General features: G+C 43.0%; 5 protein-coding genes across 13 annotated transcripts; 4 read left to right on the forward strand and 1 right to left on the reverse strand.

Moving 5' to 3' along the window:
• The first annotated feature begins 4,456 nt into the window (after positions 1–4,456).
• HDAC6 (histone deacetylase 6) lies at positions 4,457–44,621 on the forward strand. Of its 2 annotated transcripts, none has more exons than XM_039324440.1 (29): positions 4,457–4,604; positions 7,118–7,214; positions 7,383–7,487; positions 9,248–9,336; positions 16,193–16,277; positions 16,796–16,836; positions 16,931–17,027; positions 17,894–17,991; positions 19,935–20,039; positions 20,601–20,669; positions 20,868–20,994; positions 21,939–22,004; positions 23,554–23,613; positions 26,026–26,115; positions 26,203–26,309; positions 26,449–26,516; positions 26,673–26,850; positions 28,232–28,360; positions 28,670–28,838; positions 29,069–29,202; positions 29,403–29,471; positions 31,344–31,536; positions 32,252–32,401; positions 33,906–34,080; positions 35,896–36,248; positions 38,279–38,389; positions 38,993–39,139; positions 39,965–40,093; positions 43,047–44,621. In XM_039324440.1, exons 1-29 carry the CDS (start codon positions 4,474–4,476, stop codon positions 43,113–43,115), a joined length of 3,441 nt encoding a protein of 1,146 aa, XP_039180374.1. In that variant the 5' UTR covers positions 4,457–4,473; the 3' UTR covers positions 43,116–44,621. The 2 variants fall into 2 exon arrangements, with proteins under 2 accessions (XP_039180374.1, XP_039180375.1); XM_039324441.1 differs by lacking the exon at positions 4,457–4,604 and adding an exon at positions 4,678–4,857.
• A 2,357-nt stretch (positions 44,622–46,978) lies between these two features.
• Positions 46,979–53,629, forward strand: LOC120299556 (LHFPL tetraspan subfamily member 3 protein-like). Its single transcript, XM_039324472.1, has 3 exons — positions 46,979–47,802; positions 51,552–51,794; positions 53,427–53,629. The coding sequence occupies exons 1-3, from the start codon at positions 47,370–47,372 to the stop codon at positions 53,453–53,455; spliced, it is 705 nt and encodes a 234-aa protein (XP_039180406.1). The 5' UTR covers positions 46,979–47,369; the 3' UTR covers positions 53,456–53,629.
• Positions 53,630–54,889: 1,260 nt separating this feature from the next.
• On the reverse strand, positions 54,890–61,362 carry PCSK1N (proprotein convertase subtilisin/kexin type 1 inhibitor). Its single transcript, XM_039324471.1, has 3 exons — positions 61,151–61,362; positions 57,331–57,926; positions 54,890–55,781 (listed from the first exon to the last, which is right to left on the reverse strand). The coding sequence occupies exons 1-3, from the start codon at positions 61,199–61,201 to the stop codon at positions 55,526–55,528; spliced, it is 903 nt and encodes a 300-aa protein (XP_039180405.1). The 5' UTR covers positions 61,202–61,362; the 3' UTR covers positions 54,890–55,525.
• A 10,757-nt stretch (positions 61,363–72,119) lies between these two features.
• On the forward strand, positions 72,120–97,093 carry LOC120299551 (myoD family inhibitor-like). Its single transcript, XM_039324468.1, has 4 exons — positions 72,120–72,213; positions 79,566–79,665; positions 88,568–88,807; positions 96,196–97,093. Exons 2-4 carry the CDS (start codon positions 79,566–79,568, stop codon positions 96,462–96,464), a joined length of 609 nt encoding a protein of 202 aa, XP_039180402.1. The 5' UTR covers positions 72,120–72,213; the 3' UTR covers positions 96,465–97,093.
• Positions 97,094–106,559: 9,466 nt separating this feature from the next.
• MAGIX (MAGI family member, X-linked) lies at positions 106,560–141,784 on the forward strand. Of its 8 annotated transcripts, XM_039324459.1 has the most exons (12): positions 106,560–106,853; positions 107,488–107,654; positions 110,612–110,692; positions 114,005–114,180; positions 114,300–114,376; positions 119,009–119,554; positions 124,254–124,574; positions 130,455–130,604; positions 130,828–130,910; positions 133,458–133,601; positions 136,348–136,486; positions 138,948–141,784. In XM_039324459.1, the coding sequence occupies exons 3-12, from the start codon at positions 110,657–110,659 to the stop codon at positions 139,424–139,426; spliced, it is 2,151 nt and encodes a 716-aa protein (XP_039180393.1). In that variant the 5' UTR covers positions 106,560–106,853; positions 107,488–107,654; positions 110,612–110,656; the 3' UTR covers positions 139,427–141,784. The 8 variants fall into 8 exon arrangements, with proteins under 8 accessions (XP_039180393.1, XP_039180395.1, XP_039180396.1 ...); XM_039324461.1 differs by lacking the exon at positions 107,488–107,654; XM_039324462.1 differs by lacking the exon at positions 110,612–110,692 and having other exon boundaries at positions 106,562–106,853.
• The last annotated feature ends 1,407 nt before the right edge of the window (positions 141,785–143,191 follow it).

Consider the following 143,191-nt stretch of genomic DNA (forward strand, 5'->3'; position numbering starts at 1 on the left):
GCCGAGCAAGACACCTGCCTGCCCACCCGGCGGTGCTCTTCCTCCTGTCCGAGGTTTTCATTGTTGTGAGCATTTCTGTTGAGGATTGGCAGCGGGGGTGGGGTAGTGGGTGTTTGGTTTTTATTCCTCCCCCCCCCGTCTGCTGGGTGGTTGCAGCAGGTTTTGGTCACTTCACATGACCCTGGGACATTGTGACTGTCATAAATATGAATCAGTTGCCAAGCATCTGAATGTAAATCACAAGACTCCGGAGATGCTGCAATATTTCAGGTGATCGGCGCTTCTTCTGGGCTCAACAGAAACGCCAGGATCAGTGCTGCTTTCCAGCTGATTGGTGCTTCTTCAGGGCTCAGCAGAAGCACCAGGATCAGCACCGAGCTAAGCTGGAGCCTGGCGCTGATCCTGGTGCTTCCACTGAGCCGACAGTCCCGAAGAAGCGTGATCAGCTGGAAAGCGGCACTGATCCTGGCACTTCCGCTGAGCCGTGACAGCTCTGCAGCTCCAGCGGTATCTCACTGAGGCTTGTGCGGTGCTGCCACCAGTTCAGCTCATTCCCCTCCCCTGCTACCACTTTTCTAGGATGGTCGCGTACCACCTGCAAGGTGCCAATGTACCATAGGTGGTACCCATACCACTGGTTGAAAAGCCCTGGTCTAGATGATTTGGGGCTGGGATTTTGGGGGCATATTTTAAGCCTTCAGAACGGAAGATATTTATTATTAATTTTTTTCATGCTTTTATCTTATACAACTGACGGCAGCATTCTAATGGTCCTTCTAAATCCAGCAGCATCAGTGGAAAATTGATGGTATGGTTAAAAAAAAAAAAAAAAAGGTGAGATAGCAGCTGCAAAATCAAAGCCTTGCTTTCTTTAAAGCAGTGGTTCTCAACCTTTCTAATGCCGCGACCCCATAATTCAGTTCCCCATGTTGTGGTGACCCCCAACCAGTTATACATCACTGGGTGCCAGAGGCGTGGCCAAAGAAAAGGGGAAAAAAATGGCGGACAGCCTTGTTTGGCGACCCCCGTGAAATGGTTGTTCGACCCCAAATGGGGTCCCGACCCACAGGTTGAGAACCACTGCTTTAAAGAAATGTTCATGCATGACTTATGTGGAAAAGGACACAACCCATGTACGTTAAACTGGGGCAGGGCTTTGACTGCAGCTGCCATCTTGACTTTTTCCATTAAAATATTGCTATAAAATTTACATCCCACACTGTTTTATTTCAATAACATAGTGTTTATCCAATGCTCATCTTCTTGGAGGAATCACTCCGAAGGCAACTCTATCTTCCAATTTTATGATTCTATGACAGACATGTCAAACACAAGGCCCGGGGGCCGGATGCGGCCCGCAAAATGGTTTCATGCAGCCCGCGAAGCCATCCTGGAAACAGTGAGGGAACGGCCCCCGCTGCCTTGGCCCTGGCCCAGGCCGGCCGGGAGCCAATGTACAATTTTGTGGTAACCATCTATGCTGAAACGTATTCAGTCTTAGCTCCACAAGGCTGTCTGGAAACAGTGAGGAACCAGCCCCTGCTGTGTCGGCCCCACCCCATGGGTGCATGCTGGGGAGGTGTCACCCTTTGTGAGGAATGAAGAAATGGACCATGCCTTGGTGCTTGCCCCGGTCCCACCCTCTTCTGCCAGAGACTATCAGATCTATCCCACTCCTGCCCAGGCCCCACAGGCACCCTTGACGCGAACAATGTAGAGCTGGCCACACCCACCCAGTAGGCCATACCCAATTCCATCCACGCCTACCCAGTAGGCCATACCCAACTCCATCCACGCCTACCCAGTAGGCCGCACCCACCCTGGCCACACCCACTCAGCCCCCTGAGGGCAACCGCAATGCTGATGCGGCCCTCAATGAAATTGAGTTTGACATCCCTGTTCTATGATATATATCAAACTCCAGTTCTAATCTGATGGAAGATGAGCTGACTTCCTTTGTCATTCTTCACTGCAATTTGGCCTTCTCACCTGTTCTCTCAGCCTACCACCCAATTCATAGGTCTGCCTTATTTTTAAAACATATGAGACTTGCTCAGAATCAGCTATCACAACCTAGGTCTAATCTTGTCACCTCTCCTCCTTCCACAATAGGCCATAGCAATCTGTATCAGCTTGTCTGTGTTCATTCACATCAAGTTTTCCAAATGCCAGCATATTATTCTCAAGGAGTAAAGTATTTCACTTCTGCACCATCTGCAGGTACTATGAAGGTGAGGAAAAGGAATGACATGGGCTCTCCTTTCCTTGAACAAAGATATAACTTTCTAATGTTAGAAGCAAAATTATGGGTTTGAATTTAAGCCAGGTCCTCCTAGAACACACAGGGCAAGTTACTTGAAGCAGAGGCTGATATCTGCCTTGATACTCGGAGCTTGGTTGTTTGCTTGCAGATATTGATAACATAAAGTGCAGTACAACTCTATAGGCTACAGTAGGGGTCTTCACACTTGGCCCTTTTATGACTTGTGGACTTCAACTCCCAGAATTCCTCAGCCAGGCACACTGGCAAGTTTGAGGACCCCTGGGCTACAGAATCACAGATTTGAGGTGCTTACCTTTATAGGAAAAGCAAATCCTTTTGCTCCTCCCAGGGGTAGAGCCTGCCTTCTATGAATTATTGGGAACTGCAATTAGCTGGATGCCCCAAAACAGGTGTTTTGTTGGTTAGGTACACTGAATTTGTGGGGGTTTTCCACTCATTTACTATATCAACTGCCTTCCTGTTTAATTAACATTGTGGTTGGAGGTGGCAGTCAGAAGGAAGGGAGAGAAGGGATCTTTTGATTATTAATAGGTGTGATAGCTGGTATTTATCTGAATGGATTTACAACCTTTAACCAACTTTATCCTCTGTGTGTAAAGGGTGTCCATATCCAGAATGGAAGTAGAAGAGCAGGCAGAGCTGGGGAGCAGTGTTAAAAATGTCATCAGATTAGAGTCCTTGGATTGCCACAAGAGATCCAAATTCTCTCTCTCTCTCTCTCTCTCTTTCTCTCTCTCTCTCTCTCTCTCTCTCTCTCTCTCTCTCTCACACACACACACACACACACACACACACGAATTCTGTTGATCTTTATGTAGCACCATTTTAGTGTGCTGACCGTTAATTGACTAGATTCCTGTATAAAGGCTTCAATAAATTATTATGCTGCAACCAATACAAATTGATTCTTTGTGCCTGGATGAGATTTTAATGGTTTTGAGATGTCTGCCAAATTCTTATTAGTTTCATCCAAGTGTCAAACTTGACTAAAAGGCTCAAGTCATTTTTTGTTTTGTGGCCTGGGATTTCCTGGGGCCAGGCATGGCCAAGATTGGTGTGTGATCTGGCTAGAAGGCATCATGGAAGCTTTTACTTTTTAACAGTACAGTTTCATAATTTCTAATACTAATGTAAGTTAAAAGTACCCCAATTTGTAGGCCGGCAGGAAAGGCTCAGCCATTTGTCCGAAATGGTAGGGTTTCCTGCCTGAGCAGGGGGTTGTACTAGATGACCTCCAAGGTCCCTTCTAACATTATTATTATTATTATTATTATTATTATTATTATTATTATTATTATTATTATTATATTATTATTATTATTATTATCTTGGGACTCTGTACAAACCACCCCATCTATACAGCCGTTTCATTGGTTCTTGTCTAATTCATCTGGGTTTTTTGTCTATTAACATTTATACTATAATAAAAGTAATGTTGGGCTAAATTATTTTGGTGTTTTATGTTTTATTGGGCAAATAATCAAGGGAGATGAATGGGAGAGTTTAATCATTGAAGCCTCAGTCTAGCTATGTGGAAAGGGTGGATAATTACAGTATAGGAAACATATAAGAGAGTATCTGTAGCTCAGAGCTGAACTGCGGAGTTCTTGGTACTCTCTGAGCTTGGTTATTTCCTTGCAGATATTTCATTACCCAACTAGCTAAAATCTTCAGTGCGACTAAGTATGGCGTTGGTTGCCTATTTATACGTAATAGCTTGCCCTGCAGCAAAGGGATGCTCAATGGTTGCGTTCCACCTCTAGTCGTAACTTTCCTATTCAACAACTTCCTAGGGTAGTTTCTAAAGTCATAACCTGAGCACATGTTCAGAGCATCCAAAGTGTGTGTCCACGGCCAAAAGTTAGGCAGCCAGACTGAACCGTCTTGAAGGCTGTTACAAATATTGCACGGCTTCTCAATTAAACCCTAAATCATAATCGAGCCGGAGGGGAGGAAAAGCGACAGACATTGAGAAAAACAAAAAGGGGACGCCAATGCAGAAACCTGTACGCCACCACCTCCTTAACCCGTTCTCCATCCCTGCCCCAAAGACAATTGGATTCGCCCAATCCCCTCCTGTCATCTTCACCGACCAACCGCTCTCCAACAACCCCGCCCAATCGTTCGCGCCAGTTGGTTCACCCACCCCGAACGGAATGGTCTCGCCCAGTTTCTACCGAGGGCGGTGAATGGTTTCCCTCGCGGAGGGGGAGCGGCGCCGCGAGGTGACAGCATCAGGCGGCGCCCTGGGGGAGAGAGACAGAGAGACAGACCGGACACAGGACGTGGGAAGAGCGTGGCCGGGCAGCCTTAGCGCCAGGTGAGGTGGAGAGACACTGTGGCCGGCCGTTGGGGGCGTGCAAGGAGATCCCGCCCTCGTCCAGCCCTGCCATCCTTCAACACACACACCCCTTTTGCTGACGATCCGACATTGCTGCCTTCACTCAATGTCCTGGTTGCCTTTGGCTCCAGCTAGCTCGTCTTCAGCAGGTCGCCCCCAGCCCGTAGCAGAGGGGCAGCGGGGAACCGTATCCTGAGCCGCCGTCACTTCATCTGGAGTGGACCCTTCAAGGGTGGGGCTCTTTTAGTTGCAGGTTGGGTGGGTGGGTGAGTGGGTGGATGAGAGGGTAGTCCTTGTCACCTTGGCAACGTGGATAGGCGAGGGGAGGTTTTGAAGTACAGCATCACCGCATTTCTAGAGGGAACGCGTTCATTCTTTGTCCTGTCTTCTGCTAACAAGATCCGGGTGAGCAGAAGGGTCAAAGAAGGTGTTGTGAGCAGAGGGGGTGTGTGTCTGCAAAGAGACACACCTCAGATCTGCACCTGACAGTGTTGCCAGGTTTATTCCGAAGTAAATCCCACTAAGGTCAGCCAGCTTGACCCTCAGGTAAGCCTGTGGAATTGCAATCTGGCTTTGCTGATGGTTGTAGAAAGATTCTGTCAAAACGAAGCTGATGGCTCCGATGCAATAGCAATGCTGTTAGTGAGGAAAATGCTTTCAGAGAAAGAACAGATGTTCAGCTGATGCCAATGGGAGAAAGACCATTGTTTCGTTCTGATCATAGTCGGATGTTTGGGTAGAAATAGGACAATTTCTGTCCCTGTTATTTTAATCATATTTGAACTGCTTTCTGCTGTTGTTCCATTTCTGTGAAAGATAAACTGTAACTCTAATTTTGTTTACTTTGAGATTTATAAAACAATGTATCTTTCTTCTTTGGAGTCCTATTTATTTCCACAGGTATGGATTTGGGGCAGTTTGCATTTTAACTGATAAGCCTACACTTAGGAGAGGAGTTGTGTATTGCTGGGTTCACCAATCATAATTTTATTAACTACAGTGTATTGAATACACCACAATAAGCCATAGACAATGGTTTATAAACCACAGTGGCTGGATTCATCCAGTATGCTAAGCTTAAAATGAATGAATTGTGTTACAGCTTAGCACAAAGAGTGAATCCCCCATTATTAATTTAATACATTTATATCCCATTAAATCAAACAAAACTCTTGAAACTTTATATGACACATATAGAAACTATCCGAAATATGTCCAGTGAATCTATATTACAAATATCTAAAATCAAATAAAACAACAAAAAATAGATACAGTATGATAGGCAAAGTATACACTGCCATGTTAAGCCATATATAAACAGTTAAGTCTAAGTTGTGAATACTCTGCAAATGAGTCAGTTTTTTGTTTTCATTTTTTTGAACTGAAATTAAGGAGAGGACTCATTTAATTCCCACTGCAAGGCTGTTCCTGAGAACCAGCATTGCTAGTGAAAAGCAGCATTGTTTAACTTCAGCAGCTCTTTTTTACTGGAAGCAAGAAACTACATCCTTGATGACATTATTTGTTAGAATGTCAACTGGAAACTCCAACCACGGAGATAACTAGATACCGATAAGGGTTGTATAGGTCAAGAGAAATCACTTGACAGTGACAGCTAAGATTTTCTCTTCTTAAGCAACTGCTTTCTTGGTGATTACGGGTATTTCAGAGAACAAGGTATTTAGATATAAGTGATTTCAGAATTGTAGAGGTGAGAGAGAGGCAAAGGTCGTGTGTGGAAAACTGCCCCTCCAACGCCTGTGTTTTCTCTGCATCTATCTCCCCCCCTTCACATCACCATGGCGATGTGAAAGTATGCAGGTCTGTGTGACCTTGCCAGTCTGATAACAGCTTGCTCACAAACAACAAGATTGTATTAACTATTCCCTGTTTTTGACCTCTGGCTTTTATATTCTTGAGGATTGGTTAGGAGCTTAACCAATGAAATGCTATTGTCATGTAGAAACTTTTGCTTCCTGTAATCTCTATATAAGCCAGTGGTTCTCAACCTTTTTAATGTCGCTACCCCCAACTGGTCATAAGTCGAGGACTACTCAACCGGTCGTAAGTCAAGGACTGCTCAACTGGTGCAGCACCATTTGCAGAATGGGATTTTTGGCGGGCTCAGCAGGGCAGAGACAGCCTGGACAATTCCTATTGGCTTTTGAAAGCCAATAGAATTAGACTCTATTCAAGAGAGTCTATTCTATTGGCTTTCAAAAGCCAATAGAATAAAAGGGAGTAGCACAGCTAAGGAAAAGGGGGAAAAAATGGCGGACTGCATTGTTTGGTGACCCCCGTGAAATAGTCGTTTGACCCCAAATGGGGTCCCGACCCACAGGTTGAGAACCACTGATATAAGCAATAAAAACTGCGTAGAGAGCAGCCATTCTTTGCACCCTGCCATGACTGGACACTGATTACTACACAGAATTGAATGTTCTGGAAAGTTATGGAACTTTCTCTAACATGTGTTTGGTTTTCTTTCATAGGATTGAAGGAGGCAGCATCTCAATGGCTTCTGATTTGGGAAATGGCTCAGTATTGGACCCCAAATCTGTGCCTGCTTTGGACATTCAAGCTCCATTGGTAAAGTAAACCTGTTGTTGTGATGGAGACTGTGGGAGTCAATAGTTCACTGGGAATATGGTTAGCTGAGCAAGGCAGGTTCCCTTTCTGTCCCATGGAAGAGAGGAGAGCCTTGCTACTTCTGTTGCAAGGGGGTGTATCAAAATAATGTCCTCTTGGTTTCCCTAGAAAAAGGCTAACAGGAAGGGAGGGCTTCCAGAGGCCAAGCGGAAAGGACGGGCAAAAAAGATGAACAAAGATGCTGAAGATCTGCTTTTGGGCCTGCAGCAACTGGTAGGTAGTTCCCTTCAATTCCCAAGCTCTGGGCTGAAAAAGCAGCTATGGATTCTTCATTCACTCTTGGGAGAGAACTGGAAGATGCAAGTCTTGCAGTGATGATAGAAATGAGGTTATAATGAGTGGCACTTTTAAATAGTTCAGGGTCTTTTGTAACTGTGTTGCTGAGAGAGATGAAAGCACCACTTAAATTTTGTTAAGATGACTGGCCAGAACTTAAAAGAACCTAAGACTTTATTCCTTATCCTGAAAAAAAGATGTGTTTTTGTTACTATAAGCATTAGACGAAGCCACATGATTTTGCTCCTGATGATGAAAAGATACTCTGCTCATGTGTAGATGTGTTTTCTTTTTATGGTCCTTTAGCAATAAGAGGGATTCTTCTTTAGGATCCCAGCCAGTTTTCTGCTTTTCTGCTGATTTGCTTTTCCCTCACCTAAATTTTCTGATCCTTCTCAATTGACAGTCTGTATTCATTTACTCAATTCTCTTAATTTATTCATAATATATTTTCTTAAAATAATTTAACAGTGATGTTAAACTAGTTAGCGGTATATATAATGCCTAACGCAAGCACATATACACTAAAATGGAATAAGAAAAGTAATTCCTTTTAAGAAACTCAAATATGAATGCTTTCTTTGAGCTGTCATCAAGTCTGCTGATAAATCTATCTTGAGATTCTGTGATTGGCAGTTTTATAAATGTAAATAATAATGTGATGAACATAATATTAAACACTACTTGAACACCATGGGCATTGACAAAATCACTATTAATTGCAAAATCAATTGCAAAATGCAGCTTTACTTGGAACAGCTTACATCCTGTGAGGATACCTTTAACACCATCAAACAAGAACATCTGCCTATTCCAGATCCTTAGGAAGGACTCGATAGGTGGATAAAAATGCAAACGCTAGTCTAAACATCTGGCAGACCATGACAAACTACAATAATAATAATATTAAAATTACTTAATTATATTAATTTATAAGAACTGGAGAAAAATCACAAAATATAAAGACCTACAAAAAAAATAAGAACTACTATGGCAATAGAAAGTAAAGATAGTACCAATAATAATAGGTAGCTTGTGTGCAATTCCAAAACTCCTGCAGCACCATTTCAACACCATGGGCATTGACAAAATCATCACCAGTCAATTGCAAAGGCAGGTTTACTTAGAATAGCTTCATCCTGCAATGATACTTTTAACACCATGAAGCAATAACATCTGCCTATCTCATGTCTCAATAGGTGGATAAAAATGCCAAATCCAGTCTAAACATCTGGTTGACCGTGCAACCATCCATAATAATAATTTATCCTCTTACGCACATATATTGTCATTTTGCATGTGCTCCTCTCCCTGAATATTTAATTTAAACTACTGCAAATGAAGACAACTATACACGTTTCAGTATAATGTTGCAAGATCCAATCTGGGTCAGTCACTGGGACCAAAGTTTACTCTTCTGAGCTTTCGGACTTGTGCTGATGCCCATCCTCAGGGAATGTCTCTCTACCAGAATGTGTAAACTATTAAACTATTGCACTTATCTAGTATTTAGTCCAATGTATTTGGAGAGCATCAGGTTAGGAAGAGCTAATAGAGGAGACTTTGTCATATCTAATTTTGCTCCTGTGAGCAAGAATGAGAGGGAGAGAGTAGTAAGGCATGGCCTTATTGGGGAGGGTTAGGATTAGAATGTTTTTCCTGCATGCACCACTTTCGTGTTGTTCTTTCTTAAATAGGATCTTACTTCAGAATGTGCTGCTCCTTTAGGAACTGGACTGATTTGGGATAATCGAATGACTGAATTTTGCTGCCCGTGGAATGAAAGGTATCTAGGGTGAAAGGACGGGTTTTGAGCCTTAGTATAACAGTTGAGATGTATTGTTTTAATTTTTAGGTCTCTTAATTTTCAGGATTTTTTTTTCAGTCTCTTAATCTCAGTTTTGCATGCTCTTAATCCTAAAAGACTTTATCTGCCTTTCATTTCCACTCTCTTATATATTCTTTATACTTTTTCACCCAGTGAAAGTTTCTTAAGAATGGTGGATATTGGTCCTTGGTATGGGGTAGATGAAAATCTCAACAGTATCCCAGAGATTAAAAGTAAAATGAAATACTTGTATAACAAATAATATTTCACAAAGAATCTTCTTGAAGTGCAACTGGCTTGCTTTTAAACAAATATTAGTAGACAAATTAATGAAGGATTGGTAGCTCAACCAGGAACTATATAGATGGCCATATTCAGAAACAGTGAGCTTTAGAATCGCAAATGCTGAAAAGTTAGGTGAAATGAATGAATTACTGAATGAAATGAAAAGGACTTTTCCTTTCTATTTTGCTTCAGAATTTCCTTCAGACAGGTGGCCAGTGAGTGCTAGAAACAAGCACCGAGCTTTCCCTGCTTCATCAGCACTCAGTTTAACAGAACCCTCTTAATCAATACAGTTAGGATGAAAGTGAACATGACTCTGATTTGCTGGTGATTTTCATAAATTCTTCTAAGGTGCAAATACATACTTTCTGTAAAGTAGAACCTCATTTCAATAATCATGGATTTGGATTTTTTGTTTTGTTTTTGATCAATTGTAATTGCTCAGGATGTTTTTAAATACAAGAAAATGCATTGGCTGTGTGAATAAAACTGTCATTTAGTAATGAAGGGCTAAGTAATCTTCCTGCTTCATGCAAGCTAGGGAGGGCCAGGCACCTGATGCTTTCTATAAGTTTCAGATTTCCTGTCCCATCTGCCTCAGCCAGTGGATCTATAATCCAAAATAAGAATATCAAGTTGTCTTCCTTGATGTAGGTCTTTATCTGAATGGAACAAAGCAATAAACAAGAAGAGAGAGGAATAAAGCAATGAAACAAGAGAGGAAAGCATCTCCCATAGATCAAGATGAGGCAGTTTGGGAATGCCAGATAACCAAAAGGGAAACATCTCCCATGGGTATTTTGAGGACAAATCAATGAGAATTGTTTGAATAAAGATAACAGGCTGTGATGCAAAACCGAAATCATTATATCTCTATTTATCAACTTGATTTAACTCATTCCATTCATCTAAAAACTGATTTCCCCCACATCTGGTTTACCTCAAAGGCTGATACCAGCATGGTGTTTATAACTATAGCACCTTGTACTGAATGGAGCATTATTTTATTTCATTTGCTTTGGGGGGAAAAAACCCAATAACAATGTGAAAAGTGGTTGCAGAAGATGGAGAATTCCTCCCTCAAGGACCTTTTTATAAAGGGAAGATTCCTTCCATTTAGAGCATGGAGATACTTTCTCTGATCATTGGAGTGGGAGTGGGGCTTCCCTTGCCAAAACCAATATATCGTTTATTCTTGTTTTGCTGAACTGATTTTGTGATTGCCTGGAGTATCTGTTTAGGTACTAAAAAGTGCCTACAAACTTCCAGAGGTGGTGATTTCTGCCATACGTTGCTTACTTGAAATACCCATGAAAGCAGTGAAACTTCCTTCTAAATAGATAGTCAAAGGATATGGATAGGAGATAGATTTCTCAAGATCAGAGAGTTGGATTAGGATGATTAATGAATCCTTTGAAATGCTGCAAATGATTGTAGATTTCCACCCTCCAGCCCAATATTCTGCCTTGGAAACACCATTGTATATACCTGATCAAAATATTGTACTGGTAGTCCTTGGCTTATTTCAATTCATTGAGCAATTGTTCAAAGTTATGATGGCATTGGAAAAAATGGATGTACAACCAATCCTTGAAGTTCTAGATAATTGCAGCATCCCCACAATCACATGATTGCAATCTTGGGCGCTTAGGTGTCTCATTTGCAATTAGGGAGCTGCAGTCATATTATTGCCATTTGCAACCTTCCCTGCTGGGTTTCCACAAAGTAAGTGAGAACGCCAGCACGGAAAGTGAGATGTTACTCAGGTAAGTCACTCCCACCTTTTCTCCCACCTGCACCAATCTCCCGCAGTCCTGCCCAACCCATGCACAGCCTTTGCCAACTGTCCCAGGCCATCCCATAGCTTCCCCCATCCCCCTGCAGAACTCTCTCGCTGTTTACCTGGGACCTCTGTCTCTTCCCACTTAATGACCTGCATATCTTGGGGGAGTACAGCACATCTTAGACTTCTTTGAGACTACATTCCTTACCCAAGGATTACCGATATGTGAATGCACTTCCAGGAAGCTTCTTTTCAGTTTTGATTGTGTCTGGGTTCACTCATTTTGTAGCACTCTGGATTTTACAAGAAAATAAGGTGGAAGAAAGGTTCTTGCGTAAAATCATACGGCAGAAATGTGAGGATGTAATGGTCCATGTCCCTGCTGGACTGCTTCTCCTTTTTGTAATCGGCTGAAAGCAGTATTAAAAGTCTAAAGTGAATATGTTTCATCATTCCAAACCATTGATTTTTTTTCCTGGCAGAGGGAGGAAGAGTAACCTTGGTTTGGATGTGGGTAAATATATAATTCTGTTCTTATTTCCCTTTGTGCTGCCTGTAACTCTGTGGTGTGTGTGTTTATTCCACCCACTTGGCTCACTTTTCCGTGTAATCTCAACATAATTCCCTGGATATGATGACCATGATCCTTTTATTTCTTCCTTGATTCCCCATCGGATTCTTCGTCTCCAGCCCTAAATAGCAGTCCTATACCCTTGATACTTGTTCATTGTTCATTGTTCATCCATCTTAAAATAACATCCTTCTTTGTTAAATGCAATCATTCTTAAACTTTGGGCAAGAAATGCCATTGGGTAATGCTGACTGGAGTCCTAATGCCTGTTACGTGAAAGGAAGCCCTAATGAACACAAGCAAATTCACTTCGTATTAAGCTCAAAATTGGATCTTATCCATTTTCATTTAGAACATAATTAGATACTTAAGTAGACTCAGAGTGTAACTTTCCTGTTTTGATTTCTGTACAGATCCTTACCCATTTTGCCCTTTCTAATTTAATAGTATTATGGGAAACATGTGAAGCAGAAGAGACTCACTCTAGATGGGCAACAAAGAGATGGATCAATCATGATATGCTGCATACTTGAATGATTATTTGCGGCTTATAACCAATTATATTGAGAACATCCATAAATTTAATATAGATTCATGTAATAGTGTGTGGGAATATCCTTGAAAGACAGGAGAAGGAAGAACCGAAGCCGGGGACAGGTCAGATAAGAGACATCTCAGCCCACAGAAGAAATGGGGACATAAGTATCTCAGAAGAGACCCTCCCTAGTTTTTTCAACTGTAAAGGTGAGGGGAGAGAAATGTGCTTTCATGCTTACAAGATTTTTGACAATAAAGATAGTGTTAGTACTAATGGCACTGGCTTCCTATCTGGACTGTCTTGAAGGGCTGACATTTAAAATGTTAAAATATTTGCTGCTATCTTCCATTAAACGCCAGTTCCCAAATGCCCACAGAAGAGGATGTCTTCATCCTGTTTCCTAATAGGGTGAGGACTAGTTTGAGCTCGGGATGAGCAAAAGTCAGGGGCTGCCACTGAAAATGCCCCTCATAGGTCCCCACGCTGGCTGTCTCTAGGAGTGGACCCTATAGCATCTTTTCCTAGGTAGATTCTACCTTAGAAGAAGGGGTCATGAAGGCATTAAAAAAGCATAGAGGTTAACCTGCGAAAGTGATATCTGTTCCATTCTGATAATATTAGAGTTGTTTTGCAAAATCAACAAAGCAAAGGGACTAGATTAATAATTTTTTAATATATTATTACAGGTTTTATTTTGTCCTTTGCAAGTGTGAGTAGGCCCAAACTATAAGCAATGAAAAAAATCTCCCTGCTTCTAGAAAATGGCTGTCTTCAGTGGAATAGGAAAGGAGTTAATAACCTTTTAAAAGTTAGCTCTTTTCTATATATAGGTGTTCTAAATTTGTGAGAACACTGCATCAGCACTTCTATATTTGCAATAACTGTTGACTCTTCATTTCCAGTCTGTACAGCTCTAAATCACTCTCCTCATAATATCAGTGAATTTGTGATCTACATTTATAAGCCCTATAACAGGCTTTTCAAACTGCCCCCAGATGTATTGGACAACTTCCATCATTTCCCACTCAGCTATCACCACATAGAGAGGGGGATGATGAGAGTTAAAGTCAAAATATTTGTAGAGCATCAGCTTAGGAAGAACTGACTTTGATAAGGTCTAGAAATATTTCTAAAAAGTCTACTTTGGGGCATACAAGAGCGGACTCGTCCTTATGTTCCTAATTTCAGCACAAAGATGTTTATCTTAGTCATCTGTGGAGATAGCTAACATTCATATTTAGCTGTTCTGATTTTAAAGTAGTGTTTTTCTTGACACAAACGTTACCAGACAAACATTCTGCATTGCCTCATTTTCTATGTTCGGGGTGATGTAGTTGGAGGCTGAGAACTATCTAGTTTTCCTTTGCCACCACATTTAGCATGCTTCAAGTTTGACCAGTCCTTCATGACGTACCAACATAGGCTAGTGTTCTTTTGGAAGAGCAACAGATTTTTCTTTAAAAAAAAAACCAAAATATATTTTTACTGTTTTTTTGAAAGGCCAGCAAACCTGTTTTAAAAAATAGAACTAATGTGTTCTGCATGCAAGGTTGATTTTAATCAGAGAAGTGAGCTCGGCTACCACTTGTGTGTCTGATTCCGAGTCAAATTACAGGTTCCTCATTGCTTCTGCTGACAAAAACTTTTGTGTGGCCCGTATTTTCTATTGCTTTTTTTTTTTTTACTTTGGATGGGAGGTACCAGTTATCTACCGTATTTTCCGGCGTATAAGGCAACCCGGTGTATAAGACAACCCCCAATTTCTGCGCTGATTTCCATGCCTAGAAAGTCATCTTATCTGCTGGAAACTACTGTATTTTCCGGTGTATAAAGCAACCCGGCGTATAAGATGACCCCCAACTTCGACGCCGATTTCCACGCTTTAGAAAGTCGTCTTATACGCTAGAAAATATGGTACTCCAGTGACATTGTGTGAATTTGTAAGATACTTCTCAGTTTGCAACTAATTGTTGTCAGTATTGCCAGCGCTTAGCTGATGGGGGACATTTGGGAAGTAGCATGAAATAGCACAAAGCATTAAGTGAGGCTAAGTTTCAGTTTTGCTTAGTGATTTCAATTTTGCTTAGTGATTTTTTTTTTTTAGCAGTATAAGTCTTTTATTTCATCCCTAGTGTCAAGGTTCCGACAGACAGACAAATAAAGCAGAACCCCGAGGCTTGCAAATTCCTCAAAGAACATGTTTATTAGTTACAAAGCATTGGCACGTCAAAAGTGAAACCAAGTCTGGAGATAGACATAACAATTCCCCAATACAAAGTTAAAAAATCCCTCCCCTGTAGCTATGCAAGCAACTTTGTTCCCCAATACATCTTCTTGGCAAGCTTTTTACACAACATCCAGCCTGCAGTCTCGGGAGCAGCCAATGACCTTGGTTCCCACAGGACAAAAGATTATTTTGACTACCGAAGCACCTGGCAATCCCCCTCCCTCCATTCTATGTGGCAACCAAAAATGAGTAGGAATCATGGCTGCTGCCATGCTCGTCTGTAGAGTTGACACCTGGTTCCAAAATGTTATTTCCATAGAGGACCTTAAAAAGCCACCACCCGCAATATATGAAGAATTTGTGTCAGTATTGCTTGGGATTGCTTAGCTAATGTCTCTGCTTCAGAGCAGTTATACTACTGGGCACATACTACTTCAATTGATTTAAAGGCCACAGCAGATTTTGCATGTTGTCTGGACCACACTTTGAAAATATGCCTCCCTAAGTCAGTTTTAGGAGGGAATTTTTCCAGACATTTTAACAAATCAGATGTTTGTGCTTTACAAGAGCTCTGAAATTCTACAGAGTGGTTTTTCTCAATACGCTGTCCTTTAGAATTGTCAGGATTATACTGCTAGAATTGTTCAGTGTTGCCTCAGTAAACTACCTGGAAACTCTGAGCTGTCTTGTTCTTCTGCCTATGAAGGAAACTAAGTGTTGGATGAGCTGCAAATGGACCTGATTCTACAGTTCTTCAATTGTTTTAAGGAAGAGAAGGGTCAAAACTGCAGAGCTAGCTTCCCAGCTAAGTGTACAGAAGGTCTTATCTGTAGAAGTCATAGAGGAATATCTACATGCCCTTGGCTTCAGGGTGTCCCCAAAATAGTACATCTTCACCATAAGGTCTGGAAACTCTTTCAGTGTAGCAAATTCAGCCCTGCTAATATATCTGTGTGAAATGCCCGATCCTCCGTAAATTACCATCTTCTGCACAATCTCTGGTTATGCAGACTCAAAGGACTTTGCTCTCACAGGCATTCCCAGATGATTTCCTGAATGTGGCCTCTGCTCCCTAGCACTAACTTTTGTAGCCCTACTGTCTTCCTTCCACTTTATTTCCTCCTGTTCTCATCCTTTTATTCCACTCCACTTGTTATGCTGATACCTATTACAAGGGTTTAAATGCCCTCTGCCATTCTTCCCTAGTTGACACTCCCCTATCCTTCTCCCTTCTTGCTTGTTTTACTGCATTCCTGAATTATTCAGATAAATTCTGGGTTCTGGAAAGATTACCAGCCCATCCTTGTTTTTTTTCTTTTCCAAACCATCTCAACTCCACTACTTGCCTCCTAGTTAAGGAGTTGTTGATCTGTCTCTACATATCCCTTTTGTTGTCTTTTCTTTTTCTAGTTTCCCAGAGTGTCCAGAGCGGTTGGTGACTATTCGGGACAAACTGCTTCAATATGAATTGTTGGAACGTTGTGTCCCAGTTTTGGTAAGTGAGGGAGCAGATGAGAACAAGCAAGAATTAGTAGACCCGTTTAGGATACATTGCAGTGAGGCAGTAGCTAGAGTGGAAGTCGGCAATCTGCAGCTCTGTGTGGCTACCCAATTCCTTTTTTTCAGCCCATTGAGCTCCACTCCGCTCTTTATTGTGAGGTGGGAAGCACAAAAACTGCCAAGTCCACCTAACAAGATAAGGCATTTAAAAATAAATAAATTAAATCTAGTATCTGTCAAAAACCCTGCCTGATCTTCTAAGAGAACAGAAAAGGCTATGATCTGGCAGTGGCTGCCCCCATTTGAATCATCATCCCCACCTGCAACGGTCTCAAACCATTAAGGGCTGCCCCCAGCCACCAAAAAGTTTCCCACCCCAGATTAAAAAATCAGCGTTTGGGGAGAGATGAGTTGGACATCTACAACATGTCCTGAGGTCCTTGGAGAAATCAGGGAATGCAAATAAGCAAACAGTAGAGAATGAAATGCTTATATTCTTATCTCTCCTGGCAGGGCCGAGAAATTTCTGAGGAAGAGATCCTCTTGGCTCACAGGTGAAAGCAAATCTTGGAGTTGTGGCCGAGCTGAGGGATGGGAGGCAGTGACTGGGCTGCAGCTGAAAACATGTGTATATTTCTTTCTTAACAGTCAAGAATACTTCACGCTCATGAAATCGACTGAAACAATGAGTGAGACCGAGTTAAGGTCTCTGGCAGATACTTTTGATTCTGTTTACCTGCATCCAGTGAGTATCTTCAGTGAGTTATGTTTAAAGGCAGAAATGTCTACTTTTTGTAACTAAAATACTTGGTGCAGAGTTGGCAGGCTGTACCTTTGGAAACTTGTAGTGTTTTTTTTTTTTTTCTGAATTGCAGGCAGCACTGAGTTGGGGAATGCCATTCACTCTAATGCTGGGTTAGACATATGCTTGCCTAATATCCATGGGGCAAAACCAAGACGATGGGTATAATTTATACTGTATAAATACTTTGCATAGCACCACATCTAAAAGCTGATGAAATAATGTGTTGCAGTCATGTTCTAGTATCTTCTTATGGAACGTTCTTGGAGAAACATGGGCACGTGGGATGAAATTCTCCAGAAATAATAGTATCACAGTTTTGAGGAAGGAAGATCTTGGAATAAGGGATGATAGAAATGATATTGTAAGATCTTTCACATCCTATATTTTTCTCTCTCCATTGCTATGTGTTTTCTGATCCTTGTAAATAAAGTTCCCCATTCTTGAGTATCAAAATTTTTCCTCTGACATTACTTAAAGAGTGGGAGGGAGTATGTTTAAAATCCATTTCTGGAGTAAAAAAAATTTAGTATAGTAGTTAGAACAATAAATTATAATTTTCTCCACCACTAATTCTACATTATTTAAAATAATCTGCTACTGGATTGGGGCTTCTTGGGTTTTTTTCTTTGCACCTCCTGATGAACACATCTATCCATATCCTGTTTTGTTTTGCTTTTTCTGAGGGGGCGGAGCTAACAACAAGCAATTTAATGAGAATCTATAGAGTTCCATCTGTTCTTCTGCATCAGGAGAAACCCTGATACTATAATAGGGTTTGCTAACCTGATTTTCTATTCCTGCCAAAGAATTTCTACCGCTGTGCCTGCCTTGCTGCTGGTTCTGTCTTGCAACTTGTGGAGAAAGTATGGTCTGGAGAACTCCGTAATGGGCTGGCTGTGGTCAGGTAAGGTGCAAATGAGATTATTTTCACTTTTGCTTGGCTCAAAATGGTAATGGTATATGCCAGTGGTGGCGAACCTATGGCACGAGCGCCAGAGGTGGCACTCAGAGCCCTCTCTGTGGGCACGCATGCCGTCGCCCCAGCCCTGCCTCCCCCCATGCCCCCCTTCTCACCAGCAGCCCCCCCCAGAGGAGAGTTGCCCCTGGGTATGGCCCACGCAGTGCAGCACAGCCAAGCACATGGCAGCTGGGCAGCAGGGACAAAACTCCACCCTCGTACCCCATTGTGTGCAGATGATGCTGTGGGGCACGGGCAGAGAGTGTGGCCGACATGGCGCTGCAGGGCTGCCTGAGTAATCTGCAGCGGGCTGTGGAGGTGGTGAGTGGCCCTGTGGATGGTGTGGGGGCAGGCCAGGGGGCGGGGCGGTTTTGGGGCACTCGATCTCTAAAAGGTTTGCCATCACTGGTATATGCTGTGCCCCTTACCAGGCCTGTCAGATAGTATATTTACCTTTAATAACTTCCTTGGCAGTAAGGGAAGGGGCATATTCTCACAGTGGTTTGTGTACAGTTCAAGCCCAGAAGCATAACTTCTATTTGTTATCTTTTTATTTATAGCCAGTAGAGAAGAGATTTCCCTTATCTACAAATCAGACTTTCTAATCCGCTGCCTTCCAGATGTGTTGGACTTAACTCTCAGAATCTGGTTGGCCATACTAGCTAGGGATTCTGGGAGCCAGTTCATATCCAGCGGGCCTCACGTGGGGAAGGTTACATTAAATAGCAACAGGGTATAACTACAGTAAAGCAGATGGAAAAGAAAAAAAATAGGGTAATATCCCTAGTAGATAGCACAGTTCAGATAGTCTTTGACTTACAACTGATCATTTAACAATCATTTACTGTTGCCACAGCATCGGAATGTAAAGAACTTCTACCCATTGTAAAACATTGTGTTTCTGCCCCTCCGATCACATAATCCCATTTCAGATTCTTGGTAATGTATTCACGTTTATAAGTGATTGTTAAGTGCCATGCAATCATATAATTGTCATTTGCAATATTCTCTGCTTGCTTGTCCAGAAGGTTGCAGGCAGAGGGGTTATTAAATTTGAGGTTCATTCTCCCAGCAAGCTGAAGGATTTTCCCTCCTGTCGAGGAGAGGAGAAATAGTCCCATATGCTGGAGAAATGGCCCTCAAATCTGGTGAAAATGCTGGTGAATGCCAACATTCTAAAAAGCTCACAGCACTGGCGTTCACTAGCATTTTTCCCTTTGGAAGGGATGCTTAATGACTGCAGCAGAGAGAGCTGGAATTGTGGTCGTTTAAAAAAGCTTAAAAACCACAATTCCAGCAATAAACACTTCACTCAACAACCGAGATTCTGGGGCCCAGCTGTGCTTGTAAGTGGAGGACTATCTGTAAAGGCAGGATTGTCAATGTCTTGAACTTTGTGTGTATACATGTGCTTGTTTATGGAGGCTGGATATGATAGTCCTGCCGATCCAGAAAGAAATTAATGTGATGGAATTCACGCATCTTAGAATTAACAATCCAAACCATTGTGTTGTTGTCTTTGTCTCTTAATGAAAAGACGAGAGGATGTGAGAAAAATGATGATTGAATCAAAAGGAAGTCATATCTTGATCTCTATAAAATTTGTGTTCATATGAGAATATTTCCCCTTACACAGTATTGTAAGAATCTTATATGAAAGTAGCCAGAGTCATTCCTCATTCTTATTGAACTTTATGTCCTTGAAGACACGTGGGAATGGTGGCCCAAGCATGCTTTCTTTAGCATTTAGAGCAGAAGGTGCAAAATGCAACTGATAATTTTCACTGTAGTCACACTTTAACGTTTAGGCACTCTTTTCTGTTTTTCCTCCGTGGCTGGGCTATGATTTTCTAATCCTACTTTGACCCACTGTATCTTTTGGGTTTCAGGCCTCCTGGACACCATGCTCACCGCAGCAAGATGAATGGCTACTGCATGTTCAACAACATAGGCATTGCAGCGCAATATGCCCGACAGAAACTGGGGGTGGAGCGGTGAGTAGCTACCAAGAGGCAAGGTAACAGTTAAGGCTGTTTGTTGGACAGTTTGCCACAAGCATGAGCCAATGTTCTTTGAGCTTCAGTTCCTCTGCATTATGTGGATTGGCTGATTGATTGATTGATTGATTGATTTAGGATTAGCCAAGGTGTTGAATAAACACAAAGTGTTAGATATTTGAGCAACTGGTGCTAGTCATTCCACACACTTCAGTTTTTTGAGGATGTATCCAATTACAGTGTCCAGTTACAATCTGTTTCAATCTTTTATTGAACATTTACTGAACAATCATTTCTGTTCTATAACTGCCCCTAGAACTACGAGTAGTGAAATCCATATTTGCGTCAGTGATTGATGCCATCGCTTTTATAAGGAATATTGGGAATAGTAGTTTAGTGAGGAAGCTGAGATGTCTCCCAGCCCACCGTAGGACTACAGTTCCCATGACTCCTTGAAGAGATGCTCTTAGCAGGATTGATGCCAGCTTACTTTTTCAGACGCTGCCTTTTATGTGCTTCCTTTTTCGTTCATTACGTTTGCATTTTTTTCTCTTCTAGGGTGCTTATTGTTGACTGGGATGTGCACCATGGGCAAGGCCTTCAGTACCTCTTTGAGGAGAATCCCAGGTGCCTAATCAAAGGATGAGTTTTGTTTAGCCGGAGATCTTGGGACATTCTATAATGGATGAGGAGAGTTGGCGAAAGCAAAGCAAATCAGTTTGGGGTTGAATTCAGGCTGCACCCAGATTGGGTTCAGAGGGCTGGGGCTTGGCTAGTGGCTTTGTTTCTCTTCACTGCTGAATCTGCCGTGACTGCTTTTCCTAGCGTCCTTTATTTCTCCATCCATCGCTACGAAGGAGGGAATTTCTGGCCCCACCTTCCAGAATCTGACAGTCACGCAGTGGGCAGAGGTCGGGGAGAGGGCTACAACATCAACGTGCCCTGGAACCAGGTAGGGAAGAGTAGGGACTCTTCCCAGGCGGTAGGGACACGGTAGGCTGAGATTGCTGGGAGTGATCGTTTGGCAATTCTCCACTCTGGCTGAAGTTGCTTGAGAGCAGTTGCAAATGGAGCCATTTGGCTAGCTACCTAATATGGTTTCAGTATCCCAAATGAGTCTCCCGACTGCTGGAGGGAAAAGTGGGGGGAGCTGAACACCTTTTACAAATAGGCAAATCCCTTACTTTGCTAGTAGGAATGCATAAGAGCCTAAATACAAGAGGAAACCAAAGTTGTATGTGGATCCAAGTTCAGATTCTGATATAGCTTTTTTAGGGAGTGAAGTAGGTTTCAGATGAGAAAGGTCTCTCCACTCTCTGTAGTTGCTTGGAAATGGCTTTTTTCCCTTTGCAGTAGCCACTGGTAACCAGGACCGGTTAGTATAGGCTCCAGCGCTACTGTGCTTCTCACAGCTAATAAACGAAGTTCACCCATCACTCCAAACCTTGATCTTGAAGTTATTGAATAAGATAGCTGAGTTTACACTGAATGGTAAACCATCAGGTTTTCATTCACAAATACAGTGTGCTTTTTCATTGTGGTAAATCAACCTCAAAATGGTTACATTGTGGTTTAGCATTGCGTTTTAGAATCTAGAAATGAGCCCAGATTCAGAAGCCAGTTACAAACCATGACTACAGATATAGCTTGGTTTCTTTCTTACGATGGATTCACACATCACACTAAGTCAAAAACAAACAAGCAGAGGTTTTGGATCTGATTTCTTTTAGCGTACGTAATATCAGATCCATCAAAGTTTATGACCTGCCTTACTGTTCCTATGTTACATCAGCAATAGCTGCTCTCTTAGATAGAATGCCCATGTATGTGTGCATATAAAGATAATCCTTGGGGATTTGCTTTAAGCTCTTTTGATGTGTGTTTCTATCCCTTTAGACAGGAATGAGGGATGCTGACTACCTCTCTGCCTTTTTACATGTCCTACTACCAGTGGCCTTAGAGGTAAGCAATGAGGCATATAGCGTTTTGAAAATTTGGATGGTCCAATCTATTTCTTGATTTATTTTTTATTTGTATATTTATAAATGTCCAAAAGAGTAGCCCAGTATCATAAACAGCTTGTTGTAATCCAGGATCGTATAATAGGAAATGCTGAGGGGAGCATTTCTTAATCTTGTTGGATGACATGCTATTTAACAGTGTTAGTATACTATTCAACAACTGGTCTTGACCCTCGTGTCTTCTTCTTTCTCTTACTATATAGAAGCATAATATCTAAAACAGTAGGTTGTGTTCAAGCCAATGTTGTTAAACCACCCAGACTCACACAAGTGAGATTGTGCAGAATTGGGAATTGTTTGTGTGGAATTTGTAGAATCATAGGGTTGGAATATACCTAGAGGTCATCTAGTCCAGCTTTCTCCTTGGTGTAGGATCCATTAGAGCAGTGGTCCCCAACCTTTGTAGCTAGGCGGTCCGGTTAGGGGAGAGAGGGGAACCGGGCTGCTTGAGCAGTAGGCCCATGCGCAGCTCAACTCACGCGAGCAGAGGGCCAGTGCACACGCAGCTCGACTAGTTGAGCTGCGCATGCACCAGCCCACCACTCATGCAGCCCGGTTCTTTCTTCCCCCAGCTGTGCGAGCTCTGAGGGCACACGTGTGTACCGGCCCACCACTCGCGCAAATCGAGCTGTGCGTGTACATGCGTGCCACTCCACCAATGGAAATAGGCCAGTGGTGGCGAACCTATGGCACGGATACCAGAGGTGGCACTCAGAGCCCTCTCTGTGGGCACGCGTGCCATCGCCCCAGTCCTAGGCATTCAGCTGGGTTTTATAAAACCTTTTTGCTTTAGGCCTCCACCGCCATATACAAAAAAAAAGTTCAATCAATCAGTCAATTTCAACTTCTCGGAAAAAAAAGATCTTGCAAAGTTGGAATTGATTGATTGAACTTTTTAGTCCCATCCAGTCTGCTATTACCATCGCAGACACGCCCACCCAATGGGCCACACCCACCCGCACCCGACGATGCATAAGTGGGTTTTGGGTTGCAGTTTGGCCACTCGGTCTCTAAAAGATTCGTCATCACTGAAATAGGCCATGGCCCAGTAGTGGGCCACAGCTAAGGGGTTGGGGACCCCTGCATTAGATGCTTAAAACCTCTTTTTTGTGCCATTCTATTTTTCTGGCTGAAAGCTCTTTTTACAGCCTATATAAATTTGGGAATATCATTGTCATCTATTTGAGTTGCATGATCTGCCCAAATTCTTTGCAAAATTTACTTCTTGCTTCATGGAGCAGAAATTCAATGAAGTCAGCATTCTCCTCTCCTGCTCTATCCACTGTGGTCCTCTAAGGCGGCTTCATTCTCTGTTGTTTCATAATACAAAAATGAAGTAGCACTCCAGGGGGCATTGTTCTATATAAAATTATTGTATAACAAACAGCATAGAGCTAGTGTTGTTTTGAATTATGGGAATTCCCTGTTATTTGTTCCGTTGGCTTCCCAATTGGATATTTTACTCTTGCTCTACTGTACTCTGTTTGCAGTTCCAACCCCAGATGGTCCTGGTTGCTGCGGGTTTTGATGCCGTAATTGGTGACCCTAAGGTAAGATGACTTCTTTGTTCCCTGCAGAGTGCTTCTCAGCAATTTTTAGATGTTACAATCTATTTTTTTGCTCTCTTCCTGGCATCCAGATTAAAGTCACAATTACGTTCTGGAGCAGGGATCGGCAACCTTTATAGAATCAGATACCATGGAGATCTAGGGCAGGGGTGTCAAACTCAATTTCATTGAGGGCCGCAGCAGCATTGTGGTTGTCCTGGGGGGGGGGACGGGTAGGTATAGCCAGGGTGTGCGGCCTACTGGGTGGGTGTGGCTGGAGTGAGTGTGGCTTACTGGGTGGGCATGGCCAGCTCTACATCATTCGATTCAAGGGTGCCTGTGGGGGCCTGGGCAGGAGTGGGACAGATCTGAGGGTCTCTGGCAGAAGAGGGTGGGACCAGGGCAAGTGCCAAGACATGGTCCACTGGAAGAGCCTATCGAAACCCCTCCCCCGGAGCCCATCAAGCCGGATAGGTGAAGTAGGCGAGGGTCATTTGCTGACCACTTCCAGGCAATATGGCATTTCTTCATTCCTCAAAAAGGGTGACACCTCCCCAGCATGCACCCAGGGGACGGGGACGATGCGGCAGGGGCCAGTCCCTCGCTGTTTCCAGATGGCCTTGTGGAGCTAAGACTGAATGTGTTTCAGCATAGATGGCCATCACAAAATTGTACATTGGCTCCCGGCTGGCCTGGGCAAAAATGAGCCAACGCTAATGTTAATTGGAATTCAATAAAAAATTAATTCAGTCATTAATTTGATTATTCTTGGTGCTTTTAATAAATTCCTCTTTGTCACATTAAAACTGTAATTCAGTGGCAACTCACACGCGTGCGACAACTTAGGTATTTACAACAGCTTCCAGCAGCTCATTTAGTGACTGTTCACAGTTACAACAGCACTGAAAAAAGTGACATGACTGCTTTTCACACTTCCGACCGTTGCAGCATCTCCATGGTCACATGATCAAAATTGAAGCTTCTCAACTGACTCACATTATGACAGTTGCAGTGTCCCAGGGTCACGTGATCCCCTTTTGGGACCGTCTGACAAGCAAAGTCAATGGGAAGCCAGGTTCACTGAACAACCTTGTTACTAATTTAACAACTGCAGTGATTCACTCAACACACGGGTGTCAAACTCGATTGCGTATCGTGATCTATCGCGATGTTTTTTTCGCCTTTGTGGAGCCGGGGTGGGCATGGCCTGCAAGCGACACACCCGGCCCACACTCCTGACTTAGCAACTCTGGCAAGAAAAGACATAATAGGAGAAAACTCACTTAACTATCTTCTTGATAAATACGCTTGATCAATTTTGCAAGAAAAATAAAGAATGATTAATAGCTAATCTTTTTGGAAGGGTTTTTTTTTTTTGACAATTTTTAACCCCCTGTCCTGCTTGTAAGACCTCCAGGTTATTGTAAGAGGAATAAAACGAGGTTGTACGTCTAATCATGCCTTTATGGATGGTATGGTAACTGATGGCAGCTTTGATGAATAATTTGATGAAGTAGACTGGCTGCCCACCTAAGACCGTCCCTGAAGCCGCAGGTGGTTTACTGAGAATGAGGGCTGGATCCACCTGACTTAGAAAGAGGGCTTTGAAGTGTGGAACTGCCCTAGAGCAGACATGTCAAACACAAGGCCCGGGGGCTAGATGCAGCCCGCGAAGTGGTTTCATGCAGCCCGCAAAGCCATGCTGGAAACAGTGAGGGAACGGCCCCTGCTGCCTTGGCCCTGGCCCAGGCCGGCCGGGAGCCAATGTACAATTTTGTGGTGGCCATCTATGCTGAAACGCATTCAGTCTTAGCTCCACAAGGCCGTCTGGAAACAGCGAGGAACCAGCCCCTGCTCTGTCGGCCCCGCCCCCTGGGTGCATGCTGGGGAGGTGTCACCCTTTGTGAGGAATGAAGAAATGGACCGTGCTTTGGCGTTTGCCCCGGTCCCACCCCCTTCTGCCAGAGACCCTCAGATCTGTCCCACTCCTGCCCAGGCCCCCATAGGCACCCTTGACACGAACGATGTAGAGCTGGCCATGCCCACCCAGTAGGCCACACCCACTCCATCCACACCCACCCTGGCCACATCTACCTGGCCCCAGAAGGGCAACCGCAATGCTGATGCAGCCCTCAATGAAATTGAGTTGGACACCCCTGCCGTAGAGCTTTGATTAGGCAGTGCAGAAACAGCTCCACCAACCTTGAGGACCGAGGTCTTTTTCGTTCCCATTTCTCTTGTCACAGCCTTAGAGATGCTTCCAGGAGTCTGCTACAGTAGAAGTAATATGTCTGACGTCTTGCTTTTTTTTCCCTTTTCATTTAACGTATCCCCCCTCCCTGATTCATGCCTGGCTCCCTTTTCCAAAAGTAAGTCAGGAGAGTGAAATTGATTAACCTTTGCCCCCCACCCCAGGGGGAGATGGCTGCCACCCCAGCATGCTTTGCTCAGCTGACACACCTGTTAAAGTCACTGGCTGAAGGCAAGCTGATCTTATCTCTGGAGGTGAGTGACTTTCTGCTTTTGGGCTGGGGCTGGGGGTGGACCGTCTCTTAAGGAAGCCACCTAGCTCCTCTCCTTTCACCTGCACAGGGTGGGTATAATCTCCAGTCTTTGGCAGAGGGAACCTGCACAGTCCTTAAGACTCTTCTAGGAGATCCCTGCCCGCTGATGGAATCACCTTTCCTCCCATGTAGCAGGTAAGAATGACATTGGCTCCTGAGCATTGAACCGGAGCTCTCCGCTGCCTGGTGCTTTTAGAATCAACGCATTGGGCCAAATCCAACCTTCCCCTCTGAGCAGAAGTCTAACTAAAGCAACTTCTTTTCCTCCTGTCAGTGCTCTCAGCTCAGTGTCTCAGACCATTGCAGTTCATAGCAAGTATTGGAAGAACCTGCGGAGGATCAGTGAGTGAACGTAGCTCTCTTTTTCCCATTCCTCAAAAGCAAGTAGTTGGGGGCACCTTTCCTCTCAATTCCTTTCTACTCTGATTGGCTGTCAGACAGTCGGGACTGCTTAGGACACTCGGTGAATCTTTTCTCTGCCTCTTCCACGCAATTCAGGTGCCGATGTGCCTCAGGAGGATGGCAAGCTCAGCGTAGCTTGGCCGTCAGCCAACCCTGTCTCTGTAGCTGATACCCTCTCCAGGTCAGCAGCTGAACTGATACAGCCTCAGCCCCCTTCTTGCACAGGGCTAGTCTATGATGAGAAAATGATGGAGCACTACAATATGTGGGACAGGTAAGAATTTCAGATACAGGCTAGGTTTGTTGAAAGGAAGGTTTCCATCTTCTCTCTATCTATAATGTATACATGTGGTTTTGCATCAGCTGGTATAATAGAATAAAATGCAAACCATGAACCAGCTGGTAAAGAAAATGTTTTTGAACAGACATAGAGCGCTAGTTCCCCACTAAGTCACCACTGTTGATAATTGCGCTTCTGATTGGGTTTCTTTCAAGGGAACATCTAATTACGAGGGCAATTCGGAAATAAACTTCCATTTGGTTACCCAGGACAGACACCCGCAGATACAGAACTTTTATTATACGCATTAGAAAACTACAACATTACATTACTTTTTGACATGATCACCATTCAAATTGAAGCACTTCTCATAACATCTTACAAGGTTTGAAATTCCTTAATCATAGTCACTTGGCACCAAATCTGGACTAGGGGGAAGGGTGATCAAAAGCATCCTAACGGAACTGTTTCAAAAGTTCTTGGGTGCGTCTAGCGGTGTGCGGGCGAGCATTATCATGCACCAACACCACACCGGAAGTGGTGCCATAGAAAATCCCGCCAACTGTGAAGACACCAAAGGAGTACTGCTAGTGAAGTTCCTGGAGCATGGTTCAACCATCAGTTCAGACATCTACTGTGAAATGTTACGAAAACTCAGACGAGCCATCCATAACAAGCGTTGGAGCATGCTGACTTCTGGCGTGGTGTTGGTTCACGATAATGCTCGCCCGCATAGCATACCGCTAGACCAGGGGTAGGCAACCTTGGCTCTTTTATGACTCGTGGACTTCAACTCCCAGAATTCCTGAGCCAGCCAGGCTGAGGGGAAAGGGAGAGATTTGCAAGCTGAGCCATGCTGGCTCAGGAATTCTGGGAGTTGAAGTCCACGAGTCATAAAAGAGCCAAGGTTGCCTACCCCTGCGCTAGACGCACCCAAGACCTTTTGAAGCTGTTCCGTTGGGATGTTTTTGATCAGCCCCCCCCCCCCCAGCTCAGATTTGGTGCCGAGCAAAGACGTTATGACAAGTGCCTCACTTTGAATGGCGATTATGTCGAAAAGTAATGTAATGTTGTAGTTTTCCAACGTGTATAATAAAAGTTCTGTATCTGCGAGTGTCTGTCATTGATAACCAAACGGAGGTTTATTTCCGAATTACCCTCATATTTTTGGAAACACAGACTTTAAGGGCTATGCTTTTCTAAGATATTATGATATTATCATAATCATATTATCAAATGATTCCGCCACATGGCCTCCAAGCAGATTTGAGTTCTAGGTGTGACTCTGTTCTTAAGGTTGTTGGAAAGGCAGAGGATTTACCCATATAAATGTTCCTTAAGAATCGTTTCTTAGTTTCTTACTGTTTTTTTGTAGCCATCATCCAGAGCTGCCTCAGAGAGTATCCAGGATCTTCCAGCGCCACAGGGAGCTGCATCTGACAGAAAGGTGCTGCCGGCTCCCAGCCCGTCTTGCCTCTGAAGAAGAACTACAAATGTGCCACAGGTTCTGACGAGTTTAATTCCAACAGCCTTTTCAACAATTGGGAGAAGGCGGGAGGTCTCGCAAAATAGAGTTGGGAGGGATACCATCGGTGAGGCCCGAAGCTTCACATTCTTCTTCTTCTCTCTCTCTTTTTTTAATATAAAGAGGAAGCGGGGTCCATATTACAGTGTTCTCCAACCAGATGCCCTCTAGAGGCATTGGGCTTTTTAGACCTGCTGACAGAATTGTAGGGGTTGTGAAGGCCAACCTGTTTAGCAGGCATCCAGACGAGAAAGGCTGCTTCATTGCCTCTACTCCTCCTCTCCGCAGCCTGGCTTATGTGGAGACATTGAAGTCCACAGCCACCATGAAGTCCCGTGAGCTGCATCGCCAGGGAGACCAGTACAATTCTGTCTACATCTGTGCCAGCTCCTATGAGTGTGCCCGGTTGGCAGCTGGATCCGCCTTCAGTGCAGTAGAGGCTGTGCTCTCTGGGAAGGTAAATGCCAGGGCAGAGAAAGAGCAGCAGTTAATTCAGCCGTTCTGCTACACATGATCTCCTTTTATCCAGTTGCTTTCCTAGGGCCTTTGGGACAGGCCTGCCTCTAGCAAATACCATGTTCTGCAGATCCCTTTTGGCTTGGTAGAAATTGTCTGCCCAGGTTCCATTGCTGTCCTGAATTTCAATCCTGCACTGATCTCCCAGTGTTTCTTTTTCTGGGGCCTTAGACTCAAAATGCTGTGGCCATTGTCCGCCCGCCAGGACACCATGCTGAATCAGATACTGCCTGTGGCTTCTGCTTCTTCAATTCGGTGGCTTTGGCAGCACGCCATGCCCAGCGCCTGGCCCAGAGGCCGTTGAGGTGAATATGCTCTGTAAGAACATGACGTTTTGTTTGACTAATTAAAGCAGATTTAGTTCTTTAATTTTGTTCCCCAAGAGGTCTCCCGGGAGTGGGGGGGGGGTTGTAATTCTGGAAGCTCCCTAATAATCAACGTATATTTTAATTGAACTGAATCAGGGAGTTTAATTTACTGATCTAATTTTGGTTTTATTTCTCAGGGTTATGATACTAGACTGGGATGTTCACCATGGCAATGGAACACAGCACATATTTGAAAAGGATCCCAGGTGCTATATATCATTTTTTCCCCATTTGAAGAAATATATCCTATAGAATAGGGAATCAGGGTTCTTTTCCCCCTGACCAGCTAAAGGTCACTGCTATGGACCAGTTTTTACCAAGGGACATTTTAAAATATTCTACTGTAACACTCTTCCCCATTCACCTCCTTTTCATAATCAAAATAGTTTTTTGAGACATGAAATAACACAAGTATATTAAAACAGGGAAGGGAAATTGGACCCTGGAACCAATTTTCCCCCATGCTTGAACTAAAGCAAAGGACAAAATTAAACATGCTTGTGGTGCTTGCGTTAATTTTGATGCATGCTCAGACTGAAAAGAGACTGCTCATCATTTTTTAATTTTAAATACATGTAGAATTGTTTGACTGAAAAAGCCTCCATCCTTCCTTATAAAATTCCAGAAATATAGCCATACCATGATGCATTTCTCTAAACAGGAATAGAGGGTTAAATTGCAAAAAATTGACAAGGGTTTCTAGCTTCCAATTGTTGGATAAAATGGATCTTCTGCTCTTCTGGCTTTTAACTTTGGCAGTTGAAATAAAGATAACTTTGGGGGGGAAACTAGTAATAGATTTCTATATGGAAAGGCTATGTGTTCAGTTCTCCTGTTAACACAAAAATCTGGCTGTGGTTGTGTTCATAAGACATAGCTAGCAAGAAAAGTAGTGTATCATCTGAAGATCAGTCAGTGCTGTGTTAGAAGGATTTAGTTTAATTCCCAAACTGTCCCATATTGTTTCTCCATGCCAAATGTACAATCCAAAATAGTTAAACCTCTTTTTTCATTGCTAGCAGAGAGTAGCTGGGTCCTTCTAGGTCAGTGATGGCGAACATTTTCGAGACCGAGTGCCCAAACTGCAATCCAAAACCCACTTATGCATCGTCGGGTGCCGGGTGGGTGTGGCCATTGGCTGGGTGTCAGTCAATCAGTCAGTCAATCAGTCAATTCCAACTTTGCAAGATCTTTTTTTTTCCCGCAAGAAATTGAAATTGACTGATTGATTGAACCTTCTTTTTTTTTTTTTTGCATACAGTGGCAGAGGTCTAAAGTGAAAAGGTTTTATAAAACCCAGCTGAAGGCCTAGAACTGGGGCGACAGCGCGCGTGCCCACAGAGAGGGCTCTGAGTGCCGCCTCTGGCACCCGGGCCATAGGGTCACCACCACTATTCTAGGTTCTATCTTCCTCCCACCCTCCCTTCCTCCTCGTTGTCACTGCAGTATCTAGGAGGCCATCAAAAATGGTAGCTCTCTGGCTCAGGATCTGGAATAACTGGCTGCTGGAACAAAAAGATTAGTGTTACTTAAAATAACATCAGACTCATCAGCTTTGTTGTGACTACAGGTGGCAAATACTCAAGAGATGTTCTGCTGCTTAATTTAGATAGATAGGTTAGGTAAGCAGGCAGGCAGGCAGCGTGCAGGGAGGGAGGGAGGGAGACTGACTGACAGATAATGGATGATAGATAGATAGATAGATAGATAGATAGATAGATAGATAGATAGATAGACAGACAGACAGACAGATAGACAGACAGACAGACAGACATAGAGATACAGAGATATAGAGATAATAGATGGATGATAGACAGACAGACAGATATGAAAGGATAGGAAAGGAAAGGATAAGATAAAATAAGATAAGATAAGGCAGGCAGACATTGTCCTTCAACTTCTTGAAGCCATTGTCCGATGAAGAGCTCAGAGTTTTAATGGAGGGAGAAAAGGAAAGAAGGAAGAATAGAGTCTTAATATGTACTTGTGATCTGTAGTTCCTAGGCATCTCGATTCGGAGCTGGCAAGGCGTTTACCCCTGCGCCTTCTTTTCTGATCACCTTTCCCTTCCCTTCTAGTGTTTTGTACATCTCCCTCCATCGGTACGACAATGGCACTTTCTTCCCCACTTCTGAGGATGCAGATTATGACCGAGTGGGTGTGGGGCCTGGTGAAGGCTTCACCCTTAACGTGCCTTGGAACTGTTCCCGGATGGGAGACTCTGAGTATCTGGCGGCCTTCCACCAGATCGTCATGCCTGTTGGCTATGAGGTAGGCCGTGAATAGTCATGATGGGAAATTTAGGAGTGGCTCAAATGGTGCCATGACGGCAGTTGCTAGATGTGATAAAAGAGAAAGGAAAAACAACAGGGGCAGGGTGGTGGTGGCAGAGGTAGCTATTGAATGTTATTTATGTATTTAATCAAATTTATATGGCCATCTATCTCCTACAAGTGAATTTGGGTGGTGTACAACAAAAACAACAATGAAAACATTCTACAGAGATATCCAAGGCATTTAGAGGCCAGTCTTTTGCAGGGAAATGCAAAAATTAAGATTCCTTTTGCTGATCTAGAGATTGTAGGCATGTTCCATTTGGCTAGGGCAGGGGTAGGCAACCTTGGCTCTTTTATGACTCATGGACTTCAACTCCCAGAATTCCTGAGTCAGCATGGCTCAGCTTGCAAACCTCTCCCTTTCCCCTCAGCCTGGCTGGCTCAGGAATTCTGGGAGTTGAAGTCCATGAGTCATAAAAGAGCCGAGGTTGCCTACCCCTGGGCTAGGGTAACTGGGTGGCCACTAGGTAGGTTGGGTTACAGTTCTCAAGAATCCAACCCATCCTGGCTTATCTTTGGGGATTCTGGGACTTTCTAACTGAAGTATCTGAAGAGAACCAAGCTCCCAAGTGGTACAAAGGGCTGGCTGGGCAAGAGGGTGAGCTAACAGGAAAAGCGGAGGGTTCAATCACAACGTGTGCTTTTTCTAGTTTAACCCAGAGCTGGTCCTGGTGTCGGCTGGTTTTGATGCTGCTCGAGGAGACCCACTGGGGGGGTGTCTCGTGACCCCGGAATGCTACGCCCACATGACCCACCTCCTCCTGGGTTTGGCAGGAGGGAAAGTAGCCGTTGTCCTAGAGGTAGGTCAGACGTCTGCCTTTATTATCTGGCAGAGCTGTGCTTGTGAGCCAGGGAGCTACTTTTGAGCATGAGTGGATAACACAGAGTGAGAAATCGCGAGGAAGTTGGACCTGGAATCCAGTGGGGTGAAAATGACTTGAGGAGGGAGTTTCAAGAGGAAAAAAAACCTGAGTATTCTTCTCCACTCCTTTTTGTTGGTGTTGTTGTTCTCCATTTTAAAGCAAGAAAAGGGCTACTGTAGCTGCCATACAGTTGCACGGGGACAGACATTCCCGTTCCTATGAGGAATAGTTCATTTGAATACAATTTTGAATAGCATTTGAAAACGATTTTGTTGCGAGGAAGGGGAAGGAAGGCCTCCAGCCCGAATGCTGCCGCCCAGCCCTGACATGAACGTTTTCATTCACTGTCACTTTAAATGAAGCAGAAGCCAGCAAGCCATAAAGCACCAGGTTCTTATGTCAGCACAGTTTACAAGAATGCCTTTGGGCTCCATGTGGGCTCCAGGAGGTTTCTGATCAAGGAAAAAGCACAGTGGCTGTCACTCTGTGCTTCATTTGGAAGGAGGGGGACCTGCTGAGAGAGCAAAGATTAAAGTGGGACAGACTACCCTGGAAAAGCTTCAGAAGCTACCAGGAAGCAGCATCCCCTCAAGCTTGTCATCTGTTCAATTGGAGCGTAAGAGTCTGGCCGTAATGGCCAGCACAGTTGCCATTGTGAAACTCTTTTATGAGAAGGCCCTCAACATATTCTCAAGAGTTGCCAATCTGTCTACAGAGGTCATCCACCTCGCAGTAATAAGTATAGTAACAGTAATTGGGACAAGGAACCTCCATTGCTAAGTGATGTAGGCAGAAGGCATGACATCACGTGACTGCACCAGCTTATGATGGTAGTTCTGGCAGTCCCAGTTGCCCTCGTTAGGCAAATCTCATGCAGTTGCAGCATCCTGCTGTTACATGATCGCCATTTGCAACCTTCTGCTGGATTCCCCCAGTCAGAAGCTGGCAGGGAAGGTTACAAATGACAGTCCTATGACTGGGGCACATTGCGATATCTACAGTGATGAGGATATGTTGTACGTTCCCTTCACTCAGTGCTCTTGTAACTTTGAACAATTGCTGAAGAAGTAGATTGCCTGTATGTGAATTGTGAGTGCTCAAGCGCTATGTTAATTGCCATTCTTATTCCCTTTCCTCGTTCCCTCTCTTTCTTGTGCACACACAGCAACCATAATCTTCCATCCTTCACCAATAGGCAATACTTGGTGTTAAGTTGAAGCCCCCAAGTGTGATCGGTAGCTTATGTTCCCTGGAGAGGCTGAGTTGCCTTTGCTGTCTGGAAGCACAGACTTGAGGACTAGAAACCTGCTGTTTCTATTTTAGATTACAATGGAGATTTTTTTACAGTAGTAGCTCTGTTCTTGCATGCCAATCTGCACATAGGCTGGTACCAATTACTTTAATGTCAGAGTAATGGTGTTGTTGTTTTTTTCTCCTTCAGGGTGGCTACAACCTAGAATCTATCTCAGAGTCCATGACTATGTGCACGCGCAGCCTTTTGGGGGATCCTCCACCCCCACTCGGACGTCTAAAGCCCCCCCATCTGAGTGCCCTGCAGTCATTGGCCCGTGTCGCTGCTGTGCACCGTAAATATTGGGCAAGCCTCCGACTGGAAGGTGAATACTTCCGTTCTATCTAAAGTATCTCTGTTCTGTCTGGGCTGACGCTCTTCATAACAACTGCTGCAACCTGGTGGCTGTGGACCAAAAGAAAATCTGCCATTCACCTCTTACTATGAAGCTGTAGTATCAGTATTTCTCATAGTTTGCCCTCGCTTCTGTTTCATAAGGGGCTAATACTATTGAATCATGCATTTGGGGCGCTTATAAAATGGGAATGTGCCACAGTCTTGTGCAGAATGAACCACAGGCAGCCAGAATAAGGCAACAAGAGCATGGGGGTTTTGCGAGGGAGCCTGTGAATTATAGAGCAGGCCGATTGTGTGGGGTTTGTGTAGTTTTCTGGCTGAGAGGTTGTGTGCTTCCTTGTTTTCCACACACAAAGTCTAAATAGAGGTATGGAAGCTTACAGCAATAGCAGACTTCCTGATCAAATGACCAGCTAGAGCAGACATGTCAAACTCATGACATTGCGCGACGTATCAGAGCTTTTTCCTCTTTGCTGGCAATGGGGTGGGCGCGGTTTCTTCATGACCCATCTGGCCTGCGGGCCAGCAGTTTGATACCCCTGAGCTAGAGGGTGGAGTAATTTCTTAGCTAGGAGCTTGTTCTCAAAGGGTGTTTTTTAGACAGGGGGCAGAGCAAAGCAGAAGAAGGCAGTTTTGGAGGCAATTTAGCAGGGGAAAGAACAAACTCAGATTCTGCCAAAAGGAAGGTGCAGTTGTGTGACTTGCAAGGCATGTGTCTTCTTACTAGAAGAGCTTGTTGTTGTTGTTTTTACACCTCCGGGCTTGTCTCTTTGCTGGAGAGGAAGGTAAAAGGATTGGAGGCCAGCCTTTCTCCTTTTAAGGCTCACCAAGGTGAAGATCGCATAAATAGTGTTCAGAGAGAAGACAAAAAGAATGAATTTCTGAGGACAAGAGGCCACGGCAGTTAATTTTCATAGGGAGGCTGGATGGTCAGGTGTTCGCTATAGCGAATAGAGAGTTGGACTACGTTATTTATATTCTAGTTGCTTTCAGCTCAGTCCAGTGGGGTTACTAACCCAAGGCCACATCTGACCTTGGAGAAGCATGCAAGGAGCCTAAACTCCAAGAAGGGGCAAAAGGGAGGGATCCATTAAAACAGCAGTCCCCAACCTTTTTTTGGCACCTGGGATCTGTTTCGTGGAAGAAAATTTTTCCACAGACCGGGGGGGGGGGAGGAGCGCACAACCTAGATCCCTCACATGCGCAATTTACAGTAAGGTTCATGCTTTTATGAGAAGTAATGCCTGATGATCTGAGATGTAGCTGGGGTGGTGATGCTAGCACCGAGGAGTGGCTGGAGATACCGATGAAGTTTGCTTGCTCGCCCATCTGCCTGCCGCTCACCTCCAATATGTGGTTCCTAACAGGCCACAGACCAGTACTGCAGCCTGTAGCATCAAGGCCTTTCAATTTGATGTTTGTGGGTGCCTAGCAACTATACAGTGTAGGACAAGAATGATAGAGATTGGTTGAATTCCTGCTGATGTCGCAAAACACTCTTCCCTACATAATACTGTCACGGGGATGAGCTGGAGCAGAACAGGGCCAAGAATGCTGGGGAGGGAATGGAAGAGACCTGATGTAAGCATTCAGACAAGAGGAATAAAATGAAGTCAGGGAAGAAGCAGGGGAATAAGTGCACAAATAACAGCCCCTAAAGGGAGGTTGGCGTTGGCATGGAGTGCCTGTCTGTTTAGTAACTCTGTGGATTCACCTTCCCAGCGTTTTCATTCCCATCATTTTAACTAAGCATCTGAAAGGTGACTTTTATTTTCCTCCCCAGTGCCTGCTACCCTGTGGGAGAAGCCCAGGACTCGGGCTGGGAAGGAAACTCCCGTTCCACATGAAATTCCTGATCAAGCTCCTCAGGAGTTGCTCCAAAGCCCTGTAGCTCAGTCTGTGGAAGCTATAGGTGATGCCGTGGCCGGCCTGGGCTCCCTCCAGCTAGAAGACAATCTCATGGAAGAGGGCGAGACGGCTTCGAGTTCTCTCTCTCCTGATTCTAGTCCGGTGGGTGAAGAAACTCAACCCAAAGTTGATGGATCCCCTAAGGAAGTGGAGCCAGTGGAGGATGCACCAAGGGAAGGCGTATTGGCAGAGGGCTTCCCTGCTGAAGTAATGGCTCCTGACAAAGGAGTGAGTACCATCGCTTTTTTCTTTATAGATCAGTGGTTCTCAACCTTTTTAATGCCGCGACCCCCAACCGGTCATAAGTCGAGGACTACTCAACCGGTCGTAAGTCGAGGACTACTCAACTGGTACAGCACTGTTTGCAGAATGGGACTTTTGGCGGGCTCAGCAGGGCAGAGACAGCCTGGACAATTCCTATCCTTTTGAAAGCCAATAGAATTAAACTCTATTCAAGAGAGTCTATTCTATTGGCTTTCAAAAGCCAATAGAATAAAAGGGAGTAGCGCAGCTAAGGAAAAGGGGGAAAAAATGGCGGACTGCCTTGTTTGGCGACCCCCGTGAAATGGTCATTCGACCCCAAATGGGGTCCCGACCCACAGGTTGAGAACCACTCTTATAGATCATGGGTTTTCCAGTCTGCTTTTCTCTTTTAGGGAATATTTTTCACATCAGCTTGTATCTTCGCGAAGCTACGGCTGTTGCAAAGCAATTGAGGGCTTGTGTGAAAGATTGTGCATTCAGTCCATGTGTGTTCCAGCTCAGACTTCCTGGCCTCTCCACGGATTGTGCTGAGGATTGATTTAGGAATGTTAATGTTGCTTCATATTAAAGAGAAAGATAGTTAGCATTGGGAATGCTTACCCTCATTGTCTGAAGAGCTCACAATTAACCTAATGGATGGAGAAGAATAAACCAAACTACTCTGCATCTGTGATTTCTTCCTGTCCCACCCCCCCCCCCCACACTCCCTGCATAGGAAACTCTTGTTTTCATTTTTTTCCTTGTTGTCTAACTTGGTTCCATGTCAGTGATTCTCTTAATTTAAAACAAAGTAACATCTTATTTTAAGTAGAGTTCACTTGAGAATCTCTGCCTGTTAGCAACCTCTTTGCATATATTAGACCAAGATCCCTGACCCCTGGTCTGCAAACAGTGGGCGAGCATGCGAAGCTTCGTTTGCACATGCGCAGGAGCTAGGTTGTACACGCAAAACCATCCCCTGCCCTCCTCACTGCCACCGCTGCTGCCGATCCGTGGAGCTAGAAAGGTTGGGGAATGGCTGTGTTAGATTACAATTCCCATTACACCTATGGTAACAGCCAACATTTTTTGGTGATGCTGTATGGCAGCAGTCCCCAACCCCCGGTCTGTGGACCGGTACCGGGCTATGGTATGCCAGCAACGGGTCCACACAAACAAGCAAAGCCCCATCCACGGGATGCAGGCAGCACACAAAACCCCGCCCCCTCCGGTCTGCAGAAAAACCTCTCTCCGCGTAACCAGTCCCTGGTGTCCAAAAGGTTGGGGACCTCTGCTGTATGGGACAATGGAAGTCATAGTTCACATTTAAGGGAGCTAAAGCTGATTTAGATGATAGTCTTTAACCCAGTGGTTCTCAACCTGTGTGTCGGGACCCCATTTGGGATCGAACGACCATTTCACGGGGGTCGCCAAACAATGCAGTCCGCCATTTTTTCCCCCTTTTCCTTAGCTGTGCTACTCCCTTTTATTCTATTGGCTTTTGAAAGCCAATAGAATAGACTCTCTTGAATAGAGTCTAATTCTATTGGCTTTCAAAAGCCATAGGAATTGTCCAGGCTGTCTCTGCCCTGCTGAGCCTGCCAAAAGTCCCATTCTGCAAACGGTGCTGCACCAGTTGAGTAGTCCTCGACTTACGACCGGTTGATTAGTCCTCGACTTACGACCGGTTGGGGGTCGCGGCATTAAAAAGTTTGAGAACCACTGCTTTAACCAAAGGCAGCTCATTTCAGAATTCAGATGGTTAAAAACTGCTCAACCCAACTGAAATATTTAAACTATCAAGGTTGGCATGAGATCACAGAGGAGATAGTTAAGTCTCTTTTCCCTGACTCCTGTTGCCCTTTTGCCTTCAGCAAGACAAGCCCTGTTCATGAGAACAGTAGATACAGAAGCTGCATCTCTGGTATAAAATAACTACATTTCTAGGACTTCTGAAAAATACCACCTCATATCATCTCACTCGCCCTCTCTTCTTTCCTCTTACCTTCATCCAGGCCAGCTTGCAGCATCACCGCCAAGTCAACATTGAGGTTGTCCTGTTGGATGAAGCAGCAGGAGGCTGTTCTTCCTCTGACAAACAGCTTGGGGAAGATGGGGCCGACAGTGTGAGTACTGGGAAGGGAGGAGATTGTTGGGAAGAGATCAGGACTAGATTTCTTGAGTCGGGAGAAAGTTGTGTTTGATAGAACCGCAACAGCATGTCAGTGGCCTAAGGAAGTGTGAACAGCATGTTTGGCTTGGAAAAGCCTTGAGTACTTACATGAGTCTTTCAGCTAGAGACGGAGGAGTCTGTATAGAGTGAAAGTGATTTTACATGGGTGGGATACAACTCCATATGTACATCAGCAAAGATTTCACGAATGTTCCTGTGACGTGCAAGGTGTTAGAGGACAGAGAATCTACGTTGCTAGTTCTAGAATTAAATCTAGTGAAAGCCTGACTTCAGAATTAACACCGAGGTAATAAAAGAAGGGGTCCTTCAATGGTACATGCAAGTCCTATCAAATCTAATCAGATTCTGAATTAAAAGCACCGAGACAAGGGAGGAGGGTGATAGAAGTGCCTGGGGATTATTTAACAACCCGGAGAGCTGAAGATGCACAAGGGGGAATTTCTGAGTTTAGCAAAAGTTTCAGAACGGGGAAGGGGGGGCGGGCCTAACTGAAGAGAAGTCAGGATAGAGGGATTCTTCTGCTATTTCTTTCCAGGGGCTCTTTTATGCCGTGACTCCCTTACCTTGGTGCCCCCACCTCAGCTCAGTGCTGCCTGTGCCTCCTGTGGGCTTGAATGTGTTGGAGCCATGTGCAGAATGTGGTAGTGAGATGGAGAACTGGGTTTGTCTGGTGTGCTATAAGGTAAGGATACCAGTCCTGGAGTTGCAGCTTTGGGGTTAGCGGCTAGAAGTGACTCTCCCTGTTCTTGAAGGAAGTGTACTTAATAGCTTAGGGTGGGTAAATTTTTGGGTGGACAGAGGCTATCCTCCACCAATTTGCAGTCTCTGCTGCACAGAGTATCACAGCTGATGGAGCAGTAATGCAACAATATCATCAAAGGGAGCTGCCTTTTCAGCTCATTCTCTATTTTGCTGGGAATGTTTAGTTTTCCATACATAGTGCTAAGTCTGATGGCATAGGATATCTCTCTTCTTTAGTTTCCCATCCAAATTGGCAGAAACTCATACCAACTTTGAGAGCTCTCTGGAGTAAAAAAAGAACTGACTGTGCACAAATTGCTCACGCTTTAAGGTGGCTCTTTTGTATTCCAGTAACATTTTCTTCTGGAGTTGCTAGTTTTTGAGTTCTTGCTCTGGGGACTCATTGTCTCTATGGCAGGCAAGAAAAAGTACTGCTACGTGCTCTTGGCCAGGAGCTGTTTTAGGGATTTCATTGACCTGCCTCTATCATCTTTCAGTTGACTGGCTTCAGTGAAATACTCAACAATACTGTGTTTGTTCTCCACCATTACTTTCTTTTCTGTAGTATTCTCCATTTGCTTTGTGGGGAGCATGTCTTCAAGTAAACTGAAGAGCTGAGATTATTTTATTATTTATTTCATTTTATTATTAAATTTACACGTGGCCCAGCTCCCCAATAAGGCATCTGTGGGTGGAGATCGTGACCTCCTAGATCTGTGCCTTTAATGTTTCACCCTGCCGTCCTGAAATACTCTATTTGTTTCAGGTCTATTGTGGACGCTACATTAATCAACATATGCTGGATCACAATAAGGACTCAGGGCATCCACTGGTACTTAGCTTTGCAGATCTGTCTGCTTGGTGCTATGACTGCGAAGCCTATATCCATCACCCGGTGAGTAGTAACTCCTCCTCCCCAAATTTAATATTGAACTGCCCATCTGAGGATCGTATGAGAGAAATGCAACGTTTTCTTCTTTTGTTGGCTATCAAGGCTGTTAGTTATACAGAGTTTATCGTATTTTATTCCATGTGGGAAGCATAGGAAGTAATTACGGAGCAAGATTTAGGGGAACCTTTTCAACTCTGGTGTGCTCCAGAAGAGTTTGGATTGCAATGCCAGGTCATTCAGCTAGTTGTTATCCAATAGATCTGGAGCATCATGTTGGGGGAGGAGGGAGGAATCCCTTTAGGAAAACCTTCTTAGCGTTTTGAGAGACAGAGTTTTAAGTCAGTGTATCTTGGATGTTTGGCAGGCATAGCCCAACCACATATAACATAGATCTTTCAGTTTTCTTCCAGTGTTGTGCTTTTGGGACATGTTGGACTATAAGTCCCATCATCACTGGCCAGCTCATCAGCAAAACGCTTGATTAGGGAAGCCTTTAGGTTGCTTTTTAGATTAATAATAATAGTAGTAGTAGTAGTAGTAGTAGTAGTAGTAGTAAAGTTGGAAGGGACCTTGGAGTCATCTAGTCCAACCCCCTGCTCAGGGAGGAAACCCTACACCATTTCGGACAAATGGCTGTCCAGTCTCTTCTTAAAAACTTCCAGTGTTGGAGCATTTACTGCTTCTGGAGGCAAGCTGTTCCACTGATTAATTGTTCTCACTGTCAGGAAGTTTCTCCTTAGTTCTAGGTTGCTTCTCTCCTTGATTAGTTTCCACCCGTTGCTTCTTGTCCTGCCTTCAGGTGCTTTGGAAAATAGCTTAATTCCCTCTTCTTTATGGCAGCCCCTGAGATATTGGAATACTGCTATCATGTCCCCCCCTTGTCCTTCTCTTCGTTAAACAATTTTAAAGACATTGAACTTAGACTACAAGTAGGGAAACTAGGTCACTTTCAGTCACAGAAGTTCAAGCGGGGACAGGGGAGTGCTTTAGGCTAGTCCAGTGGTGGCGAACCTATGGCACGGATGCTGGAGGTGGCACTCAGAGCCCTTTCTGTGGGCACACGTGCCATCGCCCCACTCCTAGGTCTTCAGCTGGGTTTTATAAAACCTTTTCGCTTTAGGCCTTCGCCGCCGTGTACAAAAAAAAAGGTTCAATTAATCAGTCAATTTCAACTTCTTGTGGGAAAAAAAAAAGATCTTGCAAAGATGGAATTGATTGAACTTTTTAGTCCCACCCAGTCTGCTGTTACCACCGCAGCCATGCCCACCCAATGGGCCACGCCCACCCGGCACCCAACGATGCATAAGTGGGTTTTAGGTTGCAGTTTGGGCACTCGGTCCCTAAAAGGTTCGCCATCACTGGGCTAGTGTCATGGTCATATAAGAGGAGGGAAATAATTATGTGTATTGCCTTAAATGAAAGGCTGGGTGTAAAGACAAATAAATATCCACTAATGTCTATAGGAGACCTTGCTCTTAGGAGAGAGGCATTGCCCTCCACCCCCTTTTATACAAATAGCAAAGCAGCTTATCTTCTTGTAAGAAAGAGCATTAAGCAAATGGCTAGTGTGGAATGGATTTCCTTTTACTGGTAATGGTGTCATTTGTTATTTGGGGTAAAATACAGACTAATGTTGATGGAAGAAGGGGGACAAACTGAACAGCTGAGTAAAACTTCATGCCAGCAAATTCAAAGTGCTACGGGCCACACAATATAGGACATACATAGGATTTTATTTATCACAGTGCAAGAGTCAGAATTTGAAAAAAAAATGGCTGCTGTGGAAGGAAAGAATACATTTCTCTGGGTACTGTAATTCAAGGGGAAAGTGCCTTCTATACATTGTGTTGGGGAGAAAGGAAAAAATGGAAAGCGATATTTCTGAATGGCTTGCAGTTGTTCCCTGAGTCAGGGGTCCCCAACCCCCAGTCCGTGGACCAGTACAGGGGCCACAGCATGCCAGCAACCAGGCTGCACAAACAAGCAAAGCCCCATCCATGAGATGTAGGCAGCACACAAACCACGCACCCTCCGGTCCACGGAACTTGTCTAAATTCAGAAATCTCATGAATACATAACTTTGTCTATCAGCTTTACCAACCATAAGGCTGTTACATTAGTCCAGTGCTTCTCAATTATTTTCTGTCATGCCCCCCTAGGAAGAAGAAAACATTTCGCCCCCCCCCCCGCGCGACTGTAAATAGTATCATTTGTCTATAAAATTGTTATAAATACACCTCTGCATAACACTGTATCCTTATTAACGTATATGAGAATAAAAAAAGAAAGAAATGTGGATCAATTTACAACAAAGAATAGCTTTATTAACTGTAGCAGAAAAGATTTAAAGGAGCACAATATTAAAAAAAAACTTTAACCTGCACAACAAAAATATATAAAATATATTTCCTATTTCCTCGTCTTAGCCTTCGGAAGACTTTCTTTTATCTCCTTCTCTCCTTCTCTCTCTGCCTGTCTTCTCATCCCTGTTAAAAAAATTTTTTCTGTACAGAGGACCGATTTCCGGGTCTAAAAGTCACACGGGCGGGTTTGGCCAATCAAGATAGAGCATCATGTCTATCCAATCGGGTCCTTTGCATGTGTCACGTGCGTTGGCGGTCATGTTGTCCTCCGCGTCAGGCTGCTACTGGGGCTGCGCTGGGACAATCTTCAGTGTTCGCGCCGCGCTGCTCCCTCTCTTCAGCTCTAGAGTTGCTAGGCAACCAATGCCGTGTGGGACGCCGCTTGCGAGTGAGTCGGATGATCCGATCTAGAAATCCAATATGACAGTATTTGCCGAGGTCAAACGAGCCCCCCTTTACGGAGCCTCACGCCCCCCCTGGGGGGCGCGCCCCACTATTTGAGAAGCACTGCATTAGTCTCACTAAAGAGAAAAACACAGGGTGGATTGCCAAGTCCAAGTACTGATGCTCAGTGTGAGTTTCTTTTTCTTCAGGTCCTTCTTGAAGCCAAGTGCCAGGCTCACAAGCTGAAGTTTGGAGTGGACATGCACCTACCTTCCTAAGGTGACTTTGTCCAGAGGGAAGTCCTAAGACTGAATGCTGCACAATCAACCATCATTTGACCTCACTGAAGTGAATCGGAGGCTTAAAGGGCTCTTTGTGCCAAAAATAGCCAGCAATCATCAATTGCAATACCACCAGCAGCCATAAATCAACCACCAGCACCCTTACTGCTTCCACTAAGACAAAGAATGTCCTCTTCTGGTCCAATCCACGAAGAGGAATAATCAAATGTTAGCACACTAAGGATATCTTTGCTTCCAGTCAGAAGTGCTTTGCTTTCTTCAATGCTGAAGAAATATCCTGCCAATTCTTTTTTTACTAAAGGGACAAGGGACTCACTTTTCCAGTGTCTGATTGTGCAAGACTGCATTTCCTCTCTACATTACTGTATATTCCTCTAAATCACCTCTCCTCCATGTTGCAGTGTTTTCTTGCTCTGTTGGGAAAAGCCTATGTTGATTTTAAAATAATCGGGAAGACATTGGAGTGAATGTGAGACAATTCCTTTTGAGGTTAGCGTGGGATGTGGTGAGTGACCAGCCCAGATGTTGGTTTCCCTTTGTTAAGGATATACGTTGCAATTTTAAGACAGTGTATACGTCTGAATGGGTAAAAAAGAGAAAGGGAAATCTCCATTTCCACACAAAGCAGGTTAACCTGAGCCACAACAGCCAAACCACTGGTTATGACTCATCATAAGAGTCATGACACTTCTAGAATGGTATTTGAACCACTATGGCAAGCCCTGCATTTATGTGCAGGTAAACAAGAGAATGGCCTGTTGCAAAGGAGAATGTGAGAATTGGGCTTTGATAGCTTTAGTGGAAATAACTTGGTGTAGTTGTCTTATTAAGCAAGGAGTTAGGGTGGCCTTCCTTAGGGATGAGCTCCTGTCCTTGGCAAATGACTGGGGAAAGATTGGAATAGATTTCCTGGCCACTTCCAAGGTGGTAGGGGTGGCTTAGGTGTACAAGAGGAAAGCCTTTGAGCTTCTCTTCTGTCAAGCTAAATAGTGATCAGGAGGGGGAAAAAAATATTCGGGAATTGGTAAACACACCTCGTCTTTAAATAAGAGCAGCCAGTGTGGTGCTGTTCAGGTTTTGTTTATAGCTTCCATTGTCCTTAATTGATTATGTTAGTTGGGTTGAATGCCATGTCCAAAGCCTCTAGAGAGGATCCGTTTGTTTCCTGCTCCGAAAGCTGATGGAGAAAAAGGGTACTTGTTGAAAAAAGTTAATGGGGGAGGGTGGCAAGAAGAAAGATGAGCGGGAAGGGGTCACTGTCTGTTTGAAAGAAGAGCATCCACTTCCACACGAGGGTGCATCATTTTCCAGGGCCGGCCCTGGTGGTTTGGGGGAGGGGTTATGGGTATTACAGGGTTGATATTTTGAAACTTGGAGAACGTTTAGTTGGATTGTAGCCTTCACTTAAAAAAAAACACGTTTGTATGCTTCTCTGCTTGATTCGTACCCTTTCTAATTCAAATAAAGTGCATCTTTGCCTGATATTGTATATGTGGGTGTATTTAGGGATGGATCTGTATTTAGCGGGGTCTTGGAGGAGAGAGAGGTGCAGTGTTAAGCTTTTCAGGGTGGGACTGATGTGTCCTCATTCCAGGATTCAGCTCAGCTTGTGGTTGCTGTGTTGAGTTTATCCTGTCCTCACTTTCTGCCAGTACCTACGTCCTCACAATTCCCTATAACAGGTATGCATTTCAAAAAGATACTGTGGGCCCAATAAGGAGAGTCTGGTGGTATATTGGTCACGGTATGAATTAAGAGTAGGAAATCCAGGTTCTTAGGCACAGAAACCACCTGGCTGATTTTGGGCCAGTCACCCGCTCAGCTCTGATCCATATCAGACTGCAGCAAGTTGGCTGATACACAAAACTCCTTTGTCACATCATGCACTGATAGCTTTGCTGTAAGAACTAGGCGAGCACAGTGCAAAAGCTGGGAGGCTTTGCAACTTTGTGGGACAAATGCTAAGGAAAACAACAGCAGCCACATGACGGATCCATCGAGCATTTGGGAAGCATTAGTCTCTTTCCCTCGTTCCCTTTCCTTGTGGCCTAAATTGCTAGATGATTCATTGGATCTGTTCAATCTATTTGTTTATGACACAGCCACAAAAAATTTACATTGATAATTATCTGTCCCCTATGATTTGTTTGGCAGCCTGCCCCAGCATTTTCTGATAGGCAAGAATGGATGAGCATTAGCCGTCATCTGTTTTCCTGCCGGCTGATGCAGTCTGCTGAGGATCTACCTTCTGCTAATGGCAGCAGACAACCAATAGATTGCAAGGATAGTTGGGGCGGGGACAGAGATAAAGATAACTGGCCAGTGGAAAAACTGGGTGGATTCCATGTAATTTAGGGGTGGCATTTTGTCTGAAGGCCACAGACTGCTCACTTTTATATACTGTGCAATCACGTCTCTGAACATTTTCTCTTCGTAGATAGCTTTTCTCTCTTGCTTGTTTTTAATTCCCTCATCCCACCACAATCTCTACACATTGTTTTCCCAATGTCTGCATACATTTTCATTCCTGAATCTCCCCTTTTGGTCTGACCCATCCAACTAATGTTAACAAAAACATTTACGGTACTTTTCTCTGATCCCAGTGTTCTTCTCTCCACTCTTCTCAGTTGCCATAGTTCGTAGAGTTCCTGTTTTCTTGAGAAAACACAGTATAGTAAAGGTATCTCAGATGCTGGTGGGCTGAGCAATATGGCCCTTGTAGACTGGGCCCGCGAGCAGCCATAGTCCTTATTGATTTGTTTGGAGGGAAAGCTTTGCTCCCATAATAATGATAATTTTCTTTAATTCAGCAAACCTTGAGTTTTCCTTCAGCGTATATATTTCTCAGGCGCCTTATTTATGCTCCTGTTTCATTGACACTTAATATTCACTAGAGGGAGTAGATTTCAAATTTAATTTATAGGGAGCTTTAAGCATTCCCAGCATTGCTCAGTAATGCATTCAAAAATCCTCTGAAGTATTTTAAGAATTATCATATCACCTCTACGTTGCAAACGAAAGAAACAGAAAGATGCTGCCTACCTCATTACCCCTGAATTTCTGGCAGAAAAAAAAATTGCAAAGTAGATTAGCCCCTAGTCTTTTAGGTATAGTTCTCACTACAGTGGGTAAGTCTATATTGACATATATGCCTATATATATCAGCGGAGGTGGCAGAAAGCTTGGCTGAATGCTCTGTCAGAGCAGAGCAGCAGATGGCCGAGCTGCAACCCATCTCCCTTATTCCCCCTGCGTGTGACGTCTCACACAAGCTGTGAATGTGAAGTGGTATAGTCCAGGCAGGGATAGTCACTGCTTCGGCAAGCTGACATACAGCCGTTCTGGATATTAATGGACTGTATCAGTATCCAAGCACTTGCCTACAAGGTGCTTGCTGCCTCCTTCTGGAAGTGCTAATCCCTTCCCTGGCATTTGCATGCCTGTAACTCATGCCTGATGTGAAAGAGGAGAAAGGGGACCCTGTTTTTACCCCCGCCGCCGAAGACTCCTTCCTTCCTTAGTCTCCTCTCCTAGTTCTATCAAGCCAGAGCACAATTTAGCAGTGGAGAACTGGTCAACCTCTGCATCCATCCTCTGGTGTGGAAGATGAACTGGGCAGCAGATGCTCTGAATCCAGTCCTACTCCTTTCTAGTGGCTCTTGCTCAGAAAGACGGAGGGAGAGGAAGGGGCAAGGCCAGTGGGCATTTGGCCAAGTGGCTGCTTCTGTCTCCCAGGCAGGAGAAGTAAGAAGCAGTGTAGAGAAGGATGAGCTTGGCAAAGGAAAGAAACCAATTCCCTCCCCCCTCTCACAGCACCCAGCAAAAGAAGGAAGCCAATCTCGGAGAAGGAGGCAATGTAGCACTGCTCCCCCCCCCCCTTCCTCCATCAACATCAGTGGAGGAGTGCCGAGTCTGCAGAGGAAAAGAGCTCACCCCAGGAGATCCCTACAAGGAATGGGGGTGGGGGGGGGAACTCTGCTGCCAGATTCCAGGGGTGGAGAACCTGACAACTCGGTGGAGAAGTGGAGCTGCTGGAGCAGAGATATGCAGAGCTTTTTCCCCAAAGGAGGAGGAGCTGAGTTAAGGAAAGGAGAGTTGCCAGAGAAGGGATGCATCAACTGACTTCAGGTGTGAACGCTCTGGTAGGATTTGGCTCCTGGGAGAAAGAGAAAGAAAAGCACTTCTTGCAGAAGGAGACTTGCGGCAGGCCCCTCAAAGGAGACGTGGACCATGTTGGCAGCCCGAGAAGCAGCAGCTCTCTATCAGACCGATTTTGTGCGCAATGCCAGGGCAGTGGGTGCTCTCTGGGCCGGCTGTAGCCTCTGCTTTGGCATCTTGGAGGTAGTCGTGCTTATCCAGCCAGCATGGGTGCAGACAGCACCCCTCACCTATCAGCTGCCAATCTCCGGGGCTCTCTCTGACCCCAGTGTGAGCGCTGTGGGCTCCTTCGGCCTCTACCAAGTCTGCACGGAGCAGGATGGGGTCCTCCAGTGTGAGGGATCGCTGGTCACTCTAACCCCCATCCCATCTTTCAAAGCAGCTGCTGTCTTTGTCCTGATGGCCCTGGTGTTGGTGATGGGCAGTGTGGCTTCCTTGGGTCTTTTCTGGTTCTGCAGTGCAGGGACCGTCTACAAGGTGTGTGCCTGGCAACAGCTTTCGGCAGGTAAGAGAATCCAGGTTGGGCTGTCATTTTTGAAAAGATAAAGTTAGAAGGTGGGAGGGATGGGAGTGGGATAGGGATAGGGAAAGAATCTGTAAAAAGAGATGCTGCTGAAGCGCGGGTCTTATACAAGCCATGCTGTAAATTTAACAATTGAATTTGTAAGGCAAGCCACAAAGTTTAGTCTCTTCTTGATGGAGATAGAAACAGTCAAATTCAGACAAGACCATACAGGCTTCACTCAGAATAAATGGAAATGTTCAGAAGCAGAGGTTATGTTTCCCTTCCAAGAGGGTCCCTGAGTATGCCAATTATTCTTCACTTGCAACAACGAGAGAAAATTGTTTTTTTACATCTGAGTGAGCCTGCATGTCCTTCACTATTAGGGATCCTATCTCCATCAGGCTAGACTGCAAACCTGGCCTTTCACCTTAAAACGGGTAGTCAACCTTGGCTCTTTTATGACTCATGGACTTCAACTCCCAGAATTCCTCACAGGAATTCTGGGAGCTGAAGTCCACGAGTCATAAAAGAGCCAAGGTTGACACCCCTGCCTTAGAAGATCTTAAGTGGCAAAACTCTGCTTCTGGTCTGATCAGCAATAGCAGCTTTAAGAATGAAGGTGGTTCCAGTAACCAGGCTTTGGAGTTATCAAAAGTCAGAGAACGTGGGATACAATCCATGAGTAGGGCACAGTAGGAAGCAAAAGTTAATTCTGCATCCAGGTAACCCAGACGCCATTCTAAACAAGCTAAACTCTGAAACTGGTCTGAGTTGCGCAAATGTACACTTTATTTTTGTGTGTTGTATTTACTTTTTTGTACAGTGTGCCCTGATTTGTTTTTGTAACAGTATAGAACAGTGATGGCGAACCTATGGCATGCATGCCAGAGGCGGCACTCAGAACCCTCTCTGTTGGCACGCCCCTGCCGCCCAGAGGAGGAGCCCCGCCCAGCACAAAGGAGGTGAAGCGGCCAATTAACAAGCTCAAGTAGAGGTGGTAGAGCAGAGGTCACCAACCGTTGTCGATTGGTGGACTGGAAGGGAGGGGGAAGCATTTTACATGCATGCAGGCACACATGGGGCCGCAAGCAGCCACACGCTGCAAATGGGGCGGGCCTAGTGCCTGCATGATACTCACCAGCCCTGCCCCTTTCTTACATGGTGCAGCGCCTTGTACCTGCACCCCACGGTGCATTGCAGCACGGTGGCCCATTTTTGTGCCCCCGGGTTTTGCATGCCAGAGGTGGCATTCAGAGGTGCCTCCCTGCTCCCCCCGAGGGCACCACAATGCTGATGTGACCCTGGCACTTTGGGATAAATAAGTGGGTTTTGGACTGCGGTTTGGGCATTTGGTCTCTAAAAGTTTCGCCATCACTGATATAGAAGGATGTGGAAAACATGCAGGGCTGGGGATGGGTCTGTTGTGTTTTCAGGTGTTGGTGGTCGCTGCCCATCTCTTTTCAAGCGTTCTCTGTGGCGATAAAGGCTACTGGCTTGGTTTAGAAATAAATGCTAACTTGGGAAACTGAATTATGAGTTCAGGAATCCTCAGTGAACTGAGAGCTCTTCTGCAGCTCTCATTCCTTTCAATTAGGGCAGGGTAGGATAAGTTCTTGACGGACAGTGTCAGTTATTAACTAGCAGGAGGATAGCGCCACAGATGTTGATACCATCGATCTCTTCTTAAAAACCTCCAGTGTTGGAGCACCCACAGCTTCCAGAAGTTGTGGGTGCTCCAATAGTGCAGGTTTATAAGAAGAGATTGAACCATTTGTCTGAAATGTTATATGGTTTCCTGCTTGAGCAGGGGGTTGGACTGGAGGACCTCCAAGCTCCCTTCCAACTCTTGTTATTCTGTTATTCTGAAATGCCAAAACACGTTGAGACTGGTCAAACTGAAAAGCAACTGGTTCTTATCTCTCCCCACTGGCTTCAGAATTGTGGGCCCTTTAGAAAGCATCTCCAATGGACCATTTTAACCTGGAAATGCTGGGATAGAAACTTCCACAGGTTGAAGCCAATTTTCTTGAATTTTCTCTGTGAACCAAAAATTTCTGGTGATCTAAGAGCACTATCTTTTTTGTTACCTTTCAAATACAACCTTGGGAGAGAAGATCTGAGTTCTATGTGGATAAGGCCATGCATTAATTCAAATTCAGACTGGAAAAGGTACTTCAGAGCTCACAGGGGCATGCAAGTAGCACCTTTGGCAACTCTGTAAACCAGGTTTTTCAAACTGTTGGTCACAACTCCCTATGAGGTCAAGAGCAAGTTTGAGGGGCTTGTGCACACCAAGCAGGAACAGTGTTAAAACATATTCTCTCACTGCCCGTATAAGCAAAATTGGACTTTTCTATTTCATTTCAAATATAAATCCAAGATAAATGTGGAATGTACAGCAGGAAGGCCTCTTTCAGAAATAAAAATCCAGATTTCAGGCATTATGCCAAACGTTGTTCAAAATATGGTTCTAAATGTGATAGGGGAATACTATTTATTTGCAATAAAAAGATTTTATATTATAAAGTTGCAAGGTTCTATCACACTTTTCATATAGAGTTTAAAATCTGATAATTAAAGTACAGTAAATGGTAAGTTTCTTTCTTGCACAACCCCAAATTCAATGAAATAGGTTATTGTATTTGCAGCACTGTCTTTCATTTATCACTTTTAGGAGTCACAGCACTGCAAAGTTGGAGGATCCCTGCCTTCAACCAAACTGTTTTTTTTTTTTTTTTTCTGGGATTCTGCTGCAAAAGAACAGGCACCCAGTCCTACTTCATTTAGCAACCATTGGCAGTTATGACTACCACAGAAAATTTTCAACCAATTCACATGTTTATGACCTTCTCAGATCTGTACAAAAAAAGGAAAGTTGAAGTAAGATCTTTAGTGCGGTCACAGTTTCAATCAATGACTGCTGATTGAATGGCTAAGTTGCCAGTCCAAATTGGATTAAATGAAGACTATCTATACCAGTATATATCTTAGGGTCATTTACATTTACCCAGGCAGCAATCAGATATATACCAGTATATATCTTAGGATCATTTATATTTACCCAGTCAGCAATCATGCTGTCTGCTGATATATTTGTCAAAACAGCAGGAGAGATCAGTAGTATATGCTGTACAGTTACCTTGACAGCAGCCATAGTGAAATTTCACCTGCTTTTGGCTAAGCCAGGCTGGGGGAGAGATGCACAACATAGAAACTAAAATAGAAATCTGCAGTGTGCTAATGAAGTTAGAGCCACCATGGATGCAAGCTGGGGGGGGGGGATTTTTTCTGACACATTCTCTCTCCTTATGCCTATTGGTGGGGAATGAGTTTCCAAAAAAGGGAGAGTTTGAGACTCATTTTTGCAGAGGAAAACTCTCACTTCTGGGTTCATGGCAGAAGCAGGAAGAGGTTAGAAATCCCAGCGGAAGCTCCTTTGTCATTTTTCATCTCCATGGTTGATTGGCGGGGGCAGTTCAACCCAAAACAAACCTGGGGATCCCTTGTGGAAACCAACCTTCTCCAGCTGTAGAGCTGACTGCATTTTCATGTTTGCATAAAGCATTCCTTCTTTTCTTGATCTGGTTAAGCATGTCGTGTGAAGCAAGTCACAGGGAGAAGGATATCAAGACTGGGAAAAGTCAAGTGAGTTTGTACAGCATGTGTTTATATGGATTCCGTTAATTCTGTCTCTTTCTCACACACACACACCCCTTTCCTCTTTGCCCATCTCTCTCTCTGTCTCACAGCGACTTGTCAGGCTCTTGGCTGCCTGGTCTTCCCAGATGGCTGGGGAGCGCCAGAGGTGAGGGCTCTGTGTGGGCCCCAGGCCAGGAGTTACACCCTGGGTACTTGCTCGATTCACTGGGCCTTTACTCTCGCCTTGCTGGGCATCGCTGACGCATTGGTTCTGGCCACCCTCGCTTTTGTGCTGGGAAATAGACAGGATGCTCTCTTGCCTGCAGGCTACACACCACCCCGAGAGGGGAGAGGTAAGCATGGGCACATCTTGTCTTGGTAATAAATGGAACCAATGGATGCTTCGACAAAGCCAGCTGCCTGAGAGACAGGACTGGCAGCCACGTGAGCTGTTGCTTAGTTACAGGCAATGAGACACCCAAATGCAATTGGGATTGAGACTGTCCTGCCACTGGTATAATGACCATGACATGAATAAAGTGCATTCTTTCTTGCATCTTACAAATATCCCTCCCTTTGTCTTACACATGCAAAATAATAATAATAATAATGTGCAAACCTGGGTCTTCTTCAATTTATGCTAATCTTTGGAAGATACACGAAAATATCCTGTTCTTTTGACTGAATGGTTGGGGCAAATGCCAAGGTATTTCTCTCACCTGCCTCCTTTTTGGCACCAACAGAAAGCCCAGACTAATTTGTTCAGTGTGGGTTTGTATTAGTCTTGATTTGTGAGATATGTTAGGGCTAATAAAGCTGGGCTGAAAAAAATCCAGACGATTATTTGATAGAAATGAAGAATCTGAGTTTTCTGCCTTTCTTTGATCTTCTGCAGCCCAGATATGATAATCCTAGGTATATCTCAAAACTGGTACCAGATTAGTGAGGCTTACTGAAACATACATGCACATTTAGAGCTCATTTGAATGATAAACAGTTGAGACATTCACATAGACACAAACACCCAATTGCTGGCCTTTAATCTTTGATTTTACCACAGACCGACAGGTCAGAACAATTATAGGAAATTAAAACGGCACCATTTTGTTCCAATTTAAAATGTTGCTGCTGTGTCTGCCAAAAAGGATTTATTAAGGCTAGAGAACATGATGTTAGCATCCCTCAAGTTTGCAGAGTGCTTTGTCACAAGCCCTGCTGTGGGAGGCTCACATGACTGATTGGTTTGTAAAGCTTCAAAGAGCCAGCAAAACTCCTTCGACTGCAAGGTTAATTATCGCTCAAGCATGATGGCAGTTAAAGTCAGTGCATCTGGAGGGCCTTCAGCTGGAGAGGGCTGGTTTAACAATTGCCTGTAAATTCAGAAATGATGTCGGAAAAGACAACGCTGAAACTCCCAGCTTTTCCATATTCCCTTTCCTCTTCAATGTACATGCATTGCGAAGCACGTGCATGCACGTGCGCATACGCATACAATTCAGTGTTTCCCAAACTTGACAATTTTAAGGCATGAGGACTTCAACTCCCAGAATTCCACAGCCAGCAACGCTGGCTGTGGAATTCTGGGAGTTGAAGTCCACATGCCTTAAAATTGTCAAGTTTGGGAAATACATGAAACAACCAAGAGAGAAGACAAAACATCAGGCCTAACATTTTTTTAAAAAAAAAATCCCAATTCCCTTCAGAAAACACACTTCAGGGAATGAATGAAGCACTTTTATCTGACTGGGTGATTGCCCACCATTTTGTACCCCATGTATCTTCCTTCCTTCCTTCCTTCCTTCCTCCCTTCCTCATAATGCAACCTTTTTAGGGTTTATAAGTCTTTTTAAGTGGGTTTTTAGTGTTATTTTAGAGGAGTGGGTAGAGAAGTGGACTTTGCTTCAAAATCCCAAATGCTTTGGGCATCATAGGTTTTAGAAAGTATCTTATAACTTCTTCCTTTTCTGCTTGTGGCATGTGCTTAGGTGTGACTTCAGCGCTGACTCCGGATTGATACCAACCAGCAAACATTCTTCAGAGGGGGATATGTCATGGTTTTGCTGTACCCATTGCAATAAATTTTAGAAAATGATTAATATTATGGTGTCTTATTAGTATCTTTCATGATTATTTGAAATTGTTTGTAAAACTTTTTTCTCTCATTCGGGGCTGGACAACAGAAGGCTCACAGGCAATATATCGTTTCCTAATTCTAGATTTTTGCATGTCAAAAATGTCACCCAGTTAAAATTTGGCAGCAAGTAATAAATTTACAGTAAGGTGATTTCCAAGGGATGTTCAGCAGGAAATGACAGTAGTCCATAGCAGGTTTCAACTTTAGTATTTAAAATAATTCCCAATTTCCCCCACCCTCCCCAAAATGAAACAAAGAACAGAGTGTTCCAGATTTATCCAGACTGTCATACTCGCAGATGAAAAATTACAGTTGAAAATGAAAAAAGACCTAGTTGCCAAAAAGCTTCCAATTCCTGAAATTGTTTGTTGTCAGAACCCTCTATGACATGAAAAGTATGACATGAAAAGAAGGTGCATCCCTCCAGGGAAAGACTCCGTGATGTTCAAGTTGTACTGAACTGATTCAATATAACAACCAGAAGAGAACAAAGTTGTCTTTATGTATATGGCCATCCAACTCACTCTCAGTGACTCTCATTGATTGATCATCACCTGTCTTCTCAGAACGTCTTGTTTAAGGCAAGTATCTATTAGTAGAAAACCAATATAGCTTGACATGGTTACCATTTTTTGAAGATTCTTGACTTTTGAAAGCGCAGAGATAGACTGTTCATTCAGCACCAACCTCTTTCTTCTAATGGTATCCTCTAGGCCAGAGGTGTCAAACTCGCCACATCACGTGACGTGTCAAGACTTTTTTTGCATTGCCAGAGCTGAGGTAGGTGTGGCCTCCGTATTATGCAACTGGCCTGTGGGCCAGCAGTTTGAAACCCCTGCTCCAAGCCTCCCTAGATTTAGCATCAAATCCCAGTGTAAGGATTTTTGTTTTCTTCTGTGGGTGTCTGGAAACCTAAAGTATTGAAGTATCTTTTAGGTTTATAATTTGATTAGATTTATTGTCTGGCTCTATCAGCTTATTTCTAATACTGATGGAGATAGGGTCCCAGAATGGAGCTAAGGATAATGGTCTATCTGCACCAAGTCCTGGATGCCCAACTTCTTTCAAGCTTAGTTGCTCTTGACCTTTTGAGTATAAAGGTGGGGCCCACACTCCAAGATATAGGCACAGCTGAAACTAAAACATTTGAAGGTTAATTAACTAAATATAAGAAATATGATGCCTTCCCACGCATGTCATCATCATTCTATAAATTAGAATTTCATGGCAAATTCTGGAGTTCTGAGGGCCACATCCAAGGTTCCCCAAAATTTTCCACAGGACAACACGAACAAGATCACTGCTACAATAAAATACCTGGTGGGACTTTTTATTCAGTAATTCATCAACATTAAAACTCTGGCCACAAGCATGATTGAACATGGCAACAAATCAGCAAGGGCAAGGTTGGTGTTTATGTAGGCCAACGAGGGTTGAACACAAGGGATCTTACCAACCAGACAGAAACAAGCAGGTGGAAACAGGGAAGGAGGGGTGAGAGGCAGCATCAATGAAGGAGAAATATTAAGGCAGTTGGAAGTTTGGGGGGGGGGTTGGAAATTTGTTTAAGCCACATTAAAAAAAAAAAAAAAGCCAAGATGTGAGAAGAATGAGGCTGGCGATACCTAGCTCTGGCTTTGGAGGGAGGTAGGAACTAACCATCAATGAAAAACCATCTCCTTAGCTGAAAAGAGCTTTCCATCAGGGCACTGAGAAGGTCAGTGAAGAGAAAAGCGGCCCTCCCCTGCAAACACTTTATAGAATATAATTGGGATTTGGGGATCCCAGTCCAAGGTTATCCCCCTTCTTTCCCAGTATTTTGGGGTCACAGGTAGGACAGAGGCAGGAAAGAACACGAGGTGCCACTCACAGTCCATTGACATTCAAAGGGGGGGGGGCTCATCAGTGAGGCTGCTCCCCAGTTTTTGTTTTCACAGAAACCAATTCTCATTATTCAGAGAGATACCGAAGCCTCTGGGTGCCCCCACTCATACTCCGTCTCCCACCCACCCCTTCTCCTTCTGTCCGCTTGACTCGCTGCAGCTCGTCCCCACTCTCCCCACCAAGGCGCTTGACCCGCAGAAGATTGGGGGGTTCGGGTAGGTCTCCTCCATCAAAGATGGCACGACGCAGGCGTCTGGGAGTCAGTGGGAGGCGCTGCGAAGGCATGTTGCTTGCTCCTGATAGGATCCTGCCAATCAGATACCTGAAAAGAACAGAGAAAGGTAGAATTGGGGGCTTACCAACCCACCCATGGGGGCATTTTAATCTGCAAGAATCTTTTGCAGGAAAACACACAGGAGTTGTTTTGCAGACTCGGTCAGTTCACACTGTATACTAAGCTATGATCTATCAAACATGTCTTTTATTAAAACGGCTATGATGGCTGGGCTTCTGCCATACTCTCAAACCATGGCTTACAAATCGCAACAGCCATGTTCACACCTCATTTGAGCCAAGCAAAACTCTTAACACATTAGAAGGTTTCTCATCTCCTTCCCACCTACCTTTCAAGAGCTGAAATTTTATGTTCCCAATATAAAAGCAGACATAAATCCCAACTCTTCCCTTCTCAAGAACAGAATCCAGGAAAATCTATATGTGCACTGAGGACTGGGAACGTAGATCCTTTCCCCATTAGACTGATACATTCAGACAGAGAACTGAACATGAGGTTGCTGAGCACCAAGCCTTCCCTTCTCCAAGTCACACTGGTGGCATCAGTGAAGAGACATCTCTCCATTAGTGTGGTGTGATTGTCTGCAATGTAGCTGGAGCTTAATAACGGAGAGGAAATGTTTGCATGTGGGCAAAGGTACAAACCAGCCAGCAATTCAGTGATACCTTTTATTATGTGAGCTGAAATCGAGAGAGGCTGCTCCCTGCAGTTCCCAAGTTCAGTTTGACCCATGAACCCACTATTCAAGCCTGACTTTTCTCTGGAGAGATTGTTACACTTTTCACCGCCATATGAAGTTTATTCCAACTTGGGGCTTCCAAAAGCACAAGAAGACCAGTTGTATTGGACCTGCTCCCACAAAAAGTGGCTTGCCATCCCTTTGCCTTAGGAGATCTCACAGGACCTTTTGCTGAACCCAGAGCGGAGATTTACTCATCAAAAGCAAAAAGTCACAGATCTAAAAGCAAAAAATAATAAACCTGAATGCAATCGTAATTGAATGAATATAATTTTTTAATGTTGTACGCTGCCTGGAGTCACTGTATATGAGTTGGGCAGCTGTATAAATGCTTAATAAATCAATCAATCCTGTTGATCCAAAGTAACTTTCTACTGATGAAATAATGATTATTATCATGATGATGATCATCATCATCATGATTTGGGAAAATTTCCTAAGAATGGAGGTGGGAGAAGAATTACAATAGGGCTCCTTTCTTCTCTCTACAGCAACTCCCTCTCTTAAACATTTATTCCAGAGAATGGATGGTTCTCAATGCAGGAGGAGGAGCTGCAAATCTGAAAAATTCCTCTTTCGTGTTTTTTATGTTTCCTTTGTGAACTACTCCCTGAAAGTCTATCAAACAACCATTTTGTTTGTTTTTTAAAAAAATTGATTCAATTAAGGTATGAGAGTGGCCTGGTTTTACTCAGCAGTGAAAAATGAATTGATGCCAATCTACACAGGCTCAGAGGCACATCCCACTCTACCTTCTATAGCTCAGTGGCATCATTCTGAACCTTGAGAGTTAAAAGCCTTATTCAAAGCAAACCCTGATTTGTCATCTCTGGCTACCTCAGCATTTCAGGGTCCACCTCTCCAGCAGCTTCCTCCTCGGCGCCCAGCTCTTCTTGGGGTTCAAAACCTCCTTCGGGGGCCCAATAACGATTCGGCAGTGCTCTGGGTGGAGAGGAGCCACCTGCCAAGCCAGTCTCATCGTACTCGGGGTACAAGGTTGCCCCCTTGGCTTCATCCCACAGCCTCAGCAGATTTGCCAGGTAGACAGATTCCTGGTCCCGGCGATGCCCATCCTGAAGGAGGCGCTGCAAAGCACGTGCCAGGTGCTTGTCTGGCTGGAACTGGTTGCTAGGTGGGGACACCGCTCTTTCAAGGGCCTGGGCCATTCGCTCATCAGCCAGCTGGTTCCCGGAAGAAGCCAACGCTCGTTCCAAGGCTTGGGCAAAGTGATCTTCTTGTAGCTGGCCACCCGGAGTCGACAAGGCCCTTTCCAGGGCAGCCAGCTGTACCAGTTCCGGATAATATACTTCATTGGCCAAGGCGGTCTCAACAGCCTCATATGGTGCCCCCTGAAGCTCACGGCGCACCCGCCGGACCCCCCCTGACAGGTTGTGATTCATCCCTCCATGGGAGCTGCCTGTGGTGGGCAGAGGCTGCAAGAAACAGGGAAGATGATTGACAGGAAGTAAATAAATATGGACAGACAGCAATCAGACCCTGGGGCCAGGCGGGGAGGGAGATAATTAGATCATTCCTGCTGTGGACTCAGAGCTGGGGCTTTGGCAATGGGTTCACTACATATCAACACAAAACAACAGAAAACACCCCCATCAAACTATAAGTAGCTCAACATACACAAGTGGTTTAATGAAAAATAAAGGAAAGCTTCTGTCTGATCTTAGGAAAGCACTTTTAAATCTCATTGATTTCATCAGACAAGAGCATTTAACTTGCCCGTTGAAATAAATCAGTATTTTTTAAATCTTTGTTTATATATATAAAGAGCCTGTGGCCTAGAGGTTAATACAGCTGTCTAACATGCACACAGCCCAGGTTCGAATCTCAGAAGGGTATATCTGGCTGAAGAGAGTTAAGAAGCTCGAAATAGCTATTCCAGTTCTCCCTTTATTCTTTGTTAGCAATCTAAAAAAAATGTATATACACACACACACATTTTAATTGTATCCTCCCCCAGGGAGTTTAGAATAGCACCACTTTCCATTCTTATTTTATTCTCTTGAAGTCGGTTAGATGAGAGCTAACTGTTGGACCCAGCAGCAGGATTGCAACTAATCACTGAAAAATGGAACCGCATTTATTTAATTTTAAATAAAACTAGATGGATGGATGCATAGATGGATAGAAACATTGATATACAGACAGTTGAAGATCCTAGTCGGAAAAAATCCAATCACATTTTTCCTCCTCATACATAACAGATATTAGTTGGCTTATTCTAATATTTGTAATGACATATAAGCACAGAAATGACTGTACGTAGTAATATACAGTCACAGAAATACAAAAAAAGCTCTTTTTCAGTGCTTTAGTCTCTCTCTCAAATGCCAAAGCATTGAGGAGAAAGAATAGGTGTCAGAGTTTCTATTTGTGCCACTGAAAATAATGCTAAGTGTTTCTATGGCAAAAGCTAATTTTTGTTAATCATTTTTAATTGGTCATTGTGATGAAGACGGACTCTCTCTGACTGAGGTGTATTGACTATTTATTATACAATTTTTAAACAACCCTAAAACTGAAGTTCTGTGGAGGTTATCAAGACTGAATACAAATATAATGAGAGAGAGAGAGAGAGAGAGAGAGAGAGAGAGAGAGAGAGAGAGAGAGAGAGAGAGAGAGAGAGAGAGAGAGAGAGATCTTATTAACCATTTGTTCTATTTCTCTCTCTCCACATACACACATGCCCCCAAACACATGTAAACTATGTATAAACACATAGCCTGATTCACTCAAACTATAGCAATATGATCCATGAAAATCAGACTCTCCTCTCAGCATCTGATTATTATAATTACCATTCATCATTCCTATCATCTTGGTCTCTATATTCAGTGGCCCAGTTTTCTGTAGAGTAAATCTGATTAGATTCTTCCAAAGTTATAACAAACCCTCCAGATCTTTGAAAATAAAAGAAATGTCTCGCTCTGTTTAGCTATGTGTAAATAGCTATAAATTTATAAAATTAGAAAAATTAACCTGAGCCTCAGCACAGCACAGCATAGCCTCAGCGCAATGAAGGGAAATAAAGTCAGGGCAGAGAGCATCTGGGAAAATGAGGAAGGAAGTTCTTTTCCAAAAAAAAGACGGGCAGACATCTCTGCAGAGAATATACAGAAATCTGTGAGGATGCCAGAGTCTCTGCAGTCCTCCTGCAGGATTAGTCACACACCCACAGGCAGGAGGGAAATTAGGAAATCTTGGGTAAATGAATGCATCAAAGAATTACATGGTTAAATCAAATGTGGTCCTGATCTTTCAGGTTAATAGTTAGCCTGCCATGCATCTAGCTGATGTTTTGCTACTGCTCAGCATCCCACTTAACTCTGCCTTTGTTTTCAACCGCCCTAGTCCCCCAGGCATTGATGAATCAGTTATGACGCCAGGAGCAGGGATGGTGGCAAAGGACTTAGTGCTTACATAAAGCATCCATGACAGGCATCTCGGAACATGTCTTTTGCTCCTCCATCACACATATGTATTCCATGCTGCACTTTCTTTTAAAAAATAGGCACCTTTCTGTGAACACATCTGGACACCCTACCCTTATCAGAGAAACATACCCACCCATTGGTCTTAAGACAAAATAGTCACCTGTCACGCCCCTTCTACAAAAGTCAGATGTATTTACATACTGCACCCTTTAACGCCCAATAAGAGTCACTTGTTGAGATGGGCAAGTATAGAAATCAAATACATAAATACATGCTCACCCTTTTTGTACTCACTTGCACAAACATAGTGCTTTGCGCCGTTCTTTTGCAAACCCCCCCCCAATAGTTCAATCCTGGCACAGCCACACAGACAATATGCAAACCTTGGTTATCCTCCCACCCACAAGTACCCTACATTCAGCAGCCCTGTGAAACATACACAGCTGCTTTCCGTAGGCACATGTGTGAATCACTTGCACAACAGTGTGCACAACATTGACTTCTCTGGGTAGGTGGATGAAAAATAGGCATGCATGATTCAGTGTTTTATACTTTCCTACGACAAATGTCCACGCATGCACACATACACACACACACATACTCATACGCACAGAAGTGCAGCCAGATGTCCTTTGCAGGTTGAAATTGTTCAAATAGAAGCATTAAGACAAATCTTCACTCTGTAAGGAGACTGCCACTTGGTCTTCCATAATCCCTGCTTCCTCTGAAAAATCAGGACTTCTCCTTCAGTCACCCACCACAGCGTGAAAGTGTCCCTTGGTTGAGACTTCTGGTGAGCCCAGCTCTGAATTGGGGATTCGGTGGTTTATAGACTGGCAAGCATTACTCCACTTTATTTTGCTACCGTTGATCCCCCAGAATCCACCAGATCAAATCCTGGCAATCTGGACAGAAGCATGTTAGAGAAGCAGGAATACAGATGCGCCACAAAGAGGCTGACTCAAGTAAGGACGCCAAGCCATAAACTAGGGACAACTACTAGCCCCGAAATGGAGGGAAACAAAAGAGAAATCCTTTCATTAGCCTACCACTAAAGTAGGGGCTCCATGATGTGTAACCAATTTCCCCTCTATCTTTGGCTCCCTTATTCGCAGAGCCCCAGCTATGCATCACCTCGCCCAGTCACGTTCACACGGCCAAGCCTGCGAGTTGGACTCAATCACCGAGTTTGTATTCGCATCTCCTACCTTGGCGGCTCCGAGGCTCGAAAGCAGCGCGAGCAGCAGCGCCGGGCCCATCGCTCCCGAGTCCCTTCGGGAGGTAGAGGCTGCCCGGATGGCGGCGGCGGCGACAGCAAACGAACGACGGAGCCGACTGCGGTCTGCACCTGCCAAGCGGACCGCGCTAGACAGCGCCACAGCTCCACCCAATCGCTCCGCCCCACCGACTTTGGCTCCGCCCACACCAATTACTCAGTTCCCCGGCAGCTTTTGTGTTGCTGGCAGACAAATGGGGGGCGGGAAGATGAGGAGCCGGATAGTGGTCTGTGTCTTGCTCCTGGAACACTGCTCCCGGGGCTTTTCCCGGTTTGTCTCTGGAACAGGTAGAAAGCACTGTTCTGGAGCACCTGCAGAGTGCACTCCTTTCCCAATGAATAGTCGGGCGTGGATGGCTGCTTGAGGCCTTTCCCCTGCTTGCCCCTACAGGCATGCCCTGGTAATGTGAATTGTTCGGTTTTGCCCCCCCCCCCCGGAATTAACCACTTCGTCTCATCCCCAGCTCATGGATTAGAAAGGCTGAAGTCGTCCTTACCTGTGCTGGAGTTAAAGCAGCATTTTCTCCCTTCTGGCATCATTTAGGAGCAATACCAAGGTGTATAAAAAAAATTTGTCCCCTTACTTATTGCCTTGGAGAAATTGGAATTGGAAAAGAGAAATTAAGTCAGAGATAAATGCAAATTTTCAGTTAAAAGATGGCTGGATAGCACTTCCATTCAGAAGTGGGAAAAACTTTGAAACCTGTAATATGTTGCACTTTCTGTACTTCTTTTTTGACCCTGCCTCCGATTCTTGCCTGGTTGGGTGTTATGGACGAGAAAAGCTAAAATGTTCTACTTTGCAGTATTAAAGGCTGCTTCTATAAAGTAATATTTCTTTCAGCTTCCTTTCACAAGAAAGGAATATTTAATTTTTTGAATTTTTGTTTTTAATTTATTGAAATTTCTATAGAGAAATTCTACTGAGTAACCCCTTGGTTGGTATTATTTATTGCACTGTAGGAGGGCAGCACCCCCCCTCGAGAAAGAAATATTTTGGAGAATATTAAAAAGCAGAATATTATATTTCCCAAGGAATACAATAATGAAGAAAGAAAATCTTAAAAGACAGAAACCAGCCCCAGCCCCTCTGTCCCAGGCAGAGGCCAGGTCTGTAGAAATGCAGATTTGATAATCCTATTCAGGAAGACTAGAGCCAGGAAGCTTGGAGTTGATGAGATTAGAAAGACAAAGACCCCTAAAATCAACAAACCCCACCCAAACTCTAAAGACATGACCTTTAGGACATAATAGGATTAACCCACCACCATCAGAATACCAAAAGGACATGCTCAGAACCTCAGATCAAAGTACATGACAGGAAGTGCAAAGCTACAGGAAAAGGAACTCCAAACACAAAAGCCCAAGAAGGTATAAAAAACTTACCACTCCCAGCTACATGTGGTCAGCTTTCCCAGAGCCACATTTCTTCTGCTCTTCAATAAACTACAACTTTCTTTTTAAAGCAGTCTCCATTTTGTTTATTCCCGGGTTGGACTGGACCCTGATGAAGATTTTTCTTTCCACAGCACTTATAACTAATATTTTCTGCAAAAGAAAATTGAGGCAATGCAAATCCCTATCCACATGCATCTTAAGCTAAGAAATTAAGACAGACCAAAATAACTCAATGAACTTTACAGATGAGAGGGGGGTTTGAATCTGTGTTCCTAATTCTCCTCCATCCTTGCATTCTAACCATGACCATGTTGAAATTTAATTGATAAAAGCACATTTCCTTGCCTTTTGTCAAGAAGTTAGTTTAAATGATTACAATACATCTCAAATGAGGAACTTGTGAACTCCAGGTGTGGCTGAATCAACATTCCCAGCAGCCTCAGCTTCCTTAAGAAATAGGGATTTGAATAGTAATAAATGGAATATTATACAATCCCTAATCGGAATTAAGCCAAGGCACTAAAATGTAAGTCTTTTACACACATACAACTGCTTCCACTTTCAACCTCGGATTGTTCAGCCAATGGTATCTGTCTCTCCTACTGAGATTGATTGATTAATTGATTGATTGATTGATTGATTTGATCGATCGATCAATCGATCATTCATTCATTCTACCTCCTGGGTCTCCAAAACTGAACAGTTTGCAAGTAAAAAGAATGAAAATCTAGAGAAAAAATATAATATGATGATAGAATAAAAGATGATCAAGATGACAACACTGGACAAGAATGAAAAACTAGTACACCCAACTCAAAGGGGCTTTAATTATCTTCTTCAAAGCCCTCCAGCAGGGTGTAGGCCATCCTAATCCTGGGGGGAACCTCATTCCAGAAGACAGGCACTGCAACAAAGAAGGTACACTTTTGTTGTCTCATTTGATGTCATTGTTTAATCAAAGGAACCCAGAGCACGCCAAACCTGCCAGATCAAATTGGGTAGGCAAATACTATGGGAGACAGGAAATCCCTCCTATAGCTGGTCCTATGTCATCAAAGATCCAGGAAATGACTTATTTCGCATTGTGCTAGGGCTCACTATTTTAACCACATAGGATGGATCCAAGTCTCTCCGTCTCCCTTGATGATAGGCAGTGCTTGTTTTTATTTTTTTTAATTTGGAAAATCTTTTTCCACCTACATAAAAAAGAGAAACAGAACATGAAAGAAAACTGAGCCTCCCATCCTGGGTCCTACTGTATTTCTAAACACAGGATGTTGTAATTAGTCCATTAATATTGGTATTAAATGGTTCCCTGTTTTATATGTGGTTCAGAAGCGCTTGAAATTCCTCATATTGAGGGGGAGGGGGAGTTTTAGTTCACAGTACAGTTACTTCTTATGCTATTCCACAGGCAAGCCTGACAATAATCTCTCCTCTCAACATGTTGCTAAATAAACAGTATTTATGAATGAATTCCTAATAGCTGAAAAGTGAGCAACTTGTAGATTTTCGCTTTTCAAATTAAGATCACTTTACATCGAAAGTGCTTAGTCTTAATGTAGATCCATTTTCTCTGGTGCCCTCCAAATATATTCCCCTAATTCTGCCTGTATTTCACTAGGAATTGTAGCCAATACAATTATGCTGCCCTTGATATGTGATAAACATCGCTATCCATAATCTCCCAGTAATACTGGTAATGTTGGCTGGAAATGATGCAGCCTATACTCTAGCACATCTGAAGGGTATCAGCTTGAGAAAATTGGATTGAAATATCAGAGCATTCATGTTTAAACACTGCTCGGTTTGCTACACGTCCTATAAAAATAATCTTAGTACAATATCTGCTGATTTCATTGCCATTTGTGGTTAGTTTTCTGACTGCTATAAATGGATGTTGCTATATGGGTCGCAAAGAAATCAAGAAATACGAGACAGTAATTGACAACCTATTCATTCTAACTGAATCACCCAATTTCAATATAGAATGAAAGCAGGATCATCTCCTGCTTTGGAAAAAAAAAGGAATATAATGCTTTGCTCCTTACTTTACCAGGATAGAGAAGCTTTTGTGTGAGGCCAACCCAGGAATTAAGCACCAAGCAGAAACAGATTAATTTATAAAATGTAGTATATAGTATGTAATTATTTTGGTAGCATTTATATATTAATGATTTACAAATGAATACAGATAGTCCTCGACTTACAACAGTTCATTCAGTGACCATACAAAGTTATGATGGCACTGAAAAAGTGATTTATGACCATTTCTCACAGTTATGACCTTTGCAGCATCCCCATGTTCATGTGATCAAAATTCAGATGCTTGTCATCTAGTTCATATTTACGACGGTTGCTGTGTCCCAAGATCATGTGATCACCTTTTGCGACCTTCTGACAAGCAAAGTCAACCGAGAAGCCAGATTCACTTAACAACCAAGTTACTAACATATCAACTGCAGTGATTCACTTAACAACTGTGGCAAGAAAGGTTGTAAATCGGGCAAATGGTCACCTAACAAATATCTCGCTTAACAACAGAAACTTTGCGCTCAGTTGTGGTCGTAAGTTGAGGACTACCCGTACATATAAATGTTGAAAAACCAGAAGATGAGATGAGATGGAAAGAGCAGAATAGCGTGTGCTGGATACTTGACACTCTATTTTGCTCCAGTTCTCTATGTTAATTAATCTGTTGTCCACAAGTATATGCAGGGTACTGTTTTGGAGAGAAGCTTGTGGGCCAGTCTGTTCAGATCATAAATGTGAAATTCAGGATTGCAGCATTTTGGTCCATAATTTTAGCTAACAAATATTTTGGGGCAGCCCCATTGTGATTTGGGATTTGGCTCTTATTTTGAAGTGGCATGTAGAACCGAAGAACTTTTCATTTGGATTGAACCCTTGACTAAATAAATAAAATAGCTTAGCCTTAGTGTTTCTGTAGAGCAGTGTTTCTCAACCTTGACAATTTTAAGGCATGTGGACTTCAACTCCCAGAATTCCACAGCCAGCATTGCTGGCTGTGGAATTCTGGGAGTTGAAGTCCACATGTCTTAAAATTGTCAAGGTTGAGAAACACTGCTGTAGAGAAATACAATTGTCTTGTTCTTGTAAGGTTTTGCTTTGGTTGCTTTATATTTATTTATCTGGCAAATTTCTAGTCAGTCCAGCTTCAGAATGAATGACTTCATAAGATTAACAACTCTATGCATAAAACAATACAAAACATAATATAAGATATGCACTTGGCATATGGGGGAAACAATGTATTTCAATGTCCCTTGCACCAAGAAGGGGACCCCAAAACAACTAGCTCCAGCTCCAGGGAAAACCCCAATTTTTAAAGAGATCCTAAAGATGATCTGGGAGTGGGGTGCTGTTCCTACAAACAGAATGATTATTTATTATCATTTAAATCTCCAGAAACTGCTTAGTTTTGTGTGCTTGCTGTGATGTAAAAGTAGAGATACAATTCATTCAAGATAGCAATTTGTACCTTAATGTAAATAAATTCCTGGATTGAAAAGAGCCCTGAAACAAAACCACAGAAAGCTTGCAGATAGGAAAGGATTAAAGGTAGATTACAGTAAGACCTCTGTGTGTGTGTTTGTGTCTGTGTGTCTGTGTGTGTGTGTTCTGTATACTCTATCATATAGTAAATTTCTAGTAAATATATTTTCTAGTAAAGATATAGCTGAAGTAAAGATCATCTATGATAAAGTTGTGTGTTATAAAGAATGTTATTTCTAGGCCAGCTTGACCGTGGTCGTATTTGAACTGGAACCTTGCAAATCAAACTGTTGAGTGGTTTATCAGATTTATATCCTCCCTTTCATTCAAGGGCTCCAGTTCCATCCTGCTTCCTATTTTCCCCAGCAACAACCTTGTGAAGTACATACAGTAGGCTGGGCTGACAAAGAAGCTACCCAAAGAGCATTTGTGGCTGAGGATGGACTCCTACGTTCGAGTCCCCTTTTCTATCCATGGTCTTAACCTCTATCCCACTATTGTGTATCACACAAATACGTCTCTTTTGATTAAGAAGAAGCTAGAAAGATGGATCAATACATACATGTAGGTCACATTCCTACTTGCACTACACCAGGACACAGACAAGCCCTAGCAACATCTTTCTTGCCAGGTCCCCATAATGTTGCCTTTATCAGTCTCATGCTGGAATGGCCTTCAGTTATCCTCAGCTGTACCAATGTTAAAGTTGCATTTTTTCCTTCAGGCTGCTGCTGATACTGTCCAAGGGCAGCCTCCAGATGTGTCACATCTGTTAGGTTTGGTCACTCATGACCTTGGAGGGAAGTAGCAAAACTGGTGGTGATAGGACAGGAGCAGGAGAAGGATGGCCAGCCAGAGTGGGTGAGTGGGAACAGTAAATTTCATGCAAGGGTAGTTTTTTGCCAGCTCCATACTAAAACCCAGTGTGAAAAGGCCCATAGATTTTTTTACTAAACATATACTTTAGAATCTGCTTTAAAAGGTATTCATCTCCAACCTCATTCATTGTTCCTTTTATAAAGTGCAAAAAGCTGCAATATAATATTGAAGAGTGGGGGCAGATGGTGCAGGAGGGGGGCCGAAGTTGGACTTCTGAAAACCCTGAGTCGGGATCTTGCTTTGTCATCATCATCATCTCAAGCATACGCCCTTGAGCCCAATGCTTTCTTTGTCCTTCCCCCACTCGTTTTCCATGCGCTTGTTGCAATCTTGCTTTCTGCAGCATCTATCACCATGGAGACGGAATGAGTCATTTACAATCGAGAGAGGACAATGGCAGGAGAGGCACAGTGCATGATGGGAGTGTCCTAGACTCGCTTGCAGTGGAATTGACATTCTCTCACTCCACTCCTGACAATGCTTCGGGAACTCCAAGAGAAGTAACTACAAGGCTTCTCCTGATGCCCTGTGACTCTACCCAGGGCCTTTGTTCCTCCAAGCCCAGGCTCAAACCCTCAGGGGCAGCCTACAAACAAGATAGCCTATCCCTCCCATTTTTCCAAGCACTGACTCCCCAAGAATCTCATATCCATTCTCCACTATTCTCCAGCTGACAGCTGTCAAATAAGTGGATGCTAAGTTTTCCTGGCCTGGCTCCCATTCTACCTGAACTAATGGCATTTAGAGATCTGTAAGTAATCCTAGCCTGGCCTGCTCTGGGGCTCAGGGACATCCAGCCCACCCTTCCCGAGAGGCCAGTTCTCACACTCTTCTAAATGGGATGAATTACTTAATGTTCAATCCATTATGTGGCTCTCTCCCGTATAGCTGCCTTTCTTCCCAGCTTCAATTCCCCCTAGCCTGTTCCTCAAAAAAGAAAGCAATTTTACAATTCAGGGTGGGGAAGTGGGAACCTACTGAGCACAGAAGAGCGTGCTTTTTAATATATACTGAAAGAGTATGGCCCAGTGCTGGCATATAGCTGATGATTTGGAGCAGTTTATTGTATGTAGGATCTAAAATTTCCAACTCTTTTTTTTAAACTACACACTCCCTGCAATGGTTATGCAAAAGTCTTTTCCTGTGCCCTGAAAACATTGTTTTCCTTGCTTTGTTCCTCCCCGTGGCATTGCCTTCATCTCACCCCCAGCCAGTAACTCGTCCTTAGCTGTTCTATTATTAAAGTAATTGTCAACATCCAGCTTGAGAATCCAAATAAAAGACCAGGTTCATTCCATTTCTGAAAATCTTACTGTTTATTGAATACATGGCGTGGTAATGTCGAAGCTAAACTAATTCTGAGGTCCCCAGACACCAGTTCATAGAATTAAACAATCTCACCGGCCAAACCCCCATCCTCTCATGTTGTCCATGTAAACAATTTCACTTTGTTATGGGAACCGTCTGCTTCTCCTCCACACCTGCTACAGTGTCCTTGGAAAGGTTTCAGGCTCTCACAGTCTTCAGCAGAATCGCAGAGGTTTCATTTCTCCATCTAACCATTTCTAAAGCAACACCTCCCCCCCTTACTCTAATGGCAAGTCGAAATGAAGAGGCAGGTAGTTGCCAAACTTTCATTCTTGACAGAAATATTTCTAACTTATTTTGACAGCATACAAGGATACTTTTGAGTTGTATAAAATCTATATGCCTTTCTCTAATTGTCTTGAAGAATTGGGGAACTATGGTGATGGGGAACCAAGGCAGGATAGGGATTGGTAATGGAGATACCAAATGTGCCGCATAATGTTGAAGGTTGTGCAGAGAACCGTATTCTCAAAGGGCAAAATATGATTCAGAAGACGAGGGTGAGTCAGAGATTTGGGAACATCTTGAAGCAGTATTTCTCAACTTGGCAATTTTAAGATGTGTGGACTTCAAAAAAGTGGAGAAAACTTCAATTCAGCAGTGAAAAATACTGAAAACCTAGGAATCTGCTAAAGAGGACTACTGGCTTACTATACTAATATTATTATTAGACAATTGTGCAGCATATATCTGAATTTCAAATGTAATAGATACTGAGTCCTGCCTGGGAATATATTAGAAATTAAATATTTTGCATTAAATGCAAATGCTTTACTTCACTGCATATGTATGGCCTTTCCATTAATCTTTTGCTGCCTGTAGAGTGGATCAGACATGCTCCTTCGGATCATTTAACAGACCTAATGGCTTTCCTGACTTAGCGCAATGTTAGAACATATTCTAAAGAAGAGGCTGTTGTAGATAACAAAAGATAATCAGCATGTCTGACTCATCACCGTTTATGAAGTGCCTATCATATTCTGAGCAGTATGCAAATTTGTTTAGTTTACAGAGAATTAATCTCAAGGTTGACACAGTACAAGAAAAACAGATGTATGGGGAATAAAAGGAAAATATACCTCATTAGGTCATTCAAACTAGCCCCCAACATTTTCATTTATTCTTACACAGATCATATCGAAATAGAAAGTTGTCCTGATGGTGCTGAAATTGGGTCTCTTAATGCCCGTTAGAGAACGTATTGTAAGATTTGGAGCCAAAGCATTACTTTATTAGCATATATATATAATCTTGAAGATATCAATGTTTGTCAGCATCACAAGTTGCACTTATATAAATTAGTATAAGAAATATTGGGATGTGTGTGCAAAATGAGCAGTGGAACAGGATGATACAACACATAAAAGCTTGCTGCACCTTTATCTCTGGCAGTCCCAATATGGGACAGGCTTATAGAATTATTTTTCCAAAAACTGCAAATGTGTCAGTTCATCCTCTCACATAATACACTGACAAGCCCTATCTTTCCATATAGTGTACACAGATAAATGGCTAGGGCAAGTTTTGTTTGTTTGTATAAAGGAATCCATTTTTTACTACTCTTTTGCAAATGGTTTTGCATAGTTTTGGATGCGACCTGAAAAGCACTTCGTGTTAAAAGTGCAGATTCTAAGGGTAACAGATTCTAAGCAGCTCTTTTATATGGAAAAATAATGAAATTCTTACAGTGGAAGAATAGATTGTGAAAATATTAGAATGTGGGAAACGGCAAAACTGACCTGTCTGGTCAGAGAATAGCCACAAAAAACGTTTTTGAAAGACTGGACACCTTACATGGACTTTTTATGAAAGAAGAAAAACATGATTTAATGATTTATGGATTTGAAGATTAAGAAAGATGAAGGGATTGGGGGGATTTCTAAAATATTTAAGAGGGGGGGACAGACAATAATGTAACGATTGAAAAGAAGGTTGGAAGTTATTTATATATTTCTTAACTTTTTTCTTTTCTGAATGTTCTTTTTCTTCTTTTTTCCTATTTTCTTTTGATTTGTGATTAACCACAAGAATAACAGAGTTGGAAGGGACCTTGGAGGTCTTCTAGTCCAACCCCCTGCTCAAGTAGGGGACTCTATACCCATTTCAGACAAATGGCTGTCAAGTCTCTTTTTAAAAGCCTCCAGTGATGGAGCACTCACAACTTCTGAAGCCAAGCCATTCCACTGGTTTATTATTCTCACTGTCAGGAAATTTCTCCAACCTAGAACTAAGGATTTATTATATCAAAGTTCTTAATATAAATAAACAAAATAATATTTATAATGTTATATAATGACAAAACTTATGAGTTATGTTATTGCATTTTCTTCTAAGTTCTAAGTTGGCCTTCAACTCTGCAAGTTTGTGAGGAAAAATTAGGTAACGAAAGATCTGTCCCTTTTTGAAGATATATCAAGCTCCACATGAAACCAATAGCTATTACTTCCAGCAATGAAAAACTCTCAGAGAGTTTTACATTAGAAGGTGTAGTAGCCATATTTTTTTTCAGCTGATCTCCTTAAGCTTCATCTAACCACAGAATCTCTTAATACCTGGGTTGACTTCAATAGAACCAAATTCCCCCAATATATAACCCTAACCCCAGCCCCCCCATTATATATTACAGAGTGGGCAGTGTAGTTTTCATCCTTTGAAGAGTTGTCCTCAGATGAGGCCATGACATCCTGTACTCAGTGGAGGGTGGCATTTTATTGGCAGTGCCTATGTGAGGTGCATCTGACAATCTAATTGGCTCTGGTTTGTTACAGGAAGGAAAGGTTAGAGGTGGGGTTAGAAACTCCATCATGCAAAGTGGTTTGCACAAGCCCTAGGATTTTAGTAGGATTTCAATTTGGACAAAAGCTGTGGGGAAAAAAGACATCTAATAAAACAATAAGATGTCAAAATGGGGCAAGAATACATGAGAAGAAAGAACAATTTCCCTACTTCATGCAATGAAGTCGTGCAAAAGAATTGGCCTTGGGACAACAATCAGTTTAAGACAACAAAGCTATATAGATAGTCCTGGACTTACAACAGTTCACTTAGTGACCATTCAAAGTTACATCAATGAAAAAAGTGACATGACTGTTTCTCACACTTACAACCATAGAAGTATCCCCATGGTCATGCCATCAGAATTCAGATGCTTGGCAACTGACTCATATTTAAGATGGTTGCAGTGTCCCTGGGCCATATGATCAATTATTGCGGCCTTTTGACAAGCAAAGTCAATGGGGAAGCCAGATTCACTCAACTCATGTTACTAATTTAATAACAGCAGTGATTCACTTAACAACTGGGGCAAGATAGGTCGTAAAATGGGGCAAAATTCACTTAACTGTCTCCCTTAGCAATCAAACTTTTGGGCTCAAATGTGGTCATAAATTGAGAGAGGGCCACCTGTAAAATGTTTATTTTGGAACAAGAGGCAACTACCTGTAACATGAAGAAATATACATCTTGGTGAGGAGGAATAGGAACAATTTCCAGTCTGGTGGAATTTTGCAGAGATAAAAAGGGTTTGCATGAACTCAACCTTTCCTGCCCATTCCCTGGACCTCTGCCCAGCCCAATAGCAAGACAGGGGGATGGGAGTGGCTACTTTATATGACCTGATATTTGTTTTTCCTCCCCAGCCACCATGCTGAGCTACAATCAGGATATGATGACGACAGAGACGTTGGAGCATCAGCCAGACCCTGATGGATGAAGCAGATTGAGCAGAGTCTATCCCAAACAGCAAATGTGCACAGCTTGTAAATCAGGGAGCCGGGTCAAAGCGTCCTGGAATTCTGAAGAGAACCCGCAGCTGTGAACTGCTTGCTTTAACAGGTACATCAGGATCTCACTAGGACAGAGACTTGTGGGAAGTGGGAGGGTATGTGCGTATGTGTATATACGCACACTTATGCAATGCCTGTTGCCCATTTTTGAAAATACTGCGTCCTGCCCTTTATATGCAACATTCTTCCAGCAGCTATTTAAAAAGAAAGGTTCTAGATTTTTTATATTTTGATATAAGTTGGACAGTTTGCATGTTGTAGTGGCACACAATTATGCCTTTCTGTTTCACATTTGCTGAGAAGTGGATCCTAACATGTGATTTTCTGCTTTGAAAGATTCTTAGCACAACAAGAAAGAAAAATATAGAAGATGTGGGGTATGTAGCTATAGACTGAAGAAAAGCTGAGACTTTAGGTTCAGTCTTCGCTAAATTAGGAGCACGTCTGTGGTTTTTGGTTTTGGCTCATTTTGCTTTTATTTTTGCAAATATCTCCCTAAATTTAGAGATTTGTTTTGTGTTTTAGTCTAAATAGCTCCAAGACTATCTGAATATAATTAATGAGAATCCACAAAGTTGCAAATTTAGAGGGCATTAGCTAATTGGTAAATGTTATCCCAGCCTTCACCAACTTGGTGGATTCCACCTCTCCTAATTTCATGCTGACTAATTTGATGAACTAAGGTTGTACTGAGCAAAAACTGAGTAATATGAATGAAACAGACTAAAGACAAAAGAAGAGTATAGATTTCTTCTCATTAGAATATTTATTAGAATATAATTGTTGCGTCCTTGGCGGGAAAACAGACACGAGAAGCAGCTGGAGTTCTCAGTTTCTTTTATTCAGCGTTCAACTTACAGGAAGATGGCTTCAGCTTCGCCCAAACGCCTCGCAGCCTCTTATATAGGCAACTCCCGGGTAAATGGGTTACTTTTCCCGCGCCAGCACCCGCGCATGCGCACGGCGCTGGCGACAGCCTGTCTGGTCCCGGGCAGCTTTGCACCTGCCCGGGACTGCCTGCAAACGCCCGAGCCGTTTGCAAGGCTCGGGACATAACACCCCTTTCCCCCGGGCTAAAACTACTACCAACATACAACATTTATTTTATATGACATTTTGTTCCCCAGTGCTCCCACTGTTTACTGGCCTTTGCCTTGCCAGCAATGTTATGTAGTCTTCTAGGTACTTGGGAGATTTCTTTGCTCTCTGTGACCTTCTTAGCTGTGGATTACTGGCATAAGTCCCCTGACTGGAGGGAGGCGTGAGCCTGTTCTCTCTATTGTGTCCTGGTGTCTTCCAAGGACTGTGCCCCGATGCCTGGCCTGCTTGCTTGCCCACCGGGCTCGTCAGGCCAGGGCTTCTGTTACTTTGTGACCTGGTTGACCTACCTAGCTGTAGACCCTCAGGCCCCTTGAAGTGATAGCCGCTGCTGGGCGTCTCTGTAGAACCTCCTAGGTCAGTCCAAGACCTGTCAGGAGGCTGTCCATTCCCTGAACCCCATTCTGTGTTCGGGCTCGTGTGGGTTTCTGTACTTTCCCAAAACTCAGGTGTTCCCTGATTTGTGCTAGGGTTGTTGTAGTCGGGACTTGGTTCCTCGACTAACTCTGTGTATGTTTGACCCCCTGTAGGATTTGGGGTAAGGTCAGGCCAACCTTGGGGATTGTGTGCCAGCTCTCTTGCGGGGAATGATTTGTTGGGATGCCCCCGGGTATCCTCCGTGACTGGAGTGCTGTGTGACGTGTGTGGAAGTGAGTATGCCCCCGGGGTGACTCCCTGGCTGGAGTAGGCGTGGATGCCTGGTAGTTAGGTAAGCTCATGGAATTCCTGTTCGGAGCTCTCGCGGAACCCTGGGATGGGCCGTTTGTGGCTCCCTCAGTGGAGATGGGCAGCAGCTCGTGCCCTTCCCTTTGCTCCAAAGGGTCCCCCTCCCCCCCTGGAAAAGACCCAGGAGTCTCAGCAGAAAAGTCTCGCCTAGAGCGAAGTTGGTCGATGTGCCGACGCAGGACACGACCGTTGTCCAGGGCAACCTCGTAGGAGAGAGGACCTGTGATCCTGGACACAGAAGCGGGGACCCATGTATGACCAGGCCCGTAATTGCGAGCCCAAACCGGGGCACCCACAAGTAGTTGTCTAGGTGCCCTAGGATGTGAGGTAGATGAAGGCAGTCTGTCCGGATGCAACCGGTCAAGTCTAGTAGTAAGTTGGCGCCCCCAACGAAGTTCAGCTGGACTTCTCCCTGTAGAAGTGGACGGTGTGGTGCGATAAGAAAGGAGAAAGTCAGCCAACCTGTGATGCCAGTCCCCGTAGGTGAGTCTCTTCAAGGCGTCCTTTGCGATGCGCACCATGCGTTCAGCCATACCGTTGGTGGACGGGTGAAAAGGCGCAGACGTGGCATGACGAATCAGGTTTGCCTGTAAGAAAGCTTGGAATTCGGAGGAGGTGAATTGAGGGCCGTTGTCGGACACAATGACATCTGGCAGCCCGTGTGCAGCAAAAATCCCCCTCAGTACCTGAATAGTCTTTGCAGTGGTGGTGGATGAGACAGGCACAACCTCAAGCCATTTTGAATGGCTGTCAACAAGGACCAAGAAGAACTGGCCCTGAAAGGGCCCAGCGTAGTCAATGTGCACCCTAGACCATGGGGACTGTGTTTCCTCCCATCTATGCACAGGAGCTTGGGGCATCTCTGGGCGAGATCGTTGGCACAGGTGGCATGCGTGTACCTTAGCTTCAATATCTTTATCTAAACCAGGCCACCACAAGTGGCTTCGTGCAAGAGCCTTCATACGAACAATGCCAGGATGACCCTCGTGGAGGGATTCTAAGACCCTAGTCCTCATTGAGGTGGGAATGACAACTCTGTTTCCCCAAAGCAGACAACCCTGAGAAAGGGACAGTTCGTTCCTTTTGGACCAGAAACTCTGAAACTCAGGACTAGGGCAGTGCTCAGGCCAACCCGGACAGGACCCAGGAGCGGACACGTGAAAGTGTGTGATCTGTACCTGTTTCAGCGGTAACATCCCTGGCACTAAGAGGGAGCTCGGGCAAGGCTTGGATTGATAGAATGTTGACAGCTGGCGCGGGGTCAGCTTCTACTACTGGCAGAGGCAATCTACTGAGGCCATCAGCATGGCCCATTTCTTTCCCAGGCTTGTGGAGTAATGAAAAATCATATGCAGACAAAGAAAATAGACCACCTAAGCATTCTAGGGGAAATGATGTGGGGAGTCTGCTTACGTGTGGTAAACAGTCCCAGCAGAGGCTTATGGTCAGTGAAGACCGTGAAATGCCTGCCATATAGAAAATCGTGGAATTTTTTAATTCCAGCAACAACAGCCAGAGCCTCCCTGTCTATCTGAGCGTAGTTGCGCTCGGCAGAAGACAGTGTTCTGGAGTAGTATGCAATAGGAACCTGAGTTCCATCAGACCTGAGGTGACTCAGGACAGCTCCAACCCCGTAGGGGGACGCATCACAAGCGATGCACACAGGGAGAGACTCGTTGAAATGTGCAAGAACACTGTTAGAAGTGAGCAAGGCCTTGACTTCTTTAAAGCAAGCCTCATGTGCTTGTGACCACAGCCACACAGCTTGTTTGTCTAGTAGCCTGTGAAGAGGCTCAGCTACACTAGCTTTATGTGGAAGAAAAGAATTGTAGAAATTCAGGAGGCCTAGGAAGGCCTGAAGTTCGGCCTTAGACTTTGGCCTGGGTGCTTCTAAAATAGCAGTTAGTTTGGATTCAGCAGGATGAATCCCAGCAGCATCAATTTTGAATCCCAGAAATTCAGTAGAAGGCACCCCGATCTTGCATTTGTCTTTTCTGAGCTTGAGGCCTGATTCCCTGAATCTTAACAGGACAGCCCTAAGTCTTTCAGCTAGAATGTGTGTGGAGTCTCCTGCAATCAAGACATCGTCAAAGTAGGGGCAGACCCCTGGTATACCTCGTAGTGTGTTTTCCATTACGCTTTGGAAAATCCCAGGAGCGACATTTACTCCAAACTGTAGCCTTTTTACTTTAAAGGCTCCCCTGTGGGTCACAATGGTCTGAGCTATGGCAGCATCATCATCAACAGGCAGCTGTTGATATGCTTGAGCTAGGTCAAGCTTTGCAAAAACACGCCCCCCCTTGAGAGAGGCCAGGATGTGACTGACCACAGGAACAGGATAGGCATGTTGCTGCAATGCCTTATTGAGTGTGCATTTGTAATCAGCACACAATGCGAATGTCCCCATTTGCCTTTAGAGGCGTGACAATGGGGGTCTCCCACGGGCTGGAATCAACAGGTTCTAGATTCCCTGTTGGATTAGTTTGTCTAGTTCAGTCATCTTAACTTTTTAAAAGCAAAAGGACCCTTCTTGCTTTAATATCCTAATGGGAGTGACAGTGGGTCTAGCTTTAAGACACAGGTGGTCCTTTGAATGTGCCCAGCTGGGGGCTGAAAACATCTGCAAATTCTTTGCAGACTTCCTGTAGGTCGAGTGTTTGTTAGCTGTTGAGTCCTGTGACGTGTATCCCCAGGGCCTCAAACCAATCGAGTCCTATGAGACTCGTTCGTTCACCCCCTACTACTAATAAGTCTAGTGGACCTTCAAAACTCTTGTATTGCACGTTAAGGGTGGCCTCCCCCTTAACACACACTCTTGCGTTCTGAAAATCTGTTAATACAATATCAGAAGGCCTTAACTTGGCCTTAGACCCACTACTGGAACAAATCTTCCTAAATGTATGCAATGAAATGATGGACAGGGCAGACCCTGTGTCTAGTTCCATAGATAATGGAACCCCTTGTAGCTTCACGTTGAGTGACAGCTTTTTCTTCATGGGCTTGTGTGTGCCTGTTCTACAGATGCTTCTTCGCGAAGCGCAAAACCCTACCCTATTCTGGCTGGGGAATCTGGTACCTTTCAGGCGTTCTTCTTGGGGTTGTGCCTTTCGTCGGCTCAGACACACAGCTGCAATATGCCCTTGTTTGCCGCATGCCCGGCAGGTAGCGGAGCGGAACTTGCAGTCGGTTCTCCTGTGGCGACCTCCACAGCCGATGCACTTGAGCAGAGCCGAAGAGCTTCCCTTCTGGTTCTCTTCCTTCGCGGGGTGTAGACGGTCGACTTCCTCGTCCGGATCCTCCTCGGAGTTTCGTCGGACGTCTTCCTGGTGCACGGACGCACCCTCTGCACTGTTTCTGATCGGCCGCATGTTTTTGATGGCGCCGCCTGCTGCTTCTTCTGCGGTGACTTCCCTTAAGGCGTCTTGGAAGGATAATTCTTCCTTGGCAAAAAGTCTCTGTTGTAGCTCTCGATGCCTTAGCCCGCACACGAATCGGTCCCTCAGTCGTTCCTCGAGGTCCTTGAACTCGCAGGGCTTGGCGGCCTTCCGTAGCGCGGCGATGTATTCCTTGGCTGTTTCACCGGACCGTTGATCCCTCTGCTCGAAGGTGTGGCGCCATGAGATAACGGACACCTTGGGGTGGAAGTGCTCTTTCAGCAGCTTCTTCAGGTCTGCGTAGCTTACAGACTCTACTGGAACAGGTGCTACAAGATTTTCTGCGATTTCGAAGGCGTCTTGGCCGCAAACGCAAAGCAGGGTGGCGGCCTTCAAGCTATCTTCCCTCACTTGGTTTGCCTTGAAGTAGTTCTCCATTCTGGATACGTAGGACTCCCACCGCTCTGGATGTGAGACGTCGAATTCCGAAAGCCTTCCGATTTTCGCCATCTTCGGATCTTCAGGAGACGGGTCTATCAGCCAGCCTACCCCCGAATGCGCACCGATTGGCGGTAGCTGCCGAGTCGACGCCGTTCCTCTTCCGCCGCTCAGGACTCTCGGGTAAGCTTACACTTCTTCCTTTCCAGGTAGTGCAAGGCATCCCACCTTCGTCGCCAGTGTTGCGTCCTTGGCGGGAAAACAGACACGAGAAGCAGCTGGAGTTCTCAGTTTCTTTTATTCAGCGTTCAGCTTACAGGAAGATGGCTTCAGCCTCGCCCAAACGCCTCGCAGCCTCTTATATAGGCAACTCCCGGGTAAATGGGTTACTTTTCCCGCGCCAGCACCCGCGCATGCGCACGGCGCTGGCGACAGCCTGTCTGGTCCCGGGCAGCTTTGCACCTGCCCGGGACTGCCTGCAAACGCCCGAGCCGTTTGCAAAGGCTCGGGACATAACAATAATGATTAGAATTAATGATTATATTCATTAGAATTACACTGATGTTGAATTTCTGAGATGCCTTAGACAGTTTAACAACTTTTATTCTTTTTATAATTAACTGTTTTACATCATTATTGTTTGCAAACTGCATTTTATCTAGCTTACTAATGCTGCAATAACCCAAATTCATCAAGCAACGATTGTTTTACATTCTATTTGGTTGCCTCTTAGTACAATTCAGAAAGTGAGTGGCTCTTTCACTACTTAGTATTTAAAAAGCAAAGCTACAAGGTAAATATTAATCCTGCATCATCCGGAAATATGGGGCCTAAATAATAAAAAAATAAACACTTTTTAAAAACGAGAGTTTGGGGGGGAACTAAGCACGATGGGCTTATATAGAGAGAGACACTTAACTTTATTCTGCCTGCTTCCCTCTAAATCCACTGGATTCTAAAATGAAAAAAGTAAGCAAACATTTAACACAGGTGCTTTTCCTATGTCTGTAATATTTTAGAAAATGCTGGCACTGAATTTCTGCCTGTCAGACATCTATTTTTAAGACCAGATCTGCCATTTTACAAAGAAATAGTGATGGCAGTACAAATGGTCTTGTTCTTCCTACCACCCTCTGCTCCAGCCTGCTAAAACTAGGTGGTTCTCCCTGCCTCAGATCCAGGGGTCCAGCCCTCTCAATGCTTTTGTTCCTGCTGTTTTGCCTCCTCCTGTTGTTTTAGCCCCAGCAGGGTAGGAGGTTAATGGACCTGTTGTTTCCTGCTTCCCCCTCCCTCCAAGGGCTTTGAACTGACAGGGCTGGATAGGAGTGTGATGAAAACTCAGGAAACAGCAGCGACCCAGCTTGGGGTCCCTTGCTCCTTTAATCTGCACCAGGTCCGGCTCCCAGTTGCACACAACAGTCACATTTTATAGCCCATTTTGATGGAGAAATAGGTCATGCATTTAAATCCGGCAGAGAGCTCCTTAGTAGGTTGCAGTCTAAATTACCACTCAACAGTTGTATAAGTACACCATCTTCTTTTCTGATCTCAGGTCAAACTTGGCATTTTGGCCAGAAAAAGGACAAACCTTTGTTTCTTCTGCCTCCCCGCTTCTTTCAGGAAGAACCGATCTTCCCTTGCAGAGAGAAGCAGACTCTGTTTGTAAGAAGAGAAATTTTATCTTGTGATCCATTCCCAGTTATGGTTCAAATGTAAATATAATGCAACACATTCGTCTCTTCTACTCCACATTTTTATTTCCCAGATGTCAGCCATGAACTCCTTTGTATTGGATAGGATTGATGGAACAAATACAGAACCCATCAAGGACACAGCGGATGCCACTCAAGTCACTCCTGATTCAGGTGAGTGATCTGGCAACTCTATGCAATAAAGCCTTCTGGATTGCCCAAGAACTATATTTCTCTTTCTCTTCAGCTTCTCCACAGGCAAATGTTTAAGACTCTCTCATAGAAAAATGTTATTGCTGAAATGTTAGAGCCAGTTTGGTGGAGTGGGTTAAGGCATCAGGCTACAAAAAGGGAGACTGTGTAGTCTCCTTTTGTTAGGCACAAAACCAGCTGGGTGACCTTGGGTCAGATACTCTCTTGTCAGTCCTGAGAAGCAGGCAACAGCTAGTCACTTCTAATAGCTTGCCAAACAAAATGAGAGACTTTGGCAGACAATTGCCTGCAAAAGTAAAGTAAAGTGAAGTGAAGTGAGGTGAAGTGAGGGAGGGAAAGGAAGGAAAGGAAAGAGGAGGGAAGGGAAGGGAAAGGAAGAGAAGGGAAAGAAAGGGAAGGGAAAGGAAGGGAAGGGAAGGGAAGCGAAGGGAAAGGAAGGGAAGGGAAGGGAAAGGAAGGGAAGGGAAGGGAAAGGGAAAGGGAAAGGGAAGGGAAGGGAAGGGAAGGGAAGGGAAAGGGAAGGGAAGGGAAAGGGAAGGGAAGGGAAAGGAAGGGAAGGGAAGGGAAGCGAAGGGAAAGGAAGGGAAGGGAAGGGAAGGGAAGGGAAAGGAAGGGAAGGGAAGGGAAAGGGAAAGGGAAAGGGAAGGAAGGGAAGGGAAGGGAAAGGAAAGGGAAGGGAAAGGAAGGGAAAGGAAGGGAAGCAAAGGGAAAGGGAAGGGAAGGGAAAGGAAGGGAAGGGAAGCGAAGGGAAAGGAAGGGAAGGGAAGGGAAGGGAAAGGGAAAGGAAGGGAAGGGAAGGGAAAGGGAAGGGAAAGGAAGGGAAGTGAAGGGAAAGGAAGGGAAGGGAAGTGAAGGGAAAGGAAGGGAAGGGGAAGGGAAGGGAAAGGAAGGGAAGGGAAAGGGAAGGGAAGGGAAAGGGAAGGGAAGGGAAAGGAAGGGAAGGGAAAGGGAAGGGAAGGGAAAGGAAGGGAAGGGAAGGGAAGCGAAGGGAAAGGAAGGGAAGGGAAAGGGAAGGGAAGGGGAAGGGAAGGGAAGGGAAAGGAAGGGAAGGGAAAGGGAAGGGAAAGGAAGGGAAGGGAAGGGAAGGGAAGCGAAGGGAAAGGAAGGGAAGGGAAGGGAAAGGAAGGGAAGGGAAGGGAAAGGGAAAGGGAAAGGGAAGGGAAGGGAAGGGAAGGGAAGGGAAGGGAAAGGGAAGGGAAGGGAAAGGGAAGGGAAGGGAAAGGAAGGGAAGGGAAGCGAAGGGAAAGGAAGGGAAGGAAAGGGAAGGGAAAGGAAAGGAAGGGAAGGGACTCATTGTAGGTGGAGCTTTTCAGTTGGCATAGCTGGACAGATTTTTGATACTCTGGATGAGGGGAGGGATTTAATGCAAAGCACCCTTCCCAAAAAAGGCTTGCCTGGCACCACAGTTCTTTTGCCACCAGGTACAGACATCTGTATTTCTCTGGCAATCATGCTAATGTTTTTTAAAATGTAAAATTTTATTGGCTTCTTCTGGAATTTTTATGTTAGATTTATTGCCTTTATAAGTAGTACCCCTGAGTTTTACATTGCATGTTGTTGTCTCAGTTGTTTTTCATGTTGTTAAAATATACATGCATATAAAAAAATAAAGTTTCTCTTCGGCTGAATTCATAATATGGAAGTGATTGGCCACTGCCTCTTCCAGCTTTTTTTGTTTTTCAGCTTAACTAACAATTTCAGGATTGGTCTCCCATTCACACAGTAACCAGATCTGACTCTGCTTAGCTTTATTTGACATTGACTAAGGTTGGATAGGTGCTGCTATCTGGTGCCTGTGTGCTTTAACTGATCTGTAGGACATACAGAGAACTATGCTATCAAAAGATCACAGTAGATCAAGTTGGTAGATATTGAGAGAGATATTCATGGATTAAAGGTAACAATGCTAGTCCTGATGCACAGGGTTACAGCTCCCATAATCCCTAGTGAACATGTATATTCTAAAATGAATCGGTTTTTCAAGAAACAGTTTTATTACTTACAGAACACATGAATTGGAACCAGACTGGCATCCACATTGCTCCACTACGATTCTCTCTCTCTCTCTCTCTCTCTCTCTCTCTCTCTCTCTCTCTCTCTCTCTCTCTCTCTCTCTCTTTTTTTTTTTTTTTTTTTTTCCCCTCTCTCTCTCTTTATCTATTTTTTTATAAAGTTTATAAAACTGGGCAGTTTACAATCATAAAAAATAAAAACTGTACAAAGAAAAACATAAATAAAATCCTACATATAGTCAAATACTGTGGCCCAATTAAAAGATGGGGAGGGTGGGAGCACGATTGGGAGGGAGGTGGGATCTATTGTTAATCTACTGTGATGCTCCCCCATTGGAGCCCTAAGACAACTGGCAAAGCCAGGTCTTTAGGGTCTTGCAGAAGTCTGGAAGGTTGGGAACAAACCTCACTCCGGGGGACAAGACGTTCCAGAGGGCAGGTGCAATACAATATTTTCCCAAGAATATCCCCATTGATTCGAACATAGCCGTCCCAAGGGCACAGTTCTTCCAATTCCCAGTTCTATCACATAGTATCTGTTTATTGATAAGTAGAAGATAGGTACCACTTTTAGGCAACCAACATGTTTTAGACAGGCTGCCTGGGATATGTAGCTTAGCATAAGAGTGGGGAAGTTATGGGTCTCTGGTGGTGCTAAACTACAGTTCACAAGACCTTTGACTATTGGTGAAGGATGCTGGGAGGATCCTGAAGAATGATAGAGTATTTTTCCTACCAGTAGCTCAGTATTTTCATAGCAAGACACAGTGAGAGAAGAATGCATGTGGAGGCAAAAATCTACATTCTAAGTGTTTATGTTTAGTATTCAAAGAAAGAGTCTTTTTCTGGAAAAGCAAGAGGGTGGGGTTTTTTCCGTTGGTAGCACCATTTCCTCTAAAAGAATATTGTGCCCATATTATACGGCCATTTTTTAACTACACATTTCTTAAACTAAGAAATTACACAATCCATTGAGCCTAATTTATGATGTGATTTGGAGATTTAAAGTCATTATTTGTCACTTGATGAGATTTTTACTAGGACATTATTCTCTAGAAAGAAGCCTACAGTCGTAATTAAGATGAATTAAAATGTCCCGTAAATGACTTTCAAATTTTAATTTATTATGTTTGTTAAGGACATGATGTGATTATTTACATTATTCATCACAAATGACAACAGCTTTTTGGGGTGTTTTGGGGATGCTTTCAATAGGCCAGGTTTTCCTAAATAAATGGTATAAGGCAGAAAAATATTCGCAAGGATAGTTGCTAGCTAGAGAGTGGGATTAAGGGAATGCCCACATGAACATGGATTATACTTCCCTGTCTCACAAAAGAGCAAGGGGCTAAAATCATTGTTCTATAGCAGCTAAAAGAGGACATAACACCCTATAGAATCTTGTCAATTTCACATCTGCTCACTTACCCAGGGCTACTGAGGAGATGCAATGCATTTGAGCCAGGATTCCCCTTTGAGGCCCAGGTAGGGCACTTGAAGCTCAGGAACCAGGAGGAGGAGTGAGACAAGCATTCCCTCCAGTACTGAAAAAACCTCCCTCAGCCCTCACAAGATCCACATTTCCAGATAAAAAACGGCTTCAGAAAGTCTCCCGCATTGCAGTTGAGAAGAAAATGTATAAGCTCAGTTGCCAAAGAGGGAGAATAATTTGGGAATATAAGTGTGCCAATCCAGTCTAAGAGTAATGCAACTCCCTTGTATGGAAATGCTTCAGGATGAGTTGTACTTTTTCAAATTAGATGATAGGATGGTCAGATAGGCTAGGATATCAAGCAGTGGTGAACATCCCTCTCTGAAAGTGAAAATCTTATATACATTCCTCTCATTGAATATCAAAACAAACCATATAATTGTGAATCTTGATCTACTGTCCCCCATAAGCCAGACTGGGCTGTCCCTCACACAAAAGATCTGCACATGGCTGGCATCAGTTGGCTTTGCTTCAGACAGCATGACTTCCTGGCAGGCTTCATTCCTGATAGCTCTCACTTGGAAAAGGAAGTACTGCTGCATAAAGATACGGTCCATGCTGGGCCTCAGGGCAGGGGCATGTAGGACTGGACAAACAAGGACTTCCAAAGCCCATTTGCAGTCAGAAATGGCAGGCCACAGGGACATTGTGTCATCTTTTTCTTCTGGTTTATTTCCATTGTCAGAGCTCATCTGCAGGAAATGCAAATGAAATTCACCTAAAAAAAACCCAGAATGATATGGAGGATCTGAAAACTGATAAGCAAATGCTAGTTTTTCACCCCATTGTTAGAGGTTCTGGAACCTCATGTTTTTCTCAGAATTTTCCATTCTTCTTCCACAGGCTGCTCCTCTTGGAAACATCTAGCACAGTGGTTCTCAACCTGTGGGTCGGGACCCCATTTAGGGTCGAACAACCATTTCACGGGGGTCGCCAAACAAGGCTGTTTTTCCCCCTTTTCTTTGGCCACGCCCCTGGCACCCGGTGATGTATAAGTGGTTGGGGGTCACCACAACATGGGGAACTGTATTATGGGGTCACGGCATTAGAAAGGTTGAGAACCACTGATCTAGCACATCTCTGCTAAAATGGAGAAATACAGGTTGGGGGGGGGGGAAGTTGACTGGACAATTCTGGAAGTTGAAGTCCATACATCTTAAAATCTCCCAGGTTAAGTAACACAGACTTAATGAATCAGAGAATTTGCTCTCAGAGTTTGCTTTCAGAGAACAAATCCCACTCCTTACTAGCATTGATGATGTTGCCTAGTTTGGGTAATGAAATGTCTGCAAGAAAACATCAAGCTCAGAGAGCACCAAGGACCCCTCATTTCAACCATGAGATACAAATGTTCTCCTTTATCGGTACACTGGCTTAAATATTTATCCAGTCACAGTGCCATTCCAGTGGTCATTCCTCTCTTTTCTTCTTATCTTTCAAAAATATTATTAATTGCATGATTAAACATCAATGTTGCTTTGGCCTCGCTTAACTGCAATTGATAGAACTCATTCCATCCATCATTTTTAAAATTTATTTCAGGGTCCCTTAGCTTCTGTAGAATTAAAAATCAAGAGACTTGTATTCCCAGACTAAACTATGCTGGAAGAACATAGTAGTCAACACCATTGAAATTCAATGGTGAAAAAAGCAAGGTTCTATATTTAGGCAAGAAAAACCAAATGCACAAGTACAGCATAGGTGGCACCATGCTCAATAGTAGTAACTGTGAGAGGGACCTCGGAGTCCTAGTAGACAATCACTTAAATATGAGCCAGCAGTGTGCTGCAGCTGCCAAAAAGGCCAACACAGTGCTAGGCTGCATTAACAGAGGGATAGAATCAAGATCACGTGAAGTATTAATACCACTCTTTAATGCCTTGGTAAGGCCACACTTGGAATACTGCATCCAGTTTTGGTCACCACGATGTAAAAAAGATGTTGAGATTCTGGAAAGAGTACAGAGAAGAGCAACAAAGATGATTAGGGGACTGGAGGCTAAAACATATAAGGAACGATTGCTAGAATTGGGTATGTCTAGTTTAACGAAGAGAAGGACAAGGGGGGACATGATAGCAGTATTCCAATATCTCAGGGGCTGCCATAAAGAAGAGGGAATTAAGCTATTTTCCAAAGCACCTGAAGGCAGGACAAGAAGCAACGGGTGGAAACTAATCAAGGAGAGAAGCAACCTAGAACTAAGGAGAAACTTCCTGACAGTAGAACAATTAATCAGTGGAACAACCTGCCTCCAGAAGCGGTGAAATGCTCCAACACTGGAAGTTTTTAAGAAGAGACTGGACAGCCATTTGTCCGAAATGGTGTAGGGTTTCCTGCCCGAGCAGGGGGTTGGACTAGATGATCTCCAAGGTCCCTTCCAACTTTACTATTATTATTATTATTATTATTATTATTATTATTATCCTATTAAGGGCTATCAACAGCTTCAGATATATCTCAACCTTGTGCATGAGATAATAGAGATTGAGTTGGTCCCTGGAGATATGCTAGGCCAGGAAACATACTTCACAAGGACTAGTAGAACTCTACCTTATTGCTGCAAGGTATAATAACAGGATCTTGACAGCCTGAGAGAGCTTCTCTCTTGTTATACAAAGAGAATCAAGGCAGGGTAGTTTTGAATTTCTTTCTCACTCCCTCTTCTTTTCCAGAGCTGAGCTAATAATTATGTAACCACCCTTGCATTTCTTCTTCAAGGTTATATCCAAATGCGTCTATAGGTTGTGTGAGGCATAACCCCTTGTGATATTGCTTTAGAAAAAATGGATTTTCTCCTGAGAGCTTGTGCCCTGTCCCCACTTGCACCCTAGCATAGCTCAGGTATGATGTAGCAGGTTCTCTGCCTTGATCTCTGACTTGTTTTTATCACATTCGCTTCACTTCCATTCCCAGCCCATAAATGGCATTCAGACATTTAGCATTTCCCTCCTTAAGTTGATGCCATCCTATCATGTTGTTAAGGTGCATAAAATCCATAATGTTCGCCAACCATTGCCTTGACTATGAATTAAGGCGGGCATTACTAGGTGTGTTCAAAGGAATATTGTGCATATTGATTCTCTTCTGGGAATTACACAACTATTTATCTCTCATTCTTTAGCCTGGCCATTTGTATTTCATTTCCTGACTTGCTTTCATAACTGTCACCTCTCCCCTTTTCTGTTTTTGATACCATTCCATTTCCATTAAGGAAGAAAGGAGAGCTGAACTCCATCTTTTCATCTGGAGAAGAAGAGAACATGAATTTGTGCTTATTGCTAGTTTTCTTGTATTGGTTAGTTGCAGTCATTGAGTGGTGACTCAGAGGCTGGTCAATTTCAGTTCCCTTGCTCTGCAATTCCTCTTCATGGCAGGTCCCCTGCCAGGGCTGCCTTTCCATATATGTCTTTATTTCATATAATTTTTAATTGAGAAATGCCAAAATAAACAGGAGGAGGAGACAAACCAACTGCCCAGAATTCAATTCAATTCAATTCCTTTCCTCCCCTCCCCTCCCCTCCCCTTTCCTTCCCTTTCACTGTAAGTTTCAAAGTCATGTCTCTAATGCACACAAGATTGAATTACCAAACTGCAGTGATACCTTGGACTATATTTCTATGTACCTATATTTCTATTTCTTTTGGGAAATAGGATCCATTTAAATCAAGGGGATTTACTTCTTTCCAAGTGTATATATAAGACTGCACCATAGATATTATTGAACTCTGCCTTTCCTCAAATAAAGTCACACTCATACATGTGTATGGAAGGAGAGACGTGGCTATTTCTGCTTTCAGTGATCAAGCATCTAGAAGCAGTAAGGAATATATCTTTCCCTGAAAACCAGATTTATTTGTTTAAGGAGTGTAACTCCAATGAAAATTTGGTCCTTCCTTTCACAAAGCTAGTGAGAATGATATGGATAAGAGCAAAAAAAAGAGTACCGTACATCAATAATAAGCAGAACCCAAAATAGACTTCTTGGTTATATTGGGCTATTGCAATGCTCTGAAATTCACTGTGATAGTCAATTATTTATGGAGATCTATACATATTGATCCAAACTTAGGTACAGAGGTTTCTACTTTGGATCTGCAGCAATGTTTCCAAGTTTTTTTCTCCAACCATTATTTATATTAGTTTTCTATGAATGCCTGTATAAGGCATCAATGGGCAACTTGTTTGGGGATAAGGGGATCCACTTGGCCTTTCTGTGATGTGCTGAGCATTGCCCTCCAAAAGTTGGTTTTATCTAAATTTAGATTAAGCGTAGTTGAAATGACTAATCCCTGTGTGTTTGAGGATTTCTCTCTTCTATTTTATTACCAACCTCTGAATGGATTCTAGGAGCAGTGGCTCAACTACTCATCACTGGTGAAAGAATATTGTAAGCCTCCCAGAGTTACTTGGAGGTAAGATGGGCAGCTAATAGATTTTACAAATAACAATAAAATAAAATACTGTTGAAAGAAAAATCTTCATCAGAGTCCAGTCCAAGCTGGGAATAAACAAAATGGAGACTGCTTTAGAAAGAAGGTTGCAGTTTATTGAAGAGGAGAGCCAGACAGAAAGATGGCTCTGGGAAAGCTGACCATATTTAGCAGGGAGTGGTAGGCTTTTATACCTCCTTTGGGCTTTGTATTTGGAGTTCTTCCTGTTTGAGGCTTTGTATTTCCTGTGTCATGTATTTTGACTTGAGTCTGAGTGTGATCTTTTGGTATTAGTGGGTTAATCTTATTATGTTTCCTGTTCTTAGAATTTGGGTGAGGGTATGTAGATTTTAGGGGTCGTTGTCTTCCTAATTTCAACAGCTTCTAGCTTCCTGGCTCCAACCTTCCTGAATGGATTATTACATCTGCATTTCTAAAAGCTAGTTTCTGCTTGGTTTTCTGCTTTGGGGAGAAGGGCTGGGGCTGGTTTCTGTCTTTTTTTTTTAAGATCTTCTCCATTATTCCTTTGGGGAAATATGTTCTGCCTTTTTAATATTCCCCCAAATATTTATTTCTCTGGATTCTTCACACAATGCTTTCTCAACGAGTGATGTGTTGAACCCACAACTCCCCAAAATGCTGATTTAAACTTATGGGAGTTGTAATTAGCAGCAGGTGACATTAATTAATTAAAGAAGTTAACTTCTGTTTAAAAATATGAACGGTCACTTTGATCAGAGTGGTGGAAGTAGAGATTGAAATCAGGGCTTGGAGGGAAGTAATATATTTTTTCCCCACTTCCCAAGAAAGTTACTCTTAACCACAGAAAGCAAATTGCTGTTTGAGCTACTATTCTGCCATGTATTAAATAACAAATTGATCAGATGTCAGCCTTGCACCTCTACCCCTCTTTTTCAATTTTGTTGCAGAGCTTCATCCTTCAATTGCCACCAGTACGGCCTGCTTGTCTTCCCAGCAGGGGAAGTTTCCTCTCCACCCTGCCTCCTGTAGCAATGGCTGTGGGGTTCCCCCTCAGGCTTCTGTGAGGCAACAGCAACCCCAGGCCTCAAAGAAGCATCGCATCAGCTCCACTTCCTCCGTCTGCACCAGCAGCAGTAAGAAGAGCTGCAAGTCAACAGCCTCTCAGATTCAGGAGGTAGCCGGGGATGGTGAGTTCACAGAGGGAGGGTCTGATAGGGTGGTTGCCAAAGAATGACCACTGACGGATAATGAAGAAGAAGCAACTGCCTGGGAGTATCATTTTGGTTCTCCAAAATGGGTCAAGGCTTAGAAACAAAAGTGGGAAGGCTATCCCATAATAAGTAATGAGAGAACAGGACAAAACCACTGGTGGACTTCAGGAGCTTCCCATTTGGCCCCTGATAACTTTTCCAAGGGCAAGCAGATACTTTAGAGAAGGACTGAGAGTCCTTTGTGAAGTAGATCAGCAGCTTCAAAGTGGCAGTTAACTGAAGTTCCACCCTTTTAAATATCTATTTTACACATCACCTTCACATAAAACAGGGTAAGGTATTGATCACCCAGTCATACACGCTCCACCCGAAAAGAATCTTTAAATTTGTCTTCTTCCACACAGGTGTCTGTAGCTTTATTAAGAGCCCTCTTAATTAAGAATGACAATTTCTCACCCAAAACATACTGTAGAGGATGGCTCTACTGTTAGGCAGAGCTGCCTCAGAAGGCCAAGAACAGGGAACTAAATTTCCACTCTCTGAAGGCTCAAGTGCAGGAGAAGGCATTAAATCCTGGTGAGATCTTTAAATTGGGTTCAACAGCAGCTTGATCTCTCCATGGCAGCTAGTCCATGGAAGGCCTTTCAGGGCTAAGTCCTGGAAAACAGCTGGAAGATGAGAGAAAGATGATTCTCTTCTAAGCTACCTAAGGGATTCATGGATGCTTTTGGTTAAGCCCTTGTAGAAAAACAAGGCTGGCTCAAGCAGACAATTGGTTTGAGCTTGCAGGCCTCATCCTGCTGTACTTCTGCCTGGCAATTAGTCATGAAGGAGTAGTGTGTGGGAGGCTTCATCTTGTCTTGGTGTGGGATGGGAAACATTTTGGACCAGCCTTGCCATATCAGCATTCTCCATTCGTGGATACGCTGTTTAAAATCTGAAATGTGCACTTTATAATCGTTGGGGAAAGTCCTAAGGCCAGTATCAGGAATGACTAACGGGGTATAAGACACGAAAAGGAAAGCTTAACAAGGAGGTTTGGTTCCATTCTGCCCATGTGTTTATTTGTAACGAGAAGTGAGGTTCTTTTCATCTCTTTTGCAGTTTTCTATGATTGTGGGGTTTTTGCAGTCTAGATCTCCGAAATGATTAGCAAAGTTGCCTTCTTTTATCAAGGCTAGAGAAAAAGCTCTTAAATCATTATTCAGCTGACAATGGTACTGTGTACCATCAGCACAGGGAGCATTTAAGGATGCAGCTATTCCACTTGTGGACTTAAATGGTACCCTTCCAACTGGGTTTGTGCCACGTGACTGCCCTGAAAATGTAGAGTGGCTCTTACCTATCTTCCCCTTTATGCTTAATGAATTTAAGTGCCAAAGACCAGACCTTCCTAATGGTTTTTGGCCGGAGATGCAAAAATAGAAACAGGCATAAACTAAAAAAGAGAATTCAGTATATGTCCCTTAGCTGTAATGTGGGATTAGGGGGCTCATTAAAAAGAAGAGATGTGCAGACTGGCAAATCAGAACCTTGATTCTTTCAGCCTCTCGAATGTTTAAAATGGACCTCCTTTTTTCATTCATTTTTATTACACACACAGACACACACATACCCCTACCAAATCTGTGCTGCAGGAATCTAGGGAGAGACACTGAATGTGCTAATTCTTTGGTTCAATGTCATGACTGTATGGATTTTTGTAGGCTAGCACTGATGGTCCTAAACAAAACTGGCCTAGGAATGGAGTTTGGGTTTCATGATATCCAAGATACCAGCCAGTTCAGTAACTGCTAGCTTCAACTTAGCATGCAAAGCAAATATCTTCAGATGTTGATTTTTGCCAAGAAAGCTACACTTGAATAAGGTATAAGGATGTTGCCAAATTCACCCCACTATTGTGAATGTGTGACCTTGTCTTCTTCTCCCTCATATTCCTTTCTACAGAGCTGCGTGCTGCCATCCTCTTAGCCTCTTTCTTCTTTTGCTGTTTTTCTGATATCCTTTCTGGGCCCAACTCTTTCTGCTCTGCCTGCTTGCCTGCCTGCCTATTACTCAAGGCTCCTGGGGGCTGTATTCTGACCCTTCCAGCTGTTGTTGCTACTGCAGACTTGAAGGATCAGCCCTGGAGTTCTGCTACCAGACTCGTGACTGTCTGGAACTTGCATTAGAAGGGTCTGAATTGTGCTATCATTGATTAACCCGGCTACCATGGAGGCTTTCTACTAACTGCCTTTCTTCAGGGATCATTATGGCAGGTGAGCAAAGTCTGACATTATTTCAAGAATTCTGTGTATCCTTCTTCCCAATATTCTCAGAATATTGTCATATCTTGGAATACAATAGAAGGAAAGAATACTGTGGCCAGTGGCCAGACTGATACTAATTTTATACTTCCTAAGCAGGGATGTATAGCCTGAGACCCAATTCTGAAACATTTTTAAGATGAGAAACTTAAAAAACTCTGGTGTAAGCCCTAATACAGGCATATCACTGTTTACAAACATAGGCAACCCATAAAATTCAACATAAAGGCAGAACTGATTTTGCCCATTTAGTAAGAATATCTCAGGAAGACCTATTAGGAATCTCTCTTCTCTCTGAAGTGAGGGGACATGGACAAGATGACACGCCTTCTCTAATAGACCTCATACATTGGAATGCCATACCTTTAGAAGTTTCATCCCCCACAGTTTTTTTAAAAAAACCTTTTATTTCACTGAATTTTCAACGAGGCTAGGTTTTATTAGCTTCCAACTTGGGGGTGGTTTGATCTATTATTATTGGCTCATAATTATTATACTCTTTACAATTTTGATTTATTTTGCACTTTTAGTTGTAACATGCCCAGAGTTGTATGTGCTGGGAGGGCTATTAAGATAGATAGATAGATAGATAGATAGATAGATAGATAGATAGATAGATAGATAGATAGATAGATAGATAGATAGATAGATAGATAGATAGATACAGAATAAATCCTAATCTCACTCTTTGCAGCCTTTAGTTTAGGCATCCAGGTAAAGAAATGTAGTTTGTCCTGGCATTTTCCATTATCCTTTTCCTTGGAGCTGCCTAGAGGCGTGGAATTCAGTTCCCAGAATGAGAACATGATTATTCCTGAGCATTTAGGGAGTTGAAATTCCAATCTGGAGATCGCCACAATGGAGAAATCTGACCAGGAAGGTCAGTAATATAAAATAATTCTTTGTTTGCAAAGAGTTTCGATCAAAGGCCAATTCTGCAAAATCAATGGGAAGAGATGGGAATGCTTTGTTCTGAAAATCACCCTTGCCTGGATCGCTGTTTCTGTGGGATGCTGAGAGCCGTGATTCAACAACTGGAAAACCCAGTTCTCTAGATCTTTTCTATGCCCAGCATTACGTTTTATCTTTTATAATTTATTTAAGGAAAGAAAATCCAAATGGGTTTATCTTTGGGCTGTTTTTAACCTTTCTTCTAATCAGTTTCTCTGCAGAAAATGTAATAAAGCATGTTTCACTGTCAAGTTCCATTCTAAGTTCTATCCTAACCTATTCTGTTGAGTAGTAAAGAAATAATCATTTGCAAGAGTTCAGCAGCAAGATCATGTTAACCTTATTATAAAAATGTGCCTGTTTGTATGTGGAGGCTCTTGAGCCAAACAACAAAAGCATGGTAAAATTAACCTGGACTTTATGTGAAACTCATAATTATATGGACAATTAGCATATCCTTATAAATCAGAAGAAAAGATCTTTGTTTGTTACAAAATGTGAATGAAATTATGAGATGCATTCAGCTTTATGGTCTATTTGGATATGCAGAGAATCAGAATTTTGATCAAAATTATCAAATAGGTAATACTCATTAATATTATAGATAATCAGTAATGGAAGGAAAAAGATATGTCAATAAGAGAATGGATTCTTAGTATCTGAAAACTGCCTTCCTTCCTTCCTTCCTTCCTTCCTTCCTTCCTTCCTTCCTTCCATCCATCCATCCATCCATCCATCAATCAATCTAAAGTTGCCCATTTCAACCAATGACTCTGGGCAGCTTACAATTCTCAAATTAAAACAATACAAACATTAAAAATAAATGCTTCTTCTTCTTAGCAGCTTTCAACCCCATGAATCATGGTATCCTATGGGAATTGGAGATGGGTGGCACTTTATTGTGCTGTTTTTTTCTCCTTTCTCCGGGGCTGGTTTCTATCAGTGTTAACAGAGGGACAGAGATCTAACCCATAGTCCCTACTTTGTGGGGTGCCTTAGGGTTCAGTCCTCTCTCCTCTTCTATTTGACATTTACATGAGGCAGCTGGGTAAGGTGATGTGTCAGTTTTGGATGAGATAGCAGCAATTATAAGAGTCATCTTATATTGGGCAGCAATATAAAGAATTTAAAAAATAAAATATGCAGATGACGCCCAGCTTTATATCTCTACCCCAGGCCCCTTAAGTGATGCCATGGATCTTCTATCCCAGTATCTGGAGGCTGTTGGGGATTGGATGGGGTGAAACAGATTCCTTAGCAAGACAGGGTAGCTGTGAGTATTTGGACCCTCTAGAGAAAAAGTTCTTCCATCTTTAGTTCTGGATGGGATTGTACTATCTCAGACAACCCAGTGCTCAATCTGTGAGTCCTTCTAGACTCAGAACTCCTGCTCAAGGATTTCCCACAGAAGCTTTTTTTTTTCAGGTAACTGGACTTTCCTGTTTTTCTTTGAAGACATTTCACTTCTCATCTGAGGAGCTGCTTCAGCTCTGACTGGATGGTGGGGAATGGAAAGATTTATACTCCTTGGAGACAGCTGATCATTTGCATTCTTTTAGCGAGTTGTTAGTGCTACCTGGAGGCTTATCTGTGTCTTCAGGGTCACAGATATGCAGATATGCAGTACAATGCAGTGAGCCATGTGCAAATCTGTACATTGGGGAAACGAAACAACAACTTCATAAACGTATGGCACAACATAGGAGAACAAACCCATCAGGACAAGATCCAGCAGTCTTTCTGCATTTAAAAGACAAAGGCCACTCTTTCAAAGACAGCAAAGTCTACATTTTGGACAGAGAGGACCCCTGGTTTGAAAGAGGAGTCAAAGAGGCCATCTATGTCAAAACTGAACAATCCTCTCTCAATGGAGGGGGAGGGATACAATATCATCTATCTCCAGTCTAGAACACAATCCTTTCAACAGTTCCAAGAAGGCTGCATACACATTTGCACTACTCAGGTGACCCCAAAGACTGGCTAAAAGAATGAAAATGAACAGATGTCTGCAAGGAGTATAAATCTTTCCATTCCCCACCATCCAGTCAGAGCTGAAGAAGCTTCTTGGATGCGAAGCGAAACGTCTTCAAAGAAAAACAAGAAATTCCAGTTGCCTCGTGAAAAAGCATCTTTGGGATGACTATGACCTGATGACTAAGAATCTCCATAGACATCCTCTCAAAGAGCAGGTGGCAGCTATGGTTAGGAGAGCCTTTGAACACCTTTGGGTGGTACACTAGTTGTACCCATTCTTGGATCAGGAGGCTCTGCTCACAGTAACTCATGCCCTTGTAACCTCTCATTTAGACTACTGCAACATGTTCTACATGAGGCTGCCCCTGAAGAGCATTCAGAAACTTCAACTGGTACAGCATGTGGCTGTGCCAATAAATAGTGCCAGATATAAGGCGTATGTAATACCACTCCTGTGTGAGCTGCATTGGTGTCTTCTTCTTGTGCCATATCCGTTATCGGACATTGGCGATCATGTTAGCGATCCTGTTTTTATCAGCAGCCGCACGAAAAAGTGCTGCTGAGTTTTGTTCAAACAGTCCCTTAGATTTTGAAGCCATGATGTTCTTCTTCTGCCTGGACCTCATTTGCCTTCAGTCTTTCCCTGGAGGATTAAATGGAGTATGCTGTATTTTTCTGGGTGTTGCATCACATGTCCGAAATATTCTAACTTTCGTTTGATGTTTTCCCTTGGCTTTCCCAGGCGGCTTATCACCTCCTCATTTCTGATCTTGTCAACCCAGCTTATATGTAACAGCCGCCTATAAATCCACATTTCAAATGCTTCTAGTCTCTTCAGGTGGCCTTCTGTCAGAGACAACTCTCCATAGAGCAGGACAGAAAAAATATAACATCTGACAAGCCTGATTTTCAGTCTTGGGCTTATGTCGTGATTGTATTGGTTACTGATATGTTTCTGAGTGCAATTCAAGATGCTGGCTGTTACTTTTAAAGCCTTACATGGCTTGGCACTGGGTTACCTGAGGGAACTGCCTTTTTCCAAAAGTTTCTACCTGTCCAACTCGATTTAGCAGATTGGACATGCTGCAGACCCTGGTCAGCCAAAAAATGTTGGCTGTTGGGATCTATTCTAGGACTTTTCTGCAGTAGTTGCTGAAGAGCCCCTGCTCTGCGAAATATCCTCCTCCTTGGAGATTAGGATGGTCCCAGTCCTGTTGGCCTTTTGTAAAGCTCTCAAAACCTGGCTGTGTTCCATGCCTGGGATGTGGTAAGGACCCCATTTCCTAGCTTTATTGCTAACTGTTCAACTGTCTCGGCTGCTAGGCATATTTACTTTGGATAAATATATTTATTTAGAGTTTTTTATTGCTTTTATTGTTTTAAAATGTTTTTATTGTTATATTTTTTTTTGAATTGTAAGCCGCCAAGAGTCATTGACTGAGATGGGTAGCTATAGAAACTGAATAAATAAATAAATGTATACAGCAGTCAAGATAATTAACAAGTTAAGAATAAAGCCAGGAAACAGGGCCATTAGCACATTCAGAGCTCCAGGCTTGAGTACACAGCCAAGCTTTTAAAGCCTTACCAAGCATTCATGTCGTAGTTCACAGACATTTTAGAATTTGATAGGGGAGACAGGGAACAATGATTTTATTTTAAAATGCTGCATTTCTTTCTTACAGTTTGGACTATTACAATAAAGAACAAGATAATATTCATCATTTGTTTTGAACGTTGTTCTGTATAAAGTTATATGACATACAAATGGCCAACTGAATCTATATATAGATATACCATGGCATCATCATCATCATCATCATAGAAGAGGATAAAGGTGAACCTTATTTTCTGATGGGTGAACATAACAGGTTTTCATTTGCACTATATATGTAATGCCCCACCCTTTGAAGTGGTCCAGCAGAAGAACAGTTTGTGCATATGGTATGCTGATAGACTAGAAAAGATTTCTGACTTCTGGGTTTTTTGTTTTGTTTTTTTTAGCAGGAAAATGTGCTAATTGTGCTCAATTAGCCACATGGAAATCTGTGGCTAATTGAGCAGTGATCTTGGAGTTCCCTTGTACTCCTAATCTTTTTTGTTTGTTTGTTTTTCCCTCTCCTTTTCCTCCAGACTCTTGTGCTCTCTGTGCCCTGGCCTGTCTCTTTTGTGAGTTCATGACTTTTTGCTCCCTCCTCCTGGAATGTGGAACCTGCAGGGGCTGCCTAGAGGTTTGCTGCAGTGGTGAAAGAGGGGAGCCACTCTCTGAAGGCTGCTGTGGCGACGCAGGTGTTGGGAATTGCCCCTATGGGCTGGGCTGCGGGATGCTGCAAGACTGCTGTGGTTCCTCGGACTGTCTTGAGATCTGCCTGGAATGCTGTTCCATCTGTTTTCCAGCCTAGTTGCCACATGCCCATCCAACGTATGCATGCCAGAAAGGTGCCCATGTGCCCTTCCAAGAATTCCTTCCCTGGCTTCAGAGTGAAAAGGTGGATGCTCTGAACTTTTTTTGCTACTGGCCTCCTATGTTGTGATGCCAATGAAGTATCTCCCCATTTTTGAAAACATCATACTACAATTGGGCACCAACTAGATGGCAGCAAAGAGGATACAAATACTTCTGACAAGTACCATCTAGTGGTTATTTGGATCTTAGTAAGGCAAAAGTTCTTTGTAAAGCAAAAGATTGTAACTGTTGGAATACCTCACCTCCCCACCCGCCCCATTGACCACACACATAAGGGATGGATGTTATTGTTCAGACAAATGAAGCACATTTAAAACAGTTTTATTCTGGTATAGTCAGGTCATCATCAAAAGTATACATTTATGCTATGGACATGTTAAAATTCTTCTTGAATCCTGAAATATTGTCAAATCCAGTTTCTTTTCTTTTGACGGATGTGCATAGCGCTATTGGTGATATCTTTTCCACGATGCTTGCAGGGATGTCCCTATAAGACAGTTGTGGCGAACCTATGGCATGTGTGCCAAAGGCGGCACTCAGAGCCCTCTCTGTGGGCATGCATGCCATTGCCCCAGTCCTAGGCCTTCAGCTGGGTTTTAAGCCTTTTTGCTTTAGGCCTTTTTTGCTGCCCTGTGCAAAAAAAAAAAAAAGGTTCAGTCAATCAATCAATTTCAACTTCTCGCAGGAAAAAAAAAGATCTTGCAAAGTTGGAATTGATTGAACTTTTTAGTCCCACCCAGTCTGCCGTTACCACTGCAGCCATGCTCACCCAATGGGCCACGCCCACCCAATAGGCCACACCACCCAATGGGCCACGCCCACCCGGCACCCGACGATACATAAGTGGGTTTTGGGTTGCAGTTTGGGCACTCGGTCTCTAAAAGGTTCACCATCACTGCTATAAGATAAAGCACCAATAGGATTTGTCCCTGGTCTTCTCCCCCTCCCTCTTTTAAAAATGTGATTAAAGCTCTGCTCCATTGACTTTGCAATGTTTTTATTGGATGGACTGAAACTGGAAGATTCTGCTGCTGTTAAGTACTGCAGAGTCTCAGACCCAAGGAAATTCCTCTAATGTGACAGGATGGTGTGTGCCTTCATTTCAAACATGTATTCTGCAACTCACTGCCTCCTGATGTATTGAACTACAGCTTCCAGGATCAACTAGAGAGCCTGACATTTGGGAAGGCTGAGTTAGACACGCTCCAGTTGCCATAGCTCCACTTGTGTGTTTTTTTATGTGCCAGAGAATATATTTCTATTTTGAACAGAATGACTGTGAAATAAATTAAATTAAAGGAATAAAATGAAATAAGAGAATCCAGCTTTTGCTTTTTAAATTTTGCTTTTCATTTTCTCTCACTTTCCATGGCAAATCTCTGACTTGCTATTAATTTCCTAGGCTATTATCATACCTGTGGAGATTTCTTATATATGCTCATCTTTATGCAGATAAATTGGTTTTATAATCAGATAGCTTCAGGATAAAAACTACTTCCCTTGGGCAACTGATTTGGAGACTGGTGGAATACAACCAGTAGTTCTTCTATTTTAATTTTTTTTTTACTGTATTTTCTCTCTGGAATTTTCTGAATCAGATGCTTAGCTTGGAGTAGTAGATCCTGCAACTTGTGAAGGGTGACGGCAAAATTTATTGTATTGCTGCAGTAGCAAAATATTTTGACCTGGACAAGATCAATTTTTTAAGAACGAATTTCTAGTTCTTTCTTTGGTACCAAGCTATAATCAGTTCGATTCAGAAGCTTTGGATGAAGCTTATAAATTGTTTTTGGCTAGGATCTTTTTACTTGCTTTCTAATTCTATTTAATATTCATATTCCTTTCTTATGCCCTAAATTCATCTTTCAGTAATATTATGATACTAAGAGAAATGCAAGAAGTCACAAACAGATGCTTGCTACTGTCATGGTTCCGACAGATGAAACCCTTCAAAATAACTTCGAGGCATTGTTTACCTTAAAGAATCTTTTATTCGTGAAACAAAGTATTGGCACTACATAGCTGAACCCAAAAACTAAATTCCCCTCCCCTGGATACAAAGTAGCAAATTACAATTCCCACCTCCAATAAACAGTCATAAATCACATTCCCCAATTAGCTTGAAGCACTGGGCTTCCTCCCCAGCTTTCCAGCCCGCCAAAATGCTATCAGCTCTGGGCCCAATGTCCTTGGGTTCCCACGGCCAAGTTATTAGTGTTATGACTAGCTGGACTCTCATCCCTATCCCCCCTCCCAGCACCAACTAATTCTAAAAGCATAGAGAAAATGGCTGCATTTTCATCTGCTGTCAAAGCAAGAACATCCAATGTTAGCAGCATTGACAGCTACATTGTACTTTGGTAACTCCTACTAACAATATTTCTCAGGATTGGGTTTACATAATATTATGACACAAACAGAGCCAATTAGATGTGTAAGTCATCAGGCGAGAAGCCAGGAGACCATGAGTTCTAGTCCCACCTTAAGCACAAAGGAAGGGGGACCTTGGGCCCATCACTTTTTTCTCAGCCCTAGGAAGGAGACAATGGCAAACCAGTTTTGAAAATCCTTGCCAAGAAAATTGCAGGGACTTGTACAGGTAGTCTCAGAGAATTGGACATGATTAAATGAGGAAAAATAAACACATGAAATGCAGACATGTTACCAAACAAGACAAGAAAGACTACGTGTCTCAATATTGCCAGCCAATCATAGCATATTGGTTGGGAAAGACTGAACTGAAATGCTTAAATTATATTTTTATAATAAGATATCTAATTTTGAACAATCTGGCAACCAACTACGGTACAAGATTTGGATGTTGTGTGAAGACATTAGCCTTAGCTTAGTTCTTTGGCTTTGTGGTGCTTGAGCCAACAGAAAAATAGCCTTAATGGAGTCTTAAAGTGGCTGATTTTTAATAAGCTTATAGCTGGGCTAACTATGTTATATACTATCCAGAATCACAATAATAGATTTTGCTCTTTTGCTTGCAGAAAAGCTATAACAGGAATGGTACAGCTTTGTGGGAGAATGTAAATTACTTGATGGGAAGAGAAAATTGTGCCCTTTGATTCTGCATATACAAACTTGTAGGACAGGCTAATTTTGTAGGCATTTCCAGCAGCCCAGGGCTGGGGGCATGGCTGGGTAAACTGCTATCCTCCCTTTCCCACTTCTTCCTCATACATGCCAGCATTTGTTCACTTTGCCAAATGATCGGACTAGACTAACTGAGCACATTCTTTGCATACAAATCATCCCAGGCTTAGACTGGCTCTCTCCATGTAAGGAGGGGGACCCAGATGGTCAGTGAAACCAAGTCTTCCCACAGCTGGGAATATGTAAATGGAGCTGCATAAACCTTTCCTATTTTCTTCCTCTTGCTACATCCAAGAATTCCCTTCCTGCAACACACAAATAAACACACACACACACACACATACACACACACAGAGTATGATATTTTTTAGGAATACTTACATTGGCTGATGATTTGATTTGATCTGAGGCAGTTTCCTGTATTCTTAGTAGAAGATGCTTTTTGTTCTTTAGTTGTATATTTGGAAAGATATACATTTCAGGCGGTAATTTATCTTATGTCTTATAGTATTCCATTGACTGATAATGGGAAATAGTTTATCTATTTTATCAAGTCTCATCAAGCCTGAACTAGATTTACTGGCCAAATAGCACAGAAAATTCAAGAGAATGGCCTGTGTTATGAAAATGATTTTTAAAATTAAAGATGACATGGCCAATTTGAATTTTCTTGATTTATGTCTCCTGTCAAATAGGTCCATATATGGTTTATTGACCCAATATTTCTCCTATTGGTTGGCAGTATCTTTTGTGTCAACTTCAAGCCTGCGATGTAGCGTGCTGCTGCCTCCTACTGCAGAGCTGCATGTATAGCGTCCAAAATATGTGGAGCACAAATATCACAGCTCACTTCTTTTTCATTCTTGCCCAGTTTAGTGGCTGAGATAATGGAAATGGGAAACTAACCTTATCTGCAATAGGGCTCATACTTCTATCCATCTTTATTCTGTGGTGGGAAAAGTGCTTCCGGTTTGAAAAAGTTCAAATACCTGATTAAATTTACTTTGTTCCAGTTCTGCTCTGCAGTAAATCAATAACCAAGTAGAATAAACAACTGTTCTGTTGGATCTTAAAATATAGACCTGCTCTAAGAATCTAATGATGGCAGATGAGTTGATTTGGGTTTCTTCTCAGCAATCTCCTCTTTCTAGTTGGTTTAAGCAAGCAAATGACCTTTACACCCTGATCTGTTTGGCTATGAACTCTGAGTTTTGCAGTCCTTGCCATTTGAAGAGCACTTGCTTGGGGAAATATGCAGTTGGGCAGTTTTCAATGCCCAATTGGGCTAGCTTTGGAGATAACTTGTGGGGGATTTTTTACATTTGTAGGTTGCAGGTTTGGGGGGCTGTTTTGGGGCTATTTTTAAGAGTGTGTACTGTATACATTTGGAGCGATCTGTCAAACTGTCATAATGATAACTGCAAAATCATTGCAGGGTTGTAGATCACGCAATACTGGCAAGCTGAGTTGGGTTGGCCTCCATTTTTGCACCTTTAGCTATTTGCAAACTGTGGAGACAACGTAGGACTTGTTAAAAATTATTTGAATAACATAACAGTGATCAGTGCAAATTTTACATGTTAATTCTTTATTAAACAAACATACAAATTTTGTCAGTGGTCAGAATACAGGAAGCATTATTGTGAAGACTGGAAAGAAAGAAGCTAATTTTAAGGAACAGATCAGAAAAGTGCCTGGTGATGCTATAAAAGCATACTGCAAATACTATAAATGCTAAATTTATGCTCTTAGGATGATGATATCTCACAGCTCAATGAAAAGTACTGCCAAAATGCAGTATCTTTTTCTAGCATGAGAAGTTTTTTTTATATGGGTTGATATCAGAAAGTTGTTAATAATAGTATTAAAACATCTGAACTTAAATTAACTCTGCACATTGGTTGCCATTCAAGTATATCAACAGTAGATCATCTGAGGGAATTAATACATGTTATCACAAAAAGACTTGGCAGTGTATTTTAAAAAATGCCCTTCTTTGATTAAGCATATGCTCAGTCCTTTGACTCCAGAGGATTCATTGTAAGATTTAAATTATGCACCATGCTCACTTATCACTGAAAAAAATTCTAATTTAACAGAGAAAGAACTCTACATCATGGTTTGTTTCTATAGTTCTAAGATGTGTAAAGTTGTGACATCTTTTCTCGGAATGATTTTGGTGAGGCTGGAACAGCAAAGGCTATTTTTATTGCATTAATTAAATTCCTGAATGATAAGACACTATCAGTTGATACGAGCACAAGGCTTGCAACAAATGAGTGTAATACAAAGTGACACTACAGATTCAGTCATAACAATTCAATCATAATTTATCTCTTCATTCAAGAAATAAAAATCACAGTCATGTGACTGCAAAACACTGCAATCAACTGTAAAGACAAACCAATTGCCAAGCACCCAAAATGTGATCATGTGACCATGGGTGTGTGGCCATCAGAATTCCAAAATCAATCATAAGTAACTTATGGGGGGGGCTGCACTGTAACTTTGATTGGTGGTTAAGTGAGCACTATCTTAGTAAAAGAATCAGAAAAGAATTACAATGCAGAACCGTTCTTTTGAATGAACTGTGTGCCAGAAAACAGGCTTTATCTTATATTTCTACAACCTATTCTAAAGTGCTAGTCCACCGTGAACAAACTGAATTTGGAAAAGGTAGTTTGATTAAATTAGTTGAACTGAATTTGGAAAAGGTAGTTTGATTAAATTAGTTGATATTGTGCCATGATGGAATGAGTGAGGTAGCCAGTTGCTTTTAATATGTGGGCAGCAATACTATCTTATGATATCAACAATGAAGCCAATCATCTTCTGAATGGTGTAGTTAATTTAGGGACTGAATTTCATGTTACGCTTAGCAGACATGAATATGGAACACCCTCCACTAGCAGAAGATATTAAGATGCTGAGCCTACCTGACTGAATTATTGAAGCAGATGCAAAAAAGGTTTCCATCAAATCTTTAGTTGATTTGAGTCCATCCATCATGCTCAGTACAAAAAAACATATTTTCTAAGCTTTTGTTTTTGTCATTGTTTACTAGAAAAGAAAGTGTTGTATTAACTAGAACAACAAAGGAATAAACTTCACTTAATGTCATGGTCAAGCACAGATGATTTGAATGTTGAACAATTCTGGGTCAATGTCATCAGTCACAGGGATGCAACAGGGGAGCATGACTAATATGAAGTAGGTTATTTTGCATTATCACTCCTGACATTGCCTTTCAGTAATGCAGCCATTGAAAGAATGTTCTTTCAGATGAACCTCATCAAACCAAAACTGAAAAACAGAATGTAACAAGAACAGCTGGAGTCAAGGTTGGTCATTTTTGCATATATATCCAGAAACCATACCTACTATAACAATTTCAAGCCTATACAATCTATGTTTGTTTTACATCAAACACGCACAATGTCAATAATGAATATGAAGTTGGATTTCTAAACTGTTAGTCTTGTTTATGATTTACTAATATTAAGGTGACCAACTTTTTTACAACAAAAAGGAGGACACGAATAAATTGAAGAAAAAATATCGTAAATAAAAGAAACATTGTATTTATTGCAACAATAATACAGAATACACTATAATATGATAAATGCATAATAAAAACCATTTGTAACAATAACATTTTATATTGTAATTATACTTACATGCCTATTAATTATTTAAATGAGTACTTTTCCATTGAATGAATATTTTTTGTCAATGTATCATCTTCTAACAATATATTGGAAATATCTGAACAAGAAATATCCTTCATATTGAATTTTATGGCAAGTGCTGCAGCTAGAGTATCAACATTCAATCTCGATTTCTCACTTGTCCAAAAATCTATACGGCTGAATTGCGCAGGGGTGGACGGTGGAGGCAGGTGTTGTGAGCCAGGTGCTCCAGGACGGCCACGTAGGTGTGCAGGGTGAGGTGGTGGTAGAGCAGGTAAGCACTGTGTAGACCACCAGCTGGTGCAGCCCATGGAAGGTCAATTGCCCGTCGCGCCCCCGCCCACAGCCGCCCCACCAGCACCGCTGCCCTGCCGTGGAGAGCCAGCCCCGCAGCTTACAAAGCACCAGCCGAGCCAGCTCTGGCCCTGCAACCGCCCCCCAGCACCACCGCCCACCCTGCGCATCCCTGTAGAGCCGGCCCCGCAGCTTGCAAAGGCAAAGCACCAGCCATGCTGGCTCCGGCCCTGCAGCCACCCCCAAGCCACCCGCCAGCACCACCGCCCACCCTGCACATCCCCATAGAGCCGGCCCCGCAGCTCACAAAGGCAAAACACCAGCTGCCCCGGCTCCAGCCCTGTAGCTGCCCCCCAGCCGCCCCCCAGCACCACTGTCCACCCTGCGCATCCCCGTAGAGCTGGCCCCACGGCTTGCAAAGCACCAGTCGCGCCGGCTCCGGCCCTGCAGCCACCCCCCAGCCACCCCCCAGCACCACCGCCTACCCTGTGCATCCCTGTATCGAACCGAACAGGGAAGATCAAGAGAAACTTACCACTCCAGTCTCCTCCAGCTATCTGTGGAACTAAGTAGGAGATGGTGTAGTTGGGTAGCAGTGAGGAGTGCAAAGTTCCTGCAACTTGCACGTGCAAAGTTTGCCGTTCAGGTGTTTTGGCGCGCTCAGCAGCAATTCCTATCGGCTTTCGAAAGCCAATAAGGGGAGTAGCACAGCTCAGGCAAAAGTTGAAAAAAACCATCAAAAAAAGGTCCCGGAATGCCTTCTGAGCATTCTATGAGGAAAAAAAAGCCATGCAGATAAGTCTTCAAATATAGAAAAAGAGGACATTTAGGAGGACATTTTCGAGGGAGGACAGAACTTACAAAAGGAGGACTGTCCTCCCAAAAGGAGGACGGTATATGGAAAAGGAGGACATTTAGGAGGACACTTTTTGAGGGAGGACAGAACTCACAAAAGGAGGACTGTCCTCCCAAAAGGAGGACGGTATATGGAAAAGGAGGACATTTAGGAGGACACTTTTTGAGGGAGAACAGAACTCAAAAAAGGAGGACTGTCCTCCCAAAAGGAGGACGGTTGGTCACCTTACTAATATCCATACTTAATACACACATCTGCAGAATCTCTTTGCATAACAATTTTTCTGTTCAGACTTTTGGACTAATTCTGGATTACAAAATTTTGAGACTAGTTGACTATAAAATCTTTGGCCATCTGGCAACATTGGAAATATGGAAATATTGAGCAGCATCTTGATCTACCTGAGAATAATTCCTACAGAAACTAAACCAGCTTACCGAAGAGGGAGGAAATATGTTCAGGATTGGGTGGTTATCTAATTGATTACTTAGTTTTTAATCCACAATCAGCCCTGTTTGGCAAATGTGTGTCCTGGTGCCCAGCATGATAACTGTATTGTATCTCTCTGAGAGCTTAAGGGAGGGTGGGCCAGAAATACTACTCCAGTCATTTCAATTTCAAATTCATATTTCACAAATTTCCTATTTCCCATGGAAACCATTTTCAAGATATTGTATTCCTCCTTTTTTTAGGTTTAATTGTACTTACTTTTCTTTACACATATTCTGAAATTAAGCTTATGATTCTCCCCTGCTCTTTTAATTTTCACAACTACTTGTGAGATAGATTTGGCTGAGAAATTGTAGTTAGCTTCAGGTTCTCCATGTGGTTTCATGACTGCAGTGTGACTTTAATTTCCAGTCCTGGTCCTCAATTTTTTACATCACAAAATCTTTCCATGAAATGTTTGCTTGACTAGGACTTGACCTGAGTCAAACCATTATAAATTATGATTATACATGCTATTTACCAACAGCATGTTAGTAAATGCAGTCTGGAAAACGGCTATCATATCAGTTGTAACTGCTATGCTTCTTCCTGATAAAATGTGAATATAGTATTTTTTCTGCCCATGGCAACAAGAACACTAAAATATATTTATCTATATACTACTAAAACTCTCTTGTCTGTTTGTAATCTTCAAAATTTTGCATTATAGGGGAACAATTATTGAGCCATAGGAATCCAACACAAATCATGATAATGAAAAAGTAACACCATATGTGTTGTGATATCCTAATGCAAATCTTTTGTGTTCTGTATTCTGGTGCAAGTATGCAAGTGGAGTGGTTTGCATGTTTCATCAAATCTGCACCCTAGTGCTAATTCCTAGAATCCAACACCTTAACTACTAAACCACACCGGCTTTCATGCCATTGCTTTAATCAGATGAAGGTTGCTCTCTTGTGAACAGCAGGTGATGCCATGGTAGTTAGCTGTTACCGTTTTTTGTAGGCACAGTGGTGATTTCCACCAAAACAGCGAACACACGCTCAGCCTTCCTTTTGGGGGAGCATGAAGGGATTGCGATTTTTTAATGCTCTTCCTTTAATAGCCTTAGTTCAGGGTAGGATGCTCAACTGGGGTGGGTCCTGGTGAGGACCATCATAGCCATTATGAAGGTTGGGAGAGTGAACAAGGTGGTTGTGGAAAGGACCTAAGCTGGAAATGTCGGTCTCTGATGCTGCAGTCCAGTATGTGCGTGTGCCCACGTGCAATCACTTCACTTTTCCTTTAAAGCACGACTAAGACGAGGGTCCGCTTGTGTAACGTTGGAAGGAAGGGCTGAGTGATTCGACGTCATGAGGATAATTCATAATTGCGCTTGCGATTTACTGTAGAGATGCCTCAGTTCTGCCCAAGATGCGAAGGGAAAAACGCACCAGGTCTTCAAAAACAGAAACGTAACGCATGCTAATAATATAATTAGTCAATTGTAATAATGTAATTAACTAATAATAAAAGGCTGCCACGGGAGGCAGTACTCCCGACGCGCGTCAGCGGCCCCTAGAGGCCAGCAAGCGCGTGACATCGGTGGGGAAAAAGGCTCCTAGGAAAGGAGAGCCTGGTCTTGCGGATTATCTGCTGCTGCGATGTTGCCATTGGCCAGCCCATCCGTCCTTCTTTTCTCTTCCCGCTTCCACGGGCCTCCTTTTCAGTCGGGGAGGAGAAGGAGCATAGCAATCGCCGTCGTCATGGCTACAACCGATGGTCCCTCCCCTGCTCACTGCTGCTATTTAGGGCAGCTTCAGCAGCGAGGTGGCTCCTAGCCGCTCTGGATCCCGCCGCCGCGACTACCGGTGCCATCCCCGTCACAGGGGCTTCGTGCAAGACAGGCGATTCAAAACCGGCTTCAGCGCTGGCGGCGGGGACCGTTAAAGAGGTAAGGATATCCGTCCCCTTCAGCGATTTCTTTTTCCCGGCAGGGCCATAGCTGGAGGATGACCTGTCCTGGCTGGATGGCCCAGGCTGTCCTGGCTGCAGGGAGGCTGCAGGAGAGCGAGAAGCGAAAGATCCCGGGTGGAATGGGGGAGAGAGAGTGGGGCTTTGTGGGAGAAAGGTGGCTCCCTGCCTGGCTGGCTGGCTGGCTGCCCTTCGCGAGGATGACCGAAAAAGGAAAGAGAGAGAGAAAGCTGGATGGATTATGGCATACTGGAAAAGTGATAGGATTTGTCAGGGGAAGAATAGCGATGGATAAGATGGGACAAGGCCGGGGAGAATCAGGTGGGGGGAGTATAGTGTCCTTTTCTGTCGGGTTTTATCACAGGCAAGCACACATGGGCCAGCTACTTTATCTGCAACGTTTTGGAACTTGTTATCTGGGTGGAGAGAGGGTAGGGATCAACAGGGACTAGCCATCCTCTGGGAACATGGCTTTAGCTCTGTCATGATTGCCAGGACAGAGGCCTGCACGTGGAGTCAGGCAACCTCCTCTCGTCCACCTTCACAGCATCCGTGGTCTCCTGTTGTCCAGAGCATCCCCCTAAGGTCCCTGATAAAACCCGTTTCCTTTCCAGGGGTCCCAGGACATTTGGTCTATTGCCTGGTTTCCGAAAGTGGGGTGCTGATCTTTGTCACACCATGATGCATGTATGACTCAAGGGAATGACATCCAAAGGAGTCCAAAGGATTGCAGGGATGTTCTCCACTCAGACAGTACATTTAGTCTATATAACAGTAATAGGTGAGCTGAAATAAAATCATCTTCTTGTATGCATCTAGTGATCTCACGGCTGATAAGGAAAAATGTGGGAGTCACTGCAGTACAGTACTGGTTATTAGAAACACTAGAGGATTTTTGGAATTGGGGATTCGTCCCAAAAGTTATTATCACTTTGTTTCCAGGTATAACACATAGAAAACAAATGGTTTGATACTTACCTTTAGCTTACCTGCCTGCCTGAACCCTGTGGCTAAATTATGCTTGTATTATTTACCCATATTCTGCCTTTCACCAGTTTTTTTAGATATATGTAATTCATTCTCAAGAATTCTTTCAATGTATTATCCCCCCCCCCAAGTTAGGGGATTGTAGGTGATCAAAACATTTAAGTCGTCCAAGCTTGGCTAGTGGAACAGCATACGGTCAAAACTAAAATATTTGAAACATGAAAGTAATCATAACACTCATTATTTTTGTAGTGTTGAAAGTATTTCCTGTATATTGCTTTAGTGCAATAGCAAAACATTCATGGCCGTGGTGAGATTTGAATAAAATTTAACTGAAATATTTATTTTGTCTCTTGACCACCACGCTGTGTACCAAGTCTTAGAAAGGTTGGCTTCACTAAACTTATTAGTGAATATGTCTTAGGAAAATTTAGTAACCTATGCATAAAATTATAACCACTATGCTGTATAAGATTAGCACCTGCTTAAGCTAGTTTTTCTTACATTCCATAAGATTTCAGCTCCCTTCACATAGAAAATTTATTAGTCAGAAAGATGACTAGCTAAAAAGCTTTTCCCCGACCTGTCAGCTTTCAGTATGCAGAAGCTCAAATTTTTAATGATAGAATGTGGATGTAATTGCTTCATCTGCAGGCTGGAGCAATCCAGTCCAGAAAAAGCTTTTCCACTTCATTCTACACATTGTATAATCCTTTTCAGATTTATTTGAACATGCAGAGATGAAGGAATGGGATTACGCCTTCCTGATCTCCATGTGTTCAGAGCAAGATCTAAAGAATAAAAAAAAAAAAACACCCTACCACTTGTGAGATGGACGGCTATATAAATTTGATAAATATTTTAAGGCTTCTGAATATATGTAGGGAGGCCTATATGTTGATAACTTTGCAGAAGGACTCCTTTAAAATGTATTATGAATGCAAGGAAGTCAGGCACATGCAATATTAATGCCCACTATATCCACTTAATACCAGAAATGATCTCCTAAAGGAACAAGAATTAGTTTTTCTTCACTAATGCCTAATTTCCTAACTGCAGGCATATATGGGAGATCACTGAAATCATTTCCCACATACTGTGAGTAAGGGTTAGGGAATTGATTTTCATTTTGTGAACACACTTCATTTTTAAACAGTTTTTTTCAGCTTCTAAAAGCGCATAGCAGTAAAATAGAAATGTTACCTGAGGGGACAGAGCAAAAATGCCAGGCCTGATTTTTTTTATTTTTTTTTTATTTATTAGGGAAGGGGACCATTCAGAGTAAATGTGCTTATTAGTGTTCTTTTGCTTAAAAAGACTCAACACTGAATTTGGGGGCTTCTCTAGGAGTTGCAAAAATTAGATTTAGGTCCATGTGTGGCCTCCCAGAATTGGGTGGCCTACTTTTGCCATAAATTGCCTTTCCCAAAGCCGTTTGAAAATTTTCAGGCTGCCATTCTCTTTCGTACAAATCTTTTTTTTTCATTTAATGATGTTAGCAACTGATTGGCATAAGAATTTCCAAACATTTTCCTAAGTGTTTTATAATAGTATTATCACAGAATTATCACAATTGTTGTCTGATTATAGTGTGGCAGCCTCTATTTCTTGAACTGAAGAGTGTGTTTCACATGTTTGTAGCATTTAATCTAAATATTTTTATATTTGTTACACTTAGATTAGAGGTCCCCAACCTTTGGGGCACCAGGGACCAGTTCCATGAAGAGAGGTTTTTCCGTGGACTGGAGGGTATGTGGTTTTGTGTGCTGCCTGCATCTCGTGGATGGGGCTTGGCTTGTTTGTGCGGACCAGTTGCTGGCATGCTGCGGCCGGGTACTGGTCCACAGACCGGAGGTTGGGGACCCCTGATTTAGATTAAACATGGGGGAATATTCTATATAGACTGAGTCAGCTCCTTACCCAGAATGGGCAGATATTTTTAATGTTCCAAATTGGTCCAAATTAAGTTGGTCCTTTTTAGAGATGTGATCCATATCAAATTAGATCTGAATGGAATAGATTCATTTTCTGAGTTCATTCAAATGTTTTAATCTAATCTAATCTAAGTCAAATTGCACATCTTTAATTTACCTCCCCCTATGGTTGTCCCTGCTCAGGAAGTCTTAATATTTCCAAAAGCAGTTGAAAATGTTGGCAAGGCAAGTATGTCCATCTGTTCAGGATTCTGCTGCTATCTACTGTCCAAATTCAAGTTGACCTCTTACTTGGTATCTGGATTTCAGATCTATAGATTCTATGACAGTCTCCCCTTTCCACCATAATGTGATGGGAAAATTGGGTGGTTTTAAAATGGTGGGTTAATTGCTATCAAGTCCAATTCCCTATTGCTCAGTCAGAGTTTGGCATCTTTAAATGCTGTGGCTGTTGCCACCAATACCGAATATTTGGGCTTATAGTACTGGGGAGAGTATAAGTAACTGGCAACGGGAAGAAAGGAAGGAGCACTGAAGACAATGCCCCATATAGATGGCCTTTGCTTTCTGTCTCTGGTGGGCATGGGGCAATTCTGTTTCCCATCTGCCTATTCTAAGACAAACATAGTCCTCTCCATGCTCTCTTTTTTCCTCATAATAACTTAAGATATAGTTGACTGAAAATTGGTTGATCACTGGCTTATGGCTAACCAGTGGCTAATGGGAATTTGCACCCAGATTTTTTTCTCTCCTGGTTCCAGATTTCTATCCAGCGTGCTATAATGACTCTTAAAACTAATTTCCCTTATCTGCATAGCCATGACATGGATGCTGTATCATAATTCAACAGGAAGAGCACAGAATGTGGGACAAGTCTTACTGTATATGTAGAAAACAGGTGAGGGATGTCTTGTATATGAGAAAAATACTTGTTAGCATAATAGTGATACTATCAATATTATTTAGGATGATCTGGAAGCTTTTTGCTAAAAAAATAATAATACAATAATTATGTTTTAGTAGACAAAAAGAGATCTTTGGCAATAGCAAAAGCTGAAGTTGTTTGCTAAACCATAGTATATGTATCATGGGTTCTGGGTCTTATGACTGACAGAAGTTCCCATTATTTTAGACTGAGAGTTGTTCTTCCCAACCCTTTGGACTAGAATGGACTCTAGGCTCTTGTCCCTGAAATTTCATGCTCTGCCAATGATCTTGAACCATAATGGTGCTTAGAGGGATTTATTTATTTATTTGATTTTATCTCGCTTTTATTACTTTGTAAGTAACTCGAAGTGGCAAACATACCTGATTCTCCTCCCTCCTCCTCTTTTCCCCACAACAACAATCCTATGGGGTGGGGTGGGCTGAGTGAATGACCCAAGGTCAGCCAGCCAGATCCCCCTTAGGAGGGGGAATAAGAAGAGGGAATGATTGTGTTACACTATATTGCAGGGCTGTCAAACTCAATTTCATGGAGGGCTACATCAGTATTGCGGTTGTCCTTGGGAGGGCCGGGTAGGTATGGCCAGGGTGGGCGTGGCTGGAGTGAGTGTGGCCTACTGGGTGGGGGTGGCCAGCTCTACATCATTCATGTCAAGGGTGCCTGTGAGGGCCTGGGCAGGAGTGCGACAGATCTGACGGTCTCTGGCAGAAGGGGGTGGGACCAGGGTAAGAGCCAAGGCATAGTCCACTGGAAGAGCTTGCTGAAACCCTTCCCCGAGAGCCCATCAAGCCGAATAGGTGAAGTAGGCCAGGGCTATTTGCTGGCCACTTCCAGGCAATGGTGCATTTCTTCATTCCTCACAAAAGGTGACACCTCCCTAGCATGCACCCAGGGGGCAGGGCTGACACGGCAGGGCCCGGTCCCTTGCTGTTTCCAAATGGCCTTATGGAGCTAAGACTGAATGTGTTTCAGCCTAGATGGCCACCACAAAATTGTACATTGGCTCCCGGCTGGCCTGGGCCAGGGCCAAGGTAGTGGGGGCCATTCCCTCACTGTTTCAAGGATGGCTTTGCGGGCCACATGAAACAACTTTGCGGGCTGCATCTGGCCCCTGGGCCTTGTGTTTGACATATCTGCTATATTGTATATAATTTGTGACAACATAGCTTGTATGCAGTTACTTGATTATCTTTTCATACTATCGAGCCACTGCAAAGAGAGGAGCTATAAATTCAGGACACTTGTTTATTTTTTTTATTCATTCATTAGATTTATGTGGCCTCCCATTTTATAGAATATAATCCTGGATGACTCACAATAGCAACATACAAAAATAACTTAATAAAAAAATTAAAGCTCTTAAATACACACACACAAACATGCACACATACACACACATTCATCTCAGATGCTATAACACTCTTATCCCAAATATACATGTGATGAATTCAACAATAGCTGCCTTTCTATTTCCTGTAGTATCTTATGTCTTGTGCATACTGAAAAGTAAACTCTGGGGCAGGACTTCATTAAATATTTGGAGCATACCAAAAAGATACCATCCTACACAGTGGCTGCATAATGCTGAAATATAATACTCTTTGATCATGATTTACTGCAGTGGTTCTCAACCTTTTTATACGGCGACCCCGGTCATAAGGACGCGCCGCCCCCATGCGCGGCGCCGCCCCCTGAGGGAAAAAAATGGCAGATCGCGTTGTTTGGCGACCCCCGTAAAATGGTCGTTTGACCCCAAATGGGGTTGCGACCCAAAGATTGAGAACTGCTGATTTACTGTGATGTGTTGAAATCACTTATTCACTGCAGAACATCAGTTTATGGTGTTCTTTCTTTGCAATATTTGGAGCTTTTTTAGGCCATTTACTGCTGAAACTTAGTGGCCCAATTTCTCACCATTTTGAGGCAGATATCATAGAAAAGCTATAGTGTACATCCTACAGTGGGATTAACATAGTTTAAAGAACAATGATGCCCCTCTGTGCCAAAACTCTTCTCCAAACAAGAGGGAAAATCATCCCTATCTAATTTGCATCACCCACTATGGTCCTGGGATTCCCCTCCCAAAAAAAAAATCAGTGTAGCTTCTAGTCCACTTACAACATTGTTGGCTCATGGCTTCAAATTATGAGTAAAGGTCTGGTTGTGCATTATCCCAAGATGTGGTTATAATGCAGTGCAGCTCACAAACCGTATACAATTCCAGAACAAGAGCCAGTTGAATCTCCCAGTGATTTGATTACTCACTCAAGCTTGTGATATCTTTTACCCTCCATGTTTCCTTTGTTACTTGTCAGGGGTTTTACTTGTGTACCAATGAACAGTGCAGGACCTCCACTGATGTCCGCTGGTATATGTGGATATCATATACATATGATGTATTTTCACTACATGGAAATGCAAATAATGTTGACAATTGGAAATATGCCCGTTGGGCAGGTTTATGGGTGAGGGGCAGGATAATTGTAGAGTCCTGTACCTTCAGCAAACTTTTTTCTTTCTTTTTTGTTTGCTTTTGGTTTTCACAGGCTAGATGGTGGTGAGGAGATAGTCAAGCAAACAGCAGACCACAATGTAGTTGCTGGGTCCTGTTGCACAGGTTTAACAAGTATGAGTCTTAAAATCAGGGCTTATGAGCTATTTTTGGCTACCACCGTCTCCATTCATAGAGTTGGAAGGGGCCTTATTGCTCCAACTCCCTTCTCAGTGCAGGATCCACCAGACCCTCTCTGACAGATGATGATTTTTTCCTTTGTTTGGAGACTTTTGACAGAGAAGAAGTCAACAGTTCATGTGACAGTCATTTCCATAGACAGGCGTCAGAAAGTTCCTTCTGATCTCTAGGCTGAATCAGCTTTCCCCAAATTTTAATCCACTGGTTCTGGTCCTGCCCTCTGTAGCAATAGACAATAACTCTACTCCTTCTTCTGTATAAAAATTGTAAATATATCTGAGCATGTTCTCAGACATCTGTTCTACAGGCTAACATATTCTGATACTTAATTCATTCCTCGTAAGGCTTGGCTTCCTGATTTTTCACCAGCCTCTGGACTTGCTCCAACTGGCCATTGTTTTCTTGGAACTGTGGTGCCCAGAGCAGAACCCAGTACACCAGTAGCATCCAACCAAGGCAGAATTGAGCAAAACAATTATTCCCCTTCATCTGGACTCTGTGCCTCTGTTAATGCATCTGAAAATAGCATTCATGTTAAATACCTTTTGAATCATGTCAGTGTCTCCTCACAGGACAAAGTAAAGCAACCTCTGGGGGCCCTGCAAAGCCCCCCATCTGGATGTGGGGGGCTCAACCTGGGCCCCCGAAGTGAGATCCCTGGCTGTGCTGACTGTGGCGCAGTCATGGGGGGTGCTGGTCCCCATGTCCATGACTGGAGATCTGAACGGATTGAACCCTGTGGCATTAGGTGAGTCCAACTCAGTGGGGTGATGAACAGATACAAGATTTTGAATGAGAGGGGAGATGGAAGAGAAGCTTTTTTGTCTACATATATTCATGCCTTCTTAACGTCCCTTTTTCCCAAAGCTGCAGCACACGGCAAAGCCCCCAGGTGACTTGTGAAACTCGCATCCCTGCCACGGAGACTACCCCAGCTGCGGGAGGTAAGTTTTGAGGGTATAAAAAGGGCAGACACCAAAGAGATATAGGGTGAAACTGTTGCTTGGCAATTCATTTTTAACATGTGGCTCACATTTTCAATTGATTAGAGGCTAAAGGATCAGCAGCTTTGTCTCTGATTAATTTCCACTGAATTAAAATTGGGGGCAAAAGGCTGTTTAATTTGACCTTCTCCTTATTTTTATTTTTTTTTTTGAATAATAGCAAGACCTTATGGAGCATTACCTGGCTAATTATGAATTGTTTGTGTTTATACTTGGCCTTCTCATACTTGCAGTTACTAGTGTTTTGGGTTTGTGCAGGACAGGTAATAAGCAAAGGGAATCTTCTGCCATGCAGCAATATTTGTTACTATGGCAGAGATACTGTTTTTTTTTACAATACCTTATACAAGTATTATAATACAGGTATTATACACAAGTAGTCCTTGATTTATGACCATTAATGGAGCCTGCCCACCACGGTTGTAAGTCATGACTATAATAGTGACTGACTTGATTTTACAACCTTTTTTGTTGCGGTTGTTGAGTGAATTCCATGATCAGTTTTGTGGAAAATTGGAAGTAAATGCCAGTTTTCAGCAACACCATCATAAAAACATGGACGTGTGACTCCAGGATACTACCAATGGCTGTAAATGCGGGCTGGTTGCTGGTTGCTGAATGACCAAATGCAGTCACATAACCACTGGGGTGGGCAGCTGTCAGAACTTTGGAATTGGGTCATAAGTACTGACAGGGAGGTCCATTGTAACTTCCAACAATCACTAAACAACCAGTTGTAAGTCGAGGACTGCTTGTATTCTTATTTTAGTAGTGAATTCATTGATAAACTAGTTACTATTTATAAGTATAAAATAAAAGGTAGATTTTTTTCCCCTTTGTTCAAATCACATAATTTATTAAAGCCATAAAGCCAGAAACAGTAAAATCTCCAATAGAAGAACTGTTATATACATCTCTATCAGAGAAAAAAAGGAGACAAATAAAAACATGTATAATAAAATAAAATAAAAATATTATTAGTAAAAGAGAAGAATAATCAATTATTCAAGATTAGTTAATGGTGTAATTTATTGTGTAGATGGAGGCGCAAAATATTTTGGGGGGATATTTTTGAGTCCTTATCAAAAAGAACTAACAGTCAGTACAAATCCCTGTCTGGAAATTTCTTCAAGATCAGATAAATGAAGTCTGTCTAGACCAGGGGTCCCCAACCCCCATTCCATGGACCAGCACCAGGCCACGGCATGCCAGAAACTGGGCCGCGCAAACAAGCAAAGCCCCATCCGCAGGATGCAGGCAGCACACAAAACCAGACTTCCTCCGGTCCATGGAAAAACCTCTCTTCATAGAACCAGTCCCTGGCGCCCAAAAGGTTGGGGGCCGCTAGTCTAGAGGCCTTATATATTATAGGAAGCAGCAGTGTAGCATTGGCTTAGAGTTTCTATGAAATCAATACCACATGGACATAAGCAAAGACACAGAGGAGTACCCTTAAAACCTTCAAAAAGGACTGCGAAGGGTAGTGCATCCAGCCTGACTAAAGCGAAAAACCTTATGAAATTTCAAAATTGTGATAGACTTTGTATTTGTCATTTGTATTTTTAATTTTGGTCTTTAAGATTGATAATTGTTAATCTTGTTATTAAAATAATAATAAAGATATTTTTTTTTAAAAAAAAAAAAGGTCTCCTCTGCCAAAATAGCTTGCATTGTCCATATTGCAAAAGAGATATTTAAATTTCCTCTTTACCTGCCCTGCACCTTTGGCAGAAGTGGATGAAGGGTGGTAATTTTGACACAGGAGAACTGTTTGGCCTTGCCCATCCTTCAGTTACTTAGGTGGAGATTTTGTCAATGAGTGCAACATTTAGGCCTTAGGGCAGGGGTAGGCAACCTTGGCTCTTTCATGACTCGTGGACTTCAACTCCCAGAATTCAGGAATTCTGGCAGTTGAAGTCCATGAGTCATAAAAGAGCCAAGGTTGCCTACCCTTGCCTTAGGGCAAGGCTTAAGAAGAACTAGCCCAAATTACCTCATGGGTAATTTTAAAATAAATTGATGACAACAAAGGATTAGTGCTTTCTGATCTTTTTTTTTTTTTTTTTGACATCTCAAATGCGTGACCCCAACTAAAAGTGATCTGTTTATAACTTTGGCAAGAGATCTCTGTCTCAGCAGCTCACTTGGGGCAGAAGAAGGAAGAGCATGAAAAAGAGTGACAGGAGTGTTAGAAAGCAGGGCTGCTGCTGTTGATAGGAAGACAAAGGTAATTGCTGCGGGGGGGGGGAGTTATTTAACATTGCCAAAATGATTAGTGTGGCCAGTGATCAAAGCCTCTTCTAGCATATATAAAAAAGGGGGAGGGCTTTGATAGGTCAGTCACTGCCATTTTGATGTCATTTCCCCCCCCCCCCCGGACCTCCCTTGTTTCAGCTAATAGATTCTGAGTGTCATGAAAAAGCAGTAAGTACAGGTAGTCCTTGACTTATGACCACTTGCTTAATGACCATTGGAAGTTATGGCAGATTTCCCCAGGCCTACTTATGATCCAGATTCAAAGGTCTGATGGCCGCGTCCCCGCATGGTCACACGATTGTGTTTTGGGCACTCGATAGCTGGCCTGCATTAGCAGTAGCAATAGCACTTAGACTTATATACCATTTCATAGTACTTTACGTCCCTCTCTAAGCGGTTCACAGTCAGCATATTGCCCCCAACAATCTATTTGCAGTCTCCCTATATCACATGACATGATTTACAATGTTGTTGTTTTTGCTGAAAATTGCCATTTACTTCCTATTTCCAGCAAAAAACGCCCCTTGCAGACAATTGTGGATTTGCATAACAGCTGCTGCTAAAAAGGTCAAAGTCAGGTGTGGTCACATGGTGACTCATGTAACAACCTGCACTACTTATGACCATAATTTTGGGCTCAATTAGGGACATAAGTCGAGGACTACCTGATTGCTTTTGTTGTCAATATATTTTTACTTCCCAGAGATAGGGTTTTCCTGTAGGATTTTCTGCCTAATGTACAATACTAAAATAACATGGTGGGCTTAGAATTCTGTACCTTGGTGTGGATAGTTGAGGGACCTAATCTCTTTCTTTTTAGGCAACAAAACGTGTTAGATCAGGAGACAAAAAGAGAGAAAGGATGTCCTATTCATGCTTATATGTGCCCACCATATAAGCATGGATTTATTTCTGCCTATTGCCAACATGTAGTCCCTAAAGAAATATAACTCTTGAGAGACGTACTTTTCATGACTCGCCTCTGTGACAGCCATCCCATCCATCTTCTCAGCCTTAATTACAGTCTTCTCTGGTACTCCTGAGAAAAGGAGGAACTGACTTAAGACAGTTGGAGCAAAAGACATTTTTCAGATCCAGATCTGATATTAAATATAGGTTGCAATCTTATGCCTGTTATTTACTTGTGAGGGAATGTCCCCTCAGGAAATTTCACGGCACCTGGGATGATCTCACCCAACCACACCAGAAGCAATTAGATGGTTAGCTGCCTCAGATATCGAATTATAACATCTACCCCATTGCAATTCTATGACTCCATATTATGGTGATTTTATTATGGTTTTATCTTAGTTTAATATATTATCCTAGTTAATATATTATCTTCTACATTGTTTTGTCCACATAACTTACAGATGCACACACATATATTCTGATGCTTTATTTAAACTACATTTGTATATCAGTGATTGCCTGACCTCTATAGATGCCATACGCTAAATAAATAAACTTGAGCAGGGGAAGCCCAACTGAATTCACTGAGGCTTATATTTGAGCTGAAGTGGACAGGATTACCCTTTTCAAACTCAAGCAGATGAATGGCTAGTTTGTAATCATTTTATAGCCTTGCATTCCCTAGCAGTGACTAATCTTGGCTCAAGCTGATCTGGATACTTGAAATTCATCGAAATTTCCTATTTTGCCCATTTAAATGTGAATGTGAATATGACATTTTGCCTCGGAGTTGAACTGTTTTAGTATCTTGTGTTTTAGCAAGCATTTGCTTATTTATTTATTTTCACATGTATACCCCACTTCAACCAGTTCTGCACTGGATTACTAAAGCTACTCAACCATAAACCTATATGAAATTTCATATCACTGTAAAATACTTTCAAATACTAAATGCTATGTTATACCACCAATTAAGTACTTGCTTCATCAAATACTAAGTCTCATTGCTTATAAGCTATTAAATATGGAAAATTAGAAATGGTTACATGTCGGTTATTAAATCTATTACATAACATAGTTCAGGTACTGTCCTGTACTGGCTCTGCCTTTGACAAATGATTTTGACTGGAAAATATCTGAGGTAAAAATTGGGGTGAGATATTTAGCTTTGATTCAGCCCTCACCTTGACTTAAAGCAGAATTAAGCAACTGAATATCATGTGGAGGTTAGATGTCCACTCCATCAGCCCTTGCCAGCATGGCCAGTGGCAAGATCTTGGGTGAACTGTGGTTCCAAACAGCTGGAGGAGCCCAGTTTGCCGTCCCTTTGGCCAAAGGATGCTGTGTTGTTGCCTGTCGTGCATAGACCAAGAGAGCTCTCTTTGTTTTCCTTCCACCTTGCAGTGAATGTCGTAGTAGTAGTTGACGGGAACTGTATCCTCCAATATACCCATCGTCAGTCACCTTGTTCCTGCCTTTCTGATGGGCAGCCTCTCTTGACCCGACGCCCTCCACCAACTTACGGTGCTATACCCCCCAGTCCCATTATTCCCAGAGGCCCAGCTTGTGGCCAAGAAGCTGGACCGGCCCCATCACGCAGGACCCGTGGACTCAGCGTCCGCTGTTGCACCAAAGCCTGCCTGGGCGATGAAGAGGAACATGCCGAGCGGCATCTCCATCGGGCGCCACCCTGCAGCCGCCTTACCCCTGTGCCCTTGCCCTGCAGCCCTTCTGGGCCCTGGTTTGGAGTAGGATCCCTCAGTGGAGGCAGGCGAGGGGCTCGGGTTGTGAAGATCTGGGACCGGCAGCGATGCCCTTTGCTGGAAGAAGGAGATGTCATCGCCAAGGTGAATGGGGCTGACGTCCGAGATCTGAGCCCTGGAGAAGTGGAGAGTGTGTTGCAGGAGCGTATGCGAACGGGAGATGTGATCCTTCTGGTGGAAAGGAAAGGTGAGCGACATCAGCTCCAAGAGTGGGCTGTGTGGCTTTCTCCCCAAGTCACTTGCTTAGCTCTGCCGGGCTGGACTGGCATTTTGCTCCACTTGCCTTTATGCTTAGGATGATCCTGACAGCTGGAAGCAATCAGGAGGGAGAGCTCTGATCACTGCTTGGGGGGGGGGGTCGGTGTGTGTGTGTGACAAAGGACCAGAGTTCAAGTTCTCTGCCAGAGAAGAAGCACTATATAATTCTCAGACAAGGAATTCACATTTATATGTAAGTTACTAATACAAACAGTTTGCAAAATGGCTGTAGCATGGTGCCATTATTACTAATAACAATGTCCTCATATCTCACTTTAGTCACAATTGGAATCTGATCTTAACCACACCTCCGTCAAAATCTTGCTTTAGCCACAGTTTTTATAAGAGCAATAACACTACACACTTAGTACAGATACAACAGTGTTTCTTACAAAAAATGATGCATGTAGGGTAGACACATTCCTTAAAACATCCATTTATATATATTGGATTGCTGAGGCCTAATAGGGTGCATAGTTCTGGTTATTGAAGAATGCATATCTCTTGTAATTCACATTGCATTCTTACATCGGGAGGCACCAGAAAGATTCATGTATCCAAGGCCATCCCAAGACAGTTTGATGCTAAGGCCAAGCTTGAGAGGCTGCCTTCTTCCATCCCATATGCAGAAACCTGCTGACTCTAACTTCAACACTGGCAATGGCCCACCACCACACCTGAGAACTGTGTAGGAGGTTAAAAGGTGTACACATGGTCCTTGGGAAATGAAGAAAGAGCTTAGAAACATCTTCAGTATCTGCTGCTTGAAATGCTTGCTTCACTTACCCAATGATGGGGCTAATCTTCCCGGGTTCAAATTCAGTCCCATTGTTGTTTGTAGGGGATGCAACTCTAAATGATTTGGTGTGGGGTTCGGGTGCCTTTGAGTCAGTGTTGACTCAACTACGTGGATTATTCCATTCCATTTTTGGCATTTTTCATAGCAAGGTTTTTCAGAAGTTGTTTGCCCTTGCTTTCTTCTTAGGGCTGAGAGAGAGAAAATGACTGACTCAAGTCACTCAACTGGCTTCATACTTAAGGAAGAACTAGAACTCATGATTTCCCAGTTTCTAGTCTAATGCCTAAGCCACTACACCAAACTAGCACTCAAATGAACTTAGAGTAGCCATAATGCATTTAAGACTTAGACACCCATTTCAACACATTAATGCTGCTTTCCTTATGCTCACCCCATTATTACAGCAGAAGAAACCTGGAAACAAGAGTACCATATTGCAAAGAAGCATTTATATTGCTCAACACAGCTGTCATCCACACACAATATTCAACAGATCCGGTTCTGATCAGAAGCTGCCCTATTTTATTGTAAATGCTTATATGCTGGATGTGCCTTCTAACTGGGGTATAAATGTTGAAAATAGGTAAATGGCTTGCCTGTGACACTCATGCCACTTCATTCCACAAGTGAGTTGTAATAAATAGTACTGTCTTCATGGAGTGAGAAAAAGATACTCTGAGAAAACGGGACAGTGGCCCAGTTATGGGATTCTTTTGAGGGAAGATTGTAGAAGGCAACGAAAAACTTTTGGGCAAAAATTGTATTTTTAAAAAAATGAAATTTCAGATTGTGCAATACTGATTTTGATTCTTCTCCATGACCTCCTCTTTCCCAATCTATCAGCATTTGAATTTTAACAGTCTGTCTGTTGGAATATGTGTGCATGGTTTTTGTTTCACCTGTTCAAAGGGGATTGTCTTCATTGTTTAGCCAGCTTCCCCAACCTGGAAATTTGGGTAGTTGTACAAGCAGTTCTTGCTTACCAACTGCCTTGTGCACCAGTAACAATGTTGGGGGGAAAAAATTGCAACCAATCCCTATATGTATGACTTTCGCAACATCCCTCAATCACTGATCACCATGTGCAGGGGTGTCAAACTGCCGGCCTGCAGGCGGGTTTCATCATACTGAAGCCGCGCCCACCCCATTGCCGACAATGGCAAAACCGGCCCGATATGTTGCACGATGTCACGTGACGTTGCGAGTTTGACATGTCTGACCATTTGCATACTTTGCAACCAGCTTGCAACAAGCAGACTTAATACAGAAGGTAGAAATAAAAGCGTAAATCACAGTCAAATGATTCTTCAATTAGGGACTGTATTATTTCACTTAATGAAAAAAATGAATTAAAGTCATAAGCCCACTTATGGTCACATGATTTTCCTCTTAGAGTTGCTAAGTTGCCAGTCCCAACTGAGGCTGCTAAATGAGGACTAGCTGTATTGCATCTGATGTTCACCAAATTAGAAAAGGCTGGATTACATAATGATGTTAGTATACAGTTAACTAAATGCTTTTATATATCATATATATATATATATATATATATATATATATATATATATATATATATATATATATATATATACATTTTAGATTGCCAACAAAGAATAAAGGGAGAACTGGAATAGCTATTTCGAGCTTCTTAACTCTCTTCAGCCAGACAGAAGAGATTCGGAGATTCGAACCTGGGCTGTGTGCATGTTAGGCAGCTGTATTAACCTCTAGGCCACAGGCTCTTTCTCACTTTGTCAGCTGTATCAGGGAGGGAAGAGACATATATATAGGTAATCCTCAACTTACCTCAACTGAGCCCAACATTTCTATTTCTAAGCAAGAATTTTGCCCCATTTTATGACCTATCATGGCACAATTTTTAAGTGAATCACTGCAGTTGTTAATAACACCCTTTGTAACGTGAATCTGGCTTCTTCACTGACTTTACTTGTCAGAAGATCACAAAACGTGATTGCAGGACCCCAGGACACTGCATCCATCATAAATATGAGCTAGTTGACAAGCGTCCAAATCACATGACTTCAGGGATGCTGCAATGGTGTGTGTGAAAAACAGTCATGAGTCACTTATTTCAGTGCTGTTTAACTTTGACCGGTCATTAAAACAAATGATTATAAGTTGAGGACTACCTATATTCTTATTTAATATCAAATCGTGGTTTTCCACATTTCAAAAGCTAACTGTAGACTCCAGAGATATTCATGTTTTTCTTCTCTTTTGAAATCACAAGGAGGAAATCAGAAGTTTCTATTTGGAATTAAAAAGTAAGGTATTCAAGATGAGCTTAACTTCTGCAGAATTTAGGGATATATCCATGTCATTTTTGGGGGACAGCAGAATCGTTCTGCTATTTCAGCTGTAGCCCTGTGTGGAGGCAAACCAGATGTAGGTGCTTCTATCTAAACCTTAGTTCAAGGAGTTGTCTGATCCTTAAATGTGGTTAGAGAACCAGATTGATATAGTGTTTAGTCACCAGGCTGAAAACCATGAATTCTGCTTTGGGCATGAAGCCAGCTGGGTGATTTTGGGCCAGTAACATCTTCTCAATCCTAGGAAGTACGTAAGGGCAACCACTTCTGAAAATCCTTGCCAAGACAGTTGCAGGGAATAGTGGTTACCAAAACTCTGTTATAGTGAATTACAAGTTAACAGTAATAGTTATTTATTCTGAAAACTGATTTTTCTGTACAGAAAACAGCCTCCTTTAGCTTGCTTCCACAAATAAAAGTTAATAATCATAGTTTGACCAGACCTGGAAAATGTAATGCTGCATGAATGGACAGCTAGGAAAATGTGTAAGCTTCAGGAAAGAATAGATTTAGTTTCATGAACTGAATCAGCCTGTGGTCGATGTTAACTGCTATGTGTAAAATTCATCCAGATTACCGCATCCAATTTTGTGTTGGCTTCTAGATACTGTAAAAATTTACTGTTAACTCTGAGACTAGAGACTAGAAAAGATTGCTGTATAATGGGGCCCAATTCACATAACTTAAATTTATTCAGTTTAGGCACTTCCAGAGTCAAAATGACTCTGAGCAGCTCACAATATAACCAAAAAAGTTAAAAATACAATTCAAAATAAAACCAACAAACAAATAAATATGTATTTATATGCAGAAGACAGCAGCATCGCTAAATAGAAGCGGATCCCAGACAGCATCCAGATGGAAGACACACATTTCACCTTATGCTCTGTTCAAGAAAGGCATAATATTAGTGGCATAAAGCAGATTTTTGTCACGATTTGGCTGGTGCAAATTTATATCAATTAATGGGAGGAAAAAATCTGTTTCTTTCAAACTGAAAGCTAAGTTTAGCAAATACTATTTTGAGGGATGGTTTTAATTTGCAAAGATCTATGAAACTGATTTATAATCGTACCCTCTAGCTGGAGTCAAGTATTGACTCAAAAAGTGAAACTTTTAGTGATTTGCTGTGTTTGTGTTCAGCTGTTCCTCCAGCACTTCAGAGGACACACATAATACCCCCTCTTCCAGTTTTATCTTCACCTCAATCACATGGAGTAAGTTGGGCTTGTCCATAGTCACTCAGTGGGCTTCATGACTGAGTGGAAATTTGAAACTGACTTGTCATAGTCTCAGTCCAGTGATTTAAGCAGTAGACCATACTGGGTTGAAGACTCAGAACCTGAACTGGGAGACATAAAAAACAGATATAAAGTATACCAAGGTTGAGGTGTGGCCGAACACTTCAATCGCTGCTGAGAGTATTAATTATGTCATTTGGTTCTGCAGTTGGCAATCCCCCTAATGGAATTTTCCCTTTGCCCTTCTTGATCTTACAGGTCACCACTCCCATAGACATCCTCAGGAAAACTGCTCGGTTAGACGAGAACATTTCTTGCCCAACTCCACTCATAATAAAAGTGGTCCTCAGGATCTTTCTAACCCGTGGGGAGGTCCCCCAGGTGACACATTGACTGTGACCAGTTTTGTGGGTCCTGAACCTCGAAATGTACTTGTGTGTCCTGCTCGTTGTTCCCAGAGGCTGAGGAGGCCTCGCCCAGCAGGAGGGGCTGGGGAACCCAGAAATGTGGATGGTCCGAAAGAACAGCATGGATGTAGCATTGCACTAACAACCGATGGAGTTGTAGCTGAAAGAGCTGGTAAGGAGGATGGAAAATATTGTGAATAGTCTGCACCCAGGTCTTGCCAAAATTCCAAATGTTGTACTCCTGCTCTTTGAATCAGTTCCAAATATTTGCAAAACATACCTTTGTATGTAGCTCATTGCTGTCGCTGATGCAACTGCCTTAGAAATGAAAACAAACGAGCTGGCACTTAAAGACAATACAAAATAGACAATCGCACAATTCTTACATTAGGTAATCCCAAAGGCGCTTTTTTAAGAGGCAACTGGATTTTCTTGTTTTTATCTGAAGACGTTTTGCTTCTCATCCAAGAAGCTTCTTCAGCTCTAACTGGATGGTGGGGATCCAATCCACCATCCAGTCAGAGCTGAAGTAAAACGTGTTCAAAGAAAAACAAGAAAGTCCAGTTGCCTCTTGAAAAAGCACCTTTGGGACAGCCATGATCTGGATGACTGAGAATCTCCACATACATTAGGTAATGTTACAAAAGAGTGCAAGTTTCTGGGTTATCTGGAATCCCAAAAAAGTACAGATAATACAAAAAGCAAAGAATAGAGGAAGAAAAGGAATTAGGTCAAATGTGGTCATCAGATCTATTTTAAAATTGTGAAGACTTTGTACATTGAATGTATTTCTTACTAATAGGTAGTATCAGATTATATCTGGCATGCTGAGGCAAAAAATGATTTAACACACACATTTTCCCCAAATAAGCTAGAATCTTTTACTTTAGAATACAGGGGGAGGGGATGCTAGCTCAGAGGAAAACAGAAGTAAGGAAAAATGCAACCATCTTGATATCAGAAAAGCTGAAATTAGTTAAGCAATAAAGTTGTTGAGGACAAATTAGAGGCTGGAAAGACCATAATCTTCAAATCACAAAGATTCTCTTTGGGTGATGGAAAATATTCTGGTGATAGATTTCACCTTGATAAATTCTGTATTTAAATAAAAGAGGGCTTTTGATTCAGAATCTGGTATGATTATTATAGTTTATTCCCATTGCATAGTTCTGCAGAACCTCCACAAGTTTGCAAAAAGCAATCAAAAATGCCATGTCATATTTTTCATTTTCAGAATAATACCTTAAAAAAAGAACCCTAAGGCTGTCAATCTCTGTCACATCCAGCATCTCCAGCTGACATCTTTCAATGTATCTATACTAGTCATTGTTCAGTTTTAAGAAGAATAGCTAAGTTGCTACAAAAACACCAGTCATCTGACATTTTAAAAATTGCACATGTATGATTATAGGATTCAAGTTCGTGAGGACATGCAGTAATAAATATATTAATTTTGAAGTATCACGTGGATTTTTGAGTTTAAGTTGGGGAAATCTATTTCCTTTCTTCGTGGCCTGGTAAAATGTACATTTCTCTAAATCGTGTGCGTGCCTGTATTGAAGGCAGGAAAGAGAATTAAAAAAATCCTAAGAAGCAACCCAGCATAGTGGTGAAACAAGGGTGAAGTCAATGTAATTTTGTAAACAATCTCCTTGGGTTTTTTGATTGAATAATAGAATGGGAAAGCAAGTGCAATTGATTTCTGATATTTGAGAAAGCACCTGTCTCTCACATTGTGTTTAAAGAATTACAAGCCTTAATTATGTTTCCATGTGAGAGTAAAATAACCAAGCACTGTCTTTTAAACATACACACCCACACGCATAGAGCAACTTGTTCCTCCTGGTTCTGAACAGGTTAAGCGTCAGCCACTCCGTTCCCTCCCCTGAAAGTCCTTGGTTTATCAGGCAAAGGGAAAAATTCCTGAGAGGGGGGTCAGAGAAGAACAGAGAGCAAACAGGAGTAGCTGGGAGAGACGACACACCCCCCCCCCCCAGCTCTCTGTTTTAACTTCTTCCCTGATTGTTTCGGCACTCTCTCTACCTGAAAATGTTTGAGCAAGTTCAGACCGTCCTACGCCACATCCAGGACTTTAAACGTAAATATCCACTGCCTACCATTTTGTTTGCAGTTGATTTGGGGGGAGGGAGAGAAAGAAAGGGGTAATAGAAAAGTAAATTTTCTCTTTCCCCAGAAGGGAGTCCCGCTGACTTAAGACTAAAACTGAAGGAGGAGCGGAGAAGTTCAAGCGGACTCTTACAAGTTTCCCCGGTAGCTGCATATTGTTCAGAAATCCTTGTGGGGTTGTTTACTATCGATGATCAGAAAGGCATTTTATTAGCGTAGAAATCATTCAGCTTGTTTTTGAAAGTTCGGATGCACTGAAGATGTTAGGAAGGTGAAGATCTTTTGTAAGATCAGAGGGTATTGAGCTGTAAATGAGGAGCAGAAAAGAACATTCATTGGAATGTGGGGCATATTGCTGGACAATTGGGCAAATATCGGCAATAGCAGGTATACTTTTACTCCACTGCAGACCCCCAAATAAATGCCCCCCAAAAGAAAACCTGGAACTGATTTTTATTTTTAAAAAATTGAGCTTAGTTCTGAATTTGAAAATAAGTAAGAATGCAAGTGCACCTGATTGCCTCTCCCTCTCATGCGTGCCTCACATTCTCTTTAAGTGTTTCATTTCAGATTTTTTTTTTTTTTTTACCTTTGCTTTTGGCTGGTAGATTCTGAGATTCAGGTGAATCAACAAATCAGTTTCTGCAGCTTGATGTCTTTTCACCCTGATGCATGTTGTGGGGGGCAAAGTATAAAGTTGTTTGAGGGTCCCATCTGAGGAACAACAGTGTTTCTGCAAGAGGGCTAGGCATTTTTTTCCCAGGTAAGACTGGATAGATTTTCAGGTGGAGACCTCTTAAGCTTATTGATCAAAAGATAGTAAGGAATTCTGCAAGAAAAATGATGCAAATGAGAAAAGATGGAGCCTTTGCAAAAAAAGAGGACATGACAATATAAATCTTTTGTTAAAAAAAAAACATAAATGGGGGGGGGGAAGTATCATCTGGAACAATCCTTAAATCTTTTGGGAAACTGGTGGGCTGCAGTTTTTCTTCTTATCTTTTGATCATGAAGCCAATCTTATTTTATAAATTGTAGGTTGAATTCAACCATAATTCTTTTTTTTTTTTTTTTTTTTTTTTGCAGTAAGGCTTAGGAACATTCTAGACAAATTGGTTAGAGGAAGCACCCCCACCACTGTCAGAAGAATAATTTGGGGGTCCAACTCAAGGCGGGGTTGCGCAAGAATAAATAAAAATGAGATCCAGACATCTATGAGGAAATATTTATTCCTAAAAGCAACTGCAGAGAAATGGGATACAGTGGCAGACTTTTATAAGAGGAGCTAGTCCAGGATGTGGAAGTGTCTACTACGTGCTGATTTTAGAGTTAGAGTTGAGGGGCGTGTGTGTTGTGTATGCTTGTGAACATGCAGTTCCACTGGGAGACTTAAATAAGGTTTCCAGACCTTATCCTTTGATTAGCTCTGGGTAAATTATTTGGGAAGTTTGGGTAAGGGATTTTCCCTCTGCTATTTTTACTTGATTAATTTAGTTTCAGCTTGACTGTCAATTATCTAGTGGAGACTCTGATTCTCAGACTGTTGTGGATTCTGTTAATGTTTTAAGGGAAGATGGGAACAGTATAAAGAATGAAATATATTTGGATATAAAACTTCTTACACAGCTCTGGAGGATCTCATGTTCCGAGGCTACTGTGAGCTAAGGAGAGTGCGTGAAAATACAGAAATTAAGGGGATCTTCTTGTCAGCAAATTTAAGCAGCAATATGTGGATGTGGAAATCTCCCATCTAATACCCTAGTGAAGTTAAATATTCAGATTTGGGCAGGTAAACTTTGACACGTATGCAGGTACCTAATTCCCTCATTATATGGTACAAGGAATTACATTTTAGATATACTTATTCCCCTTTCAAGAGTAGCTGTTGTTTTTAATATATCTGGAAGGAAGGTTTTTGGGTTTGTTTTTTTAAAAAAAAAAAAACCACAGGCCATAGTGGCATTATTTAGTCTTTTCCTTGACCACGGAAAGCAGAATGTCAAGATAGCATGAGATGTTGTCAGGGCAGAGAATACTTGTGAAATTATATCTGAGCATAGGAACATGGCAGCATGGGATTAGGCCAGGATCCCAAATAGATGGATTGAGGAGCATCTTGGTTTGTGCAGGCTGATTTAAAGCAAAAACAAAAACAAAGCATAACCTGCAAATGTACAGATAATGTACATCTGCTGACGTGACTCCTTCTTATTCCTTGTTTCCACCCCTGAATCCGCAATTAATTAGAAGGGGACTGAAAGCAATTTTGCAGCCTCATAAAGGTGCTTTTTACTCCAGACTGCAGTTTACAATTAGTAGAAGAGGTGTAGGAGATGTGATGCTCACATTGCCTAGAGCTGAGGTGTAGGCTAAATATCAGAACCCAGCATAGTACTGCTCAGGGAGAAGCCAAATAAAATTAACTTGTTTACATAAACCAGACCAAATTACTTAGATAACAGGCAAAACAGTTGTTAAGTGAGTTTTGCCCCCATTTTGCCACTGTTAATTGAATCACTGAAGTTGTTAAATTAGTATCCCAGTTATTAAGTGAATGTGGTTTCCCCATTGACTTTGCTTGTCAATCAAGGGGATCACATGACCTCAGGAAAGACATGCCAGTTGCCAAGCATCTGAGTTTTGATCATGTGACTGTGGGGATACTGCAACAGTTGTAAGTATGAAAAATGGTCATAAGTCACTTTTTTCAGTCAGGAAACAAATGTTTGTAAGCCATGGGTTACCTGTATTTAGATTCCCCTGGCTAGATCTGAGCTCTTGTTTCAGAATCTGATAACATTCCTGCTTCTCAGAAATTTCTGCAGGGAATTTCCTTCCATGCTTTCAATCTAGCAAACTCAGGTCATACAGTTTCATGAAGAAAGTTCTCACCAGATCCTCACTTTGCAAATATGTTTATTCTTTTTAGTGATGGGATAGAACAGTGGTGGCGAACCTATGGCACGGGTGCCAGAGGCGGCACTCAGAGCCCTCTCTGTGGGCACGCGCACCATCACTCCAGTCCTAGGCCTTCAGCTGGGTTTTATAAACATCTTTGCGCTTTAGGCCTCTGCCGCCGTGTACAAAACAAAAAGGTTCAAACAATCAGTCAATTTCAACTTCTCATGGAAAAAAAAAAGATCTTGCAAAGTTGGAATTGATTGATTGAACATTTTAGTTCCACCCAGTCTGCTGTTACCATCGCAGCCATGCCCACCCTTGGGCCACACCCACCCAATGGGCCATGCCCACCCAGCACCCGACGATGCATAAGTGGGTTTTGGGTTGCAGTTTGGGTACTCGGTCTCTAAAAGGTTCACCATCACTAGGATAGAACTTTGCATTGTCATGTGATATAGGAACACACACAGCAGCGGCAGTACATCTATACAAATGAATAAAAGTATCATTGAATTGACTACAGTACTGTTCCAGATCTGAAATGGTCGACTGTTTTAAAAAATTTAGCAAGGTTTTCCTTCATCTTCCCTAATTTCTGTTTTTTTTAATGTATTAATGGCTTTAAAAGAAAAAAGGGAACAAACAAGCAAAAAGAAAAAAATTAAACAGAAGTATCTCTAAGTGGTCAGAGGAATTAGCATGATTGTACAGTCAGTGCTCAGTGTATCTTTGATTAGAAATTAATCCTAGAAAATATTAAGTTGTCTATAAGTACATTAAACAGTTTTATTTAACATTGTAAGACTTTAAATGTCTGGGATAAGGGCCCAAATCTTCAGTATTTGTTGTTTAAAATTACAAAAGAAAAAAAAAACCACGACTAAAAGCATTGTAGATAAATGTTAACATCTAGTTTCCTCTTGATCACCCTCCAATGAACGTGCGACATTTATTGACATTTGGAAACAAAATATCTGGGTGGTTGCCCTCCTCATTTACTGATCCATCTACTCTTTCCTCTCAGCCAGTTCCCTGGGGCCCCATCACAAAGAGAGTTCCTCTCATCAGGAAGACACCGGTCTCTTAGCCCGGCTGACCCATAGTGAGGTTGGGAGTGTCTTCCGGCAGGCGGGGACCCGAGTGCGCATGAAAATCCGGAATCGCAAGGAGGCAGGTGAGTGATCACAGGGAGAAATAGGGGAAGAATTGGGGGAAAGGAGACACCAGATGTGGAAAGGGGACACCAGATGTGGAAGTGGAAATCGAGGCCCGAGGAAGGAGGAAGAGGAGGTGGAATAATGGTGCAGGTGGAGGTGATGGGCTGCAGTAAAGACAAAAGGAAACATGGGGTAGTAAATAATCCTTTCCCCAAACTGATTCTGTCCGTTTGCTTCTAGGAGTTTCCAGTGATTTAAACTCTGCTGATATTGAAGTGGGGGAATGTCCATGGAGTCCCAGCTCTCACCTCACTCAGCCTCAGGTATCAGAGAGCCAGAACCCAGCATGGTGATGAGGGTGTGGCCAAGGAAGTTTGGCATGTTAAATTGGCAAAGGGCAGGAGGAAAATAGGGATTGTAGGAGGAGTCTGCTAGCATCTTCTGTGGAGTAAGACAATACATTAAAGGGCGTGAGGTTTCGTAAGCTCTCTTCATTACCATTTGCAAAAAACATGTTTTCTCCACTATAAGTGCTTCTGAGGCTGACACTTTTATTTGCCCCACAACTTAGGAGGACAGCATCTGAGCAAGGGAGCTGCGGTTCATGAAAGTTCATGCCCTTTAATAAAATTGGCCAGTCAGAAAAGGTGCTACTAGACTCTTCTGAGGAAAATAGAGGTGAGACTGAGTTAGAGGTACCTGGAAGGGTTCTTCTGCAGGCTGCCTGTCTTGGGACTTGCTTCATTTCTCCTGCATCGTGCTGGTCCTGCCCATACTGGCCTTTCCACCTCAGGAAGGAAAAACTTCCTGACAGTTAGAACAATTAACCAGTGGAACAACCTGCCTCCAAAAGCAGTGAATGCTCCAACACTGGAAGTTTTTAAGAAGAAACTGGACAGCCATTTGTCCGAAATGATACAGGATTTCCTGCCTGAGCAGGGGGTTGGACTAGATAACCTCCAAAGTCCTTTCCAACTTTATTATTATTATTAGCTCTCTTCGTGCCACAGGCCCACCTCTTCCTCCATGGCCAATGACTGCCACCATCTGAGAGAAGGGGTAGAACAAGATGCCCATCTGCCAGCCAGTCAGGAGATTCAGAAGAGATGACAGGTCAACCTGGTAGATGAGTTGGATGGTACCTGTATTTCTTCAGAGAGGGAACAGTAGAGTAGGTGTGAGGGAAAATAGCAGAGTGGATTGATCAAGGTGTTGGAGCATGTGTTCCTCTTGTAGTAGGAAGTAATAATTCTATGTTGTTCTTAAAAAAGTAGAATAGCAAGTGAACACAAAGAGATGCAGGACATCAAAAGAGGGGGCGCTAAAAAAAGGTGTAAGAGGAGGTATCCAAAGTCAAGGTGATGACCTCATCTCTTTGTATCCAATCCACACCTGTGTTTTGCATGAAGAGGGGCAGGCCTTGAGCTGCACAACCACTATCTTCCTCTGCGGATGACCATGAAGAGAGTTGTTAAATGCCACTGAACTAGCATAGATTTCTTCTAAAGATTCATTAAAACTTAAGAATCTAATGGAAGCACCATAAATGTTTTCTGTTAGTTGGGCTAAAAATCTAACAACCTGTTTTACACATTTAGCATGTTCCATTGAGTCCAAGACACTGTGTAGACACTTGGATTTTTTAACTCAGTTTGTTTCTAGGAATCTATTACATTTTTAAATGAGAAATCCAAATTTCTGGCTCAGCTTTCCCCAGCTTGATTCCTTTCAAATGTTTGGAATCCACTATTCCTGGAAGTTTGGATATTCCCAATTCATCTGAAAGTATACACTGGGGAAGGCTAAGATGACTTATAGACAGACAGACATGGAGGCTTGCTAGCTGCTGCTGGTCAGGCAACAGGAGGTTGGGAATGGCTCTGCAAACTCTGTAATCAGTCAAACACAATTTATTCCCCTGGTTGGCCTTTGTGGTCCCTAGTTAATTGTAAGGAATGCTTGTCCCTTTATTTGCGGTGGACCAGAATGTGTCTTTAGAGCTCAATCACTTCCTCGTTACATTGGTTGAATATTGTTTTCCTTTTGTGTTGCATGAGGCAGAAAAGCCAATGGGTGTGATTTAATAAAGGGTATTAAAGTTGTTATCCTTTAATTCCGATCAGATCTTATTCATAGTGAAGGAACTCATAGTCATTTGTGTTCAATTGTGATCCAGCTCAGATGCCTTAGTATTGTTCACATATGACTCCAGTATTAAATGATTATTGAGAGTGCACCTCAACCAATCTAGAATCTTTTAAGGTCGAGGCAGGTATTTTTAAAACAACAAATTGGTAAAATGAAAACATAATGCTGTTGCCACAGATGACATTCTTTTCCATTTTAAAGCACACCAAATTGTATTTTTCACTATATTCAGTTCTCACAATCCTGCTGGGAATAATCAGATGAGATACAATATCTGTGAGGTGGGTTCTAGCCTAGTGTTTCTCAGCATCTTTAAGATGAATAGACTTCAACTCCCAGAATTCCCCAGAATGCTGGCAATGGCAAAACTCTCCTGATACGTTGCGCGATGTCACCTGATGTTGTGAGGTTGACATGTCTGTTCTAGCCTATTTTCAGTACAGCAATAACTTTAGAAACATTTTTTTTTATTTTGAAAGATGTAACTACTGGTACCTCCATGATTTTTTCTTGAGTACAGACAATGTGTCATTACCTATGTATTGAATGTTTCTTGTGAATGTACAGATTACAGGATACTTCAGTGGTTTCCATTGCAAGAGATAGTTTGGCCCCTAAAATAGTTTTCTTATTTACATAGTTTTTCTGTGGTTGCTGTTGTTTTAAGAAAGGACATTGGCTCAGCCGTCTTCTCTGGATTGTGATCTCTCCCTGCTCCACAGGAGTCTGGCCAATATTCCGTGGAACTGCTACGAGGGCCCAGTGGCTTCGGATTCAGTCTAAGGGGCGGAAGTGAATATAATATGGACATCTACGTCTTAGCTCTTATGGAAGGTGGGCCAGCCCAGCAATGTGGCAAGATTCAGGTATGTGATGTTCTCAGGAAATGAGCACCAATGCAAAGTTGCTGAGGCCAGGCAGATGTGAATTGGTTTAGAAAACTTATTAAGACTTGCAGACAAAAATGACTTTCTCGCTCACACATCCCCGAAACTTTAGCTGTTGTACAATCTAGCATTCTAGAACATAGGCTGGATAAAGCAGAGCAGATAGCCTTCCAGTTTATATTACCTGGCAAGGGAACATATGTATAGTATCTAGCTCTAATAATGTAAGTTATTATACATGAGTTTTCCCTGGTGCCCATCATTTGTCAAAAGAAAAAAAAATTCCCAGAATTTTCCATCCAGATGAGCCATTACAGATCATTCTGGCAGTTGAAGTTCACACATCTGGAGGGTGCCAAAATTGAGGAAGGCTACTATAAATTGTATGGCATCATGCAATAAAATTCTTTTTTTCCTCTCCTCCTTCCATTTTCCTTTTCTCCATTCTTCCAAAAGACACTCGTAACATAGCCAGCTATTTTAGCCATATTCATTCAACCCAAACAACCAAGCTCAGATTAACAACAAGGAGTCCACCAATTCAGACCATTTATCTGAGCTTCAGTTCCTTTAGACCCCATTTGTTCTTCCTTAGCATGTAAAACACTGAAACAGTTTAAGGCACCCATATAACTCTGTGCTTGTACACCGGCATATTTCCCAATTTTCTTCAAACAAAAAGGGATGTCAGCCGCTGGGTGAGATCATCAGACAGCATGGGGTGAGGTTTCATCAGTATGCTGATGATACCCAGCTATATATCTCTTCCCCGAGCTCTCTCAGTGAAGCGGCTGATGTGATGGGCCGTTGCCTTGAAGCCGTGAGGGTCTGGATGGGGGTTAACAGACTCAGGCTCAATCCTGACAAGACCGAGTGGCTTTGGATGTTGCCTCCCAAGTATCATGTTAATTGTCCAGTGTTGACTCTAGCAGGGGAAAATATACCCCCTTCGGAGCAGGTTCGCAACTTGGGTGTCCTCCTTGATCCACAGCTGAAATTGGAACATCATTTGATGGCTGTGGCTGGGAGGACCTTTGCACAAGTTCGTCTGTTGCACCAGTTGCAACCCTACCTGGACGGGGAGGCTCTCCTTACAGTCACTCATGCTCTTGTCACCTCACGCCTGGACTACTGCAACGCGCTCTACATGGGGCTACCCTTGAAAAGTATTCGGAGACTACAGTTGGTCCAGAATGCAGCCACGCGAGTGATAGTGGGTGTTCCTTGGTACACCCACGTTACACCTATCCTCCGTGAGCTGCACTGGTTGCCTATTGGTCTCCGGGTCCAATTCAAGGTGTGGGTTATTACCTTTAAAGTTCTATATGGCTCAGGGCCAGGCTATTTGCGAGACCGCCTACTACCTCATAGTTCCCTTCGTCCGGTTAGATCCCACAGGCTGGGCCTCCTTCAGGTTCCGTCGGCCAAGCAGTGCCATTTGGCAGGGCCATGGGGAGGGTTTTCTCTGTGATGGCGCCCACGTCTTGGAACCAGCTCCCCCCGGAGATTAGGACCGCTCCCACCCTGTTGGTTTTCCGCAAGCTGCTTAAGACCTGGCTTTTCCGGCAGGCCTGGGGTTTATAAAATCTGACCCCTGGATGAATGTTATTGTATTGTTTGTTTTGTTAATTTATATTGTGTTTTTATTGTTAGCCGCCCAGAGTCCTGCGGGAGTGGAGCGGTCTATAAATTTTAATAAATAAATAAATAGCAGTTCCCATCTCTGATGTGGACCGTAAGCAGAACTTCTTTTTTTTTTTTGAGGATTACCACTATAACATCCTTTATCATACCAAAGCATGCAAGTCCTTGAAGCTAATTTGGATTTTTAAAAACTTATACTTTTCTTTTAATAGATGGAATATATATTGCTGGGTACCTAGAACTGAATAAATACATAACAAATATATAACCTTCATTTACTCAATTCACATTTGGTCACTTTTCATTATTACTTCTAACACAATATTCACCAACCAAATACAAAAGCTGGCTCGTGTGCCCTTACTAGCAACAGCAGCAGCTTCAAAAGTAACAGCTTAATAGCCCCCCACATAGCTATCAAATGATTGATAGCACTTGATCAGATTCTCTTCTTTTACGATAGCACTGGACAATCCATGTGTATATTTAATGGTGTAATGTGAAGTTTCACCTTAAGAATGTGATTTGTGAGTTAGTTTCTAATCTTATCTCAGCCATACCCAGTTCCAACCTTTCCTTATCACCGCTTAGCAATTTTAAGGAGGTAATTATTCCACAAGTTTCCATCTGAAATACAAGGGTAATATGCTTGCCTTCCCAATGTATTCTAGAATAATTTTGCAATAAGCAAAACAGTCTGAGCTCTCTGTAAATACGACTGTGAATATTTAATACACACAAGAAGTTCATATCCAGCGCTGAATCTGACAAAAATATACAGGTTGTCCTTGTTTAGTGACCACAATCGGGACTAGCAACTCTGTTGTCCAGCAGTGAAACTGCAACTGCACGACCTAAAACTGCTTTACAGACCCGTGAAGGTCATAAATGTGAGCATTGATTGAAAGTTGTTGTTTTTTCCCCATCACTGTTGCAATGACAACTACCTGTTCTACTGTAGCTCTCAACATTTGTTACTAAAAGTTTGGAAATATATAGAGATGCTTTGGGAAAAACTCGGCACACACCCACAATCCGTTTGTGGGGATGGTGGCTTTTTCATGCTAAAACACTGTGACAGGTGAGCGACCAGCTGGTGGAAATCAACGGGGAGTCCACAGCAGGAATGACGCATGCTCAGGCGGTGGAACATATCCGCAGTGGTGGGAGCCGAATACGACTGGTGCTGAAGAGGGGCAATGGATTCATTCCTGACTATGGTACGTCCGTGCCTCGCCTCCTCTCTTCCCTTCCTTCTTTAAATAAGAAATCATCTGCTTTGCGCTAAATAGCCTGCTAATGCAGGGGCTGGGGGGGACTATGGCCCTTCTGTGACTTGTGGACTTCAATTTCCAGAATTCCTGAGTTGAAGTCCACAAGTCATAAAGGGGCCATCGTTCCCCACCTTTGTGCTAATGCAACAAAGGCGTAGGTTCCAGTCTAGAGAGGTTGACCTACAATGTCCCTTTTTTGACCTTATTCTTTATTGAACGGCAGGATATTCTGGTGATTCTTACTCCAGAAATAAGCAGAGGGAGAAGAGGGCATTAGCCTATCTGACTTAAGAGAGGAGTTACAATCTAGAGCAACAGATTGTGCAATTAGTGTCTCCCTCCCAAAAGCCTCTTTAGCTGCCTCTTTCCTTTGAAGGACCTTTGCAGGAGCAGATTTTGGGTCTTCAATATTCACCCCTCTCTTCTCTTCTTTTTTTCTTTCCTGCCCCGTCGCCCTTCGTATGTCCAACCCTCCATGCACTAACCCTAACCCGCACATGATACTGTCTGATTCCCTCTTCCCACCTAATCTGTGCCAACTTCATCTTAACCTTTCTGGTCTGTGATTGGCTTCATACCACCCCCCTGCCTTCCTGATCTGTGCTGGCCTTGTGATTCTCCTGCCACTTCCTCACCCCCACCCCCACCCCCAAAGTCTCTATCTGTCTCCGCCCCACAGGGCAGCTGCTGGCCAGCCTGGCTCTCTGCGTGACCAACTCCCCCCGGGGGGAGCCCTGCTTCTGCCTCGTGGGACGGGTCGAACATAAATGGTGGGTGCCCAGCCCCCCCAGTGGGACCAACCCTACCACTCCGCCACTCCCCATCTCTTCCTTGGTTTCCTAGGGAATCACATCTAAACTAGTATGTGATAAAGAGAGCGCCCATATCTTTCTGTAGGGGAAGATGATCCTATTGAAGCCAGCCCTCATTCCCCTGATTCCCTTCCCCCATTTAATATCTGCCCTTAGTCTCCCCGATTTCTTTCCTTAGCTATATCCCAAAGAAACTTATTCCCAACACTTGTGTATTCTAAAATTCTGCATAGCAATAGAAAAAGAGCAATAAACCACTCGAGAAGACAGATGTGATATTTTTAGGCAGCGGAGTTCATTTGGAAGAGTGCATTGCAGTCTGATTAAACTTATTTCTCCTCTTTCCAGACAGAGCTTTAAAAATACCTGCTTTTTATGTTAGCAACAAAAGCTCCAATGCTGATTAGCGATGTTAAAAAAAAAAACATGATTGCCCAGGTTTCTGTGCCGAAATCAATTTTTAGAATAAATTTACCATCAGTTCTAGAGTTTGCTTGCTTTTAAAGCAACTTTCTAGTCATTAGAATTGGGGAGATCAGATTTACCAGGTTTAGGGCAAATAGTAGATAACATCTTCAAAAATAAAGGATAGGATTTGAAGAAGCTAGGACAACAGGGCCCTGCATTAAAGATTGATCAATAGAAACAATTAAGTTTTTTTTTTTGTAATGCAGAAGTTTGATACCGTATTTTATACTGTGCCCCATAGCTATCATTGCTTGTAATTACGCCCTCCTTTTCAATTTTTTCACTGGTTTATTTGGAATTCATTTTCCATGTATTAGTATGTTATGAAATATAATCACATTTCCTCACACACACTAAAATGTGCCATGCCCATTAAGAACCTCAATTTCTAGAAATCTCTCTGCAACCCATCTAAAGCAGACATGATCTGACAAGAGATCTGTGTTGGCTCCCCAAGGCAGACATTTGGTAGAACGTTATTGATAGTGCCCTTCTGACATGCCAAGGACCAGAAGGCAGCTGCGATTCTTTGACATATCCTTCTTGGGCCCTTTGACATATTGCCCACCATCATAGTTGAATGAATCTCTTTAAATTGACCAGGGAAATCATTTCCAAAGATCAAATTCCGATCCGGACAGAATTAACCTATGGGTTTTCTAGAGACAAGTATTCTGGAAATCAGAGAGCAAATGGCCTCTTGGAATAGCCCAGGAAACAGTTGTTCCTTCTGAAAGTTCAGAGGAAGGGTATTCCTTAGCAACATCTTGAATAGTCAAGACTTGTAAATAGTAGATATGATTGCCAACCACTGAACATTTGAGTCTATCTGTTCGGCCAATAAACTATATTCTGCCAGAAAAGTAATCCTGAGGTACCTAAGAATCTAGTAAAGTCCAGATTTTGCCCTGGCTTCACCCTACCAATAGTTCTCTACCAATAGCTGCCTACCCCGGTTCAACTTTTATTTGGTCTGGACTAGAATGTCACTATAATCTAATATCAACCAATACTTAGAGAGTAGAGAGTTTGCAGTAGCAGTTGGTTCTTTGAGGCCTGTCCTATCCGCTCTTTCTTCAAACCAAATCTGTTTAGTTCTACTCACTGGTCTCCTGTTTTTTTCCTAGATCGTGTGTTCAGCCAGAGCTCCATCAAGACGCAGCAGGTGCTGGAGGCTGAGGACAAAGCCAGGCACCGGCACAGGAAACCAAACCGGTCCCTGGTCCCCCAGAATGTGGGACAGAACCTCGGCGATGGAGATGACAGAGAGGCAGCGCTCTGCAACATCAGGCAGCAGCTCCCCAAACCCCACCAGTCTGGCCAATTGCACCAGACCTCCAGCAAAGCTCAGGGAGAGGAAGAGGAGGACAGAGAACAGGGTTGGAGGCCTCATAAGCAGGGAACGAATGGGGAGAGTGACAAGCTACTTTCTCCCCGGCCTAGCAGGAAATTGCGGTCAGACTTGGTCCCTGGGCCTTGGCTAGTACCCAGTAAGGAGCGACTGTCCCGGGCCCTCTGGGGGGTTTGTATGGGCCAAGGAGAGGAAGAAGTACAAAAGGGCAACCCAGGGAGAGGGAAGGGCATGGAGGTCAAGAGACGGAGTTAAGCCAAGCGACGTTGGGCTCAGTACAATCATGTTAAGATCTACACAGTGCCTGGCAGCGATTAGTGGCACTGGCCATCTCCGTTTGGATTAGGCCATATTCTCCTTTCCAGTGTTTGTTTTTGTTCAGAGTCTTCTCCTCCATTCATACTATGCAAAGGTGTTTTTCATTTTGCTCTCCCCATCCCATTTCCTCACAACCACACTATGCAATGATAGCTTTCAGAAGCCACTTTGTGCAGTTCTCCTGGAATTGGGCCACGGAATTTTCTATTCTCTGGCCGCCATTCCCTTTTCCCAAGAACTGTGATAGTGTTTCCATGGCTACAATTGGCAACCATTTGCGGCCTGCAGCTTTCTGATGCAGTGCTTTTGAAACAACATTGGTAGAAACCCTGGGCTCCTGAGGTCCATCAGGTGTTTCTCCAATGAGGAGACCGCTATTAGCAGGTGAGTTACCTGCGGAGCAGTTTAGTGCTCATTTTGTTCTGCCCAAGGTAGATTTTGGAACGTCTGCAGAATATTCTGCAGCCTACAGGGATTCCAAGGTCCAGTTCAGTGAATTTGCATGGAGTTGGGCTTAAGAGTTACTCTATCCTACAAACATGCCCTAGGTTCACCTGTAACAGCCTTCTGGAGGGAAACTGAATAGGTGGGTATCCCAAAGATGCTTTTTCACGAGGCAACTGGACTTTCTTGCTTTTCTTTGAAGTAGGTGGGTATTTTGTTACGAATTCTGCTGTTGCATATTAAGTTTCCACTGATTAATCATTTTCTGATTTCTCAGGAAGTCTGTGGAGCAGCCTTACCTAGCCTGGTATTTTCCAAATGTGCCGGAACATGAGAATTCCTAATGGTGGGGAGTACAAAACTTTAAACATCTAGCGGGCACCAATAAAGGAAGGCTGTTCAGGTGTCCTTCCCTCCCTCTCTTACCTTTCATGACCATGCAGTAGAGGGATTGCTGCCGCTGCCACCACCATCCACCCACCCACCCTCTCTCCATCCGATAGAGCACAATGACTCTTTTTCCTGCAGTGGCCTGCAATGCTCTTTGTCCGTTCTGCTCCCCTGGTCACTCAAGCTGTGAACTACATAGGCTGGGGTAACTTTTTCTCCTCAGCCACCCAGAAGGCAGTTACGTTCTCTACTCTGCTAGAGACAGCCATAGCCAATGAATGAGCATGAAACCACCTGTGTGCATAAAGTGAACTTTGTGTGTTGGAGGGGATTCCTATCAGCCTGTGCCCCTCTGGTTCGATTGCCAGCCAGCAGGCAGTTTCAGCATGCCTCAGCCAGTCGCAGGTGCACCATGGGCCTATTAGTCAGCACGGTTTGTTTGGTTTCTGTGTTGTGCGTTTCCATGCTGAAAAAGCATAGCAGGTGTGGAGTTTCTCTTGGCAAAGGATTGTGGCAAGAGGAAGTTAGATAAATCATCTCTAACATCTCCCGAACAGGAAGTGCAGTGTCAGTAAAAGCAAGAGAGAAAAAAAATTGATCTGAACTACTTGATTGACAATCCGTTGCTTCTCATCAGCTCCATTGTTCACCACTCAGTTCCTTCCCTTGAGGTAGAAGACTCATCACAGCATACTGGGGAGGTTGGATGTTGGCCCAAGCTTTAGACATGCAGGCATACAATTTTGCCTTGTGCTCTCTCTCTCTCTCTCCCGGGACGTGGGAGATATCATGTGCATTGCATGTAGCGTGCAAACATGATCCAATGTGAAATGTGCATGTATCTGCAAGATGCATCTAGATGAACATTTGGCTGGGCTTGTGCTTCACAAAGTTCAGGAATCACTCATGGGTACATGCAGATCCATGTTGCTTTGCATGCCAAAGCCATGATGCATCTAAGAACACAATTGAATTGCATACAGAAGGCACACCATGCAAGGTTTCAGAAGCTAGCTATCATGCAATGCTGCCACCCACATTTCCTGTGCAAAGAAATGCTAGATTACAAATCTGGATGGAAACCACATCCCTCAAGCCCAGTAGGGTCTGGTTCTGTAGTGCATTTGCAGAAATTGGCTGTTTTAGTGAATGACGAGTCTGAAATTCACCCACAGAGTCAAGTAACAAACAACATGGGCTTGGTGGCCTATCCTTAGAAGATCTTCTGGAATGAAACACTGAAGCTGGTTCTTCTGCTGGTTGTAGACACACAAGTGACTTGACAGGGTCAAACAGGGTCAGGGTTTCTAACTTTGCAGGTGCCTTTTTGGCTTTTTAACTGGCGATGGAAAGACAGTAAGGAAGCAGCTTTAGTGCAGTGCAGTTATGGAAAGCAAATTATTTTTTAAAAGTAAATCTTATAATAATTATTATACATTAAAAACATTCTGATTTTTAAAAGTGCTTTTGTTGGCTTGCTTTTGCTTCTAGAAACTGTATATTCTGAATCAGCAAACATTCTTTTTAAGGTTTGAAAATCAGTACTTGCTTCTAGTGAACTTGTTGTAGCATGGCCTGGATAAGATGTCCTGCACAGACAAAAAGAAAATATAATTCTTTGGTGTTCAGTCAACTAATGGGAACAGATACATCTGCGTTGGCACAAATGATCCTGCTGCTTGTGGGAATGTGCATCTGCATTAATTACGTTTGCAGAAAGCCATTTTGCTGCACAGGTTTCTGGATGATTCAGGTTGACTGGGACTCCTATGCACACAAGCATCCTATCTGGATGTCTACTGTGTTAATTTTTCTGCTCGATGAAAACCAACCCATAACAAAATTTGGATTCATTCTATCTATTGAGGTAAGCATTTTCCAAGACTCTGCACTATCATAGTGTAAAAATATACAGCATCTTGCTACCACCAGTTCTATTTTAAAGACGTACAGCCCCTGAACCTGTGAAATGGACCCTAGAATCTAAACATCATGCAGATATGGACAACAATAAAAGGGCAGTAGTGTACAGGATTTCAAATAGTGATGGATAGAGCTTCTGCTTGCACAATTCTTCACCTTTCTCAATAGAAGAAGCAAAATGCATCAAGCACAATATACATACACGTTCCGAAGTCTTGACACAAAATCTAGGCAGAAGAATTGGTACAGATGCATCCTGGAGATTTGCCTCTATCCCTGTACAGTGAAACCTACCTGGTCAAGATGCTCTCACAGCTTTGGAGATTGACCTGTAGCTCACAGCCCAGCTGCAAAGTCTAAAAATCAAGTTATGTACATAGGGCTAACACAGGTTCTTCTTTCCTTTGCTGCCCTAGATAAAAGAGTTTTCTTCCACCAGGAGTATGCATATGCAATTAACTTAGCTTTCAGTGGCTAGCAGTTGGCAAGAGATTTTTTTTCTTCCTGACCCCATGGGAAACACTTGTGTCTTCTTGGGATCCTCCCTTTTTGCTGCAGAACCCAGTGCCTTGGGTAGTCCATGGGGGGAATGAAGGCTCTGAATGTTTATTCACTGGAATAGAAGGAGACTTAACCAGAGGAAAAAGCATCCAATATACCTCCATGCACCTCTCAAAACAGAAACAACGTTTATCCAGGATGTTTGCTTAACTGATAAAAATGTGGAAACCATGACAGTTGCTTCATACGTTTTGATAGGCAGACCTTCTGGAATGAAATCAACAACATGTGAGGTGCCAGTAAAGTGAGCAACTACAATTTCCTGAGAAGGCATAATTTGGAAGGGTCTTCCCAGAGTCTAAAGTGATTCCACTGATTTGAGTTTTGAATAATTTTATTACTTTATGACAGCTTTGCCCAAATTGCTGTTCCTTAAATGTAATG

Source organism: Crotalus tigris, unplaced genomic scaffold, assembly GCF_016545835.1.
Source record: "Crotalus tigris isolate CLP2741 ecotype Arizona unplaced genomic scaffold, ASM1654583v1 scf7180000024301.445443, whole genome shotgun sequence".
Classification (NCBI taxonomy): domain Eukaryota; kingdom Metazoa; phylum Chordata; class Lepidosauria; order Squamata; family Viperidae; genus Crotalus; species Crotalus tigris.

Coding starts and splice junctions, on each gene's coding strand:
- PCSK1N (XM_039324471.1), bottom strand. CDS start 61,201: ATGGGCCCGGCGCTGCTGCTCGCGCTGCTTTCGAGCCTCGGAGCCGCC. Junction 57,927..61,150: donor CGAGCCTCGGAGCCGCCAAG/GTAGGAGATGCG, acceptor TGTTTCTTGCAG/CCTCTGCCCACCACAGGCAG. Junction 55,782..57,330: donor GTGGACCCTGAAATGCTGAG/GTAGCCAGAGAT, acceptor TGTTCTTTTCAG/GTATCTGATTGGCAGGATCC.
- LOC120299556 (XM_039324472.1), top strand. CDS start 47,370: ATGTTGGCAGCCCGAGAAGCAGCAGCTCTCTATCAGACCGATTTTGTG. Junction 47,803..51,551: donor CTGGCAACAGCTTTCGGCAG/GTAAGAGAATCC, acceptor TCTGTCTCACAG/CGACTTGTCAGGCTCTTGGC. Junction 51,795..53,426: donor ACCACCCCGAGAGGGGAGAG/GTAAGCATGGGC, acceptor GCATGTGCTTAG/GTGTGACTTCAGCGCTGACT.
- MAGIX (XM_039324459.1), top strand. CDS start 110,657: ATGTGGGACAAGTCTTACTGTATATGTAGAAAACAG. Junction 110,693..114,004: donor ACTGTATATGTAGAAAACAG/GTGAGGGATGTC, acceptor GTCTCCTCACAG/GACAAAGTAAAGCAACCTCT. Junction 114,377..119,008: donor GACTACCCCAGCTGCGGGAG/GTAAGTTTTGAG, acceptor TCCACCTTGCAG/TGAATGTCGTAGTAGTAGTT.
- LOC120299551 (XM_039324468.1), top strand. CDS start 79,566: ATGTCAGCCATGAACTCCTTTGTATTGGATAGGATTGATGGAACAAAT. Junction 79,666..88,567: donor TCAAGTCACTCCTGATTCAG/GTGAGTGATCTG, acceptor ATTTTGTTGCAG/AGCTTCATCCTTCAATTGCC. Junction 88,808..96,195: donor TCAGGAGGTAGCCGGGGATG/GTGAGTTCACAG, acceptor CTTTTCCTCCAG/ACTCTTGTGCTCTCTGTGCC.
- HDAC6 (XM_039324440.1), top strand. CDS start 4,474: ATGGTTTCCCTCGCGGAGGGGGAGCGGCGCCGCGAGGTGACAGCATCA. Junction 17,992..19,934: donor AATGGGCTGGCTGTGGTCAG/GTAAGGTGCAAA, acceptor TTTGGGTTTCAG/GCCTCCTGGACACCATGCTC. Junction 29,203..29,402: donor CTGGCCCAGAGGCCGTTGAG/GTGAATATGCTC, acceptor TTTATTTCTCAG/GGTTATGATACTAGACTGGG.